Source organism: Hypanus sabinus, chromosome 11 (genome assembly GCF_030144855.1).
Source record: "Hypanus sabinus isolate sHypSab1 chromosome 11, sHypSab1.hap1, whole genome shotgun sequence".
Lineage (NCBI taxonomy): Eukaryota > Metazoa > Chordata > Chondrichthyes > Myliobatiformes > Dasyatidae > Hypanus > Hypanus sabinus.
In genome coordinates this window covers 12,400,355-12,522,250 of record NC_082716.1, presented here as the reverse complement: position 1 = coordinate 12,522,250, position 121,896 = coordinate 12,400,355, and the positions used below count along the sequence as shown (strand labels likewise).

At 42.1% G+C, this 121,896-nt stretch overlaps 2 protein-coding genes across 11 annotated transcripts; one reads left to right on the top strand and one right to left on the bottom strand.

The window, feature by feature from the left end:
- Positions 1 to 6,689: 6,689 nt before the first annotated feature.
- On the bottom strand, positions 6,690 to 49,559 carry fubp1 (far upstream element (FUSE) binding protein 1). 8 transcript variants are annotated; one of them, XR_009514677.1, is made up of 24 exons: positions 49,182 to 49,557; positions 44,336 to 44,429; positions 40,278 to 40,313; positions 39,030 to 39,066; positions 34,679 to 34,728; positions 28,965 to 29,036; positions 25,894 to 25,951; positions 25,499 to 25,661; positions 25,298 to 25,396; positions 25,105 to 25,212; positions 24,779 to 24,881; positions 24,579 to 24,679; positions 24,268 to 24,415; positions 22,251 to 22,411; positions 20,707 to 20,867; positions 20,537 to 20,616; positions 19,401 to 19,526; positions 18,994 to 19,077; positions 18,540 to 18,611; positions 18,297 to 18,454; positions 15,771 to 15,906; positions 10,823 to 10,984; positions 9,213 to 9,259; positions 6,690 to 9,107 (listed from the first exon to the last, which is right to left on the bottom strand). XR_009514677.1 is itself a non-coding variant. In XM_059983776.1 (21 exons), the coding sequence occupies exons 1-21, from the start codon at positions 49,440 to 49,442 to the stop codon at positions 17,908 to 17,910; spliced, it is 2,181 nt and encodes a 726-aa protein (XP_059839759.1). In that variant the 5' UTR covers positions 49,443 to 49,556; the 3' UTR covers positions 17,556 to 17,907. The 8 variants fall into 8 exon arrangements, 1 of the variants encoding a protein (XP_059839759.1); XR_009514676.1 differs by having other exon boundaries at positions 9,213 to 10,984; XR_009514674.1 differs by having other exon boundaries at positions 6,690 to 9,259.
- dnajb4 (DnaJ heat shock protein family (Hsp40) member B4) lies at positions 48,417 to 77,111 on the top strand. 3 transcript variants are annotated; one of them, XM_059983791.1, is made up of 4 exons: positions 63,738 to 63,755; positions 63,854 to 64,028; positions 66,670 to 67,250; positions 75,064 to 77,111. In XM_059983791.1, exons 3-4 carry the CDS (start codon positions 66,786 to 66,788, stop codon positions 75,295 to 75,297), a joined length of 699 nt encoding a protein of 232 aa, XP_059839774.1. In that variant the 5' UTR covers positions 63,738 to 63,755; positions 63,854 to 64,028; positions 66,670 to 66,785; the 3' UTR covers positions 75,298 to 77,111. The 3 variants fall into 3 exon arrangements, with proteins under 3 accessions (XP_059839772.1, XP_059839771.1, XP_059839774.1); XM_059983789.1 differs by lacking the exons at positions 63,738 to 63,755; positions 63,854 to 64,028 and adding an exon at positions 48,417 to 48,987; XM_059983788.1 differs by having other exon boundaries at positions 63,323 to 64,028.
- Positions 77,112 to 121,896: the final 44,785 nt, after the last annotated feature.

Below are 121,896 nucleotides of genomic sequence, written 5' to 3'. Positions count from 1 at the left end.
AACAGGAGAAAGGGAAGAAGAAGGGGCACCAGGAAAGGTGATAGGCAGGTAAGGAGAAGAGATGTAAGAGGCCAGACTGGGGAATAGAAAAGGGAAGGGAAAAAATACTGGAAGGTGGAAGATCATCAGTTTGTAGGCTACACTAGAGAGAATAGGAGGTGCTGCTACTCCATTCTGAGTGGCCTCAGTGTGGCAAAAGTGCTTTAAAGGCCTTCTTGATGGGAGATAATAATCAATAGGGACTGGACATCCATAATGAAAATGAGGCAATTAGGCCCAGGGAATTGGAAGTTGTTGAGGAGATTGAGAGCACATGAAGTATCTTCGATGTAGGTGGAAGGGACTGAGCCAAGAGAGATAAAATGGAGTCAAGGTATGTGGACACAATTTAGTGGGCTGGGAGTAGGCAGAGACAATGGGCCTACCTGGACAGTTAGGTGTGTGGGTCTTGGGTAGGTTCGAAGTAGAAACAAGCAGTGTGAGGTAAGGGAACTATGAGTTTGGTGGATGTGGATGGAAGATCTCCAGAGTTGATGAGGTTGGTGATGGTGTCAGAGACAATGTCCTGATGGTTCTGGTAGAGGTCAGTCCACCACATTACATCACCACCCCCCGGTGGGTTTGATGGTAAGGTTGGGACTGGTGCGGAGAGAGTGGAGGGCAGTGAATCCTGAGGGAGAAGGTTCGAAGAGGAGAGAGGAGTGCTGAAGTCAAGCAAGTTGATGTATTATTGGCACTTGGAGATGAAAAACTCCAGAGCAGGCAGAGAACAAGAGAGGGGTGTCCAAGAGGAGGAGGAGGATTGGAGGTGGAAGAAGGGGCCATCAGTGTGGGGTGGGGAATTCTTGCCAAAGAAGTGGGCTCTGAGATGGAGGTGATGGAAGAAGAGCTTGGTATTGTCTGTGTGTTGTTTATCCCATACATCTGCCTTTGATTCCTTAGCCATTCCTCTATCCATGCTAATACATTATCCTGAACTCCATGCATCCTTATTGATAAATCTTTTATGCAGAAAGTTATCAAATGCCATCTGGAAATGCATGCATACAACATCCATCTGTTCCCCTCTATCCACTCTACTTATTATATCCTCAAAGAACTTCAGTAGGTTTGTCAAATAGGATCTGCCCATGTTGCGTATGCCTGATGGAACCACTTCAATCCATATGTCTATTTCTTCCTTACAACAACTTCAAGCATTTTCCTGACTATTGAAGCTTACAGCTAACTGGCCTATAGTTAACCATCTTATGCCGACATGCAGTTTTCTTTAAACAGGGGTGTGACATTCACCATCTTCCAATCTGCCCCAGGACCTACTCAGAGAACTTTGGTAAATTATCACAACTGCATGTACTGGAACTGCCACCATTTCTTTCAGCACCCTGGAATGGAACACCATACAAAACAGTCTTTTATTAATGGTTATGGAGGATAAATATTAGCTCAGACTCCAGGAGAAATACCACTTCTTAATATCTTAAGACATAGGAGCTGAATTAGGCCAATTGACCCATCAAGACTGCTCCGCCATTCCATTGTGGCTGATTTATCTCTCTCTCAACCTTATCGTCCTACCTTCTCCTTGTAACCTGATACCATGACTTAATCAAGAAACTAACAATCTGCTTTAAATGTACCCAATGACTTGGCCTCAATAGCCCTTTGTGGCAATTAATTCAACCCTCTGGCGAAATAAATTCCTCATCTCTCTTCTAAATGGATGTCCCTCTGTTCTGAGGCTGTGCATTATAGGAAACAGCCGCTCCACATCCACTCTCTCTAGATCTTTCAATATTTGATAGGTTTCAATGAGATTTCCCCTCATTCTTTTAAACTTCAGTGAATACAGGCCCGGAGACTCCTCATACATTAACCTTTTATTCCTGGGATCATTCTCCTGAACCTCCTCTGGATTCTCACGATATCTTTTCTTAGATGAGGGGCCCAAAACTGCTCACATTACTCAAAAAAGTGCAGTCTGATCAATGCCTTTTAAGCCTCAGCATTACATTGTTGTTTTTATATTCTAGTCCTCTCGAAATAAATGCTAACATTGCATTTGCTTTCCTTACCACTGACTCAACGTGCAAGTTCACCTTCAGGGAATCTTGCAAAAGGACTCCCAAGTCACTTTGAGACATGAGACTTAGAACGTTAGCTCAGAATCTGCATTCAAATCTCTGGAGGGATTGTACTCATGACCATTTTCATTGGTGAATACTGAGTAGATGCATTTGATATTGTGCAACTATGAAAATTACAACAAGCAACCTTGAACAGAATTCCAGATATGATAGCCTCAAAAGGAGACAGCAGCTGGAAGATTGTTATCCAGTTGGAAGCTGTTGACACAATCAAAATGCATCGAAAATTAGCTGCAGTAAGACCCTTGCACAAGGAATTGTGCAGTATGGAGTGTGAACAGGAAAATAGCATTCTACTTAGAAAAGTGAATTTAAAACATATTGCAATATGGGTTACAATCAACTACCCTAGAGTTTAAGCAAATTCTTCTCTCAGCTAGTTGAAAGAGTGGACCAGGGTTAGAGTGGTGTGGCTTTGGCTCAACAGGTTCAGGTGAGAACACACTTGGGCAAGGCTCTGAAGAGTTGAGTAAGCTTCCCCACACCCACCCCTTCTGTTAGTACATATTCTAGCTAGTTCAGAGAGAATGTGTTCAGAGTTAGTGGTATAAATGCATTGAGTTGCAGCTGGATGACCTCAGGCTCATACAGGAAAATGAGGTGGTAATAGATAAGGGTAATTACCTCCCAGTATCTCCTTAAGAGACTGTCAGAAGAGGTAAAGGAAATAGGCAGCCAGTGTGGTGTAACCCTGTACCAATTTTCCTTGATAATAGTTTACAACTTTCAGTGGAGGGGGCAAACAGCGCAACAAGGGAAAGCTGCAGTGACCAGGTCTCCAGCACTGAGGCTGGGGGGGGGGGGGGGCAGAAAGGAGCAAAGGGGTGAAAGCAGAGCAGTAGTTAGGGGATTCCATAAGTAGAGGAGCAGAAAGCAGATTCTGTGCATGTGAAAGGCTCCCAAATGGTATGTTGCCTGGGTCAGGGATGTCATAAATTGGATCTATGGTATTTGAAAGGGGGGAGGGTGAACAGCCAGAAGTCATGGCATATATTGGTACCAACTACATTGGCAAGAAAAGGAAGATGATCCTGAAGAGTATATTGGGAGCTAGGCAGAAAGCAGAAAAACAGGACCTTCAGGGTATAATCTCTGGATTGTTGCTTGTGCCACTTGCCAGAAAGGGCAAGATTAGGATGAATTGGCAAATGACTGCGTGCCTTTAGAACTGGTGCAGGAGATAGGGTTAATGGAATTCTAGATCATGTGATCTCTTCTGGAGAAGCTACGAAAAGGGTGGGTTACACCTGAACCTGAAGGGGGCCAATATCCTTGTGAGCAGTTTTGCTAGAGCTATTGGAGAGGTTTTAAACTAATTTGGCAGGGGATTGGGAACCAGAGTGATAGGGCTGAGGATGGGGCAGTTGGTATACGACTAGATGTAGTGTGTCTTAAGACTGAGGACAGCCAGGTAATAGGGCAAATTGGCAGCGTGATGAGTTAAAATGTAATGGGCTAAAATCAAAAAGGTGATGTCAAGACTGAAGGTGTTATACTTGAATTCATGCAATATACAGAATAAGGTAGATCTTGGAGTGCAGTTGAGATGGCAAGTGTCATGGATATCACAAACATGGCTGAACGAAAATCATGGTTGGGTGCTTAACATCAAAGGATACACGTTGTATTGAAAGGACAGGCAAGTTAGGTAGAAGGGCTGGGGTGGATCTGTTGGTAAAAATAATCAAAACCTTTGAGGTGACATAGGACCAGATGATGTAGGTTATTGTGGGTAAAGTTAATAAACTGCAAGGGTAAAAAGACCTTGATGGAAGTTATAGACAGGCCTCCAAACAGTGGCCAGGTCATGGGCTACAAATTACAATGGGAGATAAAAATGTTGCAATAATATTGCAATGGGGGATTTCAATATGTGGGTAGATTGGGAAAATCAGGTTGAAGGATCTTAAGAGAATTTGTAAAAACCTACTCAATAGCTTTCTACAACAGCTTGTGGTTGAGCCCACTTGATGACAATTCCAAATTTGGTGTTATGCAATGACCCAGATTTGATTAACAACCTTAAGTGACAGTGATCATAATATAATTCACCCTGCAGTTTGAGTAACAGCAAAAATTGTTATCAGCACTATACCAGAATAAAGGGAATTACAGAGACATAAGTTGTCTCTTATGGGGACATGAGTAGGTATGACTGCAAAACAGCAATGGCTGGTGTTTATGGGGGAAATTTGCAGGAAGGATACATCCCAATGATGAAGCATTCCAAAGGAAGAATGAGGCAATCATGGCTGACAAGAGAAGCCAAAAGCTTAATAAGAGCAAGAGAAAGTATATAATACAGTAAAAAATAGTGGAAGGTAAAAGATCGGGAAACTTGGAAAAAATGAAAAGATGAAATATGAAGATATGCTACCAATGTAAGACGATACAGTAAGTTCTTTACCCCCAGATATATAAGAGTGATTAGAGTGGATATTGGACCATTGAGAAATAATGCTAGAAATAAAGAAATGGCAGATGAACGAGTGCCATTGCTGTTACTACTTACCAGGGTTCTGCCAGAGGTATGTAAAGATCCTGGAGGCATTAGTAATGATCTTTCAAGAATTACTAGAGTCTGGAATGGTTCCTGACGACTGAAAAAATATATACCAGTCTATTAAGGATGAGGTCTCAAGCAAATAGTAAATAAAGTCCGTGCCGGTGATTAGTGGTGTGCAGCAGGGGTTGGTTTTGTGACCAATTCTTTGCACATTTGTCAGTTACTTGGATGAAGGAATTGATTGCTTTGTGGCCAAGTTTGCATACGAAACAAAGATAGGTAGGTGGAAGGGCAGGTCGTACTGAAGAAGCAGGACGTCTGCAGAGTTTCAGCAGGTTGTTAGAATGGACAAAGTAGCAGATGGAGTATAATGTAAGAAAGAGTGAGGTCATGTACTTTGACAGAAGGAATAAAGCTGTAGACTATTTTCTAAATGGGGAGCAATTCCAAGCATCAATGTCACAAAGGGACTTGGAAGTCCTCCTACAGCATTCCCTAAAGGTTAACTTGCAGGTTGGGTTGATGGAAAGGAAGGCAAATGCAAAGTTACATTTTGAGAGGTCTAGAATACAAAATAAAGAATGTAATGCTGGGGCTTTAGAAGACATTGGAAAGATCAGATCATTAAGTATTGTTATCAGTCCCTTTTCCAAGAGATGTGCTGGTATTGGAGAGGGTATAGAGGAGGATAACAAGAATGATCCCAGGAATGAAAAGGTCAATACATGAACAGCATTTGGATTCAGAACTGGCTTGCCCATAGGAAACATAAGGTAGTGGTTGATGGGGACTTATTCTAGCTGGAGCTCTGTGATTAGTGCTGTTCAGCAGAGATCTGTACTGGGACATCAGTTGTTTGTGATGTATATAAATGAAGTGGATGAAAATGTAGATAGGCTGGTTAGTAAGTTTGCAGATATGTTTGGTGGTGTTGTGAGGAGACTGGCAAAGATGGATATTTATCAATTGCAAATATGGGTGGAGAAATTGCAGATGGAGTTTAACCCAGTCAAATGTGAAGTGTTGCCCTTGGTAGGACAAACATAGAAATAATACACCATCAAGGGCAAAATCTTTGACAGTGCTCGTGAGCAGAGGGATCCAAATTTATAGCTCCCTTTAAGCGGCTACAAAGACTGATAGGGTGGTTAAGAAAGCATATGGCATGCTTGCCTTTATTAGTCAAGGTATTGATTTCAAAATTATGTTGCAGCTTTATAAAACTCCAGCTAGACTGCATCTGGAATATTGCATATAGTTCTAGTCTTCCTACTATAGGATCCCTATCTGAGGTTTAGAGGGTGCAGAAGTTTACTAGAATGCAGTCCTAATCAGATTGCTTGTGCTATAATGTAAGATTGCACAAGCTGGTGTTTTCTTTGGAGCAGAGGAAATTGAAGGAAGATCCTATATAAATGTATGAGGGACAGTGTACAGACATTATCTTCCCACCCCACTCCCAGAGTTGAAATGTCTGATAGCAGAGGGCATACATTTAAAGTGAGAGCAGTTAAGTTCAAAGGAGATGTGAAGGGACTTTATTTATTTAATAATTAAAAAAAAAGTGGCAGGTTCCTGGGTTGTGCCACCCAAGGTGGTGGTAGCGCAAGATACTTTAGGGACTTTAAGGAGACAGTTAGATAGGCACATGAATACGGTGAAAATTGAAACACATGAACTTTGTTGAGGCAGAAGGAATCAGTTTAGTTGCCTGTATTGTTACTACTTTAATTGGTTTTGCACAACACTGTGGATGCGGGGGGGGGGGGGGGGGGGGGTCTGCTCCTGACCTGTACTGTTCTAATTACAGTACTACTGAAAATATATTTTGTGGATTGTTTACCTTTTTAAAAATTGTTTGCACAATTTGCTCTTTTGTTCCCATAATGGATGCATATGCATGACTGGGTTTCATCAATTCTATTGTATTTCTTTGTTTTATGGCTGCCTGCAAGAAGATGGATCTCGATGTTGTATATGGCATACATACTTTGATAATAAATGTACTTTGAACTGACAAAGGACACGGGCTATAATTATTTGAGCAACTTAAGACTTTATTTATAAATCAAATCCTTTACAATTTAATTCACACTAAAGTCAGATTACACATCAGTAAGTAAAGCAAAACCTTTAATGTCAATATATCTGTATCATTCTCAAACAGCTTTGTCAGATGAGAAGTTACCTTACTGTTCAGCTCCAAATCTGTATATCCCTTCCTCCAACCACAGCAAGCCCTTTATTTGCTTAGTAGTCTTCTCCAGCAATGCACATTTTCTGAAGATTTTTTTTCTTCGAGATAGTATCTAATCCATCTCAAAAATGTTTTAAAAAAAAATGCAAAAGAAATATGCAGAAAACCTATCTAACAGTGTACCAATAATAAAGTACAATCAGGAACAACAGCAAAAATTTGCAGTGAAATCCAGGTACTTCATTCCTCTAAATTCTCTTACAGTTGCTGCCTAATATAAAACACTATTGGGTTAAATGACATTCACTACAGAATCTAACCAACTGTGTACAGTAATAAAGGCAGAAGATCTCTTCTGCAGATTTTCTTAGAATCAAGACTAAACATTTTTGAGACAAACAAAAATGTGTAAACTGTTCAAGTAAGCAAGTCCTCAAATGTAAAAAGTTCAATGTGCTCATTTATACAAGCTGCATCCATTTTTCCTAACTTATTGCAGATTCCTATATTTACATTGCATCATTAAATAAACTGCCAAGATAACAATTAAACTGTTTATTCTATTTCTGTATTTCTACTCTATACAACTTAAAACCTACTTTCAAATTAAAATGCATATAAATTTGATATGTTCATTTTAATTCAGTAATTTAAATTTATACTTTGTAGAAGCATCGAAGAAAGACCAAAGTAAAAACAAAATAACCAGAGGAAAAACAAGCCAAAAAAAAAACATACATAAAAAGTCTTGCAATTCTAAACTGGTCTTGTAATAATATACTGACGACTTAAAATTTGTAAAACTCTAGATGTATTAAATTTGACTGAACTATGTAATTTAAAATAGTTTCAGCCTGCAGGAAAAAGTGGATTTAGTTTAACATGTGCCTATGACTGAAACATGGGAGCAGAAACAGGTTCATATGCCAGAGAACATGTCTGATCAGAATATCACAGTTTGTGCGTAATAAACTTGCACACAAATGAATGATGTTTCCCTCAAATAAACATTACCTTATACAGAGAGCCCTTGAATGTTTTTATGTTCATCAGTTCAACAGGATGAACTCAAAGGAATCCTCCATAAGGGTAGAAACTATTTCAGGGCCTGCTGCTATGACCTATGAATCGGGTGCTGCCAGCTAGCTCTTCAGTACTGTGCAAGAACGAAGGCACCGTCTATGCGTACTTTGAGGGGAAAAGAATTGCCAAGAGATGAGCAGACTGGCTTTTAGACAATATCACGAAGACTTTTTGATTAAAATACAAAGGTAATAACATCTGGCATATTTAATCCCCTAAAATAAATTGCAATCAAGAAGATTCACCCATTTGATCACGATTTCTAAGCATGTCACCAAAATACTGTAAACTCACAAGCCCGCAGTGAACGGTGAATCACCATTAAAAACATAGCAAAATAACAGCATACCTGACCTTAACATACAATTACGTGCCTGAGATTAGTGCAGTGTAAACTGCTGATATTTTAACCTAATCTCCAGGTTATTTCTCAAAAGGTTTCAATGCAGAAACAGCAAGTCTCACTCTGCAGACCTCTTAAGCAATACTGAAAGGGATGATATTTGGGAAATGAAGGTGAAATAACCAATAGCATTTTTCATCCAGAGTGGAAGAGGGTTAAATAAAATAAGACAATATGGAATATCCATAGCAAAGCATACAGCTTTTCCTACAAAACATACAAACTGAATAGGTTTATATAAACTCTTCTTAACTCCCCCGATCCCTCTTGCCAATATGTGTTATTAAAGAAATACAACAAAGTCTTCGCAACTGATTCACATTCTAATTATAGATTTAGAATAAAAGCATAGCAACGGTAGTGATGCAGACACCTAATATATAATGAAATTTGAATAAACAGCCTTCAGAATGGACAGTAGTTTTATGACTTAAGTTCCTATCAAAAAGTTATGTTAGTAATTTCTAAATACTCTCATAAAAATTGGAGCTGCCAATTGCACACTGAACACTTTATCCATGTACAGATTCCTACTTCTTCCAAAATCAAAAACTTAAAACAGCAAGGCAAATGTGATGGCATTGCAAAGACAGATAAAAATGCTTCAGCTACAGGCTCAAAACCTGAACGAATCTCTTTCAGATGCTGACATTTCTAGTCTTGTACATAATTGCATATTCATAGCCCTTTATGCTTTTAACCCACATAAATTTATATATTAGAATTACATCACATTTGGCTATCAGACTAACATGTAATTGCATTCTTGTACTGTAAAGGAATGAGGAGTTTCATCAGAATAGTGCAACAACAGAGGGCCAACAACTGGTTAAAATCTTTTCAACCCTGTAAGAATGTGCCTTTGTTCTTGCTTACCTTTCAGTGTACTGCAGCAGAACTTAAGGTTCAAGGTCTGGGTGACACTGTGAAGTATAAAAATTGCACTTCATTTGCAATGAGTTGCGACTTCACATGGTACAAGAAAACTATACCAAAAGCCTCCATTTGAAACACTTTCTTATAAAGTGAGCATTATAATAACTTTGGCATTCAGTTGCAATGCAAGATGTATGGAACTGGTTTATGGAGTTCTGCTTTAAAGGAGAGGGTGCTTTACTCATTCAGGTAAGTATATTCAGCATTTATTGCTGCTGTCTAAATACCTAAAACATTGCATGCATTGGTTATATATGGCAAAAAGCTATGAAAGATCAACTCTATTCAAGTGATTGCTTCAATACTATCAAAACTACCATATCAATTGATACAGGCGAGGCTTCATTACATGCTCTACAGAAAGATTAAACTCCAATGACAAATTTATCGTGTTTACCGTGAACAAGATAAATACACCGCAACACAAAAAAACTCGGAGATGCATGTTCTCAACATGTTTTATGGCTATATCAATACTCAGTACGTGCACTAACTTTGCCCAATAACCATCCCACTTTTCATGAAACAGTAAGGATACTAAAACCTCAAATTGTTTCATCTAATTAAAAACTCATTTAATGAGCTTACATTCTCACCAATCCCTTGACTAACTTCTCAAAACAGCTTTGCAAATTTATGAAAAATTGGAAGGGGCTAATTTGCTCCATCAGAAATAAAAGGCAGGCCAATTTAACAATCGGGGTTGTTTGCCTCAAGCACAAATCTCAGAATTTAAAAGGGAGAAATGAACATACTATGGGAGCAAGAGGGGAAGCTGAAAGAGGAGCAAATGCCTCCCATTAGAAGTGTGATAACTTCCTTGATACCCTGTCCTAACAAACAGTTGCCAAAGAGGGAGGAGCAGTCAGTCCAGAATTTAAACTGTTCTCACAGGTACAGAAACCTTAGATGCATTTTTCTTGTGCATTCAAGTTCAATGAATATTACAATTGGTAGATATACTAACATTACTGTATTTTGCAATAAAAACACCCACAGAGGCTAAATATTCCCTTCACAGAAATATACATAGGGTATAGCAGGCTTTTTCCACTGAGGTTGGGCGAAACTAAAACCAGATGTCATGGCTTATGGGTGAAAGATGAACTATTTAAGGGGAAAATGAGGGGGAATTTCTTCATGCAGATGATGGTGAGTGTGGAACAAGTTGCCAGTGGAAGTGGTGGATGTGGGTTCAATTTCAAGACTAAAAAATTTGGATAGGCAGATGGGAGGAGCATGGAGGGCTATGGTCTAGTTGCAGGTTGATGGCACTAGATGGGCAGAATGGCCTGTTTCTATGCTGTAGTGTTCTATGACTTGAACTATTATTCTATTGGCATTGTTCAAAAAATATAGCATCAATTTTTTTTTAATGAGATCACAGCCAGCTGGCAAATGTACAAAATATTATATATTTGGCACAGAATCACAAACTACATGCAATTGGAAATAAAATCAGATCACTGGCAGTCAATGGCAGATATCCAGAGCCACCAAAATAAATGTTACAATTCTGATAGACCGTGGGAGGAGATGGTCATCCTCACCTTGGGATCCGGGACTGTTGCTGACCAATGTTAAGGAGTCTGGATCATCCAAACTTTTGAACAGGCACGTGTAATCCCGGTGAAGATTTTGTCATGACTAATTCAATTTGGCCTGGATTTTGTCTGCAAGGTCACACTGTCAGAAGTGCTTAGGTCTATAATCTGACAAAGAATAAAAGCCTAAATTTAAAAATGAACAGAAAGAAATCCTATACGGTACCAACTGTGACTGCTACCCTAACGAACAGCAATCAAGATAAATATCCCTGCTCAAACATAACTCACATTTATCAGCTTTGAAATATAATTCGGCATAATGGGATGGATGGGTAGAGTGGCAATTGCTCAGAAATCAATCAATTGGTGAAAAGTATTTAGCTACATATTGCCTTTTTAAGATGAGCTCCACCATCAAGCAATAATCAAATGCATTCATTTCAAACATTACAATCTACAACAAACCAAAATACAGAATCATAAACATAGGTGACTTTTCCTCTGGAAGGCAAAACAAGGAGGTCAATTTAATCTGTTCCACATTTGATTCTTAATGCAATGGAGAACAGAACATTTGGTTGTCTTTCAATTTGTTGTGAATGCAGTTACAAAAACAAGCTTTTGTTTTAGAAAGTTTTACACATTTTTCTTATTTGAATGCCAAATATATTGCAAACCATCTATGGTCAAAATATTTGCACTGAATTAAAGATAAATTCTGGAATGCCAAATCACCTTCCCCTACAATTAAGCCAAGATGAATTGGCCTTAATTTATCAGCAAAATCATTCATTCAATGGATAGCTGCATAGCTACCATTCAAAAATTTCAACCTAGGCAATGTAAACTTAAGTTATCAAATTCAGAAGCAGGTCCAAATACATAAAGTTTTAAAGTCCCACATCAGGGCTTCCAATAATAATGTGAATTTGGCAGTATTGGTCTGACTGAAAAGAATGTTTGGGAGATGGGGCTGGCAAGAGGAAGAAATGCAAACCTATCACGAACCAGTATCATGTTAGGCTAGTCCAATATCTCAGTAACTTGAAAATAAATATTATAAACAAAAAAGCAAAACAAATGTGTAACATCAAGTTCTAAGTTCTAATTTATTAAAATCATCTTCTTAAAAATCAAATGAATACATCCTTCAGCAATCACAATCCTATTCAAACTCCTCACCTCTTTGCCCAGCTTTAGATAATTCTGCAAAGGTATATCCTAGTGAAATAGTTTTGGCTTCTTTCCAAAGCCACTCCAGCTATCTATGCAAAACATCTTTGGCTGTTTTCAATGTTAAGGGTGCTATACAGACATATTTCAGAGAAAATGCTGAGCGTTACTTAACAATGTCAATTACATATTTAATTTGTGAAATTAAACTAAAATAGATGACAGTAGCAAGATTTGGCAAATGGTGAACTATAGGCATAGCTTGGTACCAGAGGAGATAAAAGATCAAGCAGAAGGAAGCTCATTTAATTACTAGCAAAAGCTCAAGATTGAGTATTTGCAGAAATAATTATTTGGAGCCTGGAGAATTCAAAGTGACAGTGCATTTTACAAAGGAGAAATACAACAAAATTTCAAAGAGAAGAGAATTTGAGTTAAAAGTTACTGATTTAAAAATATATGAAAGTTGCATGAGCATTTAGGTGCCTCGGATGAAAAAAATTAATCACAAATGGCACTTAGCTACACAGATCAGTAAATCAACAGTTAATCTCACCTGAGTTTGCTGATCACAAATGAAGATGGAAATAAGTAATGCTACAAATGGCACAGTCCTGGTTTATGTAAATTGTGGACAAAAGAAAAGACTACCAGGATTGCTACCATTCTCCAGCACATAGTATGCATGGCCTGGTGACTGCAGCACAAAGACCAAGTGCAGCTTCAATGCAATCCACTGCTATTAAGTAGCTTGCTGCTGCCTAATGCCATACTAACAAAGAATGATTAGAGAGCAACTCACACCGTAAGAATGCTTTTGCAGAGTAAGGAGAAAAAAGCAGACACAAAACTAAAACATCCTGAACAGGAAGCTGCTTTGCAAACAAACCTATCTTCTGTAATACATACAAGATTTCATTATTGAACAAACCATTTTCTTGAGTATTTGCCCTGACTTGTTTATTTGATATCCAAAGAAGCAGAGTCAAATGTTAAATTTTGAAAAGTTATAAAGCAGTTGCAAAACTACAACAATGATTATACCAGTATAAAGATATTGTTGTTCAGTAAACATCTCATGCCTTTATAGTGCAAGATGACCTAACTGTGGGAAAACAGTACATTATGTCGGCATTTAAAAAGCCTGAGCAAAACGTTCATGCATGAAAGCTTATACTAGGCAACTACTTAAGTGAAGGCCTGAACCATGAGGTCAGCTAGATAAATGATGGGACACTAACATTTATCCTAAGCTTATCAACAGAATTTCACCATCATATCATTTTGTTGTTCATTACTGTTAGCCCCAAATCCTACCATCTGCCAGTCTTATATAGCCTTGACTTGAATTTAATACACATCAGATTAATTTAGAAGACTAATATTGTACCCATTTCCTTGAAACCTGCTCTAGCCATCTCAAGCATTCACAAACAGCCAGCTGCACTGAATGCTAAGCAATTACATATTCATTATCACTAATTTTATATTTCAGGATAACAAGACACAGCTTAGAGCCAGAGGGTGATGAATCTGTGGAATTCATTGTCACAGATGGATGTGGAGGCCAAGTCATTGGGTATATTTAAAGTGACGGTTCATAGGTTCTTGATTGGTAAGAACATCAAAGGATATGGGGAGAAGACAGGAGAATGGGTTTGAGAAGGATAATACATTAACAATGATCAAATGGTGGAGCAGACTCGATGGGCCAAATAGCCTAACTCTGCTCATAATGTCTTACATAAATTGTGTAGTTTATTCTAAGCCTATTCGAGTACAAATTCTTAAAAATTTCAATAGCTAAGACACATTTAAAAGACATCATTCTGTTACCACAAAAATAACAATGATTAAAACTTTTAAGTTTATTAATCTATATGTTCAATACTTCATATAATTACAAACTCAAGTAGCTACTAACAAATTTAGTTTTAATTTGACCCCATTACTAATCATAATAATCACTTGCTAAAGAACTAATAAAATCACCATATCTTTCCCCACTAAATGAAAATGCAATTGAAAACTTCATATGTAATCACTGAAATTCTTATGGTCATTGAGAATGGCTTATATAATAGCCAAATCATCAAACTCACCCGAAAGTCACCATCTATGGAGTGATCATTTTTCATAGTTTCCCCATTTAGGACTCCCAGTCAATCTATGCCAATACTTCCACCTGCCACCCCCATCTGTACTCATTCCTTAAATTCTTCCCATTAATTCAGATTTTCAAATTATAACAATTAGAACATCAGCTTGTATTGAGTAACAAAATCTAATCTAAAACCATTCTTAATAAACATTATGTAATTTTGGACAAGTCTATCAGCATTCACATTTTGAGCTTATATACACTCATCTAAACCATTCTCTTCTGCAAGGCAAACAAAACATTGTGGCAAACTGCACTGAACAATGGCAAAGAGAGAACATTAAACAGAACAGTACTAATAAATTCTCCTCTAGATCAGTTTCAATTAATACTCCAGTTATATTATTTTATCAGTCACTCCATTAAATAAAACCATTAAATCATTTGCTATTCTTTAACATTTTTACTTTTCTTGGGTTTCTACTCAACTGATCTCAATGACATTTTAATCGTATTAAAACCAAACAGAAAATTAGTGATGCCAGTGAAATTGTCCTCAAAATACTCAGAAACTTAATAAAGAAGATTGGTTTTATTGGGCTCATGGTTTAGAGTATCTTAATTTTAGTAAAATTTGACAGCTACAGGGAATTCCACTATAAGGAAAACAGAGGTACTTTGCTGATTACTCCCTAAAATCTAGAGCCTGCACTTGCAGTACATGCATGGTTAACGCAGTTGTAATGTGTACCATTCCAAATGTGGACCACAGTTGTAATGTGTACCATCCCAAATAACTAACAAATGCTGTCTGTAATTACTGTTTTATTTGGCACAATTTCAATTGGTACCAATACACATAGCACATATTTCTTATCTTTAACTAAAAGTAAAATGAGAATTGGTAATACTGATTTCCCCATTTCCTTCCTTGCATTGCATCTAGCGACTGTTTGGCTTTTCTGACACGCTTTCTACAAATATTATTAAGAATGAATTTTTATCTTGAAGATAAGATTATATCATTGATTGGGCACATGGATTCATTCAGGTTTGATTCCTGATCAGCAGTTTGTCAAGACTAAATTCTTCAGATTGCAGAGATCCTCAACTTAAGAATTCTTCTAAACTAATAGAAGTTCCTTTGGGCACGCACGAAAATCATGAGACAAAGAAGTCTGCCCATTGTGAAAAGTATACTTGGGACACTTTCTAAAATTAAGCAAAACGAAGATAATCCACTTGACCATATGATAAAGGACCTGAGGTGGATAAGGACATCAATGAAAAAAGGGGTAAGACTGTTGTATTCATTTTTGTTACAGCAGAAAATAGTTACATCTCCATGTAGAGACAGAGTGCCATAATAAATTGAATAAGGTAAAGGGGAAAACAGCTACTGTTAACTCTTGTACCTATGCAGAGACATCGCTATGTGGGCGATTATAAATGAGTAATGGAGAATAATCTCTCCAATTTAAAAAAACACCAGGTAAAATCTGAAGATAATGTGCTGCTTGTTGATACACATGGACTTGGATTTTCATATAAATTTACACCAATAACTTTGCAATGATTTTCCCCAAATTTTTCATGAGAAAGAAAATTCAAAAATTCTCATCTCTGAATTCATAACATCAACTTCAATAAAGAGTTTCTTACGTGAACAAAACTCACATTCAGGATAAACCTGCAGATGTCTTGTGGTTCTTGGTCATAGTACTCATTCGATTCTCCATACCTAAAATGAGCAGTCCCCAACAGCTGGGCTACTGAACGTTCTTTGTGGCTCAAGAAGGGGTTTGATTAATGCCTGCAAAATTAGATTCTGTGAATGTGGGCCCAGCTGTGAAACTAAGTTACAGTAACCACTGAACTTACAGAGCAGATAGTATAATTCACCTCCATCATATATCAACAGCATTTTGTTTCCACTTGAATCAAACAGCATTCAAAACATGAAGTGCAGAGCAAAACTAAATTTAAGTTAAAATGCCTGCTCAGAACAATGTTTCCCACAGCAAAAACTGCAACACTTCATTCTCACGTCCAAAATAAGCACAATCCAAATCAGAACATTTATTCAACGTTTATCACTTCAGTTAGCAATTTACAGCAAAAAGACAACTTTGCTCTGGAAAATATTATGCGCTCATTAAAAAAAACAGAAATAACTCTTTGTTCTACTGATCATCAAAAGCAAATATTCTTGACCATTTATTAGGATGAACATCAAGAGTTGAAATGCAGCACATTCCTGACCTACCTACCTTCATCAACAAAATATATTTGCATACAATCCAAGTAAACTAAGAAAAGGCTAGCACAATATCACCCAAAATACATTTCCGCTCAGTAGCATCTCAATCATCAGTTAACACAATTTAGGAAATACTTACCCATAAGAGACTTAAAAAAAAAATCAACAATACTAGCAGGGAAAATACCTATCAGTTCAATTCCTACAAGCTTTACATGCCAAGTATGTGATCAGGGCACATTAATCTCTACATAAAATTTAGGTATAATAAGAGGACATGGGCAAAAACAATTTCAAGTGTTACTGCACAGTAAGTCAGCTCTACTTCAGTCAAGATTTATTCTAATGTACTTACAGTGCAAAGCTCCTTGAAGGAATAGAATCAAGGATGGTGCACAGCATACGCCAGGTTACCCTTACAGAGCTAGTGCTAGATTGGCTGGAACACACCTGTACTTCAATAGATACAGTGGCAAACAGACTGCAATTGCATTCATCGTTTCAATAAATTAAAACGAACAACTATAATATGCAGGTGCAAACACAGCAAAAAAAAAAGAGTGCAATTTGCACAGAAACAAATGATTTTCAAATAGCTGGAATAATATGCAGAGTAAGTTCAAATCTTTTCAGATTTTAAAATAGCAAATTCCAACCAAATAATGTGGAGATCATAATGCAACTGAAAACAAATCCATTGTCAGTTTAAGCTGCTTAAGTCATTGGTCAACACTTTGACTGGTACCTTACCATCAGTTTTTCTAAACTCCTTCTGTCAGAAAAAAAAGTTATGGGGCACTATTTTACACGGCAGTAATTACAGACTGCAAACAAATAGACAAGTACTTCCTAAGTAGTTTGCCAGAGGTAATTAGAAAGAAACTGCAAAGAAAAGCCAAGAATGCCATTCATAAGATTAAATAGCATTTTACCATAATACATTCTGCTATAGAAAAATTATGTAAAATACAAACTGCTTGCAACTTGGCATAATGCATTATTACTGAATAACTAAATTGTAATAATTATCAACTCAAGAACTTGGCTACGTTAGATCTGAATTGAAATCTTCCACGTCTCAGTCCCAGATTGCTTCGAGAGAAAGCCACAAGACAGAGAATGTGTTGTACTACTAGGTTACAATCCCAATAGCACAACGCAACTCTAGTATCTTTACCCATAGATCCAACTTACCCACAAACAAAGGTTTTCATATCATTTATTGTCAAGCACAAAACAAGCATTTTAAAAGTGAACAGTATACAATGAAATTAATACATTTTACAACAAAAGCACATGTCACTTTAATGACCGAATAAAAATAGAAAATACATATGTTGGAATGTTCAAACTATTGATTCTCTAAAAGCAAACCAAATTTGCAATTCTACACAAAATAATGGTTATCAAGTTCTCTACCTCTTAGCTATGACAATAGGAACAAACACTATGTTTCTTAACCAAAAACAAAATTAAGATCTTCATCAAGACGTCTGCATCCATAAATTTTACAAAGGCTTTTTCCCACAATGACGCAAATATCTCCACTTCACATTACTGGCCCTGCACAGAAGAAATACATAAGAAATACACAAGTGGTTACCAACGTGAAACATTTCAAGCGCATCGAGTGTGGACAGGATCCTCTTTCTGTGAAAAGAAGAATTAAATATATCCAGATAGCTTCTCTCGTTTTTCCACATTGCCTGCTTTGTGGAGAGACTTGCAATGTGAAGAGTCTTTGAAATAACGTAACCTTCTCAAGGGCAATTCAACAGCATTAAATTTGAGAAAATGTGTTGAAATACCGAATATCCCACACAACACACTACCTTAATCTCACCGCTCTCGACAACGTTGATGAGCTCACAGGAGGATTTCTACGCACCAAAAAGAAAACTCAAGGCCCTTATACTATGTTTCTTTCTTTCAATGGTATTTACCTGTGGGGGTTGCTGTGCTGGTGGGTGCTGGGGCATCGGCTGGGAGTTTGTCTGACTGTAATAAGCCGCTTGCTGTCTGTAGTACTCAGCCCATGCAGCGCTGTAGTCAGGCTGTCCGCTTGGTTGAGCTGCTGTACTAGAGGCTTGGGCTGCCTGACCTGGAACAATAACCAGCAATGCATCACTGACCAAATTCAGATGATTCATTTATTCAAATCATGTCCTACAAAATTAATGACATACTCTGCTTCTTGTAGTATTCCTCCCAAGCTTTGGTGTAATCTTGCTGGGGGCCTTGTGGTTGTCCCTGCTGACCTACACAAAACATTGTACGAATTTATTTTAAGTTAAAAAATGTTAAAAACAAATTGCATCTTTGAAATAATAAATTCCAAGATAACATAATGTACTAGCTTCAGCTGAATTTGAAATCTAACAGTTTTGACCTGAGAAACAAATGAAAATACAAAGACTTGTAACAAATCCTAGTAATTGACTAAGTCAATATACTTGATAGCCTCATACAATTTTATACCAAGTTTAGCAGGAAACCAAAGCTCTAACCCATCAATAAACTTACAGTATATCACCATAGAGATTTTTTTTAAAAAGGCACTTGATAAGAATTCTAAATTAAACATTTTTGGAGGATTCCCACTTTTTCTTTTCTGTATCTCCTTTCATCAATCTTAATTACCTAATTTCTTGTAATATTCTTCCCAGGCCTTGGTATAATCCGTCTGAGGATTTGGAGGAGCAGTTGGCTGGTTTGGATCACCTGCTGCCAAAAGTACACCAAAATTAGCACATTAACCCAATTACCAAGAATTCCCATGGAGGACAGAGGAGAGAAAGTGCAAAAAAAAAGTAAAACCAAAAGCTGCTAGGACTAATCAATGAAAGACTTTCTCATTCTGTGAGAAATTTAGTATTTAGGTATACTGATTAAGAAATGAGAACAACATAAATGCTAATACAGTTTTCCAAAGTAAACTAGACAGGATAAATCTTGATGCAAGCTTAAGTTATTGAAGTTATTTAAACTGCACCAATTAATTTGTCAGAGCAGCCAAAAGATTTATATAAAAATACCCGATGATTTACCAGGTGCAGAATTTGGGGTATTGCTTGGACCAGTACTTGGAGCGGCAGGAGGCTGTTGTGCTTGTTGCTGATAATACTGAGCGTAATATGCTGCCCACGCAGCAGTATTTGCATCTCCAGCTTTACCTACAATAAATTAACAGTATTTTATGACTGATGGCAATTAAACACTATATAAAAGTGTTCAAGATACTTAATATACACTCAGTGGCCACCTTATTGGGCACCTCCTGGAACAAATAAAGTGGCCACTGACTGTATGTTTGCGCTCTTCTGCTGCTGTAGCCCAATCACTTCAAGGTTCAACGTGTTGTGCATTCTACACACCACTGTCGTAATGTGTGATCGTTTGAGTTACTGTCACTTTCTGTCAACTTGAACCAGTCTGGCCAATCTCCCCTGACCTCTCTTGGAGGAGCTTTTTTGACACAGAAATGCTGTTCACTGGATGCTTTGCTTTTCACATCATTCTCTATAAAACTCTAGAGATGTGTGTGAAAATGCCAGGAGATCAAAAGTTTCTGAGATAGGCAAACAACACTGCCTGGCACAAGCAATCATTTCCTACCCATTCTGATGTTTTGTCTGAACAACAACTTGATCATGTCTGTATATTTTTATGCACTGAGTTGCTGCTGCCACACGATTAGCTGATTAGATAGTTGCATTAACGAGCAGGTGTACTGATGTAAGCAGCCACTAAGTGCATTACAGCATTTTAGCAAGTAGATCGCTATTCTTATCCTCCTCCTTCACTGTAGACTGTGGCTCTTGCTGGGAAATGATTCCACAAGCACAGGCTACTCTCCAGTATCTTGTCCAAGAGGTTATTTACAAATGCCTGACTTTTCATTGGTCCAAGTCCAAGGACAAAGCCACTGTTTTCAACGATGCTGGAATGCACGTGCTTTTGGAATACGTTAAAACTAGAAAGTGGTAAAGATTGGAACACTCTGGTCCCATTTCTTGCTGTCTAAAGCCGAACATGGCTTCACCACAGCCTAAGCCAGTAATCAAACCTGGACCCCTGAAGCCTATATGTCCCAAATATATCATAAATTGAGCTCAGCAAAAGAGCTTGCATTGTTTAAAATAAAGTCAAAGTGTGGGATATCAAGCATGAAACTGTGTCTTACTTGGATCTGGTGGACCCTGCTGTTGCCAGGGTTGATAGGCATTCCCCCATCCTTGTGGAGCGTAAGGTGCTGGTGGTCCACTGCAGAGGTTAAGAGATTAGGTAATGACAACGTATACTTTATTCAGCAGTCATGAGAAAGGCATTGTGCTATTAAGACATATTACTTACTGTTGAGGTGGGCCAGGAGGGCCTGGATTATAGGGTCCTGGGTTATAGGGTCCCATAGGAGCTCCAGGACCTGGGGGGCCCGGGGGCCCATGAGGGGCAGGTGGGCCATGGGGTCCATGGGGACCATGAGGACCAGGTGGCCCAGGAGGACCAGTAGGAGCCTAAATATACAAACATAAATAGCAGTAAGACATAATCAGGCTAGTAAATAGGCAAATTTCTGCAAAGGGAACAGACTGTCAATTTAAAATCAAGATTGGTCTTTTCAGTGACCTCCTTAGATCGCGTAGAATGGTTAAGGACTAATTTTAATGAAAAACTATCAAGTTTTTATCCTAAAACAATCAGAGAAATAGCAAGCATATTTACATAGCAAATTTCTTAGAGTGAAATTGTAATCCTGTTTTTAAAACACATTCTTGTTTGTATTGAGATGATTACAGAGTACAAATTCCTTTCATTTTTGATGCATTATTGATTTTCAGAACATGGCCTTAATTAGCAAAATTTAGTGATGTATACACATCATATTGGTGGCTAACAACTGTATTCAGTATTTGTAAAGTGGACTCATTCTTAAACCAAGTGCTAATAACACGAGTCCATTGTTCTAATAGATGGCACCATCTTCGCAATAAATAACCTATGGAAGTAAATTTAAAAAGAATTTCAGATAACTACCCCTAATAATCTATGATAATCAAACAGCTCCAACTATCAGTAAAGTTTATCAACACACATTAATACATGTGACATTGTTCAAAACTGCTCAGCATATGCATGAGTTTGTTAAATGTTAACGAAACCCAATTTCCCTCGGGATCAATAAAGTATGTCTGTCTGTATTTTGTTTGCAAAACTGCTTGGCCAAAAATCAAAGACCACATAGTTTTGTCATGACATACTTTACTACTGCTTGTGTGCAAGAGGGATGGAACACTGGATTTGCTGCTATGCCCTACTGGGTAACTGAAAACTGCACACACTAAATTAAATGTGATGCAAATTAAGAGAAAGCTGGCAATTGAGCTATACCAGACAACAATTTTCCACAGACCTCATTTCCCCAACTACTACTGTGGCATTGCCTTCAGAACCTTCCTGAGAATCTCACAATAAGCGCGCCTTCAATGACTTTCCTCCTCTCACGATATTTGTCACTGGCAAGTCCACAGACATTATTTCATACACAAGCAAAATAATGTCATTTAAAAGCCAGATAAGGTAACTGATCCAATAACCAATGGATTCAAAGCAAATATTGATTGTTCTATCACTAACTTTTTATCAATCATTCTACTTTTAAAAAAATCGAAGTCACACCAATCTCCCTTAATGTTTCAAGATCTAGACGTCCTGGATACTGAAAATGAGCTTTGGGAATCCTAATGTAACATTCTATGGTCCATTACCAATAAACTGCAAAACTAAGAGAACAATCTGCTTATATAATTGGGAAATGTGTAAGCCATTCAAATGTAACATCACTTTAAAATGTGATTTGTCTCTGAAAAATTATTTTGACAGCTGTATTAAAAACTTACCCCAATCTTCTCTTCAATAAGTTGCCTGGCATAGTCAATCTGCTGAGTTGATCCACGAATAATAAACATTTTGAAGTTGGGATCAGCATTTGGAGGTGGGTTTCTCTGGAGCTCTATTCGTGCTCCTGATTGCTGACTAATGGATTTAACAGTCTCCCCTCCTGAATTAGAACAGCAGCGAAAAGAATGTTCACTAAACCTTCACCATGAGAATTATTCAATTAAATCACAAGCAGTAATCTTAGCTAAAAGCTTACAAAAGCTGTGCTTGGGTAAACTGGTATGTCAGCATATATAGTAACTTAGATCATAAGACATGGGTGCAGAATCAGGCCTTGACTCATCGAGTCTATGCACTTGAAGAAATAATAGTGGATATAAAATCCTCAACGCTAATAGCTTTCACAACTTATAATCAGCTCAAAAAAAAATCACAATATCACTAAAATACACACCTGACAAGCATATCATTGGCAGTTTATGGAATTGTCTCTTATTAGGCACCAACTTCTGCCTACAACATACTACTCCACCCACTGAGCAGCATTTCAACCAAGGTTGAAATACTTTTGCAGCTAAGTATTAAATCCTTGAAACTTCTGCATATGGCATACGGCCCTTTCATCAATAGAATTGAAAGTCATGGAAAAGTAGTATTCACAGATCTTTCACTGCCAATACCACATCACCATTACTTCCCAGCCTCAACCAGATCATTGATGGCTTCTTAGTTTGAAGTTGGAAAGTAACTGTTACAAAATTTAAATTATTTACAATTGAGTCACATTTATAGTCTTGTCATAATAGAGGCCAATTCCCTTCTCTCCGTACTGACTGGAAAAATAAACCATGAGTGAGTCGCAGTTGAGCCAGGGGTTGTGACTGTAAGCACTCACATCTGGACAAACTTGTTGGGTTAGATGACCTAGGTAAGCTGCAGCTAGTATTTAAAGATAATTAGAAAAAAGTTCAAACAGTTCTGTACATATGACAGCGGCTATTTTTAAAATTGATTTTGTTTCTGGCAGACTGATGAGGAAATCTGAAACCCTCAAAATCCAAGAGAAAGCCACAAGGTGCACTCAGATCTGGCTTTCCAGAAGGCAAGGGGTTATGACTGGCTGGAATTTAATTTAAAAAAGGCTCTAAGCATTTGTATCCCACAGGATTCTTCTTGTGTTATAATATTCTGGAGTGAAATGAGATTTGTAGATATCATCAAAATTGACAGCATAAGAACAAAAAAAGTTGAGTACATGAAGAAATAAAGATACAAGTAAGGTAGACACTAAAATACAAATGGAATTTCAGCCAGAGCAGTGAGCCATTGGACCTGGGGAAGTAAATGAAGTAAGAGAACAAAAGGATATTGAGAAATGTAGCACCAAGAAATCCTGGAGTATTTGCTGATAAACTCCTGGGCAGGTTGATATGATGGTTAAGATAATTCTGTTTACTGATAGGAATAAAGAATAAAATAGGAGCAAAGTCATGGTACATCTGTATCAATCAGTTGTTAACCCACAGCTAAGAGTATTGTGTTCAGAGGTCATCACTATGGGAATAGTGATATCACTACAGGGGATGCAGAAGACATAACAATTTATTTTGGTTGGCAAATGAGATTGGGTGAAATTAAATGGTCTCCTTCTTTTCCAAGAAAATAGGGAGATTTAATTGTTACATAAAATTAACAGGTCTGGACACCATGAACCAAGAATTTTCCTTGGCAGACTGACTAAGCAACACACATTTAAATTGACAGAATGACTAGAGCAGTGTTTTTAGTTTCCAGTCAAGAACAAAGTATGTCAAAGACTATTTTCTCCAAAAGGGCAAAGGAGGCAGATACCTCACTGTAGACAAAGACCATCAGTCACTTATAAAGATACATATCAGGGCTGGGAAATGGAATTGGCTTGGTTTCTTTCTTTGCTGGATTGGACACAAACTCATTCTGCCCTGACAAGTTTTAGTTGATTTGTTTACAGTTCAACTGTTTCTTGCAAATTATTACCTTTGCCAATGATTATGCCAGTCTTACTGCTTGGTACTGTGAAAGTGAACTCCTGTAGACCACCTGGTGGGGGCATATTCCAGTTCCCTTGTCCTCTGCCTCTTCCTCTGCCAGGACCAGGACCACTACCACCAGGAGGCATGCCAGCCTACAAGCAAGATTTAAAAAAATTATTTATACTGTCCATCAAAGGTATGAGGAAAATATTCCCTAATTTCAAAAAGAAATTCAACACAAAACACACAGTATTATTCCAGCCAAACACTCTAACATAATTGGCATAGTTAAAGAGCAAGCACTTATCATCTAACCTCCACACTTCGTAGGAGGTCTCTTAGTATCTCTGCAGCATGCTGACATCTGTCTGGAGGGCCCAGGATCTGAGCTATTCTTTCTGGAGTTGTCCCATCATCTTGAGATTTTAAAAAAAAGCGATAGTTTTTTAAAAATTGAGATTAACAAGATATGAATTTTTTATTCAATTTGAGAAGAGGTTATATATTAAATTCACCTGGCTTGAACTGAATCCTTACTCCTGCATCGTTCTGTATCTTCTTTATCATTTCTCCACTTCTCCCTATTACAATACCAACAGCAAATCGAGGCACAGGGACCTAAAAGAAAATGCAATTAGTGTACACAACATACCCCACAGACAAGATTGGTTACAGCTGTAAATTAATTGGCAAAATTATTTGTGAAAGCAATACATTAACTTGCTAGTACAAACATTTTTGAATGCCAGCCAAATTATTGCTGGCATCAAAACAAAAATGTTATATTCTGTGCTATATTTTTGACACAACACACATTTTAGACATTGTATTTCACACTTACATCCAATGTTTCATTAGACCCTCCCACACGAGATCCATATTCGTTACGCTGCTCTCTAAAACCTTGGTCTCTGTCACGAATTAAATCCATCACCATGTCCTTGGCTTGCTGCAAAGGAAATAAAAACATGCTCACACTTCCCACTCAACAATAACACTAATTCCTATTAAAAAGGAAGCAATGCTGTACCTACCTGTACTTTGTATGGATCTCCTGTAATTCGAAGAGGTTTATCTGATCCTGTTGGCTGAGGTCCATCTTGAATCATCACCATCTTCACTCCAGCACGTTCCTATTTTGCAATAGAATAACTCCATGTACCCACCTTTGCAAATATATTTAATTACAGGATCTTAGTGGTTAGGAAGCAAAGGAAGACAAACATTAACCTTACCTGTAATTGCTTGATTGTTTCTCCGCCTTTTCCAATAACAAGCCCAGCCTTGCTTGCAGGAATCATGATCTCCTGCACAGAAGTACCTGCTCCATCACCGTGGTGTGTACCAGGACCAATTCGGCCCCTTTCAACTATCTGATCAAGCAGTCTCTTTGCAGCTCTAGAACACCCAAGGGCGAGAACAGTGGATGGAATGGGAAAAAAATAAATCTTCATACAGTTCTTAATGCAACAATAATTAAGACAGTTAGGAAGATAAAAGTTAGATCTGACTGCATAAACCTTGAAGACACAGAAGTAGGTTTGACAGTTCAAATTAACCTTTGGATTAACACACAATACCAAAATGACACAACACACAAAATCAAAAAAGTATCTTTAATTACACTTACATAATAGAATCAGGGCTGCCTGTCAACATGCAAGACCTTTCTGGTAAACCACCACTGTCTGAAAATGAAATTCACATAATATTAATTTATGTGAAGCAAAATGATTGGGGAAACAAAAGCAATGGACTAATTGTAATTATTGAAACTGGCTAAGGATGACATAAAGCACATCATTAAAATTTACAAAGAAAACTAAATTTGTTTGCAGAGTTAATCCTGAACAATACTGACAAAACACAACAAGGCATTGACCTTCCTGCAGAAGGCAACTCTGAGTAAGTGTGAGGTGTTTCACTTGGGTACAAGGAATGAAGAGTCTTAATGCAATAGAGCAGCAATGGAATCCAGGGGCACTGATTTATGAAGCACCAAAAGCAAACAAGGGAACTGAAAGCATATATTCAAGGAATATAAAGAATGCAAGAAGAATCTTAAGAAAGAAATTAGAAAAGCTAAAAGATACGAGGTTGCTTTGGCAAGTAAGGTGAAAATAAATCCAAAGGGTTTCTACAGTTATATTAATAGCAAAAGGATAGTGAGGGATAAAATTGGTCCCTTTGAGTATCAGAGTGGACAGCTATGTCTGAAGCCAAAAGAGATTGGGGAGATTTTGAACAATTTCTTTTCTTTGGTATTCACTAAGGAGAAGGATATTGAATTGTGTGAGGTAAGGGAAGCAAGTAGGGAAATTATGGAAACTATGGTGATTAAAGAGGAGGAAGTACTGGCACTTTTAAGGAATATAAAAGTGGATAAATCTCTGGGTCCTGACAGGATATTCCCTAGGACCTTGAGGGAAGTTAGTATGGAAATAGCATTGGGCTCTGACAGAAATATTTCAAATGTCATTAGAAATGGGGATGGTGCTCATGTGGTTCCATTGTTTAAAAAGGGTTCTAAGAGTAAACCTAGCAATTATAGGCCTGTCAGTTTGACGGCAGTGGTGGGTAAATTACTGTAAAGTATTCTTAGAGATAGTATTATCTGGATAGACAGGGTCTGATTAGGAACAGTCAACATGGAGTTCTGTGTGGAAGGTCATGTTTGACAAATCTTATTGAATTTTTTGAAGAGGTTACGAGGAAAGTTGACGAAGGTAAAGCAGTGGATGTTGTCTATATGGACTTCAGTAAGGCCTTTGACAATATTCCACACGGAAGGTTAGTTAGGAAGGTTCAATCGTTAGGTTGATTATTGATATTGAAGTAGTAAAATGGATTCAACAGTGGCTGGATGGGAGATGCCAGAGAGTGTTGGTGGACAACTGTTTGTCAGGTTGGAGGCCGGTGACTAGTGGTGTGCCTCAGGGATCTGTACTGGGTCCAATGCTGTTTGTCATATACATTAATGATCTGGATGATGGGGTGGTAAATTGGATTAGTAAGTATGCAGATGATACTAAGGTAGGTGGCATTGTGGATAATGAAGTAGGTTTTCAAAGCTTGCAGAGAGATTTAGACCAGTTAGAAGAGTGGGCTGAACAATGGCAGATGGAGTTTTAATGCTGCTAAGTGTGAGGTGCTACATTTTGGTAGGAATAACCCAAATAGGACATACATGGTAAACGGTAGGGCATTGAAGAATGCAATAGAACAGAGTAATCTAGGAATAATGGTGCATAGTTTCCTAAAGGTGGAATCTCATGTGAATAGGGTGAAGAAAGCTTTTGGTATGTTGGCCTTATAAATCAGAGCACTGAGTATAGAGTTGGGATGTAATGTTAAAATTGTACAAGGCATTGGTAAGGCCAAATTTGGAGTATTGTGTACAGTTCTGGTCACCCAATTATAGGAAAGATGTCAACAAAGTAGAGTACAGAGAAGATTTACTAGAATGTTACCTGGGTTTCAGCACCTAAGTTACAGGGAGAAGTTGAACAAGTTAGGTCTTTATTCTTTGGAGCGTAAAAGGTTGAGGAGAGACTTGATAGAGGTATTTAAAATTATGAGGGGGTAGATAGAGTTGAAGTGGATAGGCTTTTTCCATTGAGAGTAGGGGAGATTCAAACAAGAGGACATGAGTTGAGAGTAAGGGGGCAAAAGTTTAAGGGTAACACGAAGGGGAATTTCTTTACACAGAGAGTGGTAGCTGTGTGGAACGAGCTTCCAGTAGAAGTGGTAGAGGCAGGTTCGATATTGTCACTTAAAAGTAAAATTGGATAGGAATATGGACAGGAAAGGAATGGAGGGTTGTGGGCTGAGTGCGGGTCAGTAGGACTAGGTGAGAGTAAGCATTCAGCACGGACTAGAAGGGCCGAGTTGGCCTGTTTCTGTGCTGTAATTATTTTATGGTTATATGAATTCATTTTTAGAAACATATTAAAAAGTGGAGAGCTTTGTAAATTGTATATAAATTGTATATACAGGACATTAAGCACAGAAAGTATTGAAAGGCAAAAAGTACTACAATTGAAGGGGCATAGGGAATATTGAGTCATTTTTGGCTTTGAGTAGACAGGACGTAGAGGATCAAAAAAATCTCTTAAACATCATAAAAAGCTATTATTTAAACAAATCAAAGGTTAATGCAATTCTAATTGTTCAAACTTATAGACCATAAACATGAGTCGCTGAAAGCATTCAAATGTTGGTGGGGAATTTATGGGATTATCCACTAGTTGGGATAATTAAGGCATCAGCGTTACAACATTTAAGGAGAAGCAAAAGCAGAAATCGGGCTAATGTGGAGCAAAGCGTTTTTATATATAGACAGTCTAAAAATCTTGAAAATCTACATAGTATTTAGCTTGTTAACCATAATATCAAACATTGTCGACAAGGAATATAGCGATTTTAAGCACAAAGGAAATGCTGTAAATCTAAACTCAGCTGAAAGGTAATTGGCCTGAAGTATTATCCGCTTTTCTCTGCACAGATGCTGCCTGATCAGCTGCAAAGCCCTTAGACTTCCAGTTTTTATATGGTAGCTGAGTCCTGGGTCATTGATTTCCTCCGCTTACACATCACAACAGATTCTTACACTCTAAATTAACTGCATTTAAAACAATGTAAAACACCAAAGCTAAATGAGCTAACTCAACTGACAAACAAAATTATGAATAAAAATCTTACCAGGTGCAATCTGTACTTTGCACCCAGACTCTTGTTGTATGCGTGAAATCTGCTCTCCTCCTCTACCAATAACTAAAATGAAAAAAAAAAGCAATAATTTTAACATTATGCTCACGACAACCAAGATCAATCTGTACAATAAACTATGTTATTTCCACAAACCGCACTGCAAGTATCTTATCATTACTCTCATGGTTTTTATCTATGTAAATAGAGGCAGTGATATTTACTTCTTCCTACACACCCCTGAACTCAACAAGAGTTTACTTCTTTGAAACTGTATTTTGGCATATGGGGTCAGGGAAAGATTAGGAAGGGACAATGAACAATTGGAAATAGAGAGAAAGTAGAAACTACTGAGGTTAAAACTGAAAAGGGAGGAATAAAGATGTAGATGAAGAGCAAAGAATGGCAAGAAATGAAGAATGAAAGCAAAAAACTCATTCTAATACAAAATGGGGAGAGGAATGAATTAAGGCCTCGAGCATAGGCTTATTTACTACTAATTTTCATTTTGAAAAATAGACACAAAGCAGGGCATGATGATAAATATACATCATTTATTGATCCATGAAATATGGCAGCCACCAAGAACTCAAGGATATAGTGGAATTCCTTCAGTCGATGCTTCAATGTACTGCTGGATAGTGGAACCTCAATAATAGGTCCAGATTTCCCCCGAAGTTAAAAAAATTGAGACAAGGAAACTGAAAAGCTTCACCTTGGATTCAGCACTGCCACTCCAGCCTCGGTACCAAAATGATCTCGATTAAACAGGATGGCAGGAAGGCAGCAACGTCTGACCATAAAACTGCACATCATGTGCAGGTGATGCCATCAATCACCAAGGCAGAAAAATAAAATTGTGGTGGTGTGCAGACAAAGATACTGTAGCGATGTGCTACATGCAGCGCTAAAATTACGACACGGAGTCAGTAACTGCAGTCGAAGGAAAAACTTTATTCGAAATCCTCAGCCTCACTTTTAAGCCTCCCTCAACCTGCCCCCCGTGGCGCAGAGGCTCCAAAGCTCTGTGCTCGCAAACCCCCGTAGGCTATCTAATTGTGAGCCGGTTCGGATGTGCCAGGAAATGGGTCGCCACATAACCCCCCCCCCCCCCAGAACCGGCGATACACCCCCCAATGTCCACAGTCTGGGCCAGAACCTGCTTGGGAGGTCGGCCTCTGCGCCGAGGTGCCGGAAACTCGGCCAGTTGCGCCAGGTCCACATGGGCCGGTTTGAGGCGGTCCACCGTGAAAACCTCCTCTTTCCCACCAACGTCCAGCACGAACGTGGACCCATTGTTCTGGAGCACCATAAACGGCCCCTCGTATGGCCGCTGCAGCGGTGGCCGATGCCCGCCCCTTCGTACAAACACAAACTTACAGTTCTGTAGGTCTTTGGGTACGCAGGTCGGGTGCCGCCCGTGCTGTGAAGTGGGTATGGGGGCCAGGTTACCGAGCTTCTCGCGTAGTCTGCCCAGGACTGCTGCGGGATCTTCCACCTGCCCCCGTGGGGCTGGTAGGAACTCCCCGGGGACGACCAGGGGCGCACCATATACCAACTCGGCCGACGAGGCGTGCAGGTCATCCTTGGGCGCTGTGCGGATGCTGAGTAGGACCTAGGGAAGCTCGTCCGCCCAGTTGGCTCCTCGCAGGCGGGCCATGAGGGCTGACTTCAGGTGACGGTGGAATCGCTCCACTAGCCCGTTCGACTGTGGGTGGTAGGCAGTGGTGTGGTGCAGCTGAGTCCCCAAAAGGCTGGCCATAGCAGACCACAGGCTGGAGGTGAACTGGGCGCCGCTGTCGGAGGTAATGTGGGCTGGTACACCAAAGTGAGATATCCAGGTGGCGATCAGGGCTCGGGCGCAAGATTCGGAGGTGGTGTCGGTGAGCGGGACTGCCTCTGGCCATCTTGTGAACCAGTCCACGATAGTCAGGAGGTGCCACGCTCCGCGCGACACTGGCAGGGGGCCCACGATATCCACATGAATGTGGTCGAAATGCCGGTGGGCTGGATGGAACTGCTGCGGTGGGGCTTTGGTGTGCCACTGCACCTTGGCCGTCTGGCAGTGCACGCACATTTTGGCCCATTCACTGACCTGTTTGCGGAGTCCGTGCCAAACGAACCTGCTGGAAACCATCCGGACAGTTGTCCGGATGGAGGGATGCGCCAAGTTATGAATGGAGTTGAAAACACGGCGGCGCCAGGCTGTCGGGACGACAGGACGGGGCTGGCCGGTGGCGACGTCACAGAGTAGGGTCCTCTCACCCGGGCCCACGGGGAGGTCCTGGAGCTGCAAACCGGAGACTGCGGTTCTGTAACTTGGAATCTCCTCATCCGCCTGCTGCGCCTCTGCCAGTGCCTCAAAGTCTACCCCTTGGGAAAGGGCATGAACTGTAGGACGAGAGAGCGCATCCGCCACATTGTCCTTACCCGAGACGTGCCGGACATCCGTCGTGTATTCAGAGATGTAGGACAGGTGGCGTTGCTGGCGGGACGACCAGGGGTCGGACGCTTTCGTAAACGCAAAGCTAAGCAGTTTGTGGTCTGTGAACGCGGTGAAGGGCCGACCTTCTAGGAAGTACCTGAAATGCCGGATTGCCAGGTAGAGCGCCAACAGTTCCTGGTCGAAAGCACTGTACTTGAGCTCGGGTGGCCGCAGGTGTTTGCTGAAAAACGCCAGGGGTTGCCAGTGACCTGCGATGAGTTGCTCCAGCACCCCACCGACTGCTGTGTTAGATGCGTCCACTGTGAGGGCAGTAGGGGCGTCCATTCTGGGATATACTAGCATTGCGGCATTCGCCAAAGCTTCCTTCGTTTGAACGAAAGCGGCGGCGGACTCCTCGTCCCAGGTAATGTCCTTGCTTGGACCCGACATCAGGGCGAACAGGGGGCGCATGATCCGGGCAGCTGAAGGGAGGAAGCGGCGGTAGAAATTGACCATACCTACGAATTCCTGAAGGCCTTTGATCGTGGTGGGTCGGGGAAAGTGGCGGACCGCATCTACCTTAGCGGGCAGAGGGGTTGCCCCGTCTTTAGTAATCCTGTGGCCCAGGAAGTCAATGATATCGAGTCCGAACTGGGATTTGGCGGGGTTGATTGTAAGACCGTACTCACTCAGTCGGGCGCAGAGTTGACGGAGGTGGGACATATGCTCCTGACGACTGCTGCTCGCTATGAGGATGTCATCCAAATAGATGAACGCGAAGTCCAGGTCCCGTCCCACCGCGTCCATTAACCGCTGGAACGTCTGTGCGGCATTCTTCAGGCCGAACGGCATGCGGAGGAACTCGAAAAGGCCAAACGGGGTGATGAGAGCCGTTTTGGGGACGTCGTCAGGATGCATCGGGATTTGATGGTACCCTCGGACGAGGTCTACCTTGGAGAAGATCCGTGCGCCGTGCAGGTTTGCTGCAAAGTCCTGAATGTGCGGCACAGGGTAGCGGTCCGGTGTGGTAGCCTCGTTCAGCCTGCGGTAGTCGCCGCACAGTCTCCAGCCTCCCGTCGCTTTGGGCACCATGTGCAGGGGGGAGGCCCATGGGCTGTCGGACCGCCGGATGATCCCCAATTCCTCCATCCTCTGGAACTCCTCCTTCGCCAGTCGGAGCTTGTCCGGGGGAAGCCGCCGAGCGCGGGCGTGGAGGGGTGGTCCCTGGGTCGGGATGTGGTGCTGTATGCCGTGCCTGGGCATGGCCGCTGTGAACTGCGGTGCCAGAACTGATGGGAAATCCGCCAGGACCCTGGTGAAGTCGTTGTCGGACAGCGTGATGGAGCCGAGGTGAGGGGCTGGCAACTGGGCTGCACCCAGGGAGAACGTCTGAAAGGTCTCGGCGTGTACCAGTCTCTTCCTGGGCAGGTCGACCAGTAGGCTGTGAGCTCGCAAAAAATCCGCACCCAGAAGCGGTTGGGCTACGGCGGCCACTGTGAAGTCCCACGAGAACTGGCTGGAGCCGAACTGTAGCTGCACCTGACGGGTGCCATAGGTCCTTACTGTGCTGCCATTCACGGCCCTCGGGGGGGGGGACCCGGTGCCCTGCTGCGGGTGTCGTAACTCGTCGGAGGTAAAACGCTGATCTCAGCCCCAGTATTGACCAAAAACCGGCGTCCTGACCTTCTATCCCACACATACAGGAGGCTATCCCGATGGCCAGCCGCCGTAGCCATCAGCGGCGGCTGGCCCTGGCGTTTCCCGGGAACTTGCAGGGCGGGCGACAACGGCGGGCTTCTGCGCCCCACCGCTGGTGGTAGAAGCACCAGTGTTCATTGGGCCGGGGGTTGGCGGGTTCTGCGGCCGGGCCTGGACTGGTTTGCTGCCGGGAGCGTGGCTGGGAGATCTGTGCGACGGACGCCCCGCTCACCTTTTTGGCGTTCCACAGCAAGTCCGCCCGGGCTGCCACCTTCCGGGGGTCACTGAAATCCGCGTCGGACAGCAGCAGGCTTATGTCCTCGGGCAGCTGCTCCAGGAATGCCTGCTCAAACATGAGGCAGGGTGTGTGTCCGTCGGCGAGAGACAACATCTCATTCATTAAAGCCGATGGAGGTCTGTCGCCCAAGCCATCCAGGTGCAGTAAACGGGCAGCCCGCTTGCGCCGTGAGAGTCCGAAAGTCCTGAGGAGCAGGGTTTTGAATTCCGTGTACTTGCCGTCTGCCGGGGGCGACTGTACGAACTCCGCGACCTGGGCCACTGTGTCCTGGTCGAGGGAGCTCACCACGTAGTAGTAGCGGGTGTCTTCTGAGGTGATCCGGCGAACGTGGAATTGGGCTTCGGCTTGCTGGAGCCATAGGTTTGGTCGCTGTGTCCAGAAACCCGGCAGTTTCAACGAAACCGCATGAACAGAGGTGGCGTCGGTCATTTCTGGTCCAAAAATCGTTTGGACCATCGGGGTCACCAATTGTAGCGGTGTGCTACACGCAGCGCTAAAATTACGACACGGAGTCGGTAACTGCAGTCGAAGGAAAAACTTTATTCGAAATCCTCAGCCTCACTTTTAAGCCTCCCTCAACCTGCCCCCCGTGGCGCAGAGGCTCCAAAACTCTGTGCTCGCAAACCCCCGTAGGCTATCTAATTGTGAGCCGGTTCGGATGTGCCAGGAAATGGGTCGCCACAATACCATCTTATTTGGAGCAGCAAACTTTCTCCATAGCTAAATAAAACTGTCTACTTAAAACAAAGCGCCATTTAAAAATCTAAAACTTGCATATAGTCAAAAAATCTGTAAGTTGCATATATTCCATATAGAAACGCAATAAGTGATTTCAGAGGCATGTTTAAATACATCTCTAAACTCATGGCAGATGGCAAAAAAATGCTTCAAAAAAGTCCTTCTTAACAAAGTGCTTGTGGACAATTCAGAGAGACTATGACCGGGGAATTATCTTCAGCATAGCACGTCTGAATGTAATGAAAGCATAGTGGCGATTTGGGAGGAAATGTCAATGTAGCAACTTGGAGCCATGAATTGGTTGTAGTGAAAGGGGATGAAGTACGAGAAGCCTAAAGGAAAAGGAAGTGAACACCCAAGCTTGGAAAAGACAAAGCCCATGTATCTCAGCAGCAGATAGTGGAAGCAGGTGATAATACACAATCAGAGGGGTAGCAAGGAGTCAAGATGGATGGGCAGTGAACCAGCAAACTGATAATGCGGGTAAAGAGATCTGTCCATGTTTTATTAACATAAATATATTAACTAAAATAATTTTGATTTACTTACTAAATCCAACCATGCTGTCAGGAACCTTGTATTCCTCTGTCGCAATTGACCTTTGTTTTTAAAAAGAAAGTTTGGTAGTTAGCCAGCATTTCCCAGTACAATTTGGTTGTTCTCCATCTTCATTCGTAATCACAAACACTAGAATGTACAGTGGTGTTCAAAACTTTGTGAACCCTGTAGAATTTTCTCTATTTCAGCACAAATATGACCAAAAATGCGATCAGATCTTCATGCAAGCCCTAAAACTAGATAGAGTATCCAATTAAACAAATAGCACAAAAAAATTACATTTGTTCATTTATTTATTTATCCAGAAAAATGATTCAATATTACACACATTTGTTGGTAAAAGTATGTGAACCTTCATGACCCCCTTGTACAGCAACTTCAACCAAAAGTTTCTGGTAACTGCACATAGGCTTGGAGGAATTTTAGGCCATTCGTTGGTGGGCTTCTTTTCATGAACTGCTTGCATCAGGACCCCACACAACATTTCTACAGGATTGAAGTCAGGACTTGGTCACAGCCACTTCAAAATGTGAAATTTCTTCTGCTTTAACCATTCTTTGGGAGACTGGCTTGTGTCTTGCTCCATGACCCACTTTCTCTTGAGCTTCAGTTCACAGTTGAAACACTGACACATTTTTCTGTAGAATTTGTTGGTACAATTCAGAATTCATAGTTCTACCTTTGATGGCAAGCCATCCTGGTCCCAAGGCATCAAAGCAGGCCCACACCATGACACTGCCACCACCACGTTTCATAGGTGGGATGAGGTTCTTATGCTGGAATGCAGTGCTTGTTTTTTGCCAAACATAGCGCTTCTCAAACCAAAAACTTCTATTTTGGACTCATCCATCCACAGATCATTCTTCCAATAGCCTTCTAGTTTATCCATGTGGTCTTCAGAAAACTTTAGACAGGCAGCAATATTCTTCTTGGAGAGTAGTAACTTACTCATTTCAATTCTGCCATTCACACTATTGTTCAGTGTTCGCCTGATCGTAGAGTCATGAACAAGGACATTATCAAATGCAAGAGAGGCCTGTAGCTCCTTAGATGTTACCCTGGAGTTCTTTGTGACCTCCTGGATTATTATATGCGTTGCCCTTGGAGTGATTTTTGTTGGCCGGTCACTCTTGGGGAGAGTAACAAGTGTTGAATTTCCTCCATCATCTGCCTGACTGGATTGTGGAAGCCAAATTCTTTAGAAAAGGTTTTGTATCCTTTTCCAACTTCTTCCCCTGCAAGGTCCTCAGAAATCTCCTTTGATTGAGACATGGTACGTTTCCAAAAACATATATGGTGAAGATCAGACTTTGACAGTGAAGACCCAGGTTTATGTTCTTAGAGCAGGGCCTCCCATACCTGATTGTTATCCCACTGATTGGAACACCTTATATACCCAGTAAATGAACTGATAATCCTCAAGGTTCACATACTTTTCCCAACTAATACATATAATATTGGATCACTTTTTCTCAATAAATAAATGAACAAATATGTTTGTGTGTTATTTATTCAACTGTGTTGTCTTTATCTAGTTTTAGAATTTGTGAAGATTTCATCACATTTTTGGTCATATTTATGCAGAAATAGAGAAAATTCTCAAGGGTTCTCAAAATTTCTAGCACTACTTTATTTGGTTCTGTACTGTTTATACCAAAACTTTAGAGTTCAAAGAGTAGCTACCTTAATCCTGATTAACAGCAGGTTCAAACAATGAGCTGAAGAAATCAGGATGCTATCACAGGTCAAAGTATGCAACTATATCGAATTAAAGTCAATTAGGATGGTTGATGCCAGAGCAAAAAATTACTGAGAATCTTAAAATCAACAAACTGCTTGAAGAAACCATGAAGAGAGTAAGAATAAAAGGCATTGGTTACCTGAAATTATTCAAATGTTATTTCCTTAAAGGCTTCAACCTACCCGGATAGAAAGTCCTGTCCTTAAACATATTCTGAGCCTCATGGGGCCATGCAGAAGACAAAAAGCAGAGTGAGTAGGGCAGAGAATTAAATTGGCAGGTGACTAAGTTCCAGGGATGCCCTTGCAGACTGAACTGGGGAGCTGTGAAAAACTGTCTCCCCATTCATGTTTGGGGTTTTCCAGTGCAGAAACCACACAATAGACAACAGGTGCAGAAGTAGACCATTCAGCCCTTCGAGCCTGCACCGCCATTTTGAGATCATGGCTGATCATCTACTATCAATACATGGTTCCTGCCTTGTCCCCATATCCCTTGATATCCCTATCCATAAGATACCCATCTAGCTCCTTCTTGAAAGCATCCAGAGAATTGGCCTCCACTGCCTTCCGAGGCAGTGCATTCCAGACCCCCATAACTCTCTGGGAGAAGTTTTTCCTTAATTCTGTCCTAAATAACCCCTTATTCTCAAACCATGTACTGGACTCTCCCAGCATCTGGAACATATTTCCTGCCTCTATCTTGTCCAATCCCTTAATCTTATATGTTTCAATCAGATCCCCTCTCAATCTCCTTAATTCCAGCGTGTACAAGCCCAGTCTCTCTAATCTCTCAGTGTAAGACAGTCCTGACATCCCAGGAATTAAGGATCACACCTTGATCATCTAGAGCAAAGTAAAGTTAAAAAAAAAGCACAAGTGTCACACTGGGAAAAAACTGTCAAAGCAGATTGACTGGTGGAGATGGAAATTTGGATCAGAGTTGTAGGGAAGGTACGCTTGGCAGTAGTGAAAGAATGACAACTTGCTGAATGTGCTGTGAGAACAAGTGGAACTTTATCTGAGTTCTTACTGAGAGAAGAGCAGGGTGACATCAAAAGTGAAGGAAATTAAATAAGGTACAACTGGGGTTCCAGTCAGCCAGAGTCAAAGAAAAAGGAAATCATAAAGGCATAGTTGTGGAAAATCTCATAATAGTATATACAATGTAGACACTGGGATAATAGACAAAATAGGTGGAAAGCAGTATGGTTGAGATTTTTTTTTAGTTATGTCTTCCTGGTGGATGCTGGTACTGATCTTGAGATTACGGAGGAAGGGAACTGTCAGGTGTGGAATATGTGAAGGTGAGTGCACAGTAAAATTCAGCAGTAAAGGCAATTAAGTATTGAATTCTATGCAAGGGCAGTCCTCAATTTTCAACAGTCTCTACATTCAATTGGATTATCTTCAGTAATTTCTACCTCCATTTCACCGCATGCACATCTTCCCCTCACAGTTCAGTGTTCTGATAGCACTGTTCCACCTATAACTATCCAAGACTCATCGTACTCACTCTCATTTTATTTTCCTGCCATACCGCCAGACCCAGGCAGTCTTTTTAAGTGAAGCAGTATTTCATCAGTGTTTTTTTCAAATAAGTATACAGAACATGGTGCTCACAACGTGGTCACTTCTACAAAGAAGAACCCGAAGCAGATAGGCTGCCTATTTGGCAGAATGCCGTGATTTATTCTGCAGGAGTGACCTTACATTTGCAATTGTCTGTCACTTTTACTCTTATCCCATTCCCACTCTGGACTTATGTCTTCCATCTTCTGAATTGCTCCAACAATGCTTAATACAGCTCAACTTCTGCCTGGCTGCACTGAAACCTTCAGGATCTAACAATAAATTAAGATTCTATTTTCCTCCCTCTCACCCCTGTAGCTGTACTTTGCTGTTTCAATGTGGTTTTGATTCCGTTTTTATAAAATACAATTAAGTGCCAACTTTGTTCCCATCTGATCAAATATTCCTTCCAGCCTCTTCACTCCACCCACCACATCATCTCACTATTCCACTCCGAAGAATAGCCTTTGACCCAAATTTCAACTTTCTCAACTCTCGCCTGAGCGATCCCAGAATTTTATTGCTTTTGTAGCTGGTATCAGCATGTGCAGGGTTTTAACTGGCCTCTGTTAATTACCATCATTCAGATCACACGAAGGTCAGTCATTTGGTCAACTTACCTGTAGAACTGTCATTTTGTAGCCAATAGAAAGGATAAACAATCTCACAGCAGTTCTTTGATGCTTTTAAGTACTGTGTAAAACTCCTAGCTAAGGTCAATTAAGCAAAATTATGACAATTACACAACTGAACAATTGTTCCAGAATTGCAGATATCATGGACTGATGTCTGTTCTATGTTCTAAATACTTGCTATCAACTTGAGTACCAGATTTTTAATTTAACTGCATTAAATGTTTCCTATTGAAACAAAGAACAGTTACACCTTCACTCTAATGAATATGGCCCTTCCTAAATAATGAAAGAGCAAATCAATTAAATCCAACTATATTAATTGATTCATACACCAAGTATAAAACATGACCATATGAGCCACCATCTAAGAGTAAAAAGTAAAAAGTTTTCCCTACCGCTGTTGATGCATTGCAGCTAGCTGTGTTCCAAATGCTTGAAGAAAGAAAGAAATTTGTTACCTTGACAAATTGCAAAAAACATTAAAAATGCAATTAAAATTGCAACAAAAGGTTGTACTTAGAGCTCTATCTTCAATGTGTGCAGGCAAGGGAACCAGATTCCAGATTCTACTCACTGCTACAGTTTGCTTGAAATCTTTAAACACTACCTTACAAGATGCCTTCTAAACAGTTGAATTCCATTTGTTTATTTTGTTGCTGACAAAGCCCTTATTTGCATCTATTGGAGACAATCTGGGCATTTAAACATCAACTGTTCAAATTTCCTACATCTCAGCACCACAAACTCTCAGTATAATTCTGCAGAAAGCAAATAAGGCGCTGAAGCCCGACATTGCTTGCCCTTAAGTCACTGGATGACAACAATAAGGATGATGATTAATTTGTGCTTCGTACACATTTAGGATTCAAGGATATTTGCTAGCTTTATGTTGGAAGTATGTTCATGACCACAAATCAGAGATGAAAATGAGCAAGGATATTCCAAAATTTAGTCATTAGACAATCTGACGACAAATGGCGAGGCAGTAAAAATCAGGGGAGATGTTAGAAGCCACAACTGACAGGGCAGAACACTGGAAATTTTAACAATTGGAAGGCTGGAGTGAGGTGAGGCAAGAACAGGGTGATTTGAAAGCAAGAATTTTTATTCTGGTTTGTTTCCCCCCCTCTTTCCAGTCTTGATGAAGGGCCTTGGCTCAAAATGTATACATTATACCTTTCCATAGCTGCTGCCTGACTTGTTGAGTTCTTCCTGCCGTGCGCTACAGTAGTTACTTAGATTTGCAGAAGATGCAGGTGACAGAAAAGAAAGGGATTGGAATTCCTCGTGATGCACACATCATGAGTCCTGGCAATTACCAGTTTAACTATGGGCAGAAAAACAGGTTTTTTTCCCCAGACAAAGGTGTTCCTTTCACTTTTATTTAAATGTACTCGATTTAATAGAACAGCTTTGCACTGCTATCTCAGAGAAAGGGCAACCAGATTTCCTCCCTTTAACATAATCTGTAACATCTGTTCCTATGCCCTTCATCACGAGCATTCATCAATTGCCATGTGTCAATTTTGGCTTGACAATGGTTCAAGACATGCTCAGCTACCTTCAGGGAGCAGTTTAAGGTGTAGAGAGAAAAATCTATTTCTAATGTGTGAAAATTGCCATTCTGGAGATTCAGTACTTACGGTCATTCTGAGCAACTTTCTTAGTATCTGGTTGATCTGCAAAACAAAATATTTTCTTAACTGATACAAGTATCTGCTTTACTACACCAAAAACTGAAAAAAATCAGCGCTCATTTTCAAATCAATATACAGCTCTCCTTCAGTTATTAAAGTGTTAAATTCCTAAAGAATCCCTCAGAATGTAAATATTTGTAAAGCAAAAGTACAATAAGCTCTTTCACAGTGAGATAAGGAATTGAAACTGTAAGGATGCAGTACTAAAAAGTAATCAGCACTAGTTAATAACAAGCTGAAACATAAAAGCCATTCATCAAATAGCCTTTATTGCCAGATAAAAGAGAACCCGTCTCCCCGAGGCTTCCTGCACCAATCTAAATTACTTGTTCACAAATGCCTTCCAGATCAAAGTCTAAATATTACTTTTCCCTAAGAACTCTACTTGTAATATGGTTTCATGTTGAAATCAATGTGAAAACTAATTAAATAAAGAAGCCCATTGTTGAGCAAAGATGAATTACACGAATGTTTATTAGAAATCTATATTAACAAACAAATTTGTCTCAGGAAGAAAATTAGCTTGACAGATGGGAAATACCATAATGTTATAGTTCATAAAGAAATACAGATAGATGGGACTTCTTAGGAAATTTAATACTTGGGCAACTCTGAATGTGAGGAACTAATTTAAATGAGGTTCTGGCAGAACTATCTTAAACACTGGTTGGGCTACAGCTTAAGAGCTGTTTTGTGTTCAATTTTAGTCACTATGCTAAATGAAAAACATAATTGCTCTGCAGAGCTTTACCAGAACATTGCCTGAGATGAAACATTTCAGTTAATTAGAGGCTGCTATACATTCAAAGGGGAAAATATCTAATAAATAGGAATGCAGTATTAGGGATTTAAGTAAATACAATAGTATGAAACCTTTTCTGATAGCCGAAGTGCCTACATCAAAAAATGGCCAAGTTTAGGGCAGGTATTTGGAGACTTGGGACTTCTTTTCCCCACCCAGAGCGGTTGGAATCTGAAACACACTTTCTGAATGGGTGATAAAGGCAGGTACACTCACAACATTTTGGTATCTAGATAACCCACTTGGACCACCAAGATATGGACGAAATACTGAAATGGGAATAGTATAGACGGGTTGACGGTTAATATAATTATAACTCAATGAATGTATTTCTAATCTACCTGATGCTTAGGAATAGATTCAATGGGATATAATTAGCAGAATTGGACTGGTCCTGTACTTCGTCAACTGAACCAACAGAGCAAATTTTCATATCATCAGATGAGTTTTGGAACAACCTTCTGTAGTACATTGAGATTTCCCGATCCTTTCCAGCATCCAATACCCTCAGATTTTTTTTTTGCTCTCTGATCAGTTGAAGACTGGACTATGATGATGAGGAACACAGGAGCTAATCCACTTGGTATTTATGACTCTTAATAGTCACCTTCTTTCCAACTAGTCAGTTTATCTTTCACTACTAGACAGCTGACTAAAGCTCTAAACTGATCTATTAGTTGGAAGATTACCTATAGTGGTGCTAGAAAGTTTGTGAACCCTGCAGAATATTCTGTTTCAGCATAAATGACCTAAAATGTGATCAAATTTTCACACAAGTTCTAAAACTAGATAAAGAGAAGCCAATTAAAGAACACAAAAACCATCATACATGTTCATTTATTTTAAAAATGATCCAATATTACATGTATTTGTTGGAAAAAGTATGTGAATCTCTTGGATGATTAAGTCAAGTCACTTTTGTCATTTCGACTAACTGCTGGTACAGTACACAGTAAAAACGAGACAGCATTTTTCAGGACCATGGTGCTACATGAAACAATACAAAAACTACACTGAACTATATAAAACACTAGTCTACAGACCTACAGATCTACTAGTCATTTTCCGCCTCAAAACCAGCGGAGAAGTTGTTCAGCACATCTGGCAGTGAGGCATCACCCGCACAGTCAGGCGATGTTGTCCTGTATGCCCTTCCACATGCACTGCGTGCCGCCGCCGTCCTGGAAGTGGCTGTGGATTCACTGGTTGTGTACACGTGTTGCCTCTCCGATGGTATGGGACAGTTTGGCCCTCACGGTTGTTAGGGCTGCCTTGTTGCTTGCTTTGAAGGCGTTGCCATGGGTTCTCAGCAGCACACGCACCTCCACAGTCATCCATGGCTTCTGGTTAGTGCGTGTAGTGATGGTCTTGGACACAGTGATGTCATCGATGCACTTGCTGATGTAGCTAGTCACTGATGCCATGTACTCTTCTAAGTTGGTAGAGCTGCCATCAGTTGCAGCCTCCCTGAACATGTGCTGTCTACACAAGCTATTTGGAGTCAGGTGTTCCAAACAAATGAGTAGAGATTGGAGGTGTGGGTTGTAGAGGTGTCCAGCTCTATAAAAAAGATGCACTAAGGCAGGTTACTGACAGAGCTTGCTCTTCTCAAGAAATATCCATGTCCACACCTTTTCAAAACAACTTTCAGAGCCCCTTAGAAGAATTGTAGAGATGCTGGAAAAGGCTACAAAATCATTTCTAAAGACCTGAGTGTTCATCAGTCCACAGTAAGAGAAATTGTCCAAATGGAGGAAACTCCGTACTGCTGCTCCTCTCCCGAGGAGTGGGCACCCTGTAAAACCCACACCAAGAGCACAATCTGCAATGCTGAAGGAAATGAAAAGGAACCCAAAGGTAACAACAGAAGACTGGCAGAAAACTCTAGAACTTGCTAGTCGCTGGTCATGTGTCCACTATATTAAAAAGACAATGAACAAGAATGGTGTTCATGGAAGGGCACCATGGAGGAAACCACTGCTCCCCCCCACCTCAAAAATTGCTGCATGGCAAAAGACCTGGATGCTCTACAACGCTTCTGGGACAATGTTCTATGGACACATGAGAGAAAAGTTGAACTTTTTGACAGAAATGCACATTGCTTTGTTTGGAGGGAAAAGGGCACTGCACACCAACACAAAAACCTCACTCATCCCAACTGTGCAGCATGGTGAAAGGAGAATCATGGTTTGGGGTAGCTTTTGCTGCCTCAGGGCATGGACAGCTTGCCATCGTTGAGAGAACAGTGAGCTCAAAATTGCATCAAGGCATTTTACAGGAGAACATCAGGGTAGCAGTTCATCGCCTCAAGCTTAATAAAGGTTGGATAATGCAACAAGACAATGATCTGAAAGTCAAGGAGATCAACAGAACTGTTTAAAAAGAAGAAAATCTGTATTTTGAAATGGCCAAAGTTCTGACATTAATCCTAAAGAAATATTGTGGAAAAACCTGAAGCAAGCAGTTCATGCAAGAAAGCTCACCAACATCCCAGTGCTGAAGCAGTTTTGTAAGGAGGAATGCCATAAAATTCCTCCAAGCCAATGTGTGGGGCAGATCAACAATTACTAGAAGCATTTGGTTAAAGTCATTGCTGTACAAGGGGATCACACCAGTTGCTGCAAAAGTTCACATACTTTTTCCAACAAATACATGTAAATCATGTTTCTCAATAAACAAACAAGGATAACATTTTGTGGTGCTTATTTAATTGGTTCTCTTTTTCTAGTTTTAGGACTTGCATGAAGATATGATCAATTTTAGATCATATTTATGCAGAAATAGAGAAAATTCTATAGGGTTCACAAACTTTCTAACACCATGCTGTTGCTACACCAGGTTGACCCACTTTTGTCCTGCACATCAGTCTCACTGACACTGAACAGAATTCCCGGCTTAACCACAATGGTAAATTGAGGGATCTACTGGGTCATATGAATATAGATGATCAAGTTGTAGATTTCTGCTGATCATCTACCTGGCTTCAAACACCCAGTTATGAGCTGACAGATTTGTTCCAAGCCTAATCATTTTGTATTGTCACACAATATGACAAAGGCTCTTCCGTCTGAAAAGACTGAGGTGATGTTATCACGAAAACTGCTACAGGTTAGTGAAGGTCAAGCAGCTTGATCCTTCATGATGGTTACCTGCCACAAACCCAACCACTTTACAGATATAAGAACAAAGTGTAATCACTCACCCCCATCTTCCAAGGGTCTTTTCTGTCCTCCATATCCATAGTCAGATGTATTTATTGCTGTTGTTCCTGTATCTCCACCAATTTTTGCTGCAATCTGTGTAATATAAAAGCAGTGGTCTGTGGCATTAAAACATTTTTAAATTATTAAACATGAATTAGGATTTGCTCAAAATGATGGGGGTTTATAATGCACATTTCCAATTGAAGAGACTAAGCTTTTCCCAGAGTTTCCAAAACTGCTAATTTATAATTAAGAATATGACACGCCACTATGATGGAGAACACAATCTTATTTCAGAAGGTCTGCACAAACTCCAAAATTAGACAAGTACTTCTGAATGGATCCGAGATGTTTTGAATTACAAATCTGATCATTTAAGATCAAATGCCATCCAATCATTATTCACCTTCTTGCAGTATTCCTACCACATGATCAGAATAATTTAAAAAATACTCAAATTCAAAGCCTATAACCCAGTATAGACAATTTCTTCAATTTTATTGTAAGAAGCATCTAAATAAAACCTACTTGTAGATTTCCAGGTACCGTATTAGTCAATAAACTAGGAACTGATTTGCATCTTTAATGAGACTCCATTAGCTCCCAAGGCATTTGTGTTAAATTGCATCAGTTAAACCATGCAGAAACAAAGGTTATAACATTCAATGGCAACAAAGCGCCACCCAACGACAGAGAACAGCATAACATTTCAATATTCTTACACACCAGGTGGCTAGAATTGAGATTGGCTCCTCTAACCTGAATTTTCAATAGGATTATCAGTCAACACCCCACCACAAATGTAACATGCCTCAAATCCAATAATAAATTATTTCCAAGATGCATACATCAGGATGCTCTTTATTGACTACAGCTCGGCATTCGATACTACCATCTCCTCAAAAAATCAATTAAAGTTCAAGACCTTGGCCTCAATACCACTTTGAACAATTGGATCCTAGATTTCCTCACTTGCAGCTCTGTTTATACTTATAACTCTGGGGCTAAGCCCAGCTACAATTCCATATTTAAGTTTGTTGACAACACCACTGACATAGGCTTTATCAAAAATGGTGATGAAACAGTATATAGGAGGGAGATTGAAAATCTGGCTAAGTAGTGCCACCACAACCTCATACTCCATGTCAGCAAGACCAAGGAGCTGATAAATATTGACTTCAGGATCAGGAAACCAGAGATCCATGAGCCAAGTCCTCATCAAAGGATCAGCAACCTTAAATCCCTCGGCTGTTATAATTTCAGGACCTACGCTGGGCCCAACACACAAGGGCAATTATGAAGTAAGTACAGCAGTACCTCAACTTCCTTAGACGTGTGTGTAGAGTATATTGACTGGTTGCATCACAGCCTGGTATGGAAACAACAATGTCTTTAGAAAATCCGACCTGAAATAGTGGATACAGCCCACTCCATCATGGTTAAAGAACTCCCTACCACTGAGCATATTCACACGAAGCACTGTCATAGGAAACCAGCATCCATCATCAGGGACCCCCACCACGAGGTTCATCGGACTCTCGAATCAGAGGGAATTACTTCACTTACCCCATCATGGAATTGTTCCCACAAACTATGGACTTACTTTCAAAGGCTTTTCATCTTATGTTCAATATTTATTATTCTTTTTGTATTTGCACAGTTCGTTTTTCTTTTTCACACTAGCTGTCCAACAAGTTGGTGTGGCCTTCCATTCATTCTACATGCTTACTGTATTTACTATGTATGCACAAGAAAATGAATCTAAGGGTTAAATATGGTGACAAATATGCACCTTGATAAAAAAATTTTACTTTGAACTTTGACATTTTGGATTAAAGCACGAGACACTGAACAGTCAGCTATTTTCTCTTTTAAATTTTCAATTTGTAGGTAAATTGTTAAGAAGACTATAAAGTAATAAAAGAATCCTTTAGATTTTATTATTTTCCTACTCAATGCAGTTTTATATATATTTACTGATAATAGCGCAGAGTAGGCCCTCCCAGGTCCTCAAGCTATACTGGCCCAGCAATCTCACAACCCTGATTTACCCTAAACTAATCATGGGACAATTTACAATCACCAATTAATGTACCCGGTATGCCTTTGAACTGTTCAAGCTAGAGCACCTGAGGAAAATCCACACATTCCAATTAGAGAATGTACAGAAAGCATTGGAATTAACTATGGCAGCCTGAGGCTGTAAGAAAGTTGCACTAATTGCTACAGTGGCACCTACTGCTACAAATTCTAACAATTGTTACTCTTAAAACCTCAAATGAAAAGTTTGTAGTAAAGTTCCAACATAAGTGCACATCATTTTTTGGAAGTTTGCATTACCTAAGACTTCTCTTCATGTGGTTAAAATATTAGATGTTAACTGATTCCAAATTCAGATGCTTAATGCTACACCCATAAACCTGCACAAAGTACAACTAATGAGCACAATGGAAAAGCAAAAATCTATGATTAATGATTAAGAATATGAAGAAGCATCAGTACAGTGAGTGATCACTTAAGATGTCTGTCCCACAAGTGGAACGTGGAAAGAGCAGAGAATTGAGAGCTGAAGCTGATCAGTTTTGATCCCATGGCATGCAAATTTGAGATGATGTTGGCTACAAAAGCATCAATTTTCTTGTATCTTGTATTCTTATTGCTAAAATATCCAACGTGGCAAATACCTCAGCTACAAGATTATCTGCTTTTTAACATATGAATACTAAGTCAGTTTCAAAAGCAGCAGCACACACAAACTACTGGAGGAACCCAGCGGACCAGATGGCATCTATGGAAAAGAGCACAGTCGATGTCTCAGCCTGAAACATCAACTGTACTCGGAATTACATAGATGCTGCCTGGCCTGCTGAGTTCCTGCTGCAGTTTGTGTGTGTTGCTTGAATTTCCAGCATCTACAGATTTTCTCATTTTCAAAAGAAGCACCCCTGTTTAAATGATGGATTTAAAAAAAAACTCTAGAATGGGTACTGTGCTTGCACTATTAGAAACGAAATTCATGTCAATTTTCAGAAATACCTGATTAGATAGATACTTTATTTAGTCAAACAAGAAATGCTAAAGCTGGCTCAAAACCCTGCCTCTAACAAATTCAACAGTGAACAAAACCATATGTAATGCTGTTGGAATACTTAAGTTTAACTCTAACTCATCTCATCATTGAGAGCATTAAAGTTGCTGAGCTTCTATTGTTTCATTTCAGTCTGTTTGCATCTTGTTTCCCCCTCACTTGAAGGGGTTATAGGCAAAAGTTCATCTTACAAGTAAGATCTGTTTGATTGTATTAGCTTCCACATTGCCGTAAGGTACGACATGGAGCTAAGGGCTGAAAAAACAAGTTTACAATTCTACACAGTTGTATCTTTAAAATACTGTGCCCTTTTAACATTTCAATTGCCCTTTCATCAACTATTCTAGCTCTGTAAATATATTTGCTTTGGTGCAATTAGTACATATTGCTAAGCCTACTTAGCCTAACAATAACCTGTATATTGTGTTTTATAGGATTGATTTATATTTATAGTTTTTTAGTGTTCTAAATTATGTTGTTTTTTATGCTGCATTGAATCTGGAGAATCATTCTGTTCTCCATTACACACATGTACTGATGAATGTCAAACAATCTTGAATAAAACTTCCTTCCCAACCAAAAAAGGTTCATCTATTGTCATCCTTTCTTACCATTTTAAGTAACTTAAGACAATGGAAACTTGTGTGCTATTGATAATCAATGTGTTGAAAGTATGAAATCTGACCCTTAAAGTTAGTGTTTACGACTACAGTCGTATTTCAAGATCGTGTTTTATCCACTACATGTACAAGAATAAACGAATAAAGGAGAAGTGAGTGGCAGCAGGAACAATCTGAAGGATCTCAGGTTCATGCGTAAAAGGAAACGTCAACATTTGAAATGAAATACTATCAGGACTGAAGATGATTATTTTTATTAAAACTAACGAATATCAGTAAATTTGGAATGCTTTACTTTTCCAAAGAACGGATGATCTTCCCTCCCCCCCCCCCACATAAACACCCATTACAACCCGTTAATTGTGTAGGTAGGAGGGATTAGTTTATTTGGTGTTTTTTATTTACTTTTTATCTGGTTCGGCACAACACTGTGGGCCGAAGAGCCTGTCCCAACACTATACTGTTCTATATCTTAAGAGTAGATTAGTAGGTCGGTACAACATCGTGTGTTGTCTGTGATCTACGAATCTCAAATTACGATACAGCCCAATTAAGTGTTTTTCCCAAAAGTATTCTCAAATCTGCAGCAAAAAGTCCAATTATAAAAGCTACCTTCAATCGCATCTTGCTTATCTGAAGTGAAAAGGGGCAGGAAAACATACACAATTCCCTTCATAAAATTACTCAGCTGCAACAGCACAAAAGAAAAAGTTACAAGCGCGGTATGGGGGTGGAGGTTAAATGGATGTGATCAATCCCTGGGCTGCAAAGTTTTTGTGCATGCTGGTAGGAGTCCTGAGCAGAGTTTATTCACGCTATGATCGTCACTGGACGGTCGTGCCTGCCTTTGCTGTGTAGGTGGCGGTGTTCCGAGAGGGTTCTGCCTCTTTTGAGAACGGGGCTGTAGCATATGGCGCCCCGGGACATGGTACGAAGGAGGAAGGTATGTTATAAGGCAAAAAGCTGGCTTCCACTTACGACAAGACAACTTGAGTATGAACGGGCGGCCTGGGCCTCGCCTATTGTTCAGAGAACCAAGGCCCGGGCCCTATCCCCAACCCTCCACCACCTGGCCTAAAGGCCCAGGGAGAAACAACACGCCTCATGGCTTATGTTTTTCCCACTCCCCTCTCCTACCTGCCTCGCCCTTTGTAGGGCGTCGGCGAAGGCATCGTTTTTGAAGCCGCCTCCTCCTCCACCAGCGGCGCCGGGCCCTCCTCCTCCTGCACCCCCGGCTACACCGGCACCCGCGCCGCCGCCGCCACCTCCTCCTCCAGCGCCGCTTCCTCCACCACCACCGGCGCCTCCTCCAGCTCCACCGGCACCTCCACCACCACCTGCTCCTCCTCCGCCAGCCGTTAGCGCATTAGGCGGCGCCACTGCGGAGTATTCGGCCATGTGTGAGCGGTGAGTACGCGAAGAAGGGCAACGAGCTGCTGCTGCTGCTACCGCCGGCACACGGAACCTGCCGCAAAATGGCCGCCTCACCGTGGCCCGCCTGAGCAGAGGAGGAGGAGGTGGCGGCCAACTCTCGCGAGACCTCAGACGGCTGCAGTTTCGCGCCTCTGGGTGGGGGGGGGGGAGGAAATCTCGCGATACCATGGCGCGGCAGCGTGTTTGATGTTGGTTCGGCTCCGAGGTTCGGGGTTCAGATTCTTCCTCGGGACCGATTAGGAAAGAAGGAGGATTCCCAATATAGAAGGGAGGGTGGATGGGGAAGGGCTCTCTCTCACTCTATAAAGGAAGGCCAGTGTCTCAGATTCTTCATTGATCCTTGAGACAGCCTTTTAAAACTTAGGGAAAATGCATCCTATACGAAGCAAGATCCCGTACGTCATTGATAAATTCATCGGAAACCTCTCTTAATATCGACACCCATTTTATACGCAAGTCCATACTGTGTTTGATTTGCCATCAAATTGGTAGCTTGCTGCACAAAAGGACAAAGCTATCAAAGTCCAAGTCCAATTTATCTTCAACTTCCTCATAGTCAGGGCCCAGGCTGTAAAGATAGGGGACAAGCTCTCCTCTACAATCACTCTGAGCACCGGTGCCCCACAAGGCTGTGTACTCAGCCCCCTGCTGTACTCACTGTACACCCATGATTGTGTAGCCAAGTTTCCATTGAACTCAATATATAAGTTTGCTGATGACACCACTATTGTAGGCCGCATCCTTAATGATGAGTCTGAGTACAGAGAGGAAATTAAGAACCTGGTGGCACGTGCAAAGACAATAACCTATCCCTCAACATCAGCAAGGTGAAGGAATTGGTTGTTGACTTCAGGAGTAGCGGACCGCACGACCCTATTTGCATCGATGGTGCGCAGGTGGAACAGGTCAAAAGCTTTAAGTTCCTTGGGGTGAATATCACAAATGACCTGACTTGGTCTAAGCAAGCAGAGTCCACTGCCAAGAAGGCCCACCAGTGCCTTTACTGCCTGAGAAAGCTGAAGAAATTTGGCCTGCCCCCTAAAACCCTCACTAATTTTTATAAGTGCGCCGTAGAAAGCATTCTTTTAGGGTGCATCACAACCTGGTATGGAAGTTGTCCTGTCCAAGACTGCAAGAAGCTGCAGAAGATCGTGAACCTAGCCCAGCACATCACACAGACAAATCTTCCATCCTTGGACTCACTTTACACCACATGCTGTCGGACTAGTGCTGTCAGGATAATCAAGGACCAGACCCATCCAGCCAACGCACTTTTTGTCCCACTTCACTCTGGGAGAAGGTTCAGGAGCATGAAGATGCGTACGGCCAGATTTGGGAATAGCTTCTTTCCAACTGTGATAAGACTGCTGAACAGATCCTGACCCGGATATGGGCCGTACCTTCCAAATATCTGGACCTGACTTGCACTACCATACTTTCCCTTTTCTATTTTCTAATTATGATTTATAATTTATATTTTTGTTATATTTGCTTTGATTTGTACTTCAAGGAGCAGGAAGCGCAGAAACAAATATCACTGTGATGATTGTATGCTCCATTATCAATTGTCTGGTGACAAAGTATTTATTCTTATATGCACAAGTACTTGTATGCAAAAGTACAATGAAAACTTACAGCAGTATCACCAGTGCCTAGCATTAGATAACCCTCATTAAAAGGAAAATATAAATATACAAACAATTAAAAAGTTAGTTTTATTCATCATGTACATCAAAAACACATTGAAATGCGTTGATTGTGTCAACGACTAACAGTCTTGAGTTTGCTGTTTGCAGCCTGCAAGTATCACTAAACTTTTGACCCAACAGAGTATGCCCACAACTTATTAACCCGAATAACCCATCTTTGTAATGTGGGAGGAAACATGAGCACCTGGAGGAAACCTGCACAGTCACAGGGAAAGCATACAAACTTTAAAGCCAGTGGAAGGAATTGACCCTCTATCTTTAGATTGCTGGCACTGTAAAGCTTTACACTACCTACTAGCCTACTGTGCTGCCCAAATTTAACAAGAAAGAACACAGGACAAAGAAATGTGCATTTTACACAGTGATGAAAACGGTCATAGGGTTGCTTAACTAGTGATTGGGGTTGTGCCCATTGGGTCAAGAAACGAATAGTTGAAGGGAAATGGAATTTCTTAAACCTAGTAGGTGTGGGATTTAAGGCCTTTGTACCACCTGCCTGATGGTAGCTGTGGGAAGATGGCAGGGATTAGATGGTGGGCATCTTTGATGATAGATGTTGGTGAGCCCAGCAGGGCAGAGGCAGTAATATGGTATGAGGGATAAATATGTTGTCCTATTCCCCCCCCCATTAATATGCTGTGATTTATGAACTGTACATGATCATAAATCCCTTTGAATACCTACAGTTATAAATATTTACCAATTTCCACCAATGTGGATCATTACACCCTTACATTCTATCTTCCAATGTTCCATTTATCTCAGTTAACTGATTGACAGTTTCTTTGTTATCTTCAGATCCAGATGGAGGGTCTTGACCTGAAGTGTTGACTGTCCATTTCTCTCCACAGATGCTGCCAGACTCACTCAGTCCTTCCAGTACTTTGTGTGTTGCCTCCTATGTCTTCTTTGATCATTTTTCCTGTTAACTATATTGTCAGCAAACATGAATGTACATTTGGCCTAGTCAGGCTTATCCACTTGAAGATGGTTACAAATACAGCATCTCTGAGGTCTCCCTTCTGTTCCCCAGACATGAATGATAAGGCTGTGGATTTGTGACTGAAGTTCCTCACTACTGAATTTAAAACATAAGAAAGGAAACTATCTGCAACTAAGATCTTGTTATATTTTAGTTATGGTCTTATCATCTTTTTGTTGGAGAAGATAGTTTGAAATGCTGACCTGGATAGGCTGGATCAACTGTGGTTACATCAAAGGCAGAGTTGCATTTGAGCAGGACCTCAAGATTGTTTATTGTCATTCTTCAATACATTTCACAACCATGGACTCTGCCTTGGGGTCTAGGAGCCCTCGCAGCTGGGCTGCTGAATGGGATGAACAATCATACTCATGAATATGCATGTTTCATTGTGGTGGTATTTAAGTCCCTTCCTCTCATTTCAGTCTTGTCGATTCTTGACCAAAAGCACAGAAACGTCAGTACTCCTTCTGGGAAACAAGACTGCAATTTAGACTTGTAACACTTACCCAAAAGGCTGGTATATGTCTAGGGGAAACGGAGTTCCAGCAACTCACCAACCCACCTCCCGTCCGCGCAGGTGCTGTGAGAATTGAGTTTTTGCCTCGCGCCCGCCAATAATATCAAACCCACAACAAATACCGTTATGAAATACACTTTAAAGAGTTTACTAAAATTAAAAGAGTATTAGGCAATACAATATATATATGGAAAAAAACAAAAGGTGCCAACTTATCAAAGTTCAGTCTGTTTAGTGCACTCATTGGAGCTCAATTACCAAACCAATCGACCCATCCGACTGTCACGCTGTCGCACCTGGGACCTCCCTGGTGGTCTTACGAGCAGTCCAGCACACATCCACCTTCCTCGGCATTCTCTTCCCGACTCCCCTCACACCAAAAACCCGCGAAAACCCTTCCCCCAAGTTCCCAGCATCACAAGACACAATAACATTCCCCATTGATTAACAAATGAATACAATTACCATATCAGCCATTCTAAAGTGAAACAACGGCGAGAGAAACACTTATCCGACAAAGAAGCATTCCTGCTCGTAACAAACCAAAGAAGCCATTTTGAGTAACATACACAGGACATTGTACAGACTGATGCTGCAAAGGAGCAGTATTTATTAAGACCTTAAGATATAGAAACAGAATTAGGCCAATTGGTTCATCATCTAGTCTGCTCCGACATTTCATCATGGCTGATTCATTTTTTCCTCTCAGTCCCAATCTCCTCCCTCTCCCATGTATCCCTTAATGCCCTGACCAATGAAGAATCTATCAACCTCTGTCTTAAGTATGCATAAAGACTTGACCTCCAAAGTCGCCTTTGTCAAAGAATTCCACAGATTCACCACTCTCTGGCTAAATAAGTTCCTCCTTATCTCCCCTCTATTTTGAGGCTGTGTCCTCTAGTCTCAGACACTCCCATCATAGGAAACATCCTCTCCACATCCACTACATCAAGGCCTTTCACCATTTGATAGGTTTCAATTAGATCACCCCTCATTCTTCTAAATTCCAGTGAATACAGACCCAAAGCCATCAAATGTTCTTCATATGACAAGCCACTTAATCCTGGAATCATTTTCAAGAACCTCCTTTGAACCCTCTCCAGTTTCACCACATACTTTCCAAAACTACTCAAAATACTCCAAATGAGGCCTCACCAGTTCTTTATAAAGTCTCAACATTGCATTTGAAAGCTTCACAGTCCTCTAACATCCCACTAATTTTTGCTCTATTGTGGCCCTCTCTTTGGCTTTGACTTCTCTAGTTAGCCACTGTTGTGCCATCTTGCCTTTATAATACTTCTTCCTCTTTGGGATGCATATATCCTTTGCCTTCCAAATTGCTTCCAGAAAATCCACTCATTGCGGTTCTGTTGTTATCCCTGCCAGTGTTTTTTTCCCCCAATCAATCCTGGGCAACAACGAGCCCTGGATCACCAGTGACCTGACTTTCGAATATGAAGAGGAAAGCCTCAGGTCTGGAGATAGACAAATACCGAGGGGAGTGCCAGGGCAGTGATTTGAACATGTTTTTCAAAAGATTCAGCATGGTATCTCCAGCTGTCCCCTCCCCCAGATGCCCAAACCACACACCCTCCCTGCCCCGAAAGCCTTTTCCCTCCACCTCTCCCTCCCCTCTGGTGAGTGCTTGTGGGTACCGATGCTATGGAAGACTTCCTGCTTGATTCCTGTACCCAAGAAGACAACTCAATCTGAACAATGACTACAGACCAATTGCCCTCACAGCTCATGTGATGAAGGTGCTGGACAGGCTGGTCCTGACCTACCTTGGCTCACAGGTGAGATCTTCATTGGACCCTCTACATTTTGCCCACCAACCTCATGTGGGAGTCGATAATGCCATCATCTACCTGTTGCAGCGAGCTCACTCCACCTGGATGATGCTGGTGACATTGTGAGAATCACATTTTTTGAATTCCCTCATGCTTTCAATACAATACAGCCACTTCTTCTGGGCGAGAAGCTGCAAAGGATGGGCATAGACAAATCCACTATCTCCTGGATTACTGTCTACCTGACAGATAAACCCCAGTTCGTATGGCTGGGTAGTTCTCTGTCTGAGATGGTGGTGAACGGCACTGGAGCCCCACAGGGGTCTGTGCTGTCTCCATTTCTGTTCACACTGTGCACCTCAGACTTTCAGTACAGATCTGAGTCTTATCACCTGAACAAGTTCTTTGATGACTCTGCGGTGGCTGGGACTCTGTGGTAGGAGTCAGAGTACAGAGGACTAGTAGACAACTTTGTAGAGTGGTGCGGGAGGAATCATCTGCTCCTGAATGTGGCCAAAGCCAAGGAGATGGTGATTGATTTTAAGAGGAAGAGGACTGTGGCAAGTCCTGATTACATTCTGGGAGAAGAGGTTGAGGTGGTAGAAAGGTACAAATACTTAAGTGTTCACCTCGACAACAGACCTGACTGGAAAACCAACACCAAGGTGGTTTACAAGAAGGGGATGAGCAGACTCTAGTTTCTAAGGAAGCTGAAATCCTTCAATGTGTGCAGCAGGATGTCGGAGATCTTTTACCAGTCTGTTGTAGTGAGAGCAGTCTTCTTTGCGGATTTATATTGGGGGAGCAACATCGATGCTGGTGATGCAAAAAAGACTAAATGAACTCATCAAAAAGGCTGGATCTGTCCTTGGCTACAACCCGGACTCTTCTGAGTTAGTGGTGGAGAGGAGGTCACTAATCAAACTGTTTCCATTACGGACAATCTAGCACATCCTCTCCATGACCTACTGAATAGGCAGTGGAGCACTCTTTGAAACAGACTCATTCAGCTCCGCTGTCACAAAGATCATTACAGAAAATCTTTCCTACCAAATGCAATAAGGATATACAGCAGTTCATCTCTGAGTGACAGAAGAACTCACATCATAGTACAATAGTCTCTGTTTTATTGTTTTGTACATTATTCCACATAGTATTGCTCATTATTGCACATTGATAAATTATTATTGTGTTTATTATTATTCTGTACTTTGTTATTATTGCTAAGTGTACTTTTAAATGTTGCTGCTGTAAAGAAATAAATTTCCACTTGGGATCAATAATGTACTTAATATTATAATTATTATAACCTTTGATGTCCTTACTAATCAATCTCCGCTTTAACTATACCCAGTGACATGACCTTCACAGCTGACCGTGGCAATGAATTCCACAGATTCAACATCATCTGGCTAAAGAGGTTCCTTCTCATCTCTGTTCAAAAGGGACACAATATGTGACATTGTGTGTAGTTGTGATTGTCAAGCATATAGAGGAGATCCACCAGATTGTTACCAGGGATAGATTATCTCAGTTAATATGAGAAATCGGATAATCTCTTTTTGTTTTCCTTGGAGCAGAGAAGACTGAGTGACAAGAGTGGAAAAAATATAATAGGTAACAGTAGATTTTTCCCCTTAGTAGAGTTATCTTTTACCAGAGGGCATAGGTTTAAGGACTAAAAGGTTTAGAAGTTTTAATTGTGTGCTTTTAGGGTGATATATGTATGTTGCAAACTCTAATCAGTGGCCACTTTATTAGCTAGAGGAGTGGAATCCGGTATGGTCTTCTGCTGCTGAAGACTACCTGCTTCAAGGTTCTGCATATTGTTCAGAGATGCTCTTCTGCACATCACTGTTATAAGGCATGGTTTTTTGAGTTACTGTTGCCTTCCTGTCAGCCTGAATCAGTCTGGCCATTCTCCTCTAACCTTTCTCACTAACATGGCAATTTCTCTCACAGAACTGCCGCTTACTGGATTTTTATTTTTGTTTTTCACGTCATTCTTTGTAAACTCTAGAGACTGTTGTGCATGAAAATCCAGAAGGTCAGCAGTTTCTGAGATACACAAACCGCCCTGTCTGGCACCAACAATCATTCCACAGTGAAAGTCACTTAGATTACGTTTCTTCCCCATTCAGATCCTTGGTCTGTACATCAAGTGAACCTCTTATCCATGTCTGTATGCTTTGATGCATTGAGTTGCTGCCATATGATTGGCTGATTAGATAATTGCATTAATAAACAGATGTACAGGTGTACCTAATAAAGTGGCCACTGGGTGTATGTATCAATTATTTACCATTTTTTGCACTTTAATGTAATTCCCAATCCACTCTCATATCTTATATCAACATAGTTAACTTTGTTTCTCAAAGTAAATGGTATGGATTTTTAGATTATGATTACTTTGTCCTAATTGTATCTTAACTAAAGGATTATTAATTAAGCCTATCTGATTGCAGATAATACCATTAGATAAGGGAACAGAATTAGGCCATTTGGCCCATTGAGTCTGTTATGCCATTTCAACATGGCTGATCCATTTTCCCTCTCAGCCAATTGCCAATCTGCACAGATTGTGGTCTTTCGGTTAGGAAGTTGAGGATCCATTTGCAGAGAGAGGTACAGAAGCTCAGGTTCTGTAACTTCTCAATCAGGATTGTGGGAATGATGGTGTTATATGCTGAGCTATGGTCAATGAACAGCATCCTGACATAGGTTTTTATGTTGTCAAGGTGAGCCATTGAGATTGCGTCTGCCATTGACTTATTGTGGCAATAGGCAAATTGCAATGGGTCCAGATTCTTGCTGAGGCAGGAGTTCAGTCTAGTCATGACCAACCTCTCAAAGCAATTCATCACTGTCGATGTGAGTGCTACCGGGCAATAGTCATTAAGGCTGCTCACGTTATTCTTCTTAGGCACTGGTATAATTGTTGCCTTTTTGAAGCACGTGGGAACTTCTGTCCGTAGCAGTGAGAGTTGAAAATCCCCTTGAATACACCCGCCAGTTGGTTGGGACAAATTTTTCAGAGCCTTACCAGGTACTCCATCGGGACCTTCCACCGTGCGAGTGTTCACTTTCTTTAAAGACAAACTAACATCTGCCTTTGAGACAGAGATCACAGGGTCACTGGTCAGGGTTGATCCTGGATGTCCCCAGAAATTAAGAAAAAAATTACAAAAGAAGGAAAAAAAAATAGTTGTTTACCCAGGGTAGGTCAAGTCAAGTCAAGTTTATTGTCATTCAACTACATACATGCATAAAAAGTGTATAACCATAAAATGTATATTGAAATGAAACAAAGTTTCTCTGAATCAGGGTGTAAAGCTCAGTTGTACAGTACACATGACACATAACACACGATAACTTATGAAGGTAAGGATAAAATCTACAGATAAAACACACATAAATTACGACCTAAAGTGCATTAATATTAAATATTGTAAGGTATGGCATACATTAACCAACAACACCATTCTTGTTTATATGCATCGGAGTCTTCTGCCTGATGGTAGAAAGTCGGAGGATGCTGGAAGGATGGGTTGGATCCTTAATAATACCAAGGGCCCTGTGTACACAGTGCTCCTGAAAAATGTCCCCAGTGAATGACAGAGAGACACCTATGATCCTCTCAGTTGTTTTCACAGTCCTTAGTAGGGACTTCGGGTCTGATGCTCAACTGCTCCCATACCAGATGGAGATGCAACTTGTCAGGACGCTCCTGTAAAACACGTTTAGGGGAGACTAAGAGGACATAGATTTAAGGTGAGAAGGGAAAGATTTAAAATGGACTTGAGGGATGACTTTTTCACCCGGTGCATGGTGGGCATATGAAACAAACTTCCAGAGGAGGTGGTAGAAGCAAGTACAATTACAGTCCTTAACATACAATACATGTAGACAAGTATAGTACTGTGCAAAAGTCTTGGGCACCTGAGATTTTTTATATGGTTTCAGATTTTAAAAAGGCCCATAGAGCCCTGATCTCAATATCATCGAGGCTGTGTAGGATTATCTGGAGAGACAGAAGCAAGCAAGACCGCCATAGTCTGCAGAGGAGCTGTGGCAAGTTCTCCAAACTACTTGGAACAACCTACCAGCTGATTTTCTCATAAAACTGCACAATAGTGTACTTAGGAGAATTAATACAGATTTAAGGACAAAGGGTGGTCACACCAAATATTGATTTGATTTCATTTTTTTACTGTTTACTGCTCTTTATAGTAATTTTAAAAATATATTTAGAAACTTTTAATTTCATTATTTTTGAAAGCATCTTTGCTTTGCAGAATTTTTAAAAAAATGTGCCTAAGACTTTTGCACAGTATTGTACTAAGATAGAAAAGGCCTAGAATGATATAGCCCAAAGACAGGTAAATGGGAACATCAGAGGTAGATAAATGGTCAGCATAGGCTACCTGGGCCGGATGGCCTGTTTGTGTTTGTGCAGTTTAACTCTGACTCTGTGACGTTCAAATCACTGCCGTCTGCTGCAACTGTAGTTATTTGACTCAAGTCTGCTGTCTTAAGGTCCACTAATTACATCTCTCAGGGTTTGTGAAGTGAAGTTCACTAACTAGCACTGCCCTTTCTATTTAAGCACAGAGCATACATTTGTTAATTAGCTATAACAAAGCAAGAAATTTTCAGGGATTCTGGAAAGAGAAATTGTCAGCATTCAGATTGTCGACCTCCCTTTGATTCAGAGATCATTTTGCATACAGCTGCAAACTCCATTGTGCTGATTAGAATCGAACTGTCCCTAATCAAAATTCAGCAAGTGTCACTCAGATTTCAGGCACGTAAATGATCTTGTGTATATAAATCACTGAAAAGTTCCACAACACCGCATTATAAAAGGCAAACTGTAATTTTGTTTTGGTCCTTATAGAACTTGGGGCATGAGCTAATGTACTTACACCACCAGGTTCAGGAACAGCTATTACCCCTCAACCATCAGGGGATAACTTCATTCAGTTTCACTCACTCCATCACTGAACTGTTCCCATAACTTAGGGACTCACTTTCAGGGACTCTTCATCTCATGTTCTCAATATTTTTTGCTTATTTATTTTTTTTTTGGTGTTTTTGCAGTTTGTTGTTTTTTGCATACCGGTTACCCGCTCTATTGATGTGGTCTTACATTGATTCTTTTATGGTTGTTGGATTTACTGAGGATGCCCGCAAGAGGGTGGAGTTGGACATTTATTGTCTCTCTCCAGTGATGATATATGTGCTTGGAGCTTCTGGTAAGATGGTTCAGGATCTCCAGTGCACTGAAGTGCAACTTAGATTATCGAATCAATGTAACTTTTCATCTCTTATTAAATACTTTTTTCAGAATGTATTGTAAGTTCTTCTATGTCTCCAGTAACCATTTGAACTTGTTTGTGAAACCACACTTGGAGTATATTGTACAGTTTTGGTTGCCCTATTATAGAAATTATCAGGATGCTGCCAGGACTCAGTCGAGGGCTTGGGTTAAAAGGAGAGGTAAAAGTCTTGGACTTTGCTGGAGCATAGGCGGTTGAGGATTGAACTTATTGAGGTGTATAAAATCATGAATGACATGGACAGGGTGAATGCATATAGACAATAGACAATAGGTGCAGGAGTAGGCCATTCGGCCCTTTGAGCCAGCACCACCATTCAATGTGATCTTGGCTGATCATCCACAATCAGTACCCCGTTCCTGCCTTCTCCCCATATCCCTTGACTCCACTATCTTTAAGAGCTCTATATGGTTTGCATATATTTGCATATAGTTTGCTTCCTATAGAAGGGGAACTAAGAACTCGGGGCCGTGGGTTTAAAGTGAGAGAAAGATTTAAAGGGGACTTGAGAGGAAACTTCTTCACACAGAAGGTGGAACGTGTATGCAATAAGCTGAAAGAATGGGTTTGAGGTAGGTATAATAGCAATACTCAAAAGCTATGTTGATAAATATCTGGGTAGGAGAGGTTGAGAGGAATTGGGGGAAAATGTGACCAGCTTGGTGGATACTGTAGGTAGTGCAAAGAGATTGGGCTGGGGCCTGTTTCTATCCCATGTGATTCTACTTATAAAATTTGCTGACAAGTTTATTGTGGAACAGGTATTTGAGGATGACTGATGCTTGTGCAATTGTAATTAAACAAGCAGTGATTCATTTCAAAGTAGGTGGCGAGGGCGAATTGACGTTTAAAGTTTTCCCTTCTACTTTTGTCTACTCTTTACTGTTAATTTTCTCTTGTTTCAAATCCTCTTTTCCTATTCATAAATTTTGTCGATGGAGTCATTTTTTTCTCGAAGCTCAGATCATGTGCCTTTCCATGTGATCGGCAGGGTACTGTTTACACTCTATTCAATGAATGAGATGGTGACAAAATCCTGTAAACAGTCTCTCTCTCTCTCTCTCTCTCTCTCCCCCTCTCTCCCTCTCTCTCTCTCTCTCTCCCTCCCTCTCCCACTCCCTCCCTCTCTCTCTCTCCCTCTCTCTTCCCCCCCCCCACCTGATTTTGTCCTGGTCCTCTGTTTGTCTTGTATCTGCTGTTCCATCTGGTTTGCCTTGTTTGTGTTGTTCACCTGGCTATCCTGTTTTGACCCCGGCTTGGAGTACCCACTGTTAATCATCTAGTTCTGTAAGTCTGTTCTTGTAGTCACCCTGGACTGAGCTCCCTTCTGATCCCTTGCCTCTGTTGGGTAAGCAGGCTGGACTGCTGTTGCCTGGTGGGGGACTCTGACCCTTTCCTACCCCTCCCTTCTGATGGGTTGTGCCCTGCAACCTGCCCAGGTGCTCTGTGTCTTGCCCAGGCCCCTGTGTTCCTGCCTGGGAGGCCAGGCCCTGCCCAGAAGTAATGTGGCCTGCCCAGGGGGCTTGTCCCATAGATCCTGCCTTTGCCACGAACTCTCTGAACCCCAGGATCACCCTTGCATGCCACGGTCTCCCCATCTTGTTCTATCCTTTAGTTGTTCCTGTCCTGCCCCTAGTACCTCAGTGCCTGTGTCCTGCATTTGGGTCCAGTCTCCATGTCCCCATGTGACACACTGTCCATAAGGAGTTTGTATGTTTTCCCCATAACCACGTGTTTCCCCTCTGGGTGCTCCTATTTCATTCCACTTTCTAGAGATGTACAGGTTAGTAAGTAGTGGGCATGCCATGTTGGTGCCACTTCTGTGCTGCCCACAGCACATCCTTGCACTGTTGATTGCTAATGCAAAGTGATGCATTTCCCTGTATGTTTTGATCTACTGTACCTGTGACAAATAAAGTTCATTGTTAGTCTCTTGAATATAATCTGAGCTGGTGTTAGGGGTTTTTCAAGTTGGTTCAAGTTGACAGTGGGGAAGAAGCTGTTGTAGAACTTTGAAATGTGGGGTCTTCAGGCTCCTGTACCTGATGGCAACACTGAGAAGAGGGCATAGCCCAGGTGGTGGGGGTGCCCTATGATGGATTTTCTCTTCCTTAGCCATGGTCCTTTGTTTCTCTTTGAAACATTCCATCTAGTTTGCTCCCCATTGTATCACAACTGGGTTAGTAAAGTGTTTCTTTTCCAGGCAGGGAGAACTAAAAAAAGCAGAGGGCATAGCTTAAGTTGATAAGTGAAATATTTAAAAGAGACCTGTGGGGCAACTTCACACAGATGATAGAATGAGCTGCCAGAGGTGGTTGAGGAAGGTACAGTAACATTCAAAAGACATTTAGATAAACACAATACTGTACAAAATCTTAGGTACATGTATATAGATTGGGTATTTGGACAAATACTGTATTTGTTAATGTGGAGTGGAGAGTGAGGTTGTAAATCTGGCAGGAGCAAGGGATGTTGGGATTGGCAAGGGTGGAGTGTCATGAAAGTGGTGTGGGGCAGGTGGCAAAGGAGGAGTGCCTGGGGTGGAGGCTGTGAAACGGGGGCACCTCTTTTTCTCTTATTAGGGAGGGAGAGAGCCTGTGGTATGTTGAATACTGGGTGAACAAGTAATCTTTGGGGTACTGCAAGCCTGTGTCTTTATTGATGCTTCGCTGCATGCTCAGTGGGGGGGGGGTGCCGATGCTTTTTTGATGGTGAGGGAGGAGGGATTGTTGTTTTGCTGCCGCTTATGTGTGGGAGGGGGGAGCTGGGGGGTGGCTTTGTGGCTCTAACATTTAACTGTCATTCATTCTTGGGGCACTCCTCCGTTTTCGTGGATGTTTGCAAAGAAAAAGAATTTCAGGATGTATATGATACATTTCTCTGACACCTGTTTTTCCCAGAGTGATGAACCTGTGGAATTCTCTGCTCAGGGAAGCAGTTGAGGCTTCTTCACTAAATATATTTAAGATACAGTTAGATTGATTTTTCCATAGTAGGGGAATTAAGGGTTATGGGGGAAAGGCAGGCAGATGGAGCTGAGTTTACGACAGATCAGCCATGATCTTATTGAATGGCGGGGCAGGATCAATGGGCTGGATGGCCTACCCCTGCTCCTATTTCTTATGTTCTTATGAACCTATTGACATGGTGGCAATTTGAGTTCAGATTATCATATGCACCTGAGTGTCATGTAGTGATGGCTAGTGGTTTGCATACGCTTTACAGTCCAGATGACCCGGGTTCAATTCCCATGTCTGCATGTAAGGGGCACGTATGTTCTCCCCGCGATAGCGTGGGTTTCCTCATGGGTACACTCCGTTTTCTCCCCCCGCAGTCCAAAGACGTACAGGTTGGTTGGTTAATTGATCATTGTAAATTGTCCCACGATCAAACTCCGATTAAAATCAGGGGATGGCTGGGCTGGGCGGCGTGGCCATTCCGCGCAGCATCTCAATAAGTTAAAAAAAATTCCTCAGTCGCACAAAGAAACGGACAATAGGCTCAGAACCCTGACCGCAAAGAGCATCACCAGAAAACGCTGTGTGGTCGCACATCTTGTTTCGGAGAGGTTGTGTCTGCCGTCCCAGCAAGAACACGTTGGCTGCATTTCCAGGACACCCTCGGTTAGCCAAAGGCGCCAATTAAACGCAGGGTGTCTCCTCGTTCAAATTCAAGATAATTTGACCTTTCCAGGCGCCACCGTTCCTTTTTAGGAGAAAGGCGACCAGGAGGAATGTTAAAAAGTTTGCGTCAGTGTTGTTTGGGTACATGGGAAATGACGTTTGTGGATGTTCTGGAAAGAGCCAGGTTTTTTTCCCAAGAGCCGGACGGAATGAGTTTTATATAAAGGCAGTTGCAGGCAGGGCAGGCAGAGTGAGTGAGCTGCATCGGGGGAAGCTTATCAGCTCAACGTCGGGTGGCTGTCAGGAGTTATCAGGTAATTAACCCACAGGGAGCCTTTGCCTGCCTTGAAGGGAGACCGCAGTCTTTCTGCGTACAATGGGCAAAGATTACTACAGTATTCTGGGGTTGCAGAGAGGAGCTTCCGACGATGAGATCAAGAAGGCTTACCGCAAGCAAGCTCTGAAATGGCACCCGGATAAGAATAAGTCGCCCAACGCGGAGGACAGATTCAAAGAGGTAGCAGAAGCCTACGAGGTGTTGAGCGACCCCAAGAAGAGGGAAATCTACGATCAGTTCGGAGAGGAAGGTAAGGGGGAGGAAGCAGGGATCTGGAGATTAGAGACTACCAGAGATTACAGCATAGGGCGGAATTTGAAATGCCGTTGCTGCAGTCGCCGGTTTATATAAGGGAAGTGCATGCGGGCAGTATTTAGTGACAGTCCACGTTTTTATAAATCAACTGTGATATGATGTCATTCTTTAAACCGCCCGTTGTTCCCGCAATCCGGCGTTTTTAGGCTATTCGCCCATTCCATCTATAACCTTTTGCCCAATGTTAGGGGCTTGGAAGTGATCATGATGATGCGCCTATTTAGAGTAAAACGCTCTGACTTGCGCAAAGTTCAGGAAACACATCGGTGCAAATGGCAATGTGGGAATTTGGTTGTTTCCCTGGGAGTGGGTCACTAAACTCTTGGTTTTGTGCTGCATTCCATTACATCATGGCTCCACCTCGCTTCCACTGCCGAGCACCAATCGCCGGATCATCCGTGCCTCTGCAGCTGGTCAGCCGCGACTAGACAGTGCCCGTAGTCACGGGGCATTCCTCGACTGCTTTTGAATTGGATAGGGCCACTGTGTCTCATATCTCAGCAAAAAATGGCCCGTGGGCACGTTCAAACTATTGCCAACTCGTCCCCATGTACTGTGCTGCCTGGTGGGGTCGGACTTCTTAACACCACGGTGTCCTTAAGTAATTTCCCAAAGCGCTTTTGCTAACCAGTTACACACAAAATGAAGGAGGAGCCCAGCAGGTCAGGCAGCATCTACGTTTTGGGCTGAGACCCTTCATCATGATTGAAAAGGAAGGGGGAAGAAGCCAGAATGAGAAGCTGGTGGGGGGGGGGGGTGGTTGTTTGAGGGGAGGGGATGGAGTACAAGCTGCAAGGTGATGGATGAAATCAGGTGGGTGGGGGAGGGCTATGAAGTGAGAAGCATGGAGTTACTAATTGGATAAAGTGAAGGGCAGAAGAAAGAATCAAATAGGAGAACACAGTGAAACATGGGGATGAGGCAAGGGGAAGGGAAACCAGAGGGTGATACACAATTGAGGGGAAGAGAAGGGGTATGAGGTGGAGGCGGAGCCAGAATGTGGGATTTCCTTCTTTAGCTCTGCCAGACTGCCTCAATTAGAGACATAGAACACTACAGCATAGAAACAGGCCAGTTGGCCTGACTAGTCTATGCCGAATTATTTACCTGCCTAGTCCCTTCGATCTGTACCTGGGCTATAGCTCCCCTTACCCCTCCCATTCATGTATTTATCCAAATTTCTCTTGTGTTAAAATCAACCCCACATCCACCATTTCCACTGGCAGCTTGTTCGACACTCCCACCACCCTTTGAGTGTAGAAATTCCCCCCTCATGTTCCCCTTAAACGTTTCACCTTTCACCCTTAACCTATTACCTCTATTTCTAGTCATTCTATCACCCAGCACATTTTTCCCTCCCCTCCCCACTTACTGCTTTCCACAGGGTTCGCTCCCTATGCGACTCCCTGTCCATTCGCTCCCCCCACAGATATCCCTCCTGGCACTTATCCTTGCAAGCAGAACAAGTGCTACAACTGCCCCCCCCCCACTACCATTCAGTGCCCCAAACATTTCTTCCAGCTGAGGTGAAAGTTCACCTGAGAGACTGTTGGGGTCATCTACCCTATCCGGTGCTCCTGGTGTGGCCTCCTGTATATCGGTGAGACCCGATGTAGATTGGGGGACCATTTTGCTGAGCACCTGCACTTCGTCTGCCAGAAGAAGTGGGATTTCCCAGTGGTCACCCATTTTAATTCCACTTCCCATTCCCATTCCGATATGTCTATCCATGGGCTCCTCTACTGTTGTGATGAGGCCACACTCAGGTGAGGAACAACACCTTGTATTCCGTCTGGGCAGCCTCCAACCTGATAGCATGAAAATCAATTTCTTGAACTTCTAGTAATGTCCCCCCCTTCACCATTTCCCATTCCCTTTTTGCTCTCTCACCATATCTCCTTGCCTGCTCATTGTCTTCCTCTGGTGCTCCTCTCCCCTTTTCTTTCTTCCATGGCTTTCTGTCCTGTCCTGTTAGATTCCCCCTTCTCCAGCCCTGTATCTCTTTTACCAATCAACTTCCCAGCTCTTTACTTCACTCACACCACTAGTCACAGGTCTCCAGTCAGAGAGGCAGCCATCTACAACCGCTATGTTGCTTCTCCCACAAAGCAAATAACTAATCCAATTTGCTACCTCATCTTGAATGCCAAGCAATTGAACCTTCTAGACCAACCTCCCACGCTGGGACCTTGTCAAAGGCCTTGCTAAAGTCCATGTAGACAACACCCCCTGCCTTTGCCTTCATCAACTTTCCTGGTAACTTCCTATAAAAGCCCCATACGATCGATTATTGTGCATATCCTTTGCCTGGCATATGTATTACCATTCATCAGATTGAAATTGCCATTGGATATCCCTTATGACAGATGCCTTCAATTAGTTGGAGGTGGTGAGTGGCAGGGAAATGAATGGAGGGAAATGGTTTGGGTTGGAAGAGAAAGCTGCATGATTAATGATGAGTTGGGTTAAGGGAGTAAGGAGAATTTGATTCGCAATTCTATCAGCTTGTAAGTCTTTGCACACTGTTTAGGCACGGCCATAGGCAGACAAAGTAAATATTGTTTTCTTTATTACAGGTTTGAAAGGAGGAACTGGTGGGAGTGATGAGCAGGGAGGAACGTTCCGGTACACTTTCCATGGAGACCCTCACGCCACCTTTGCTGCATTCTTCAATGGTGTCAATCCCTTCGAGATGTTCTTTGGAAGGAGGATGGCAAATGGCCAACATGAAGAAGCTATGGACGTGGACTCTGACCTTTTCAGCCACTTTGGAGGCTTCAGCATGAATAACTTCCCCAGGGAACGGCACAGAGGAGGGATGATGGGACAGATGCATCGCAAACAGGACCCCCCCATCATCCACGAGCTCCGAGTGTCCTTGGAGGAGATCTACAATGGCTCCACCAAGAGGATGAAGATTTCCAGGAAGCGATTGAACCCTGATGGCCGGAGCCTCAGGATGGAGGACAAAATACTGACTATTGAAATCAAAAAGGGCTGGAAGGAGGGAACTAAGATCACATTCCCAAAGGAAGGCGATGAAATGCCCAACACGATTCCAGCAGATGTAGTTTTTGTACTGAAGGATAAGCCTCATCCCCACTTCAAGAGGGATGGATCAAATATTGTCTATCACACTCGAGTCAACTTGCGGGAGGTATGTTCTGCTGAGATGTCATTCCAATTTGTAATGTGAGACGGTTTCCTTCTTCTTTCCCTATGAGTTGCTCTTTCCTTCCAGCTCTTCCATGTGCCCAAGAATACTGAGCTCTGCCAGTTCTTGTTTCTAGCACATTCCCTTCTTTTCCCTTTCAACCTGAGCTTCAGAATTCTCCTTGAAACTCCTTACCTCTCCTTTTAAGAGCTTAAATAAAATTACCCTTTTTTTAGCTTTCATACCCACTCTCAAAATTAATTAGAGTGCTTCAACTCAGATATTAAAATAGTTTATATTCTTGACATTTTACGCTGCATGAGTGCAAAATGGTATTTCTGTAAAAGCTGTTTGAAAGTTGTGGAGGTTCAGGTGACTGCAGATTCTGGAATCTGGAGCAAAAAGTAATTAGCTGTCGGAACTTGATAAGTCAGGCAGCATCTGTAGAGGGAAGTGGACAGTTGATGTTTTGGGTTAAAGCTCTTCCTTTGTACCCAGAATGCTGGCTGTTTATTTCTCTCTATCGGTGCTTCCTGACTCGCTGAGTTCCTCCAACATTTATTTATTGCAAGTCCTCTTTGACAGATTGGCCTGATAAAGTATTTAGCAAGGGCAGTAATATAATGACCATCTGTGAATGCTGCCCTTTCCTCACCACCACCCTCGCCTCTCCAAACAAAAGAGGTAGTCTGGGCTTAACGAAAATCCCCAAGTGAAGTTTTGATAGTCAAAGGCCCGTTTATGGTGAGGAAAGAGCAGCCCTCACAGGTAGTCATGATATCACTGCCCTTTGCTGAATTCCTTATCGGGACTCTCAGTCCAGGAGGACTTGAAATAAGCAAATGCTGGAGGAACTCAGCAAGTTGTAAAGAAAATGGCCTTCATAAATCAATGTATTGAGTACAGGAGATGGGATGTTATGTTGAAGTTGTATAAGACATTGGTGAGGCCTAATTTGGAGTATTGTGTGCAGTTTTGGTCACCTACCAACAGAAAGGATGAAAGAGTACAGATGAAATTTACAAGGATGTTGCCTGGTCTGGAAGATCTAAGTTATCAGTAAAGATAGATTAGGTTAGTACTATTCCTTGGAATGTATAGTATTGAGAGGAGGTTTGATGGAGGAATGGGGTTTATGCAAGCAGGCTTTTTCCACTGAGGGCAGGTGGGATTACAATAAGAGGTCATTGGTTCAGGGTGAAAGGTGAGAAGCTTAAGGGGAGCATGAGGGGAAACTTCTTCATTCAGAGTGTTGTGAGATTGTAGAATGAGCTGCCAGCACAAATTCAGATAGGTACAAGGATGGTAGGAGGATGGTGGGCTATGGTCCTGGTGCAGGTTGATGGGAATAGGCAGTTTAAGTGGTTCGGCAAAGACTAGATGGGCCGATAGACAATGTTTCTGTGCTGTGACCCTCTGACTCTGAGTCAGGCAGCAGCTTTGCAGGGGAATGTTTCAGGTCCATAAGACCACAAGACGTTAAGCTGTTCAGTCCATCGAGTCTGCTCTGCCATTCCATTATGGCTGAGTTACTATCCATCTCAATCTCATTCTCTGCAACCTTTGACATCCTGACTAATCGAGAACCTATCAATCTCGGCTTTAAATTCACACAGTGGCTTGGCCTCCACAGCTGTCTGTGGCCAGATACACTTGGTTTTCAGAAGCTATAAATAAAGCCATCTGATTTTCAGAATTGTCTTTTTTTATTTTGAGTTCATCCAATGTAGTAATAGTTACACCCCTCCTCCTAGCAAAAAGGTTACAGGGATTAGAATATCATGAGGCTGAATGCTGAACTGTGCCAAGCTGGAAATTACATATAGGTAGAGAGCTGAGGTGTAGTTTTTCCAGTTGGTTTCAGGGGGAGGTGATGGGATCTCTTGCATGAATTTAACATGTAAAGGAGAACTCATGCCAAAAATATATAGGTTAAAAAAAATGCAATGTCAACAGTGGACTGCATTCCCCCTGGATCCCCTTCTCCTCCCCTTTCTCCTGTGGTCCACTCTCCTCCCCTGTCAGATTCTTTCTTCTCTAGTCCTTTACCTTTCCTACCCACTTGGTTTTACCTATCACCTTCCAGCTAGCCTCCTTCCCCTCCTCCCACCTTTTTTAGTCTGGTGTCTTCCCCCTTCTTTCTCAGTCCTGAAGAAACATTTTGGCCCATAACGATTACTGTTCATTCATTTCCATAGATGCTGCCATAAAAATCACAGATTATTTGATCTTGGTGTCAGGTCCACTTTCTGCCTATGCAGTCATGAACCTGGACCTCCCACAGACTAAAATTTGGTCTATCTCATCCTTAGTTTTAGTTTTAGCCACTGCTTAGTTAACACTTCCCCTGTCCCTATCTTTTTATTCTGGTGTCTTCCCCCTTCCTTTCCAGTCCTGAAGAAGAGTCTCAGCCTGAAACATCGACTGTTATTTCCATAGACACTGCCTGACCTGCTGAGTTCCTCCAGCATTTTGTGTGTCTGTTGCAAAGCATTAACAATGTGAAGTACACAAAAGTAAATAATTTTCTTTTGAAAAGAAGATCTTATAGGACTTTTAAAAGGATTTTCTAAGTATTGAGATACAGCAAGGTTAGAGGAACTTCCAGCCCAACTGGCCCACAGTGACAAGTGACACCCATGTGACCAACTAAGCTGCTAACTCATACACTTTTGGAACGTGGGAGGAAAGCAGAGCACCCTGAGGAAATCCACATGGTTAGGGAAGAACATAGAAACTCCTTACAGACAGAGATGGGAATTGAAGCTAGGTCACTGGCCCTGTAAACTTTAGGCTAACCTCTATGCTGCTGTGCTGTCCTTTATTTTATTGTCTGTAGTCACAATTATAATACAGGAGCCAATCTGCATGCAGATTGATCCCACAATGTGATATTAACTAAATAATTCATTTGATGTAGTTGCTTTAGAAATAATTATCGACCGGGGAGATTGTAACACATTGCTGCGAATCCTGAGAGATTTGAAACTGAGAATGGATTATAAATGCAGAAAATGTTTATAATGTTGTCTTTATTAGTGTGCAGAAGTGTTTCCCTTAGATGAAGGAAGAGCTTATTTGGGTATAGTTTGAAATGTCATTCAATCATGGCTGAGTTATTTTTCCTATCACGCAGCGATGTCACCTGAAAGGAGATTAAAAGTTGTGAAACATAGGGCACATATGAACTCAGCTTTATAAACCATTAGACCATAAGACATAGGCCATTTGATCATGGCTGATTTATTATCCCTCTCAACCTCATTCTCCTGCCTTCTTCCCATAACCTTGGAAGCCCTTAATAATCAAGAACCCATCAACCTCCATTTAAAATATACCCAATGTCTTGGCCTCCACTGTCATCTGTGGTTACAAATTCCACATCTTTGTCACAAAGTGTATGAACCTATGAGAATTGTACACAACAGTTTAGAAGTCATTGGTTGTGTTTTAGCTGTGGTCTTGTATCCAGAGTTAGCACACTTCAGAATTAGAATAGAATCTGATTTATCATCACTGATGTATGCCATAAAATTTGTTGCAGCAGTACACATAAGTTACAATAAGAAATATATAAATAAATAGTGCGACAAGAGGGTAAAATAGTGGAGAGAACAAAATACTGTAGGGAGAATGTCAAGACTTAATAAGGGTACAGTGGAAATGTAACTAAACTGGTACCAAGACTAAGGGAGTTTAATGTGGAGAGATTGGAGAAAATGTCATAGTGCTCTTCAGCACAAAGAAAATTGTGAAGATACTTGATCGAATTGTTTAGAAATTATGTAGGGTTCGCGGGAAATTCAAAGGTGGCACAATTTTCACTGGGTCAAAAGCCTAAAGATTTAACATCTTTGTCAAAACAATAACAGTGAAGAGTAGAGAATGGTTGTTTGTGTAGTGATATGTTAAGGTCTGAAATGTACTGCCTGTAAGGGGGAGGACGTAGATTCTTAGCGACTTTCCAAAACAATTGGATAAATGCTTCGAGGAGGAAGAAAATTACAGAGCAGTGGGTAAAGAGCAGGGAAGTGCCACTAATTGTCTTGTAGAGTTACTAACATATCAGTTTGACTAACCCTCTGTACTGCATCATGTCTCAGACTTCACTACAATAAAATAGATTCATCAAATTTATTTGATGGCAGGTTTGGGGAGTTTCAGTAAATACAGCTGCACCAGTTCTGCTTGGATAAATATATCTTCTCTGTCAGCGTGATAGAAACAGAATTGCCCAGCCAGGTTGTCAACAGAAACAAAGACAAATCTTTGGGAGTTCTCTTCCATAGATGCTGCTTAGGTCAGGTAGAAAGTAGAAACTGGTAGAAAGTTAAGTAGCCAATGTTTTGGGTCTTGCAATGCCATGTAATTAAATGCTAAATTATCTGCCCTGTATGTTGCATACAGTGGGAAAGGCCTTTACCCTGTTTAATTGTTCCAATGTCCTGTTAAAATAGTTTCCTTGCTGAAGGATTGCAGAACTGGGTTCCCCTATACCTCGTTTATGATCTTGCACCATTCTGCCTGCACTGAACTTGCTCTATCCTTTACCTCAGTGCTCAGTTGTAAAGTAGTTGATCTATAATGACGGTGTGTAATGCCAGCTTTTCATTTCACCTCCATACACATGGCAATAATAAACTGATTTACCCCACAATCAGCTAAAAGAAATGATGCCTCAAGATTTTGAACAGTCAGTTCACTGCTAACTCTATGCTAAATGGGGGGTATAGCTGCAGTGACATTATATTGCTCTTGGCTAACTAAAGCCATTCCCTACTGTGAACACGTCAGTCAAATCGTAGCTTAACCTTCCCTGCTCAAAGGAGAATGATGGCTTCTCAATTTCACTGAGGCCAACCGTACAAAGATTCCTCTCCAAGTCTCTTTATATTTAGCAACTTGCCTCCGAGTGATCCACCCAGTGGCAACTTCCAGAAGCTGCTGGAAAAAAATCCTTGTCAATCGCAAAGGATCAGCCCCACTGCCCAAAATGTTTGGAGATTCACCTGTGAAATTTTGCCCTGGAGGAGCAGGGGTTGCCTGATCCACTTTCCTCCAGCAGCACAGCCTCAGAATATAAGAATGTCCCTTGAGAACCAAGATGAGGAGGAATTTCTTTAGCCATTTCTTTAGAATTTCTTTAGCTGTGGAATTCATTGCCACAGGCAGCTGTGGAAGCCAAGTGACGGAGAATATTTAAAGCAGATGTTGATAAGTTTTTGATTCGCAAGGATGTCAAAGGTTATGGTGAGAAGGCAGGAGAATGGAGTTGAGAGGGATAATCAATCAAACATGATGGAATGGTGGAGCAGACTCAATGGACCGAATGGCCTAATTCTGCTTTGATGTTGAATGGTCAGCTCATTTTTTTTGACTCCAGATTCCAGTATTTGTGTCGTTAGTTCAATTCTCATCAACCCTACTGGGACAGAGGCTGCTAACAGCAACTCACTGGAGTTCTCTGTCCTGGGTTAGTCTATCAAGTTGACCCCAGGCATCATGTGCCTTCTAGGACATGGTCTTTGGAGCTCCTGTAGCCCCATGCCCAACCCTCCTTACACATGCGGGCCTGGGACTGTCCATGGCAGAGTTTGGTCAACAAGAGCCTGTGCCTTATTAATGATACGCAATGCTGGTAACCCGATGCACAGAAATCTTTCTCATCAAGAATAGCTGTTTATAAATAAGGGATGCCCATTTTTATGTTGGCAGTGAGGGTTGTTGATCTGCCCAGAGAACTGCAAACTTTGAATGTTTAACTTCACGACTTCTAAGATCATAAGACATAGAAACAGAATTAGGCCATTCAGTCCATAGAATCTGCTCCACCATTCCATAAAGACTGATTTATTTCCCTCCTCAACTCCATTCTCCAGCCTTCTATTCTACTTTATTCTATTTAATTATTTTATTTTATTTTTAATTAATAACTTAATTTGTTTGTTTGTGTATGAAGCGAGCTAGCCTTCTCCCCATAACTGTTAACACCCTCACCAATCAAGAACCTATTAACTTTAAAGATACCCATTCGCTTGGCCTCCACAGCTGTCTGTAGCAATGAATTCACCACCCTCTTGCTAAAGCTAAGAAGATTTAACTAAAATGGCACACAAAATGCTGGAGAAACTCAGCAGATTAGGCAGCATCTATGAAAATGAATAAACAGCCAACATTTTGTTCTGTGACCCTACTTTAGGACTGGAAAGGAAGGGGGAAGACACCAGAACAAACAGGTGGAGAGCAGGGAAGCAGTGGCTAAAACTAAAGTTGAGATAGACCAATTGTTTTTCAGTCTATGGGAGGTCATGGTTTATGGCAGTACAGACAGGAAAGTGGACCTGACACCAAGATCAAAGCATCCATGGTCTTAATGAATGACAGAACTAGCCTGTTTCTATTTCTTATGTAAGGCTCTCTTCTATTTTGTGTTGTAGGAAATACAACACAAATACAAAAGGAGCTGCTCACAGGACTATAACACTGCTTATGAATATGTATTATAAAGGAGTTTAGTGCCCAATACCGATGAAGGGTTTCAACATAGATTGTTGTCAATTTCTCTCTGAGTCGTAAAAATTGCTACAAGTTACCAAATAAATACATCTGTTGTAATTTTTATGTCCTGTGCTGTACTGCTGCTACATAAAAACAAATTTCACAGCGTGTGTCAGTGATAATAAACCGGATTCTGATTCTAATCATGGACATCCCATTGGATTTGATACCTTGTACTGTGTTTGGCTTCATGGCTACATTGATGTTCTGTGGTGTGGAGAGCAGATGGTAGACAGTGTGATAGGTACAAAGGGAACATTCAAGGATGAAAAATAATTTTGTAGTAAAACATCTCCAGTTGATGAATTTCTTGACTGGATTATTTATTACTATTTTTAGAGATGCAGTGCAATACAGGCTCTTTCAGCCTTTTGAGCCATGCCACCCAGCAACCTCCAATTTAATCCTAGTCTAATCATGGGACAATTTACCGATTTACTGATTACCACACCAATTGGACTGTGGGAGGAAACCCGAATACCCGGAGGAAACCCACACATTCCATGCGGTGGATGTACAGACTCCTTACAGAGGATGCCGGGATTGAACTCTGAACTCCACTCTAAGCTGTAATGGAGTCACACTAACTGCTATCCCATCGTGGCATCCAATAAAGTGATTGTGTGAAGTGAGTCTCAGTTGACGTTCTTTACACATCCATCATTAGTGTGTTGGCCCTAGGGAAAATATCAACCAGCATCTTGACCATTCAGCAATGATGCCCTAACCTTCCAAAGTTGGTGGGGAAGGAAGCAGCAGACATTGAGATAATCAGATTGAGACTAGAAATGGATCCAGACAGTGCAATAAAGCTGCTAGAATTAGTTTGCTCTGAAATAGCAATAGTCTGTTCAAATAAACTTTTGTATCTGGGATTCTGGATAAAGGAACTTGTAAACACAAGAGTTTCTGCAGATGCTGGAAATTCAGAGCAGATGCTGGAAATTCAATGCTGGAGGAACTCAGCAGGTCCAGCAGCATCGGTGGAAATTAACAAACAGTTAATGTTTCAGGCCTTTGTCAGAATTGAAAAGGAAGTTACATTTGCTTTTCCACTCTTCCTTTCCAGTCCTGATGAATGACCTCGGCCTAAAACATTGGCTGTTTATTCCCCTCCATAGATGAAGCATCTGTTTCTTTTTCTGCCGCATGATCTGGGCGAAGGGTTATTAAGAAGCAAAACTAATTACTTGATACAAACAAAACCTCTCGGTACTATCGATACTCTTTCCAAATAACTATTTCCTTTCAATTGCAGGCTTTATGTGGTTGTACAATTCACGTGCCCACCATGGAAGGCAGATCTGTCTCATTAACGACACAGGAGGTGATTAAGCCAGGCGCAAGGAAGAGGATAAGTGGCAAAGGATTGCCGTTCTCAAAAAACCCCAACCAACGAGGTGATCTCATCGTGGAGTTTGAGGTCACCTTCCCAGACTTTATATCCACATCATCCAAAGAGGTGCTGAGGCGACACCTACCCCTGTCATAGATGGGAGGACTGATTCCGTTTCGCAGTAATACCACACTCTTATACATAGTGACGTGACTGCTTTGAAGTATTGTACTTGCACACCCTAAGAAGAAGCATCAGTGACTGTTTCAAGAGATTTTTCAAGCAGCAATAACTTTTTGTCATGTTCTTAAAAAGCAAGCTTTTCACTGTGTTCTGTTGGGTGCATATGTGGAACTTTTTGTATGTTTTTTTTTATTTAGCAAATTGTGTATGCAGACATGAAGGCTGGCTGATTGAAGCCAGTATCCATTAAAGGACCGTAAGAGAAACAAATTCTAACATGTCAATGTGAATGCTCCATTCAAGAACTTGTTCGCAAGGATGAATTTCCAGGATTTAGAATGCACTATGTGCTATTAGCAACATGCTGTCACTTTATCCACCATATAATGTGTTTTTTCAAAATCAGTTTGACATTTTCGTAAAGAAACGTACTATAAATCATTTAATATGTCCATCACAATACAAATTGAGCCCTTATTTATGTACACCAGCTGTTTGGACAAATTACATCATGATATTTAATAAGATTAAGGTTCAGATTTATTTAATTGGCTTATCCACCTACTTCCAGTTATGCTTAGGGCAGCAATGAATATCCTTCAGCTTCGGCAGTATTCAAGCCTTCCTTCGTCGTGTCAATAGCTCAGTTTTCACTACTGTCAAATCCCGGGTGGAGAGTCAGGAATACCGTTGCACTCAGATGCAGAAGGATTCTTCATTGCTGTTTCTGTAACAATTTTACTTTACCAGTCAGAGTTGTTAGCCCTGAGGTGAGCCCCCCCACCGGAGGTCTAGTCGACCACTCTTAGCCTGGCCTCTACCCTTTGACCCTATCAAGAGCCAAAAAGCATAAAGCCCTGACTCCAGCCAATGTAACTCTCCGGGTCATTGAGCGCACAAACATTGAAACGCAATGACAAGGTTGTGGACCTCTTGGAAGAGATTTATTTAAGTATACAGTACAACCAATTCACCTAAGGATGCGCTGGGGGCAACACCGAGTATCGCCACACATTCTGGCGTCAACGTAGCATGTCCACAATACTCAGCAAAACACCACAGAACACAACAAGCAACAAAACAACAACATTAAAATAAGCCATGTTTTTCTTAACCACACCACCCCACCCACACATGCATGTGGGCAGTTTCCCCCAACTCCAGTACAGGACTCCTGGCTTCAACTCTGTATTTCCAATTGACCTTCAGCCTCTGATCTCAGGATCTGGATTGATATTACCGGCAGGGGTATCATGAACTTTGTTGTACTCTGGTATTGACCCCGGACCAGCCGATGATGGGATCTCAAACTCCCAGCTGACTGGACTTTGGGCCCCCGCTCACAAAGGCCTATCTGAACCTGGGACAGCCCGACACCCACGGATGTCCTTTGACGTCTGTCCGAGCCACTGGCTTTCAAGCAGATTGTTATCACATTTCTTTCCACCCACCCACATCCACATTCAAATCTGGAGAGCCCTTTTCCCTGTGATGGACTCTTAACTGGCAGTGTGGTAGTTTATCCTTGTGTGCAGTTCTACTACTGTACCGGCATCTGGGATGTATCACAAGTTAAGGGCTTTGACATGATTTAATTGTAAGAAGATACAAGTGGTGAACCGGTGCAACATCAGGGTTTAGTTAGTTTTATTTGTAATTTGTCAGAAAATGAAATGGATCTATCAATACTGATATAAATTACTAAGATCTAAAGATAAAGCAGAGTTTTTATTGCATATTGTCTGGAGAAAGTATTACTTTTTATTAATAAATGCTATACAAAGATAGTTACATAGCTTTCAGTTTCTTGTCTCAATAGAAGCTACAATGAGATACACATGTACACCTTCTCGTTAATGTGAAAATCTCATCAGCCAATCATGTGGCAGCAACTCAATGTATAAAAGCATGCAGACATGGTCAAGAGGTTCAGTTGTTGTTCAGAGCAAACATCAGAATGGGGAAGAAATGTGATCCAAGTGACTTTGACTGTGGAATGATTGTTTGTTCAGCTCAGAACATGGAGTTTTTACACGCACAACGGTCTCCTGAGCAGTGTTTCCCAATGCCCCCCAGAGCACTCCCTTAACGACACCCCCTTAAAGCACCTTCATACTTGCCAATGCCCCTCTTAGGCACAATATACTTTCCAGTGCCCCCATAGTGTAAAAACGTGTCTACCATGAGAAAAATGATTCTGCTTTAAATTTTTATTTGTCTTTAAAACTGCCTTACACAGTACCTGTGCACTGTACAACAGCTGTGATATCTTTGTGAACCTTGAACTTGATGGTTTTTAGCAAGAGTCGAAATATCTGGTTCAAGTTGTGACAGCAAAGTCCCCACAGTGTCCAAGCGGTTTCTGTTTTTTTTGTGAGTAGGTGGTTCACTGCACTGAAGGTAGGAGGATGGAATGCAGTCTCCTGCCTTCTCCCCGTATCTCTTCATGCCCTGACCAATCAAGAATCTATCATCCTCTACCTTAAATATACTTGCAGGCTTGGCCTTCACATTTGCCTGTGGCAACAAATTCCTCAGATTCACTACTCTCTGGCTAGAGAAATTCCTCCTCATCTCTATTCTAAAAGGACGCCCCTCTATTCTGAGGCTTTGTCCTCTGGTCTTGGACTCCCCCACCATAGGAAACATCCTCTCCACATCCATTCTATCAAGGCCTTTCACCATGAGGTCACCCCTCATTCTCCTGAGTTCAAGTGAATAAAAACCCAGAGCCGTCAAATGCTCTTCCTATGACAAGCCATTAAATTCTGGAATGATTTTTGTGAACCACTTTTGAACCTTCTCCAGTTTTAGCACATCCTTTCGAAGATAAGGAGCTGAAACCTGCTCATGGTACTCCAAGCGAGGCCTCACTAGTACTTTATAAAGTCTCAACATTTAATCCTTGCTTTTATATTCTAGTGCTCTTGAAACGAATGCTAACATTTCATTCAAGGGTCTGATAACAGTGGTGAGAAGCTGTCTTTGAACCTGGTGTTAAGTGCTTTCAGGCTTTTGTATCTACTGTTCATTGGGAGGGGTAAGAACAGAGAGGTCAATAAAGAATCATTATCTGTACATTAGTGTTAGGAATGCCCAACTGAACTAATCCTTTCTGCCTACATAAAGTACTGGAATTGGTTAATTATTGTCACATACTGAGACAATGAAAAGTTCATCTTGCAGATTGATCATACAGATCAAATCATTGAGGTGGAACGTGGTAAAACCATAACAATGCAGAATAAAGTGTAGCAGCTACAGAGAAAGTGCAGTGTAGGTAAATGAGGAAGTGCAAGATCATAATAAGGTAGATTGTGAGGTCGTCCATTTATCTTACGAGAGATCCATAGGCTGACAACAAGTTGTGCCGCACATGTCCCTACCTTTGAAATTACATATCCATAGCCCTCTATTTTTCTAAGCTTCATGTACCAATCCAAAAGTCTCTTAAAAGACCCTATCGTATCCGCACCCCCCCCCCCCCACTGTTGCTGGCAGCCCATTCCACGCACTCAACACTCTCGACATAAAAAACTTACCCCTGACATCTCTTCTGAACCTACTTCCAAGCACCTTAAAACTGTGCCCTCTTGTGTTAGCCATTTCAGCCCTGGGAAAAAGCCTATGCTTATCCACATGATCAATGTCTCTCATCATCTTATACCCATCTATCGGGTCACCTCTCATCCTCTGCCGCTCCAGGGAGAAAAGGCCAAGTTCACTCAACCTATTCTCATAAGGTATGCTCCCCAATCCAGGCAACATCCTTGTAAATCTCCTCTGCACCCTTTCTATAGTTTTCACATCCTTCCTGTAGTGAGGTGACCAGAACTGAACACAGTACTCCAAGTGGGGTCTGACCAAGGTCCTATATAGCTGCAAATTTACCTCTCGGCTCCTAAATTCAATTCCACGATTGGTGAAGACCAATACACTGTACGCCTCCTTAACCACAGAGTCAATCTGCGCAGCTGCTTTGAGTGTCCTATGGCCTTGGATCCCAAGATCCCTCTGATCCTCCACACTGCCAAGAGTCTTATCATTAATACTATATTTTGCCATCATATTTGACCTACCAAAATGAACCACTTCACACTTATCTGGGTTGAACTCCATCTGCCACTTCTCAGCTCAGTTTTGCATCCTATTGATGTCCCGCTGTAACTTCTGACAGCCCTCCACACTACCCACAACACCCCCAACCTTTGTGTCATCAGCAAATTTTCTAAACGATCCCTCTACTTCCTCATCCATGTCATTTATAAACATCACGAAGAGAAGGGGTCCCAGAACAGGTCCCTGAGGCACACCACTGGTGACTGACCTCCATGCCGAATATGACCCGTCTACAACCTCTCTTTGCCTTCTGTGGGCTAGCCAATTCTGGATCTAAAAAGCAACGTCCCCTTGGACTCCATGCCTTCTTACTTTCTCAATAAGCCTTGCATGGAGTACCTTATCAAATGCCTTGCTGAAATCCATATACTCTACATCTACTGCTCTACCTTCATCAATGTGATTAGTCACGTCCTCAAAAAATTCAATCAGGCTCATAAGGCATGACCTGCCTTTGACAAAGCCGTGCTGACTATTCCTAATCGTATTATGCCTCTCCAAATGTTCATAAATCCTGCCTCTCAGGATCTTTCCCATCAACTTAACAATCACTGACGTAAGACTCACTGGTCTGTCATTTCCTGGGCTATCTCTATTCCCTTTCTTGAATAAGTGAACATTGGCAACCCTCCAATCCTTTGGAACCTCTCTCATCAACATTGATGATGCAAAGATCATTACCAGAGGCTCAGCAATTTCTCCTTTGCTTCCCACAGTAACCTGTGATACATCTCATCTGGTCCTGATGACTATCCAACTTGATGCTTTCCAAATCTCCAGCATATTCTCTTTCTTAATGTCTATATGCTCAAGCTTTTCAATCCTCTGTAAGTTATCCCTACAATTGCTAAGATCCTTTTCTGTAGTGAATAATGAAACAAAGTATTCATTAAGTATCTCTGCTATCTCTTCTGGTTCCATACACATTTTTGCACTGTCGCACTAGATTGGTCCTGTTCTCTCACATCTTATCCTCTTGCTCTTCACATACTTGTAGAATGCCTTGGGGTTTTCCTTAATCTTGCTCACCAAGGCCTTCTGGCTCTCCTAATTTCATTCTTAAGCTCCTTCCTGCTAGTCTTGTAATCTTCTAGATCTCTATCATTACCTAGTTTTTTGAACCTTTTGTAAGCTTTTCTTCTTGACTAGATTTTCAACAGCCTTTTTACACCACGGTTCCTGTATCCTACCATCCTTTCCCTGTCTCATTGGGACGTTCCTATGCAGAATACCACTCAAATATCCCCTGAACATTTGTCACATTTCTGCCTTGCATTTCCCTGAGAACATCTGTTCCCAATTTGCTTCCAAGTTCCAGCCTGATAGCTTCATGCCCTTACTCCAATTGAACGCTTTCCTAACCTGTCTGTTCCTATCCCTCTCCAATGCTATGGTAAAGGAGATAGAATTGAGTTCACTATCTCCAAAATGCTCTCCCACTGAGAGACCTGACACCTGACCAGGTTTATTTTCCAATACCAGATCAAGTACAGCCTGTCCTCTTGTAGGCTTATGTACATATTGTGTCAGGAAATCTTCCTGAACACCCCTAACAAACCCCACCTCATCTAAATCCCTTGCTCTAGGGAGATGCCAATCAATATCTGGGAAATTAAAATCTCCCACCATGCCAACTCTGTTATTATTACACCTTTCCAAAATCTGTCTATCTGCTCCTCGAGGTCCCTCTTCTATAAAAAACGCCCAGCAGAGTTATTCCTTTTTCAATCTTTTTATTGATTTTCTGTAAAAAAATATATACAAATCAGAGGAGTTTAGCAAACAGATAATACAAAAGACATATAAACAGCAATAAAGAAATGTATATATTGTCAAAATCAAATAGGTATAATGTTATGCTGTTAGATATACAATATAATCAAAAAACCACAACTCCTCTTAACAAATCATAAAAAAAAAGATTGGAAATTTTTAATTAATAAAAGGAAAAAAAACCCCACTAAACTAAATTGGAACATAAAAAAGAAAAAAAAAGGGAAAGAAAAGAAAGATTGAGCAGTCCATTTGAGGATAAAATTAGAAGAAAAAGAGAGAGAAAAAACATCCTTCCAGTCATCTCTGAACCAGTGGAGTTACTGACCCCTTCCTGTTTCTAACTTCCACCCACAGAGACTCTGTAGACAATCCCTCCATGACTTCCTCCTTTTCTGCAGTTGTGACACTGTCTCTGATTAACAGTGCCATGTCCCCACCTCTTTTGCTTCCCTCCCTGTCCTTCCTAAAACATATAAAGCCTGGCACTGTAATTAACCATTCCTGCCCCCAAGCCATCCAACTCTCTGCAATGGCCACAACATCAGAGTTCCAAGTACTGATCCACGCTCTAAGCTCATCCGCTTTGTTCATGATGCTTCTTGCATTAAAATAGACATATCTCAAACCATTGGTATGAGCGCATCCCTTCTCTATCCTTCCTCTCGCACAGTCTTCAATCTTCCTCTATTTGTGAGCCAACTGCCATTTCCTCCATCTCTTTAGTTCAGTTCCCACCATCCAACAATTCTAGTTTAAACTCTCTCCAACAGCCTTAGCAAACCTCCCTACCAGGATATTGGTCCCCCTCAGATTCAAGTGCAACCCATCTTTTTTGTACAGGTCACTCCTGCCCCAAAAGAGGTCCCAATGATCCAGAAATCTGAATTCCTGACCCCTGCTCCAATCCTCAGCCAAGCATTTATCCTCCACCTCATTCTATTCCTATACTCACTGTCATGTGGCACAAGCAGTAATCCTGAGATTACTACATTTGTGGTCCTGCTTCTCAACTTCTTTCCTAACTCCCTGTAGTCTGTTTTAAGGATCTCCTCCCTTTTCCAACTTATGTTGTTGGTACCAATATGTACCACAACCTCTGGCTGTTCACCTTCCCACTTCAGGATATCGTGGACGCAATCAGAAACATCCTGGACCCTGGCACCTTGGAGGCAAACTACCATCTGAGTTTCTTTCCTGCGTCCACAGAATCACCTGTCTGACCCCCTAACTATAGAGTCCCCTATTACTGCTGCCATCCTCTTCCTTTCCCTAGCCTTCTGAGCTACAGGGCCAGATTCTGTGCCAGAGGCACGGCCATTATTGCTTCCCCCAGGTATGCCATCCTCCCAACAATACTCAAACAGGAGTACTTATTGTTAAGGGGGACAGCCACAGGGGTACTCTCTAGTATCTGACTCTTGCCCTTCTCTCTCCTGATTGTTACCCACTTTTCTGTCTCTCGAGGCCCTGGTGTGACTCCTTGCCATTAGCTCCTCTCTATCACCTCCTCACTTTCCCTGAGCAGATGAAGGTCATTGAGCTGCAGCTCCAGTTCCCTAACCTGGTCCCTAAGGAGCTGTAGCTCAATGCACCTGGTGTAGATGTGGCCGTCTGGGAGGTTGGGAGTCTCCCGGACTTCCAACATCTGACACCCAGTACAGAACACTGGCCTCAGACAGTCTTCCTGTTTCTATTCTTCACAGGTAACCTACCTCGCCTTAACCTGTTATCACCAAAGCACCGTTGAGCCAAAGCCTTCCTACTCTGACTTCGCCTACTGTCGCCCGCTCCTCTGATTCTCGCTCTATAAAGCTGTCTCCTTTTAAACTCTTCACACTGGTCTAACTCGCTGAAGTCCAAGCATTTGCACAGTTGTCAAACCACTGAAGAAAAACGATCTCCTTTTCAACTCTTTGCGTTGATATAACTCTCTGACATCCACGCGCATTTTTCAGTCTTCCAGAACTATTCTTGAATCTAGTGGTTCTTGAAAGAATATTGGTAATGCCTCCTCAGAGTCTTCAGCCACCTCTTTCAGAACTCTGGGGTGTACACCATCCAGTCCAGGTGACTTATCTACCTTCAGACATCTCAGTTTCTCAAGAACCTTCTCCCTATTAATGGTAACTTCACACACTTCATGTCCCGACACTTGGAACTTCTACTATACTGCTAGTGTCTTCTACAGTGAAGTCTGACGCAAAATACTTATTCAGTTTAACCACCATTTCCTTGTCCCATGTTATTACCCTTCCAGCATTGTTTTCCAGCGGTCCGATACCCACTTTCATCTCTCTTTTGCACTTGAAGAAACTTTGGGTATCCTCTTTAATATTATTGGCTAGCTTACTTTCATATTACATCTTTACCTTCTTAATTCATTTTTCAGTTGCCTTCTGCTGGTATTTGAAAGCTTCTCAATCCTCCAACTTCCCACAAATTTTTGCTCTATTATATGCCCTCACTTTGACCTTTATGTTGGCTTTGACTTCTCTTGTTAGCCACTGTTGTGTCATCTTTCTTTTAGAATACTTCTTCCTCTTTGGGATATATATATCCTGAATTGCTTCCAGAAATTCCACCTTTGCTGCTCTGTTGTCATCCCTGCCAGTGCTTCATTCCATTCAATCCCGGCCAATACCTCTCTCATGCCACAACAGGAAAAAAATCTGTAAGTGCTGGAAATCCAAGCAAAACACCCAAAATGCTGGAGGATCTCAGCAGGCCAGGCAGCATCTATGAAAATGAGTAGTGTCGACGTTTTGGGACAAGACTCTTCATCAGTCTTGGCTGCAAATGCTGATTGTACTTTTTTCCACCTTCCAACTCATGTCACCTCAAAGCTTTGATTTCATTTTATACCAACAGAGCAACGCCATCCCTTCTGCCTTGTTGCCTGGCCTTTTGAAGCAATGTGTATCTTTGGAAATTAAGCTCTCAGCTATAACCTTCTTTCAGCCATGATTCAGTGATGCCAATCTATAACTGTGCTGTAAGTGCATCTACCTTATTCCATATACTGCTCAAATTCAAATGTAACACCTTCAGTCCTGTATTCACCCTTTCAATTTTGTCTGCGTTTTACATTGCAACTCGTCCTGTAAATTGCTATTACATTGCAATTTTGCCCTAACATCAGGGTCTCCTTGCTAGGAGTCTCACTACACATTGCCTCTGCTTGTAACTGTGGTGAACTATGTGCCTGTCTGGACACGCCCCCTGCTGACTGCTCCTGTGGCTCCTCCCACAGGCCCCTGTATAAAGGAGATCTGAGGCCTGACGCTCGGCCTCAGTCTCCAAGACATTGTATGATAGACACTCACTCCTGGTTCCTTCTTCCAGTCAATAAAAGCCGATATCTCGCCTTACGTCTCAGTGTGAGTTATTGATGGTGCATCAGTAACCCAGCTACCTCATCTTCAGCACAATCACACTGGTTCCCACCCCTCTGCCAATTTAGTTTAAACCCACCCAAACAACTCTTGCCAACCTGCCTGAAAGGATATTGAGCCCCCCTCTCGTTCAGGTGTGACCTATTCAGTCTGTACCATACCTACCCCAGAAGAGATCCCAATGATTCCCCCTGCCCCCTTCACCAGTTCCTCAGCCACACATTCACCTGCCAAATCATCCTATTCTTACCTTCACTAGCATGTGGCACAGGCAACAAGCCAGAGATTACTACCTTGGAGGTCCTGTTTCTCTGCTTTCTACCTACTTCTTAAAATCTCTCTTCAGAACCTCCTCATCTTGTCTACCTATGTCATTGGTGCCAAAATGTACCAAGACTTCTGGCTGCTCACCCTTGCCCTTGAGAATGCCATGGACCTGATCTGAGACCTCCCTGATCCTGGCACCAGGGAGGCAACATACCATCTAGGTATCTCCATCGTGCTCACAGAACCTCGTCTCTGTTCCTCTGACTAGGGAATCTCCTATCAACACTGCAGTCCTCTTCACTGCCTTTCACCTCTGAGCCACATCACCAGACTCAGTTATATATTTATTATTGAGGGGACAGCTACAGGTGCACTCTTCACTGGTTGTGCATTTCCTCTCCTTCTCCTGACAGTCACCTAGTTACCTGCAATCTACTGGTAACTACCACTCTGCAATGTAGTAATATAGGCAGTCATCGATCATGGGTTTGTGCCTTTGGTAGACTGCTGTGACTGTGGAGACCAGTGTGGGAGTGACAGTTCTTCCCACATTGTACAACAGAATGCTGATACCTTGGGCAGCTTGGGCACTGAGCTTTCGGCGGGCTCTCTTTTCCACTGCTTGCTGTATCAGGGTGGTCTTATACCTCAAGAGTCCCTTCTTCACCTCCTGCTTCCAGACACACCTGTTTGAGGTGAGTACCTGCCACGTGTTGGTGCTAATACCACGGGCCTCGAGGTCACGCTTGCAGGTGTCCTTGTAGTGCAGCTGGGGTCTTCCCAGTGGCCTCTTTCCAGACTCCAGCTCCCCAAAGAGAAGGTTCTTTGGTATGTGCCCATTTATCATGTGCAAGACGTGGCCTAGCCAGCGCATACGCCTCTGTTCGAGGAAGGTGAACGGAGATGGTGTCTGCTCTCTCGAGCACTGTGTTGTTGGTAACCTTTGTCTTCCCAGATGATACCAAGTCTGAGGCAGAGCCGCTCTTGTTTTGAGCGCAGGGTCCAAGTTTCATTGGAGTAAAGCAAAGCGCTCAGCACACAGGCTGAGTACACCTGGACTTTGGTGTTCAAGGTGAGTCTATTGCTGGCCCAGATGCTCTTAGTCAACCTTGAGAAGGTTGTGGCTGCTCTTCTTGTTGATCTCACTTTCGAGTGACCGGTTATCCAAGATCGTGGAGCCCAGGTATGTGAATTCGTGGATGGCTTCCAGCTGTTCTGCCGGGCCTAGTAGCTAAGCCACATTTGAAGGCCAAGAGTTGGGCTTGGTTCTCAGAGGCTGTTGGAGACGCACACCCTTTGGAGGACATTATAGGCAGTGCTTGTCACACCCCTGGCTATGACAACCTTAGGAACTGCTCCGTAGCTCCGGTTTATCACCTTCTCATTCTCCCATACGAGTCAAAGGTCATCGAGCTGCAACTCCAGTTCCTTAACACATCCTCTCAGGAGCTGCAACTCAGAGCACCTAGTGCAGATGTGTTTATCTGGGGGGCTGGAGGCATCCCAGTCTTGCTACATCCCACACGGAGTGGAAAACACTGCCCTTTGATCCATTCTCAATCATCTACTGTGCTCTAACAGAGAAGAGAGAGAGAGAGAGAGTAACTTACAAGACAGTGTACTTCACCCAAACCTGATCTCACCCAAGCCTGAAGAGCCAAGGCCACTCTAAACACTGACACACTCAAAAGATTGGCTGCTCCAAGAATGGCTGCTCTGCTTGCCCCTGAATTATTCTTATTGTCCCTTTGTAATGAATCCTTCTGGCTGAGTGGTCACTCCTTAACTCAGAGAAGGAGTGGTAATACTCTGCCTCGATCACCACCCTGATTAAAAAGTAGCCCTTTTCACGCACCGCTGGTGTGGATCGTCCAACTCAGAATCAGAATCAGGTTTATTATCACCAGCATGTGTCATGAAATTTGTTAACTTAGCAGAAGCAGTTCAATGCAATACATAATGTAGAAGAAAAATAAATAAGTAAATCAATTACAGTATACATACATTGAATAGATTAAAAATCATGCAAGAAAACAGGAATACTGTAATATATATTAAAAAAGTGAGGTAGTGTTCAAGGGTTCAATGTTCATTTAGGAATCAGATGACAGAGGGGAAGAAGCTGTTCCTGAATCGCTGAGTGTGTGCCTTCAGGGTTCTGTACATCCTGCCTGATGGTAACAGTGAGAAAAGGGCATGCCCTGGGTACTGGGGGTCCTTAGTGATAGACGCTGCCTTGCTGAGACACCGCTCCTTGAAGATGTCCTGGGTACTGTGTAGGCTAGTACCCAAGATGGAGTCACTAAATTTACAATCCTCTGCAGCTTCTTTCAGTCCTGTGCAGTCATCCCCCCATACCAGACAGTGATGCTCTCCACGGTGCAGTTTTTGAGTGTATTTGTTGACAGACCAGATCTCTTCAAACTCCTAATGAAGTATAGTTGCGGTCTTGCTATGTTTATAACTGTAACAATATGTTGGGATCATGTTAGATCCTCAGAGATCTTGACACCCAGGAACTTGAAACCTTACTCTCTGCACTTCTGATTGCTCTGTGAGGATTGGTATGCGTTCCTTCGTCTTACCCTTCCTGAAGTCCACAATCAGCTCTTTCATCTTACTGACTTTGAGTGCCAGGTTGTTGCTCCACTAGTTGGCATATCTCACTCCTGTATGCCCTCTTGTCACCATCTGAGATTCTACCAACAATGGTTGTATCATCAGGAAATTTATAGATGGTACTTGAGCTATTCCTAGCCACACGGTCATGGGTATAGATAGAGTAGAGCAGTGGGCTAAGCACACACCTCTGAGGTGCACCAGTGTTGATCGTCAGCGAGGAGGAGATGTCATACCGAACTTTCGCAAACTCCCGAGGAATCAGAGGAAGTAAGGAATTTGAAAAGACATTGGTGAGTCCTAACTTGGGTGCAGTTCAGGTGACTGTCCCACAGGAAGGATATCAATAAGATTGTAAGGTGCAGAGAAAATTTACAAGGATATTGCCTGGACTGAGGACCTGAGTTATAGGGAAAGGATAAGTAGATTAGGACTTCATTCCCTAGCATAAGAGAATAAGGGATGATTTGATAGAAATATACAAAGTTATGAGGGATTTAGATAGGATAAATACAAGCAGGCTTTTTCCAGTAAGGTTGGGTAAGACTAGAAATAGAGGTCATGGGTTATGGGTGAAAGGTAAAACATTTAAAGGGAACACGAGGGGGAACTTCTTCACTCAGAGGGTGGTGAGAGTATGGAATGAACTGCCAGCACAAGTAGTGGATGTGGCTTCAATTTTAACATTTAAGAGAAATTTGGATAAATACATGGGTGGAAGGGGTATGAAGGACCATACTCCAAGAGCAGGTTAATGGGACGAGGCAGATTAATAGTTTAGCATGGACTAGAAGGGAAGAAGGGCCAGTTTTAAAGTTCAATGTCTCTACTTTAAAGATGTTTCATGCTGCCACACAGCCAATTGAATGATTAAGAATCAGAAATATAGAGCAAGTGTTTGGTTCCTCATCGTTTTTTCTAATCTGGGACTGATCTCCATTATCTGTCATTTTTCTACTTAGTAATTAAAATTAATAATAAAAAAAAGTGTTAGACATTTGAGTTTAAAACTAACTGCAATTTGTAAGAGGGAGTTCCATTGGTGCAGGGAAGGATGCAAGGGTCATCCCCAGCAGCTGCGTTACAGAGGACTCTCTGATCTTTGGGCTGTGTCTAGGGTCACACATGGAGACAGACATCAAGTGCTGCTGGAAGATCGTCCAAAACCTGTCACATAGAAGTGTCCGTGGAGGAATGCTGCTGCCTGACACATTCTCGGCTGCAGGAGTACATGCTGAGGGATGCTCTGAAGCTCAGCGCAGCCAATGTAAGGGTTGCGTCGGGGATGGGGGGGGGGGGTCTCCTTCCACTATTGGACGGGGAGTGGCTGAGTCTCTTAACTGTGACTATCTGCCTCTACCACCACCCTTGCCTGCACATTCCATGCTCCCAACACATGTAGACTGTACTTTTTTTCCATAGATGCTGCCTGACCTGCTGAGTTCCTCCAGCATTTTGGGAGTGTTGCTTGGATTTCCAGCATCTGCAGATTTTCTTTTGTTTCTGACATCCCCCCTTTATGTTCCTCTAATCACCTTAAAATCATATCTCCTGGTATTTGTCATGAGAAGAAAAATTGACGGCTGACCACACTGTCTATGCCTCCTATCATCTTACACATCTCTACCAAGTCATCTCTCATCCTCCTTCACTCCAAGGAGAGAGCCCTAGCTTGTGCAACCTATCCTATAGCAAGACATGCTATCTAATTCAGGTAACATCCTGGTAAATCTCCTCTGCAATCTCTCTAAAGCTTCCACATCCTTCCTACAATCAGATGACCAAGTCGCTGAGATAAGAAAGAATTTCCTTAGCCAGAAAGTGGTGAATCTGTGGAATTCATTGCCACAGATGGCTGTGGAGGACAAGTTATTGGGTATATTTAAAGCAGAGATTGATAGGTTCTTTATTAGTAAGGGCAATATATCTGCCTTGATGGAAAGGTGGAGCAGACCCCATGGGTCGAGAGGCCTAATAGTGTTCCTATGTCTAACAGTCTAATTTCTAGTATGCTGTACATGTAGGAATGATAAAGTCAATCACCAACTGGAAAATCACAAACTTGAGAAAATCTGCAGATGCTGGAAATCCAAACATCGCATACAAAATGCTGGAGGAACTCTACAGGCCAGGCAGCATCTACGGAAACCTGCCTTCCAATCTGATCCAAGATAGCAGCGCGACGCAGCTTGCAGCGGCCACTCTGGAGCTGATTATCTGTTATTTGTGAAGCGGGGAGCCGTGCGCAGTCATAATTGGATGAAAAACGGACATGGGAGCATGGGGGAACATTGGGAAATCTCCAGGAAGACCTTCTTCATTGCTGCTGCTGCTGTGAGGTCCAAGTCTCTGCTGGGAAGAACAGGGCCCCAGTCGCGTTGCCGATGGTCGTTGGCGGGGGGCGTCTTAATACGCTCGGCAGAGGATGATGTTTGGAGAAGCTGTGCTGGAGTGGATGGTCGGCGGCTCGGAGGTTCGACGGACTCAGAGTCCGCTGCAATCAGGTCGCTTTCATTGTGTGCTGTGTCTGCGAGGCTGGGTTTGACAGAGCTTTCATTGTGTGCTGCGTCTGTGAGGCTGAGTCGGGCGGTGTTGTGTAAGTCCATAGCGGGGGTATTCCCTTCTGCTGCCTGCATGAGATGACGAGTCTATCGGGGACCCTGAGGACTTGTGGAAACTGTGTGGTGATTTCTTTTGAACTTATAGTCTTTTAACATCTTTGGACTATTTTTACTGCACCCATGGTCTGTTTTTTATCAATTATGCTATTGTTTGCACTGTTGTAACTATATGTTGTAACTATGTGGTTTTGTGCAGGTCTTGTAGCTTTAGTTTTTGGCCTTGTTTTTGTCTGGTGGATTTGGAGCTCCTTTCCGGGGAATGGCTAAGATGGTAGCGCGATATTAATACGCAGCAGCCTCTCCGGACTTGGGATTGGGGATTGCTAAACGTTACGTGGATTTTCTGGTGTAGTCTGTTTTGTCATATGCTTTTGTGATATCATTCTGGGGGAACATAGTCTCATTTTTTAACTGCATTACATTTGTGGTTTCTAAAGGACAATAAACTGAATCTGAATCTGAATCTGAAATGAGTAAGTAAGCAGTCGACGGTTTGGGCCGAGACCCTTCTACTGATCTGAGAAGGAAGTGGGGAGATGCCTGAATTAAATGGTGGTGGGATGAGAAAAAGGCTAGCTGGAAGGTGTTAAGTGAAACCAGGGTGTGGGAAAGGTCAAGGGCTGGCAAAGAAAGAATATAATAGGAGAGGAGAGTGGACTATAGGAGAGAGGAAAGGAGGAGGGGATCTAACAGGCAGGTGAGAAGAAGTAAAAGGTCAGAGTGGGAATAGAGGAAGGTGGAGGAGATGGAGTTTTGTTCACCAGAAGGACAAATCGATATTCATGCCATCAGGTTGGAGGGCACCCAGACAGAATATAAGGTGTTACTCCTCCACCCTGAGGGTGGCCTCATCTTGGCACAAGAGGAGACCATGGGTCAGCACAACGGAATGGAAATGGGAATTGGAATTATAATACTTGGCCACCGGGAAATCCTACTTGTGGCAATTAGAAAATGCGCTTTCATCTTAGATTCCTCTTTGCTGCAGCACCAGGAAACATAGCAACCAATTGGTAAACTACAAGTTTCCCATAAATACCAAGAGGAGAATGATATTTGCTGAAGAACAAATATGAAATGCAACATTTCCTTTTATTCTTTGAGTAAAGCTGCAGAGGTTTGTAGATCATGCAGCTCCATCATAGGCACTAGCCTCCCCACCATCAGGAATAGCATCAAAAGGTGATGCCCCAGGAAGATGACACCATCTTTAAGGACTCTCACCACCCAGGACATGGACATGACATTAGAAAGGAAGTGTAGGAGCCTGAAGATACACACTCAACGTTTTAGGAACAATTTCTTCCCTTCCACCATCCAATTCACGAATGGTCCTTCAACTCATGAACTGTACCTCACTATGTACCTATACTCACTATGCAGATTTTCACTCACATCATTCTACAGAGGTATGGTAGAGAGCATCCTAACAAGCTGCATCGGTACATAAGCTACACTGCAGCGGACAGGAAGGGTCTACAGTGGGTCGTCAACATTGCCCAATGCATCACTGGCACCAGCCTACCCACCACCAAGGACATATATATATATATATATATATATATATGTAGAAAGTTGCTGGAAAGGATCATCATGAAGGATTCCACCCACCCTGCTCACGGACTGTTTGTCCTACTCTCATCTGGAAGAAGGCTACATAGCATTATCGTCAGGACCACCAGACTTAAAATCAGCTACTTTCCCCAAACAATAAGGCTAATCAACAATTCCACCCTCTAACCCACCCTCCACATCCTCATCAACCACTATATTATCATTTCCTGTCAGTCACCTTTTCTACAGACACTCCTTTGCCTGGTGTCACTTTATGGACTTATAATCAATTTACATGTATAAGCTACCTTATGTACAGTTTTATTGTGTTTTTTATTATTATTGTTCTTAATCTTATTGTGCTCTTTTGTGCTGAATCAGATACAGTGTATGCATCCAGAGATACCGGCCACGTGACAGATGCACTGCCACCTGGCTGGTCAGAGGACACACCAGACGCCAATCAACACTTGGTCTCTCCCAACTAATCATTGCACACCTAAATTATTGGTCACCTTAATTGGATTATCGTGCCCAGCCCCATGCCATAAAAGGTGAGACTTGGTCCTGGCTCAGTCTCTCTTACAGACCATCTCATTGAAGGTAAGTGCATTGACTTATGTTTGGGAAGGTCTATCGTTTGTCCTGGTAAGGGAGCTGCAGCTATCCCAGGTCAAGGGGGATAGCTGTTGTAGTGCTTTTCCCTTGTTCTTTATATGTGTAACCATACCCTGTCCCCACACCGCTTCCTGTGTATTGTAGTTGCTTGTGTTGACCCGACTTCCCCTTTAATAATAAATTCCTTATTATTAACACTGTGTGTGTCGAGGCCTCTACTGTTGAGACTCAAAGAACCAGTTATTTCCATCACAACAGTGTAACAATTATTTTGTTCTCTTTTACACTTATGTAATGGAAATGATATTAAACAATCTTGAAATTTGCTAGCTTTTTACACTCTTATTTGTTACATTTTTCATTGTAATTTTTTATGCGTTGCATTGTACCGAGGCTGCAGAACAACAAATTTCATCTCATAAAGCGCGTCAGTAATAATAAACCTGATTTTGATTTGATTTCTGAGAACTTTAGAAAACAATTTTTCCATGAATATCAAATAAAGCAAGGAATTGAATGAGGCAATGCAAACAGAAAATCCCATTAACAATCAGCAGCCCAGGATGCACCTATGGAATGAGAAGCAGAGGCAATGTTTCAGAACTGGAAAAGAAACTGGAAGGGTTGTTCGGCTGCTGTAATGGTTGGCGAAGTGGGATGTTGCTCACGGGGTGACATTATTTTCTTCCCAGTCTTTGACTGGAAATGTTAACCTTGTCTCTCTGCCCACCGTTGCTGGCCACCTACAGGGTGCTTCTCTTGTTTTTATTTTGTATTTCCAGCATTAGCAGTTATTTTGAATTTCACTTATTGAATTCAACATGGTTTCCATTTTCTGAATTTATGCCGTTCAGGTATTGAACTTTTACAGAAGTGTGTGAGCAGAACCTGAGGACATAAAGATACAGAAACGGGCCTTTCAACCCATATAGTCTGTGTCAAACTCTTATTCTATCTAGCTCTATTGACTCACACTTGGAGCTTACCCCTCCATATCCCTCCCATCTGTGTACTTATTTAAAGTTCACTTAAATGTTGCAATTGAACCCACATCCACTGGCAGCTCGTTTCACACGCTCACTGTCCTTTGAGTGATAAAGTTCCCGCTTAATCTTTTCACCATTCACTTTTAACCTATGACCTCTGGTTCTTCTCTCACCCAATTTCTGTGGAAAACAGCCAGCTTGTATTCGCCCTATCTATATTGCTTATAATGTTGGATACCTCTATCAAATCACCTGGGAAACAAAGTCCCATTCAACCTATCCCTATAATACATGCCCACGAGTCCCAGCAACATCCTTGTAACATTTCTTTCTATATTAATCAAAGTTCATAAGACCATTAGACCATAAGATGTAGGAGAAGAATTAGGTCACTCGACCCACTGAATCTGCTCTGCCATTTCATTATGTCTGATCCATTCTCCCCCTCTGCCCCAGTCTCCTGCCTTCTCCACATATCCCTTCATGCCCTGACCATTCAAGAATCTATCAACCTCTGCCTTAAATATACATAAAGACTTGGCCTCCACAGCCACATGTGGCATCAAATTCCACAGATTCATCACCCTCTGGCTGAAGAAATTCCTCCTCATCTCCATTCTAAAAAGGACACCCCTCTATTCTGAGGCTGTGTCCTCTGATCCTAGCCTATCCAACCATAGGAAACATCCTTTCCACATCCAATCTATTGAGACTTTTCAACATTTGATAGGTTTCATTCTTCTGAATTCCAGTGAATAAAGGCCCGGAGCCATTAAATGCTTTTCATATGACAAACCCTTCAATCCCGGAATCATTTTCACATTTCACAATTCACATCTCCTTTGAACCTTCTACGAAGGCTTCTAAAAATTTTTTAGCCACCTCTTTCAGAACCCTGGGGTACACACCATCTGATCTAGGTGACTTATCTATCTTCAGACCTTTCAGTTTTACAAGAACTGCTTAATAATTTCCATGACATACGCCAGTGATATTAAAGCTGATCCTGATTCTGAACCTTCGCCCGAGAAACATTTCTGCCCCTGACACTCTTGAACTTCTAGCATACTACAAGTGTATTCCACAATGCAGACTGATACAAAATACTTTTTCAGTTTGTCCACCATTACCTTGTCCCCGTTACCACCTCTCCAGCATTGTTTTCTCGTGGTCCAATATTCATTCTCACCTCTCTTTTACCCTTTATGTATCTGAAGAAACTTCTGGTATCTTCTTTAATATTATTAGCTAGCTTACTTTCATATTCCATCTCTTCCTTCTTAATGACTTTTTAGTTGCAATCTGTTGGTTTTAAAAGCTTCCTGGTCCTCTAACTTCCCACTAATTTTTGTCTATTGTAAGCCCTCTCTTTGGCTTTTATGTTGGCTTTGACTTCTCTTGTCAGCCACTGTTGTGTTATCTTGCTTTTAGAATACTACTTCCTCTTTAGGATGTATATATCCTGGGCCTTCCAAATTGCTTCTAGAAATTCCAGCCATTGCTGCCCTGTTGACAACCCTGCCAGTGTTCTTTTCCAATCAATTTTGGCCAACTCCTCTCTCATACCTCTGTAATTTCATTTACTCCACTGTAATACTGATGCCCCTGACTTTAGCTTCTCAAATTTCAGGGTGAACGCTGCCATATTGTGATCACTTTCCCCTAAGGGTTCTTTTACCTTAAGCTCTCTATCGATTCTGTATTCATTGCACAACATCCAATCCAGAATAGCAGATGCCCTAGTGGGAGCAACCACAAGCTGCTTTAAAAAGCCCGGCTTGTAGGCATTTTAGAAATTCCCCCTCTTGGGATCCAGCACCAACCTAATTTTCCCAATCTACCTCACTGAAGCCCTTCGTGACTATTGAAACTTCACAATTGTTCAACATGCAAAGTAAGTTTATTATCAAAGTACATATATGTCAACATGTACAACCCTGAGATTCATTTTCCTGTGGGCATATTCAGCAAATCTATAGATTAGTAACTATAACAGGATCAATGAAAGATTAACCAGATTGCAGAAGACAAAAAACTGTGCCAAGAGACCTTGAAAGTGAGATCACTGGTTGTGGAAACATTTCAACAATGGGGCAAATGAACTTGAATGTAGTTATCCCCTTTTACTCAATTGGTTGATGGTTGAGGGTAGTAACTGTTTTTAAACCTGGTGGTGTGAGTTCTGAGGCTCACGTACCTGTTGGCAGCAGGGAGAAGAGAGCTCTGATGATGGTCAACAAACTTGTCTTTCTTCAACTCCCTGCCGAAGTTGTCAGTACACTTACATGAAATTCTGATAGTATTTTAGATCAACATTTTCCAACAGGTGGTTCTGAAGAACTAAATGTAAAGTATATCAGGATCTTTTGGATACTGTTGAGGTTCTGGGCCATGAAATTAAAGATTGATATCAAAATCAAGGATGTTGCCGGATCCAGAGGACCTGAGTTATAAGGAACGATTGAATAGTTTGGGACTCTTTTCCTTGAAACCTAGAAGATTGAGTGGAGATTTGGTAAATTATGAGACATATAGAAAGAGTTAATGTAAAGAGGCTTTCCCTACTGAGGTTCGGTGGGACCACAATTAGAGGTTATGGGTTAATGGTGAAAGGTGAAGATTTTAAGGGGAACATGAGGAGGACCACCTTCACTCAGAGAGTAGTAAAGTGTCGAACGAGCTGCCAGTGCAAGTGGTGCATGTGAGATTGATTTCAATGTTAGAAGTTTTGATAGGTACATGCGTGGTAGGGATCTCGAGGGCTATGGTCCTGGTGCAGGTCAATGGGAATATGTGGTTTAAATAGTTTGGCACAGACTAGATGCTTGAAGGGCCTGTTTCTGTGCTGTATTTTTCTATGACTATGACTCTGAGACGCCGCAGAAACATTTCTATCAAGAGTTGGAAGTCTCCCAGTATCAGGCAGCTTACGGGATATTGCTGGTGCATGAACTTCACATTGAGCAATTCCAATTATAAATGGCAGGAGAGGTGGCTGCATTCTGTACAGGTCACTCTGCCTTGAAATAAATCCAGTTCCCTGAGCTGACAGTGATATGAAAGAGCAAAAGTTCCCTGAATTTAAAAACTACAGGCCATACTACACTATGATTAGTGTTGGGGTATGATTAGCTGGTTAGCTGCCTTACCATTTCAGATCTCCTGAGTATTTGCCAGGTTTCCAGAAGATTAATTGTGACTCTTTTTCTATTTTCTGTTCAGTGCACTGTTTTAGATTATTATTCATCAAAACACCGAGTTTCAAATTCAACAGATAAGCAAATAAAGTGGAAGAATGCTATCATTAAAACCAAAGGCCAACAATTTGCCTATACCCCACAACTTTCAAATATCCCATGCCAACCAATAAAACAAATTTAACTTTAGGACTGCAACCAATTAGCCATAGGAACAACCAAGGGATTGTTCTTAAAGAGGCAGCTCAGTTTGGAGGCTAAATATTATAACCAAACTTCAAGCACCATGGCAGGTGTGCATTCAAGGGATTTGAAGATGGATATAAGGCTCTGATGTTTTGGAAGTTTACCAGCAGAGTTTTTGTTACTGTATCAGCATTCGGATGCCTGGATTATGGTTCCAAGAACACGAATCCCACCATGCAGCTGGGAAAATTGAAATTCAATTCCAAACACAAGGAGATGGTGTTTCAAATTTCCTTATGATATTCCAGGAACATTGGGTGTAGAATATTGAATATTACAACACAGTACAGGCCCTTAAGCCCATAATGCTGTGCCAGTCTTTTAACATACTCTGAGATCAATGTAACCCTTCCCTCCCACGTAGCCCTCCATTTTCCTATCATATATGTACCTATGTATCTTAAATATTCTTAATGTATCTGTCTCTACCACCATCCCTGGCAGGGCATTCCTCACATTCATCGCTCTCTATATAAAGAAACTACCTCTGACATCCTCCCCTAAACTTTCCTCCAATCATCTTAAAATAATACCCCGTCATGTTAGCCATTTCCACCCTACTCCTGTCTCCCTTCTGTCTTCTTCTATTTCCCATTCTGACGCCCGTCTCACTGTTTCTCTTTTCTTTACATACCTATCACCTCCCTTTGGTGTCTCTCCCCCTTCCCTTTCTCCATTCACTGTCCTCTCCTATCAGATTCTTTCTTCTTCGGCCCTTTACCTTCATATTAACTATTTCTGCCCTTGGAAAAAGTCTCTGGCTATCCACTTGATTTACTGCATGCCTTTCATTATCGTGTACACCTCCATCAAGTTGCCTCTCATTCTCCTTTGGTCCAAAGAGGAAAGCTCTAGCTCACTCAGCTGATCCTCATATGATGTACTCTCTAATCCAGGAAGATTCCTGGCAAATCTCCTCTGTATCCTCCCTAAAGCTTCTACCTCTTTCCAATAATGAGGAGACCACAGCAACAAAACTGGTTACCACGTAACTGAAGGATTCCAGACCCAAATGACTGAATTTCTGACCTTGACCCAATACATCAACTGTTCATTTCCCTCCAAAGGATGCTGTCTGACACACTGAGCTCCTTCAGCACCTGCAGTCGTCTTTCTCTTTTTTATGTCAGACATGTGGCATCACGGCTTGGGATGGAAACGCCAATGTCCAAGAATGGAAATGTCTCCAAAAAGAGGTGAATACAGCCCAATTCGTAACAGGCAGAGTCCACCCCGCCACTGAGCACACCTTGGAGTGCCGACGCAAGAAATCAGCATCCATCATCAAGGACCCCGATCATCCAGGCCATGCTCTCTTCTCGCTGCTGCCATCAGGAGGGAGATACAGAAGCCTTAGGTCCCACACCACCAAGTTCAGGAACAGTTTTAGCGTTCAACCGTCAAGCTCTTGAACCAGCATGAATAATTTCACTAACCTCAACACTGAACCAGTTCCACAACCTATGGACTCACTTTCAAGGATTCTGCTGCTGTTCTCAGTATTATTTATCTATCTATCTAGTATATCTATTTTGAAATCTGCAGTTTTTCTTCTTTTGCACAGTGGTTGTTTGTCGGTCTCTGTGTACTTTTTCATTGATTGTATTTCTTCGTTTCACTATGAATGCCTGCAAGAAAATGAATCTCTAGATCGTATATGGTGACACATATGTAAATAAAGTATTGTGCAAAAGTCTTGGGCACGTATACATATGTCTAAGACTTTTGCACAATCCTGTAGTAATTGTATATATTGAACTGTACCAATAACACAAAAAAATTAATTTTATGATATATGTGAATGATGATAAACCTGATTCTGATATGGGTCTCGATTGTGGACTGAGAGTGGGAAGGGGGCAGGGAGAGGGGGATCATGGTTGGGGGAAAAAGGGAAAGGAGAGGGGAGGGAGTGGGAGAGACATTCTGCAATGATCAATAAAACAATTGCTTGGTATCAAATTACCTTGCCCGGTGTCGCAGGGTTGGGTGTGTCTGCACCCATGTTACCTCCTGCCTCTGGTATTCCTTCCTTGCCACCTGTCCCACATCCCTCCTTTCTACCCTGAACATTCCCAACATCCATTGTCCCCACCAGATTTACAAATTAGCTCTCCATTCCACATTGACAAATACAGTACTGTGCAAAAGTCTTAGGCACCCTTGCTATATGAATGTGCCGAAGACTTCTGCACAGTACTATAGACCGGAAATAAATTCACATTGAACTTTGAACCTTGAACTATGAAGTAAAGAATAAGTTTCTTGAGCATATGCGTGTACTCTTAAGGTTATTAAAGTTGGCAGGATCTGAGCGAAGGTCATTTTTCCAAACTTTATAACAAACAGTACATCCTTCCTCTTCCTGTCTCTGCAGCTAGTTTAACAGGAAATCAAAAACAGGATGTGATGTTCAAGTTCAGTTTATTGTCATTCAACTGTACACATGTACACCACCAAATGAAACAATGTTCCTCTGGACCAAACACAGTGTATAGCTCACACACATCACATAAAAAGTAATATTACCACAAATAAATTAACAAACACTAAGGTGCATTTATAATACAAGTTAAAAAAGTAAACAATGTAATGGTACTGGGCCTTTATACCTGATGAGACCTGGGTTGTGACAGGGAGTTCAGTAGTCTCACAGCCTGGGGGAAGGAGCTGGTTCCCATCCCAACAGATCTTGTTCTGATGTTATGGTACCGTCTGCTTGATGGTAGGTGGTCAAAGAAATTGTTGGGCAGATGGGAAGGATCACTGACAGTGCTAAGGGCCAGTGCTCCTGATAAATATCTCTGGTGAGTGGAAGAGAGACACCGATGATCCTCAACAGTACTCACAATCCTTTTCAGGGACTTGGAGTTGGATGCCTTGCAATTCCTGTCCAGATGTTGAAGCAGCTGCCCAGGACACTCTTGATGGTCCAGTAGTTTTAAAGACCTTAGACACCCAAAGAGTTTGCAACTAAATAAGTATATTAGAAGAGTAAATAGCCAAGTACTTATTGCAACATACTCCTCAGAAATTCTGCTAACACCACTGTTGTTGGCAGAATCTTAGATCGTGACGAGGAGGTGTACAGGAGTGAGGTTGATTGGCTGTTGACTGTGTCTCAATAGTATCCTCAAAGTTCAAAGTAAATTTATTATCAAGGTATCTATGTAGATACCAACCTATACTGCCCCCCCCAAAACCTTGCCCAGGCTTACGCCCTGGAAACTTTCCTAGGTGCAAATCCATGGTCTATTGAGACTAATGGAGGCCGACACACACCGCCCCAAGATGTATTTTCTTGGGGACATTCAAGGTAGAACAAAAAATACAATAGAATTAATGAAAAACTACACAAAAACAAATACTGTGAAACAACCAACGTGCAAGAGAGTACAAAACTGTGCCAATACATAAAAGTAAAAAATAATGATAAATAAATAATTAAAAATATTGAAAATATGGGTCTTTGAAAGTGAGTCCATAGGTTGAGGAATCTGGTCAGTATTGAGGTGAGTGAAGTTATCCACTCTGGTTCAGAAGCCTGATGGTCGAGGGGTAATAAATGTTCCTGACACAAGAGGTGCCGCGGATGCTGAAAATCTAGAGCAATACACAAGGAGGAGCTCAGCATGTCAGGAAGCATCTATGAATGGGACAGTCGAAGTTTTGGGTCAAGAGCCTTCATCTGGACTGGAAAGGAAAGGAGAATTAGAATTAGAATTTTATTTCTTACATATATCTCACAACAGGAGGGAGTAAAAATCTTAATGTTGCATCTCCATCACTATGTGCAAGCAATAAGGGAGGGAACTGTGGGAGGAATTGCCCAAACACTAAGATTGTATACATAATTGTTCTGTATGCATGTTTATACAGTCAGATACAATGTATAGACAGATATGCAATCAGATCAATGAGTATTGATAAATCTGATGGCCTGGTGATAGAAGCTGTCCCGTAGCCTGCTGGTCCTGCGGTTCCATTTGCCAGACAGAAGCAGCTGAAACAGAATTGTTCTACACCTGGTGATGTGGGACCCAAGGTTCCTGTACATCTTTCCTGATGGTTTCGGTGTCAGTAAGACCAAGCAATCGGTTGTGGACTTCAGGAAGGGGAAGTCGGGAGGACACACAACAGTTCTCATCAAGGGTTCATCAAGGGTTCAGCTGTGGGAAGAGCTCCTGGGGGTCAAAATCTTAGAAGTACTATCCTGGGCCCAACTTATTGATGCGATTACAAAGAGAGCGCGACAGCAGCTATATTTCATTAAGAATTTGAGGAGATTTGGTAGGTCACCAAAGACACATGCAAATTTCCACAGATGTAGCATGGGGAGCATTCTGACTGGTTGCATCACCATCTGGAATGGAAGTTCCAAATGTACGGCTCAGTACCTTTTACTCTTTATTCTACATTATTATTATTTTACCTTAATCTAGCTCAATGTAATGATGCAATCTGTATGAACAGTTTTTCACTGTATCTCAGTACATGTGACAATAATAAACCATAAACCAATAAGAATCGGTTTTCAATGGGTGAGCTTCAAAATGCTTGATTCTGGAAAATTCTAACTAGGTTTCCTTATATAACCCTGTCTTGCCAACGATATCTGTTCACAGATTATTATTATCACAGGAGTAAACCAATCTGTATATAAATAGTTCTTGAGCGTGTTTGAAGTAATTTGGGATCTGGTAATGTGATCTTGTTTTTCCCGAGCAGCCTTTAGACTATTTTTTTCTTTTGTACCATTCAGTTTAGTGTTGAAAAGGAAGTGTGGATCAATATGTTGCTCGCCCACTTGGCAGGAAGTGCCACTACAAAGGAGGCATAGCAAGACAAGGCACTTCTACTTTCTTAAAAGTTTGCACGGATTCGGAATGTCATCTAAAACTTCAAAGGTTCCAAGGTTCATTGAGTATCAGAGAATATATACCATATACAACCTGAAATTCGTACACTTTCACAGATGTCTACAAAACAAGAAGTCCCCATAGAATGAATGTAGAAACATTGAAGCCCCAAAGCCCCCCTTCGCTTCCCTTCACACAAGCAGCAGCAAAAACGTTGTCCCACCCACCCCTCCCCCACAAAGAGACCTTCATCCACAGTCCTTCAAAACTACAGTCCATAACCCAGCACTTTGGTATCTCAGACAGGCCCCCTCTCTCCAGCGAGAGAGGGAGAGATCGCTCCTGCAGTGTGGAGAAAGGCAACTCGCTGTTCCGATCTTACAATCTTCCGCGTCTCTTCTCCAAGCCCCCGCCTCGAGGACTGACAGGTTCCCACTCTGCATCAAATGAGAGAGAGAAAGAGGGATCGTCTGAGTACAGGGGCCTTCCTCTGATGGCAGCCGGTGATTAGCGGACATACCGCCGGCTGTTTTGGTGTTTCAGTCTCCCACGGCGCTTCAGTTGGCGAAATCAGTGAGGAACCAGGTGGTCCACGTGACTCCTCTCTGACTTGTAACCCCCCCCCCCCCCCACCCCCAGTCCCAAGGGTGCACATCTTCCAGGCCATTCCTGGAGATAGCGAAGCGTTAGGCCACACAGTTACCACTTGCAAAGAACTGTAGTTAGAACTCTGGATCATGGACTCCAGCAGAACCACAACCACCTTGCAAAGAAAGACGTAAGAGAAGAAAAATAAGCTGTTTAACTGGAAGAAGTCACCTGAGTTTTCAAAATCTGTTGGTACCATCTTTCCTCTCTCCTCCTCCTTTGATAGATTTCTACAGATGCACGGTGGAGAGTATCCTGACTGGTTGCATCACACCCTGCTATGGAAATACCAATGCCTTTTGAATGGAAAAACCTACAAAAAGTAGTGGATACAACCCAGTTTGTCACAGGAAAAGCCCTCCCCACCATTGAGCATATCTATAAGTCGCACTGCCACAAGAAGGCAGTGTCAATCATCAAGGACCCCCATCGTCTAGCCAATGGTAAGGAGGTACAGGAGCCTTAGGTCCTGAACCACCAGGTTCAGGAGGAGTTATTAAGCACTCAACTATCAGGCTCTTGAATCAGAGAGGATAACTTCACTCAACTTACTCACCCCGGCTCTGAACTGTTCCCACAAATGATATCCTCAATTTCATGGAGTCCTTTATTTGCTGACACCTCCTGCTGTGGAATCAGAAAAGAACAAGGAACAAAGGAGGTATGGCTTTGAGCAGGAGACACAGAATCCTTGGGTCCCACACCAGGTTCAGGAACAGTTATTACCCCTCAACCATCAGCCTTCAGAACCAGCGTGGATAACTTCACTCACCTCAACATTAAAGTGATTTCACAACCTGTGAACTGACTTTCAAGGACTCTACAACTCAGGTTCTCTGTTTTTTTTTGTATTTGCAGTTTCCCTTCTTTTGCACATTGGTTGTTTGTAATAGTTTTTCACAAATTCTATTGTATTGGTTGTCCTAGAGTAAATGCCTGCAAGAACATAAATCTTGGAGTGATAGGTTATATAAGGTGACATATATGTACTTTGAAGAAAGGATTGCTTGATGAGATCTTGGTGAGTAAAGCAAGTCAATAGTGTGAGCAGCTTGTCCAGTTAATGCCTACTTATGATATACTGATATACACGGCCTGATGTCCACAACTGAACTCCCAATGAGTACAACGGGACAGAACTGCAGGGCTCTTAATGAATACAATGTTCATTGGTGTACAGGGAAGTCATGTGATCAACCCTTGTCAGCCATTTTGCTATGGCTTCCTGATTGAATTGGAAAACTACAGGGAACATTCTTGGCTGCATCGTTTTTGACTTGGGTGTGGCTTCGTACATCATATGAGGTCAAAAAGATGTTGTTTGTACTCTTTTCCTTAGATATTGCTTGGCCTGCTGAATCCCTCCGGCATTTTGTGTGTGATGTAGATTTTGATTCTACTTATGAACTGAAGTGGGCAAAATTCCAGGTCACATTGCACGAAGTTCACCACATAGCCAATCAACAATGAGATTTCCTCCCCACATCACAACTGAGTTTCCAAAGTGATGTCCAATCAGCTGATTGGAACGTATATACAGGCTAAGCATTTGGAGGACACACCAAATCAACAGTGCATTGACGACATCTCCTCGCACGGTGACAAAACACTTGCAAGTAAATTGCCAAGATCGGAGAACAGCTCAATCCAACCATCCTATTATATCTCTTAATTTTCCTGTAAATGCCTGCAAGAAAATGAATCTCTGGGTAGGATATACATACCTTGGTAATAGATTTGCTTTGGCTTTGTAGTTATCATAAATGCCAACTCCCTGCCCAGGAAGGAGACAGGTGAGACTCCATGGTACACACAAGAGATTCTGCAGATGCTGGAAATCTGGAGCACCACACACAGAATGCAGAGGAACTCAGCAGGTCAGGAAGCATCTATGGAGGGAGGTTCCCCCTTTCCCCATTCTTCTATCTCCAGTGAGCACAGGCCCAGAACCATTAAATAATTTCTGTGTAAGACAGACCTGTCTTTTCATCTCAATCATCAGGGGGAAGGGGATGAAGTTTTTAAAGATTAGGACAAATTTAAAGGAATTGGAGTCAGATTGACTTCATTTAGTTATTTTACTTGTTAGCCGATAGTTTGGGCAAATGAGTACATAGGTGATGTTTTTCAAATTCTCCTTCCCAGCCCACTTTTACTCACTGGAGACACTCCAGGGAATCTGGTACACCACGTGGTAGCACAGTGGTTAATGCAATGCTATTATGGCCTGGGGCATCGGAGTTTGGAGTTCAATTCTGGTAAGCAAGTTTCTATGTTCCTTCCCATGTGTGTGTGGGTTCCAGGTGCTCTAGCATTGTCCCACAGTCCAAAGATATACAGGTTAATGGGTTAATTGGTCATTGTAAATTGTTCCATGACCTGGCTAGCGTTTTTAATTGGTGAGTTGTTGGGTGGTGTGGTTTGCAGGGTTGGAAGGGCTTGATCTGCGATGTATCTCTAAATAAATAAACAAAATCACACAGCAGACTAGATGAACTCAGTGGGTCAGGCAGCATCCATCGAAAGAAATGGCCAATCCTCCATTGAACTGAAGCTCAGATCTTTCGTTTTTTAATTGTGAAATTGTTTAACTTTTAATTCCTTTTTTAAGTTCATAAGAATGGCTTTGGGAACAGAGAAGGCACTTAGGAGTCAAGTTAAGGTTTAGTGACGAGGATGTGGAGGTAGGCTGGAGTCTGTCTCTGCTCGACGTTAGATTTAGTGGTTGTCAGACTGGCAAAGAGTGGATGAGGGCCCCCTGCCCCAGGTCAGCGAATTGTCGTTAGGTTCCAGATTTGGAGTTCCATGCGGGCAGGAGGAATGAGTTCCAATTACCCTCTGGGTTCATCATTCGGTGAGATCCGAGTTTGAGGCTCAAGAGATATTAAGGCCCAGGTTAAGAGAGAAAGGGAGATGCATAACAGGTATAGGCAAGTAGGAACAAATGAGGTGCTTATAGAGTACAAGAAATGCAAGAGAACAAGAGAAAAATCAGGAAAGCTAAAAGAAGGCATGAGGTTACTCTAGCAGACAAATTGAAGGAGAATCCTAAGGGATTCTACAGATATCTTAAGAGCAAAAGGATTGCAAGAGACAAATTTGGTCCACTGGAAGACCAGAATGGCGATCCGTGTGTGAAGCCAAAACTGATGGGGAGATATTAAGTGCATTGTTTGCATCTTTATTTACTCAGGAGATGGATACAAAGTCTACAGAAGTGAGGCAAAGTGGCATTAACTTCATGGACCATAAACAGATCACAGGAAGTGTTCACTACCTTGGGGCAAATCAGGGTGGATAAATCCTCAGGACCTGATAAGGTGTTCCCTTGGACCATACGGGAGTGAAGTGCAGGAATTGCCCTGGCCCTACAGAGATACTTAAAACATTATTAGTGACAGGAGTGGTACCAGAGGATTGAAGGATACACAACGTCATTCCATGAAGGTTGGTGAGTCTGACATCAGTTGTGGGAAAGTTATTGGAAAGTATTCTAAGGGACTGGATATATATATTTGGATAGACATGGACTGATTAAGGATAACGTGGCTTCATGTTTGGTAGGTCAGCTTTAACCAATCTTATAGTTTTTTCAAGGAAGTTATCAGGAAGTGGGCTGAGCAGTGGCAGATAGAGTTCAACCCAGGGAAGTGTGAGGTGGTACACTTTGGAAGGACGAACTCCAAGGCAGAGTACAAAGTAAATGGCAGGATACTCGGTAGTGTGGAGGAGCAGAGGGATCTGGGGGTACATGTCCACGGATCCCTGAAAGTTGCCTCACAGGTAGATAGGGTAGTTAAGAAAGCTTATGGGGTGTTAGCTTTCATAAGTCGAGGGATAGAATTTAAGAGACGCGATGTAACGATGCAGCACTATAAAACTCTAGTTAGGCCACACTTGGAGTACTGTGTCCAGTTCTGGTCGCCTCACTATAGGAAGGATGTGGAAGCATTGGAAAGGGTACAGAGGAGATTTACCAGGATGCTGCCTGGTTTAGAGAGTATGGATTATGATCAAAGATTAAGGGAGCTAGGGCTTTACTCTTTGGAGAGAAGGAGGATGAGAGGAGACATGATAGAGGTGTACAAGATATTAAGAGGAATAGACAGAGTGGACAGCCAGCGCCTCTTCCCTAGGGCACCACTGCTCAGTACAAGAGGTCATGGCTTTTAAGGGGAGGGAAGTTCAAGGGGGATATTAGAGGAAGGTTTTTCACTCAGTGGTTGGTGCGTGGAATGTCAGTGGTGGAGGCAGACACACTAGTGAAGTTTAAGAGACTACTAGACAGGTATATGGAGGAATTTAAGGTGGGGGGTTATATGATGCAGGGTTTGAGGGTCAGAATAACATTGTGGGCCGAAGGGCCTGTAATGTGCTGTACTATTCTATGTTCTATGAAAGTGGATGATGGCAAGGCAGTGGATGTTGCCTACAGGGACATTAGCAAGGCATTTGACGAGGTCCCGCATGGGAGGCTGGTCAAGAAGGTTCAGGGGCTTTGCATTCAGGATGACCTAGTAAATTGGATTAGACGTTGACTTTGTGGGTGAAGCCAGAGAGTGGTAGTAGGTGGTTGCCCCTCTGACTGGAGGCCTGTGACTAGTGGCGTGCCACGGGGATTGATGCTGAGACTTTTGTTTTGTCATTTGTATCGATCTTGATCAAAATGTAGTTAACTGGAGTAGTAAATTTGTGGATAACATCAAGACTGGGGGAGCAGAGGACAGTGAGGAAGGCTATCATATCACGCAGAGTGATCTATATCAGCTGGAAAAATGTCAGATGGAATTTAATGTAGACAGGTGGAAGGATTTGCACTTCTGTACTTGGGTAAGTCTTACACTGTGAATGGTTGGGCAATGAGGAGAACAAAGGGATCTAAGGATGCAGGAACATAATTCATAGAAAGTGGCATCACAGGTAGATAGAGTTGTAAAGAAAGCTTTTGCCACATTGGCCTTCATAAATCAATGTATTAAGTAAAGGAGATGGGATGTTATGTTGAAGTTGCACAAGATATTGTTAAGGCCTAATTTGGGGTATTGTGTTCAGTTTTGGTCACCTACCTATAAGAAAGGTGTAAGCCAGTTGAAAAAGTGCAAAAAAAATTTACCAGGATGCTGCTGGATCTGGAGGACCTGAGTTATAAGGAAAGATTGGATAGGTTTAGAACATAGAAGAATAAGAGAAGATTTGATAGAGGTATACAAAACTATGAAGGGTATAGATAGGGTTTGCCCAGGCCTGCGCCCTGGAGAGGGCTTTCCGGGCACAGATCCATGGTCTTGCAAGACTAACGGATGCCATACAATGATAGGCTTTTTCCACTGACGTTGGGTGGGACGACAACCAGAGGACATGGGTTAAGGATGAAAGATGAGAAGCTTAAGGGGAACATGAGGAGAAACTTCTTCACTCAAAGGGCTGCGAGAGTGTGAGATGAGCTGGCAGCACAAGTGGTGCATGTGAGATCGGTTTCAATGTTTCAGAGAAGTTTGGATAGCTACATGGATAGTAGGGATATGGAGGGTTGATGGGAGTAGGCAGTTTAAATGGTTTGGCATGGACTGGATGGGCCGAAAGGCATGTTTCTGTGCTGTACTTCTCTATGTCTCCAGTGGTTGGAGCCCCATCATCAGTGAGTCTGGAGTTTGAGGCAAGGGTTTGCTAATTGGTATTGATGCAGAGTATCGAGGCCTGAGGGTCAAGTTGAAGTCCAGAAGTCGAGGCCCGTTGGCCAGAGCCAAGTCTGTGAATCTCTCTGGGCAGGTCGAAGCTCTGGGTCTGCAGGCCCGACTCTGGAGGCTGGAGGCCCATCCTGGGATTAAAGGACTTTGTATGCGCAGGAGAAATGGGATAGTTGTTGCTTGTTGTGTTCTGCCAAGCATTGCGGGCATTCCATGTTGGCGCAAGAATATATGGTAACAATTGCGGGCTGCACCCAACTCATCCTTGGTTGTGTTGGTTATTAACTCAAATGACCCCATTTCACTATATGCTTTGATGTATGTGTGATAAATAAACTTGAGTCTTGAATCTTGGATAGTTAATGTTTTGGGTTGAGACCCTTCAGTCCCACTTTGTTACGGGGAAACAAGTTTGTGGATTTGGTGAGTGGGACAGAAGGCACGGATTGCAAGTGGGCCCGTTAACTATTTATTTATAAATAAACATGGAAACACTAAACTGGGCATCCAGTTAAACAAACATTTATCTAAGCTACACAAAACTACAATACTAAGCGTTCTGTAACCCGTTTAACTCAATGGATATTTCATTAAATCTCTCCATTATAAAACTAAGCATGCTACAAATGAGTAATTAACTAAAATGCTGGGGACCCATATATTTCTCCACCAATCTTTCCCAATGGTTGTTCAGCACTAGTTGTGATTTCAGCCTGGAGTGAGCCCCTGGAGACAAGGGAAAGAGACCGAGTCTCTTGCATGTGCTATTCTTATACCCCTGAAGTACCTGAAGCAGAAGCCGGTGCCATGGCGTGAAAGCCAACCAATGGAAAATAGCTGCTATATCCTTTGAACATCAAAGACTGACGTGGTGGAAGCAGATTTAGACCAGCAGTTAAACTAACCCTCACATTATACGCTTTTGCTTCATACGTCCAAAGGTGTAAAATACTCTGGCTGTGTCACTGTAGATGGAAGCCAGAGGAAAAACCATCTGTACGATGTGGCATTCTTGCGATACGCTGAAGGAATTTGGCGAGTTCGACTCTCGATCACACAGGTACGGCCACGACCTTTGTTGAAGCGGACTCTAGGCCAGATTGAAAGCTCAGGCTGGATCGAAGCGGTGGTGACCGGACCAGAGAGCAAAAAACAAAGAAGACACTGTTTAACCAATTCAAGTGCTGAGGCAGATTAGAACGATTGAGATGTTGAGGCCAAGGATGAAGGATGAACTAGTTTGTGTTCAGATCATTTCTCTATGGGGCTTTACTTGCCTCAGCATTGAACTGACTCTGTAGACATGGCCAGCAGCAAACGGGCTCCTGGTCTGGCTGCAGCTCTGAACTGGCTCTGTGGCTGTGGACTCATTTTCAAGGACTCTGTGGTTCATGTTCTGTGTATTATTTGCTTTGCTTTGCACAGTTTGCTCATTTTTTCTCACATTGAATGTTTGAGTGTTTTTGTGGTGTGGGGTTTTTCATGGATTCTCAAAGTTCAAAGTACGTATGCTACGTATAACCTTGAGGTTCATCTCCTTACAGGCAGCCACAAAACAAAGAAACCCAGTAGGAGCAAATAAATAAGACTGTCAAGCACCTAATGCGCAGAAAAAGAACAAATGATGCAACACCAAAAACCTTGACAAACGTCTACAGGTGTGCAGTGGCTGCATTACGGCCTGGCATGGGAACACCAATGCCTTTGAGTGGAAAACCCATGAAGCACTGTCATAGGGAAGCAGCATTCTTCAAAGATCCTCACCACCCAGGCCATGAACTTTTCTCACTGCTGCCATCAGGTAGAAGGTACAAGAGTCTCAGGACTCACACCACCAGGTTCAAAGACAGTTCCTACCCCTCAACCACGAGGCTCTTGGACAAAAGTGGATAATTACGCTCATCTATGGAGATGTTCCCACAACCAGCGATCTCACTTTAAGCACTCTTTATTTTGTTAATTCATGCTCTCGTTATTTATATTTGCATTTTAACAGATTGTTGACTTCTATGTTTTTGCTCTTTCATTCATCCTGATTTCAGTTACTATTCTATACATTTGCTAAATATGGCCACAGGGAAAAGAATCTCAGGGTTGTGTGTGATGACGTGTCTGTACTCTGATAACAAATTTTACTTTGGACTTTAGAACTGAAGTTCGTGAGAGTGAGTCCGTAGCCACGAAGCTGGTCACAGCCGATCCAGTAGCCTGGTAGTTGCAGGCCAGAACCTCGGCTCTATTGCCAATTGTGTTTTTGTTCTGTGGCTGCCTGCCATAAGATGAATCTCAAGGTTGTACATTGTATATGTAGTTTGATAATGACTGTACTTTGAACTTTGAACAACTTTCCTCCCACAGATGCTGCTTGACCTGCTGAGTTCTTCCAGCAGATATTTTGTTGCTGCTGATTCCAGCCTTAGCATTCTCTTGTATCTCCAGCAGTTGAGGCCACCTCTGGGCTGGTCAATCGATTTAGTTACTGAGAACATAGAGCTCCCCCCCCCCATAGAGATTGGCATTCTTCCAAAGAATGCCAATTTCTAGGGATTTCTTTGTCATAGACCTAACTAGCCTGCACCCCCCACCTCAACTGGCCACTACCCTGAGATAACTCCTTCAGCTTGTAGATTGTTCAACATGAGGAAACGAGCTCTCAGACCCAACCTGTCAACCAGTTTCAGAATATAACTCATTTCGAATTTATATTTCTATTTATTGTTTATTATGCTTGTTGTGTTCTTTATGCCACATTAAATTCTGAATCACAATAATTTCATTCTCCTTTACCGAAGAATGACAATTAACAATCTCCAATCTTCAGTGAGACTGGCTGATTTTTTTTCTATACACATAATGAGTTCTTGTATCTCAGCCAACATTCCTCCCTAACTAACATCATGTAGATAAGCCAGGATTATTGGTGATTCACTTCAACACCATCTGTATGGTTCTCGTGGCTTTTTAGGGAAATCTTCTTGGTCACATGAGTGTCACAATCTAATGAACATGTATTGCAAACCTCTAGTTGCCCTTGAAAAGATGATGACAGACCTTCCAGAACCTCTGCAGCCCATCTGATGAAGCTTTGTTAATGGGAGAGGTCAGGAGAATGGGCAGACTGGTTCAAGCTGACAGGAAGGTGACAGCAACTCAGATAAGCTCACATTACAACAGTGGTGTGTGGAAGAGCATCTCTGAATACACAACACGTTGAACCTTGAAGAGGATGGGCTACAGCAGCAGAAGGCTGTGAATGTAGACAGTGGCCACTTTATTAGGTATAGGAGGTTGTTCAATGAGCTTCATGGAGGGCATCTGCAATGATATTGCTGCTAACAGGAGGAACCAAAACATGGGGAACATCAGTGAAACTATTCACAACATGCACTGTGGCTGTGATATCTTTTTTGAACATGGTACAGGCCTTGAAGGAACATTTCAAATGATCTGTCATAACATGCAAAACCCAATTTTCCACTCTACTTCAGTACATGACAAAATGAACCAATCACCTTCTATCAGATACCAAAGTTGGAAACACGTAGGGTAGCTTCTATCTAGCTGAGCAGACCTACTATTTGATTGACTTATTTATTTATTGAGAAACTGCGTGGAATAGGCACTTCCACACACCACCCAGAAACTCACCTAATTAACCCTTGCCTGACAAACCTGTTGAAATTGTTTGAGGAAATTACAAGTAGAATGAATAAAGGGGATGCAGTGGATGTTGTATATTTGGACTTTCAGAAGACCTTTGACAAGGTGCCACACATGAGGCTGCTTACCAAGTTAAGAGTCCATGGTATTACAGGAAAGTTACTAGCATGGTGAGATCATTGACTAATTGGTAAGACGCAGCAAGTGGGAATAAAAGGAACCTTTTCTGGTTGGCTGCCAGTGTCTAGTGGTGTTCCACGGGGGTCAATGTTGGGACCACTTCTTTTTATGTTGTATATCAATAATTTAGATGATGGAATAGATTAGAGGTCACCGATCTTTTTAAGCCCAAGATCCCCTACCTTGGCCTTAGTAAAAGGCAAGATCGACCCCAGATCAAGTAGGTACACATATGCGCACCAGGGCAGAAAATACCAGAAGTAAAACCCCACAATCCAGAAGCAGAAATAAGCAGTATAAACCCCAGGGGTACCCACCCTTTTTGCACCACGGACTGGTTTAATATTGACAATATTCTTGTGATCGGCCGGCGGGGGGAGGTGGTGTTAAGCACGACAGTACACGAAGCAGGTTCCTTATGTCCAGTCTATTTTACGATTTACTTTTTGCGGCACTCGGTACTTAGCTTCTGTCCTACGCTGCTCATGTTTTTCCGGTTGAAAAAACTCAACGGGTTTGTCTTTAAGTGCGGGGTGCTTGAACTCAGGGTACTGAAGCAGTTTTGAGGGCTTCATTGCCTCATTGGACAGCCTCCGGGCCCGAACTCCAGCCTCCCACCCGCCCGCCGCCAGGCACCTTGGCCAGGTGCAGCTGGTCGTGGGTTGGGTGAGAGGACAAGGTCAGGGCCGGAGGTCCCCGTGGTGGTCGCAGTCCGGAAAGATCGACTGACCGAGTGAGGAGAGCGACAGGGCGCACCCCTCCCCCCCGTAGGATCTATTGGCCGACAAAAGTTTGTTTCAGTAGATTGCAGCGAGGTAGCTGCTCTGATACTTATGAAACGCTGAGCCCGAATTAGGTTGTCTGCAAATATTTTAGCACCGGGTTCCCCACAAACATTCGGTGTGTTAAACAGGTGTAGAGGGAGCACTCATGGCCTGTAGCGATGGTACTTCTCACCAGCCGCCCGAGGCCAACCAGTGATCCCTGGCGTGACGGTGTTACTGCGTTTAGGCGACTGATAACCTCACATGGGTTCAAGTTCAACAGTCAGCGTGACAGGGAATGAGGAAAGGTGCAGCTGACTCATATCATTTCCTCGTGGCCCGGTGGTTGGGGACCACTGAAGTACACTGTGTAGCGCGGGGGAGCTATGTGCACGCGCACTGGGCAGAAAGAACGGAACTAAAACCCCGCAACCCGGAAACAATCTCTCAACAGTATTTGTGTATTTATTTTTCTTTTTTTTTGGCATCTACTGGGAAAGTCTCAAAGATCGACCAGTCGATCGTGATTGACAGGTTGGTGACCACCAGAATAGGTGGTTTTGTTGCCAAGTGTGCAGATGATACAAAGATTGGTGGAGGGGCAGGTAATGTTGAGGAAACGGGTAGGATGCAGAAGGACTTAGACAGATTAGGAGAATGGGCAGGAAATACAATTTTGGGAATGCATGGTCAGACACTTTGTTAGAAAAATAAATATGCAGCTATTTTCTGAATGGGGAGAAAATCCAAAAATCTGAGATGCAAAGGGGCTTGGGAGACCTTGTGCAGAACACCCTAAAGATTACATTGCAGGTTGAGTCAGTGGTGAAAAAGGCAAATGCAATTGTTACGTACCCCGTAACTGGGTGTCTGACCAGCAGAGAAAGAAGAATCTGTTGGAGTCTGGTGGTACCAAACTAAAGGTGTTTATTAGTAAACTACACAATACAATATCAAAAATACAAATATACATATAAAACAAGTTAGCAGTAATAAACCTAAAAGTGTAGGAATAATAATAATGAATAATAAACAAGCTCTATTGATGTCTAGGGGTAAATGAATTGTCATAGGAAAGTATAGAGTTCAATTCATAAGTTCCGGAGTAGTTATGGTTGTTGTATTGAAATCGTTGGAGAGGGGGAGACTACAGCAGCCAAACCTTCCGTTGCTTTCTTAATCCATCGTATCATTGTGGCCATTCAGTTATGACCCCTCTGGTCTTCAGCTAGACCGTTCTTCTGTGGTGGACTCGTCACTCTGACATGAGTGGACACACAGACAAGTCCCCACCGGCCCTGCTGTAACATTGAGCTTTACTGACCGATCTCCTGGTTCGGTCTCCGAAGCCCCCACCTTTCTGTGGGTTCCCAACACTCACTCAGTGTCCACTGGTGCGTCTGAAGGGTTTCTCTCCAGACCTGTCTTTTTATCCCCACTCACGGGGTCTCAGCTATCCATCAACTCTGAATGACCGTGTCCATCAAATCAGGCCACTCCTGCTATTTCCTGAGGAATGTTAACGAGCAAAGTAAAGTCCTTGTAGTGGAGGGTAAACAATCCAGGAAGAGTCAAGATACAGTAAATCAACAGTCTCTCTCCCCCTCTTATCTGTAGCAGGTGTTCTTGCCTGGGCTTTCTCTCTCTCACGAGCAGCATAGTAACAGCAGTAGTTCGTAGTTCTCAGGAGGGGGGTTGGGAATGGTTAACTCTGCACCCTATTGTCCATCAGGTCTGTCCATCACTCATAACACCCCCATCCTTCTGGAAATTCTCACCAGAGTGAAAATTAACTAATAAAGCATATTACTGAATTACAGAGTTTAACAAAATACAGAAGTGGTCTTAGCTACAAGAATAATACAGATACACTTTCAAATTAACATCTGGATAAACAGTCATCAATTACATTATCACTCCCCTGTACATGTTGTATTTTAATATCGAATTCCTGTAACAACAGACTCCAACTTAATAACCTCCTATTCTTATTTTTCATGTTAGCCAAAAATACCCAGGGATTGTGTTCTTGGCTTCGGTGTATATTACAAAATGTGAACCAACACATATGTAATTATACTGCGGTACATTACAGAAGTTTGTGCAAATACTAATCTCTATTTTACTTTTAAACCCTTTCTTCACTGAACCAAGTCTATCTGACCCAAAAGGATTGCATTCCTTTTCAACTAAATCAGATACCTCAGACTTTTCCTGAGCTTCAACACTAGGTTCAGTACCCTGTGACTCCACATCCTTCACATCCTGAACACAAGCAAACGGGACATCTGCCTCTCCTAGGCTTTCAATACCAGTCCCCTTTTCAAATTCTAAGTTCCCCTGATCCTCCCAGTTACTCTCTGGGCAACTCCCCTTCGGAGTAAACTCAACCTTGCGGTTTTTTTTAAATAAATTTTTTTTATTGAATTTTCAAATGGTTACAGAAGGAAAAAAATTATCAACTCTTCCCCCCTGCCCTGAACCCCTCCCCCCTAACATATCCCTGTAGAAAGAGAAAAAAAGAGGAAAAGAAAGAAAGAGTGCCTGGATATCGGAAGATCCCCACATGCTCCATGGAGTTCATAATAGCTTTAGTATATATATATTTATTTCTTTCCCCAAATAACCAATAATTTTATCTTTGGAGCACTTATATATTTAATCCTATCTTTTGTAAATAAGGGTGCCAAATTTTCAGAAATATTTCGTATTTATTTCTTAAATTATAAGTAATTTTTTCAAATAGAATGCAGCTAAAAGCTATATCTATTTTCATTTTCTTAATGTATGTTAAAATTCTTTTTCTTTTCACTGGTCCATTAAGCCCATTAACATTAAAACTTTAAAAATTCAGTAAATCAGTCATTATTTTTAACAGGGTTACTCCAGTCTACAGTAATACCTAATTAACCTTGCGGTTAAGGCAACTACTTCTGTAACCCAGCAGACTCCCTCAAGGTAGCGGCATCCTTTTCATCTGGGACTGCCCTTGCATCATTATCGGGAACACACTTAATTTCTCCAAACTGAAACAGTTCTGTCAAGCCAGACAGATCATCCATGTCCAACCCTGGACCTTCTAACTGCCTCATCTGTTTCTCATCTTTACTCTGTGCCTCCATAACCTCCTTCCTCACTCCTAAGTGTCCACCTAGGGGTATCTTGTGAACCAGGTTCAAAATCTCGTTTCCTGACAACATAAAATCTGCTTCGTCTCCCTTATTTTCCTTAGCTCCACTATTCTCTCTCTCATGAGCAGCATAACAACAGCAATAGTTCGCAGGAGGGGGGTTGGGAATGATTAACTCTGCACCCCATTGACCATCAGGTCCGTTCATCACTCATAACACTATGTTAGCATTCATTTCAAGAGGTCTAGAGTACAAGACCAGAGATGTGGCACTGAGGCTTTATAAAGCACTGGTGAGGCCTCACCTTGAGTATTGTGGACAGTTTTGGACTCCGTATCTAAGAAAAGATGTGCTGGCTTTGGAGAGGATTCAAAGGAGGTTCACAAGGATGATTCGGGAATGAAAGGATTATCGTATGAGGAACGTTTGATGGCTTTGAGCCTGTATTTGCTGAAATTTGGAAAGATGGGGGGGGGGGGAATCTCATTGAGATCTGTGTTGATGGCACAGTTGCACAACAGTTAGTGCAATGCTGTTCCAGTGTCAGGTTCGATTGCTGCTGCTGTCTGTAAGGAGTTTTCATATTCTCCTCTGACTTCTGGTTTCTTCCCACATTCCAACGTGTATGGGGTAGAACTTTCACTGGTCACATGGGCGTAATTGGCCAGCATGGGCTTGTTGGACTGGAAGGGTCAGTTACCGTACTGTATCTCTAAATAAAACTTTTTAAAACGGGTAGTTTTTCACTCCATCTTGGTAGACGTGATGACAATAAACCAGTTATCATTTTCAGTCCTCTGTTGCCGTGAACTGCTGAGAGGTATCAGGTGAAGGAGTTTGTTGCCGGGAATCTAATAGTTAAAGAAGCAAACAGGAGGAAATCTGCAGATGCTGGAAATTCAAACAACAACACACACCAAATGCTGGTAGAACACAGCAGGCCAGGCAGCATCTATAAGGAGAAGAGCTGTCGACGTTGACAGTGCTTCTCCCTATAGATGCTGCCTGGCCTGCTGTGTTCTACCAGCAGTTAAAGAAGCATGCAGGTTTGCCCTTGCTATGGACTAGAGCAGGGGTCGGCAACGTTTACCACTGAAAGAGCCAATATGGACCCATTTCCCACAGAAAAGAAAACACTGGGAGCCACAAAACCCATTTGACATTTAAAATGAAATAACACTGCATACAACGATTTTTTTTGCCTTTATGCTATGTATAAACAAACTATAATGTGTTGCATTTATGAAATTGATGAACTCCTGCAGAGAAAACGAAATTACATTTCTGCATGCAACAAAAACATTTTGAACTCCAAAAAAAAGACGTTGGGTTGAAGGTTACTCCATAGTTAGTGTAACGTTCTCCTTCACGTGTCACGAACGCCGAATTTAACGTTGAGATAAACCACAGTTAATAAGAACCAGATCGCAGTAAGATTAACCATTTACTGTTCACTCTTCACATTAACATATGGTGAAAACTGTTGATAAAACAATACAAGATTGATACAGTATTTGTTCCTTCCTTAATATCACATTTCAAGTGTAAATACTTGCAAAGGTGACTATAACTACATTACACTAGGGTGCAGTATACAGGGAGAGTTTACCTGCTCCATTGATTACTTTAAATACACTTCCATGCAAACTATCCGCGACTCTTTAACTAACGAAAGCATAAACATTATCTACCGTCGTTACTTCTAACAGGATCGGCATTAACATCTTAGTTCAATATATCGATTATCTATTAACTTACAGCGTTGCTCTCACTGTGATTTCTCATGCCTGCAAAACAACTTCTGCTCGGGTCTGCCTCGTGGAAGCCCCCACCCTCGCGCTAATTTCAAACCGGTATTTTCCCACAAGACGCGGCGAAACCGGATGTGACGTCATCACATGCCGATATATTTTACAGGCAATGAATATACTTTAAACACTTCTAATTCTAACTAGAAAATACTATCGAATGAATTACTAAGCGAAAATATTATAAACTAAATAACTGTCGTAAAGACAGCACAGTTAGCCTACCTTGGATCGAAGAATTAAAAGAAAGCGTGCACTGGCGGGTGTCAGGCATTGGCAGTGGTGATGTATATTAATAGCAATAAAAAAACACGTTGTGGCGGTGTGCTACATGCAGCGCTAAAATAATGAGACTGCAGTCAAAGATAACTTTATTTGAACTAAACAGCCTTGCTTTAAAGCCTCCCTCAACCCGTCCCCGTGGGCGCAGATGCTCCAAAAGACACGTACTCACAAACCCCCGTAGGCTATCTCCCTTAGCTGGAACGGTGGCTAATTGTGAGCCGGTTCGGATGTGCCAGGAAATGGGGTCTCCACAACGTTTTATTTAGATTGTACAAGATCACCATAATCTTCAAATTTCGAATTACATTTCAAAAACTAACAAACCACGAGGAGCCGCAGCACAGAGATGAAAGAGATCGCATGCGGCTCCGGAGCCGCGGGTTGCCGACCCCTGGACTAGAGAATGTGTGACACCTTTGCCTGGGTCATGTAGAGGAAAAATGTTTCTGTCAGGGATGGAATGCAGGAATATCTGGGAGAGAAACCACAAGATGGCAGTGAAGAGACTCATTTGATCAGAATCAGAATCAGTTTTAATATCACCGGCATATTTCATGGAATTCGTTGTCTTTGCTGCAGCAGTACAATGCAATACATAGTAATAGCGTTGTGAGTTACAGGAAGTGTATATGTATATCAGATGGCTAAATTAAATATGTAGTGCGATAACAGAAACAAAGAGGTAGTGAGGTCATGGGTTCAATGTCCATTCGGAAACCGGTTGGCTTTGGGTGTGCCTCATGAGGCTGTGCCTCCTCCCTGATTGTAACAATAAAAACAAGGCATGTCCTCGGTGATGGCGGTCCTTAAATGACGGACACTGCCTTTTTCAGACATCACTCCTTGAAGATGTCCTGGATGCAGAGGAGGCTGGTGCCCATGATGGAGCTGACTAAGTTTACAACTCACTGAAGCTAATTTCAATCCCGTGCAGTTGCCTCCTACCCCATACCCTGTAGCAGACCGTTAGAATGCTCTCCACAGTATACCTGTAGAAATTTGCGAGTGTCTTTGGTGACGTACCAAATCTCCTCAAACTCCGAATGAAATACAACTGCTGCTGTGCCTTCCTTGTAACTGCATCGATATGATGGGTCCAGGTTAGATCCTCAGAGATACTGACACTTGGGAACTTGGCATTGCTCACTCTGTCCACCTCTGATCCCTCTGTCAGGACTGGTGTGTGTTCCCTCGTCTTATCAATCAATGTCGAGCCCCTGCAGGGGATCCCAACCTTTTAGATGCCATGGAGCCTTACTATTAATGAAAGGTCCATGGACCACAGGGTGGGAACACCTGAGCCCCAGGAAGTAATATTTTGCTTCTGTTATGGAAGGGAAATATAATTTAATTGACTGATTATAGAGTATTTTAATGATCTAGATATTAGCACTGCTTCTCAACGAGATGAGATTTTAAACACTTTATTTCCCCCCACAGACGCTGCCTAACCTGCTGTGTTCCTCCTGCATTTTGTGTGTGAATTTCCAGCATTTGAAGAAGCTCCTGTGTTTATGATTTTAAACTCTGCAGTGGAGTTCAGCACATTTCAAAGTCAAAAGGTCAAAGTAAATTTGTCTATGGACGTATATGTTACCATATACTGCCTTGAGATTCAATTTTTTTTAGTTATTTACAGGAAAATTAGGAAATACAATAGAATTTATGAAAAACTATGCATAAAATGAAGGCTGACCTGAAACATTGGCTGCTTATTTCTCTCCTTAGATGCTGTCTGACTTGATGAGTTCATTCTGCAATTTGTATGCATTGCTCTGGATTTTCAGCATCTGCAGGACCTCCTGTGATTATGACTGATATTTTCGCCTCATCTGCCTGTACACATGGACCTAAGGGATCCCATAAGCTTTTTATAGAACGGCTGTGAGTTCTTTTGGGCTCATGGTTAACATTCCTGCCTGAGTCAGCAGTAACAGAAAGCAGATGATTCAGTTAGTGAGCTGGCTATTGTTTGCAACTTGGACATCTCATTTGTTACCATAACAAATAGGACTGATGCCAAAAAAACACCATTAATGATATGTCACCTTGGAAGACTTTGACACTTACTTCAAAGATCAAAGTAAATTTTTTTATCAAAGTACATATGTCACTATATGCTACCCTGAGATTCATTTTCTTATGGGCATTCACAATAAATATGAAGAAACACAACTGGGGGTCATTTTTTGCATGTTGGGTGTTTGATGTTTTCTTGAATCGGATCCATGGTATTTCTTTATTTCGGGGCTGCCTGAGGGAGGACGAATTGCAGAGTTGTATTCTGTATACTTACTTTGATAACAAATGTACTTTGACAAACAAATATGGACAAACAACTTTGGAAATTTATTTAAAGGTTATGGAAAACTCCAACTATGGAAATCTTTTCTCCCTCCTGCCATCTGGGAAAAGGCACCGAAGCATTCGGGCTCTCACGACCAGACTATGTAACAGTTTCTTCCCCCAAGCTATCAGACTCCTCAATATCCGAAGCCTGGACTGACACCTTGCCCTGCTGTCCTGTTTATTATTTGGTGTAATGCCTGCACTGTCTTTGTGCATTTTATGCAGTCCAGTGTAGGTCTGTGGTCTAGTGTAGCTTTCTGTTTTTTGTTATTACGTAGTTCAGTCTAGTTTTTTGTAATGTGTCATGTAACACCATGGTCCTGAAAAACGTTGTCTCATTTTTACTATGTACTGTACCAGCAGTTATGGTCGAAATGACAAAAGTTGACTTGACTTGACTTGACTTAAAGTTGAGTTTTTTCCCTCGTTTTTCAAACTACAATTTCACTTTGCAGGAATGCAGAGAGAATGAACAAGTGTAACATTCAATTTCAGGATGTCCCAGTCAGTTCCGGTTAACTTGATTTCTCCGTTGTTCCGCAGCCAAATACACAGCTGGTTTCCACAAACAGTCATTGCTACGAAATGATCAATTAATCTGTTTTTGTTGGTAAAATGGTTAAGGTATAAACATTGCAAGGTCACAGGATGGTTTCTCTAATTTCCTTTAAAATCTGCCACAGGATCCTTTCTGTTCCCTCACACGATGGTCAAATCAAAGCCTCAGCTCTGAGGTAAAGTGTCATCTGGGGTGACGTGCTCAGATCCTGAAGGAGGGGTTTGTATCCACGATAGCAACAAACAATCTATGTGTTGAGCGGCAATTGCGTGCATTGGAATTGTCAACAATGTGGGTTGAAACCCTGCATAAGATAGAAGCAAAAATTTCCTTAACTGTTAGGCAATCCCAATAAAAAGATTAGCTTTATTTGTCACAGAAATATCAATGAAACGTGTTGCTTCTGTCAAATCTAATCAGTGAAAGTCATGCTTGATGACCTGGAAGTGTCACCATGCTTCCGGTGCCAATGGAACATGGCTAAAGGGCACGACTCCTAACTCGTATGTCTTTGGAATGTTGGAGTAAACCAGAGCCTCTGGGGGAAATGCAGGTGGTCATGAGCTGAAGGTGACAGATTGCGGTGGGAGTTGACCCCATTTGGTGATTGATGATGCTGCAATAGCGGAATGCTGACCCCCTAAATCTGTAAACAAATATCAAATACACATGAAAAGTAAAACCAGTTAAGAGACAGGTGAGACCAGAGTTGGAGGCCTCATGCTCGAGGCCCCTCATTGGTTAATCCAGGGTTCAAGGCCTGGGAATCAGCAGGCCCTGTGGTTGATGCCGAGGATTGAAGCCCAACCCTTGAATTTGAACTCTGGAGGTTGAGGCCCAATTGGCCAGAGTCCTGGGTCTGTGAATCCCTGCGAGTTCACTGGGGTAGTCGAAGGCCCAAAATCTGTGTGTCCAAAGTCCGTATCCAAGTCTGCTGGTGGTGAGAGGCCAAAGAAGATGGCCTATCTTGGGGTTAGAGGATTGTGTCTGGACCTGGCTGGGAGGGAGTAAAGGGGCTTGTTTCACTGTTGTTGTCTGGTTGCTTGATGTGCTCCGTGTTGTTCTGCCGAGCATTGGGGGGATGCTATGTTGGAGCTGGAATGTGAGGCGATCCTTGGTGTGTTGGGGGCAGCCTGCAAATGACGCACTTCACTCTATGCTTTGCTGTAACATGATCAATAAACTCTCATCTTAACTCTGTCGTGGATTGTCCCAAGCCTGGCTGCAAAAGGAGGAGGGTTGGTTAT

Excerpts from the sequence above, each read along its gene's own strand:
- fubp1 (XM_059983776.1), bottom strand. The coding sequence starts at position 49,442 with ATGGCCGAATACTCCGCAGTGGCGCCGCCTAATGCGCTAACGGCTGGC. Across the intron at positions 34,729-39,029 it reads GCTGCAATGCATCAACAGCG|GTCAATTGCGACAGAGGAAT; the intron begins GTAGGGAAAACT and ends TTAAAAACAAAG. Across the intron at positions 18,455-18,539 it reads GGAATACTACAAGAAGCAGA|GTCAGGCAGCCCAAGCCTCT; the intron begins GTATGTCATTAA and ends TTATTGTTCCAG.
- dnajb4 (XM_059983788.1), top strand. The coding sequence starts at position 63,818 with ATGGGCAAAGATTACTACAGTATTCTGGGGTTGCAGAGAGGAGCTTCC. Across the intron at positions 64,029-66,669 it reads CGATCAGTTCGGAGAGGAAG|GTTTGAAAGGAGGAACTGGT; the intron begins GTAAGGGGGAGG and ends TCTTTATTACAG. Across the intron at positions 67,251-75,063 it reads CTCGAGTCAACTTGCGGGAG|GCTTTATGTGGTTGTACAAT; the intron begins GTATGTTCTGCT and ends TTTCAATTGCAG.